Raw genomic sequence first — 109,394 nt, forward strand, 5'->3', positions numbered from 1 at the left:
GTGGTTTTACAAAAGGGAGAATGCTCTCTGACATGGCTGAAAAGAACCACAGTTTTCTGGCATGAAGAGACTTTATATATGTAGCTAAAGATAGCCTTGGATTGTAGACTAGTATATACATAATACATAACACATTTTAGCCTCCTTATATACTGTAAATTTCCACTGAGTATGTGTATACATGGAGTTTTCTTCATATAGTTTGAGTCATGTAAACTACTGGTTTTGTTATGAGTAGCTGAGTTTGCCATTGCATGGTACTTCCCCATCTGGTTCCCATTAAGCTGTGGGTATAAAATGGATTCCTGGTTGCTGTGATCACACAGACACTCAAAGCTATGGAAGTTGCACTCTGGATCTGTTTGTTCTGCTTGCAAGGCTGCCTACTTGCAGATGGGCAGAACTGCGTAGATGTGAACAGGGATGGTACCAAAGATCAGGATATCATGTCACAAGTAAGAGGCCTTTATTAGTTGTTTAATGGTATTATGGTTATGCCACTTCTGCGTTGAAATTAGTTGTTTATATCATGGCTCAGTGGACATTAACCAAATGTACGTGGCAAAGTGTTAACTTTTATATAAATTCTGATTCTGTGATATAAATTATAGCAAATTATACTGTTGAGAATTTATTGTTTTGCAATGTTGTAGTTTCTCTGTTGTGAAGAAGACACATGTGACGTGCAGGAGGATGGAAAATTCCATTAAATGTTTCTACAAATGCGTCACAATTGCTTCATGCCAAGCTTCAAGCCCTAAAGGCTATGCTGTAGAATAGCAAATAGAATATTGATACTATATTTATATTATATCCGAACTTGTCTCTGTTGGAAGTCTAAAAAAATAAGACTTATTAGGTATTTTCAGGCCTCTTGGTGAAAAGTGATGTGAATGAATAAATAAATGTATTAAATGTATCATACCAGAGTCTATTGTAAAGCAATTTCTTAAGTTTAAATGAACCCTTGTGCTTGGTAGAAATTAATAGTTAATTATCTTTTTCCATTTTGTTCCATGTTTATGTTATGACAAATGTATCCAAATAAAATAATAATAATAATAATAATAATAATAATAATAATAATGTTACATTTTATTAAAACAGAGGGTAATCCATCTTACAACAAGGCTTCCTGTTGCTTTAGATCATTTCAGTAGGTGAAATAAAAATACAAAAGAACAAAGAAATTGTAGAAATCACCGTTGCAAGAGCTTTTCCCAACAAAATAAAGGGCACAATAAACATTACAAATGTTGCTTTTACTTCAGTTTTTTTACATAAAGGTAGCCTAGGTGCCAGAGGAAAACAAAATGTAGAAATTAAAATCTCCCAAAAAGAAAAGATGAAAGGGAAACCCTGAAGAAAACCTCTTTAGTAGCCTAAATCTCTACTATTGTGTTACATGCTCCAAATGTAAAGCAATTTGAGCTGCATTCTGTGTGCTATACAATATAAAGGTGCTATACAAATAAAGCTTATTATGTATATGTATAGGGTTATACAGTTTGCGATTAAACAAAAGTGTGTGCTTTAATCAAAACACCGGGTCACCTACTGAACAATGATAAGACACAGTTCTCAGTGCAGATATGTGACAGCGGCAGTGGTGGAGGAAGTATTGAAACTCAGTACTTAAGTAAAAGTACAAATACACAGAGAAATATTTACTTTAGTAAAAGTAAAAGTACCACAATGACAACCAAGTAAAAGTAAAAAGAACCTGTTTTTAAATGTACTTTAAGTATTAAAAGTAAAAGTATTTGCATAATTATCTTTTCTCTTAATATCTATATTCTAAAAAAATCTGTATGGGCTGTGGCATTTTAATTAAGCTAGTTTTAGGTTATACTATAGTTTTAAGCTAATGCAATTGTGCTTAGCCTACCATCTGTGGCCCAGTTTACATTCTGACCTACAATTCTAGAGACTAATTCTGGTTATCTATAGGGTGATCTGCTGAGTAAAATATCATTCAGCAAAACACGAGAGTAACGGGTAGACAAGGGAAACGTTGGGTGGATCGTAATGCCAATTCTGCTGATTGAACAGAAAAATTGCTGAGAAAGGCGTCTTTATGATTAGGTTCAGTTTCACTTGCGCAGACGCACATAGACATTGAATGAGCGCTCACATTACTACCCCCCAATTGTAGGCTATGCCTCTTTATTTGATCACACACAATTAAGAAATATTTCCTAATCTGGAAAAAGTTTTTTTCGGCCAGCGGTTCTATAATAGTAGACCATTCATTTGTGCCGCAAATGATCAGACGTGTGACAGAAGCATGGGCATAGCCTGTAACTTTGCTGATCCGCGGATAGCAATCTCATCGGAGAGGAGGTCCTAACGCTGCAGATAACAAACAGAGAAAGGCACAGAACACAGTTGCATGTCCAGTGTAGCCATGGGTCTGGTGAATATAGCGTACCGAATGCAGATGGCTACAAGCTCACGCTTTGCCTGGTCTAGACTAAGCTTATGTTTCAAAGATTTAGAAGCTGGGCACGTAGCGCTCCAGAATCTTTGGTAGCAACCCCGCCCCCTGGTAAAACAAACGTGTTTGTCAGAGAGAAAAAAAACTGATCATAAAATGTATCGTAAAAAGGAACGATGGTGTTGTAGAAATGTCGCGGAGTAAAAGTACAGATAATTGCTGTAAAATGTAGCGAAGTAAAAGTCAAAAGTATGCACTAGTAAAGTAAAAATACGTGGAATTTTGTTACTTAAGTACAGTAACGAAGTATTTGTACTTCGTTACATTCTACCACTGGACAGCAGAGCTCAGTGTGTAGGTAGGCCTAAAGTCGAGACCAACAATTAGAGCAAGGCAATCAAGGCATACGAGCATTAAATGTTCAGCAGCTTTGCTACAGTGTCCTCTGCTGAACAATGATAAAACAGCTTGTAACGGAAGGTGAAGGCAACACCAAGATTCCACTTAACCTTGCTTTACTAAAATGTGTGTGACAAATAGAGTATAGCCTACATTCATCTGTACTCGCCTTTTATTTGAACTAATTGGCACCGCGGTGAAGTTAATTTGACCGGTTTCAACCAGTCAAATATCCAACCTGAAACTTCACCATGAATATATAATGAAGTAAATGAAGATGTGATTTATACACTCAAATCCTCCTCAGCCTGTGAGCCCACAGAGACCTGGCTTTCAGCTTTGGACGACTCTTCCACATCAGACATTAAGATATAGGCCACTATTTTGCACCCTGGCGCAAGGCATAAAACTCATTTTCCACCGGGCGCAAAGTTTATTTTCTTATTTTGCACATCTATTTTTTAAACAATGCGCCCAGGGGTGTGGTAATTAACAACCTAGGGAGTGGCCTAGCGCATTGTCTAAAAATCACCTAAAACGCATTACGCCACTGACCAAGAGAAACCAGGTCAGAAGTCTATGGCGAGTTGTTTATATGTTATTTTAAGAGTGCATTGTCAACAGTCATATTGGCGGGTGCACAATGCATCATATCATCCCTGAATGCCCACCAGCGCACGTCCATGCAAAACATTACAAATTGCACGATTACTACAGGAAACATAGTTAGAATTAAAATATTACGAAATACTGTACATCTCATGATGAGTAGTTATTCACCATCATTTTCAAAAGTGATTAGGGGAGAGGCGAGAGACATGTATGGAGCACAGCTGAAGACGCACTGTCACGAGATATAAGTAACTCCTCTGCAGGATAAACGTTGTTTTCAGGCCTGATAGCGCTCCGGCGCCACGTCAGATTTCCGGCGTACCGACGTGTATGCGGGGGGGGGGAATCAGGTTCGCGTTTGCATGTTCTCACGTGCAAATTTTTTTTGTGTTTCCCATACACTACGAATGTGTTTCCCACACTGGCAATGCAAAACGTAGCCAAAGTCATAGAGTGCAACTTTATGAAGCCAGGGGACACCAAACTTGTCGATAAAGGTATAAAGAATAAATGGCATTGGTCTTGGATAGATGAGGTGGGTAGAGACGAAAAGCCCTTTGGAAGTTGGTGTCAAAAACTCCGGCAACCAGGAGCATGTTTCTGCACTATGTGCGCAAGGAAAATATTATATGGAACTAGAGGGTAAAAGTGCTGCCACGGCACGAGTTAGACCCTAGTCATCAAGCAGCTGTCCTAGCAATTCAACTCACCTCACGTACAATGGGTACCACTTGGAATTGTCCGGCTTCACGCGTGAATCACGCGTCTTTTATTTATATTTCCCCAGTGAAGCTGCAATGACCCAAACAACCATCAGGTGGCACTTGTGAGCAGGGTTAGGAACGTCGGCTGTTGCCGCTTTGAGTAGATCGGGCCCAGAAAATCAAGCCCGACCCTACCCGAGCCCGTGCACGTTGTGCCCAACCCGACCCGGCCCGACACATTAACTGTAATTATGAGCCCGAGCCCGGTTAAACCCAACATTTAATTAATACGTGGGCCATTATAACTGACGTTCTCAACTACAATTCCGAGTTGTAAGGTGCATCAGACCGAGTAACCAGGGGTGCAGGTGCGCTGGAAGCTGTTTCATGCGAGGGGGGCTGAGGGCTGGGTTGGAAAATAAGTGATGTCATTATGTTGTGGCTGACGTTTTCAACATTGTAGGCCTACATTGTCGCCACCAACTGTGCATCGAAACAAAGCATGAAAAATTCATACTTTATTTAATTTTCTCCGTAGCTTGAACACTCACTACATTAGGCATAAGAGTGTTAGCTAACACTGTCCATTGATGTTCACTTCATCAATCATCAATCACGTAAAATGAGAGGCCAAGTCACAAGTCAAACTCAACATCAACATGAACAAAGACAGGCTTAGGGTTAAAAAACACAGTGACCATTCATCATCTACGATAATAGCTTGCAGTGGTGGACGAAGTACACAAATCCTGTACTTGAGTGAAAGTAGAGATATACATGGTCAAATGTTACTCCAGTAAAAGTCCTCCTTTTACATTTCCACTTGAGTGGAAGTACAAAATTACTTGCCTTCAAATGTACTTAAGTATTGAAAGTAAAAGTCCTGAAATGTATTATGACTAGTTGCATTTACTATTGTTGAAATGATTCGGCACAGACATAGGCATTCATTGAGCCTTTCTCCTCCATTCAAGGACAAAATCAGCTAATAATTGTTGTATGTAGAAAGAACTAAAAAATAACTAATGTGATATCTTAGATACTTCAAAGTAACCACATTTTTCTTTGTTGAATGCTTTACACTTTCGGACCAAATCAAGATGTTGCCTTTTGTGTTTGACAGTGTCAGATTGTCTATCATTGTCTATCATTTGCTCGATGGCGTCAAGAGGCTAGTTATGGTAACATCAATATTGTGAAAAGGGGTCAATAAGGTACAGTAAATAGTGGATATGACAATAACATAGGTTAGGCAACACCATTATTTAAAGCCTACTGTAGCTTGCTTAATACAAAATATACATGTAAGTACACATGTATTTGTAGTCTTTTTTTCCAAAAGGAACTTCAGCTGTACTTCAAGTAAAAAGTAAGATATTTGGCCTCGAAATGTACTGGAGTAAAAGTAAAAAGTTTAACAAAATTAACATACTCAAGTAAAGTACAGATACATGAAAAAGCGACTAAAGTGCAGTAATTGAGTAAATGTACTCAAGTAATGTCCACCACTGATAGCTTGACATAAGCTAACATGGTCAACAAGACAATGGGTTAACAATTAAAAACTTGTATTGACCGTTTATGCAGCATATGCGGCTGAGACACCCAATCGTCAGCCTGGCACACCTAAAATATTTCCCACCTAATATACTTTCACGCTTACTTATCATTATAACCTGCCAAACCAACCATAACCTTACCCTAGCAAGCTGTGATACAATTGTTTCCATGTTTAAATCCAAAAAGCTTTAATAATAAGCTTTATTTGTATAGTGTTGCATATTGATATCGAAGTATTGAAGAATCAGATGAAAATACAGTTGCTTCATATATAAAGGCTCATAGGCCTACATAATATTGATAACTTAAATGTAAAAATCATATAGGTCTATTATTTAGGAGGATCACCCTCGCAAAAAAGGAGTGAGGGTCTGTTTGTTTCAAATGAGTAGGCCTATGATTTTGGATCCTTCAGGTAACCCTCATTCCCTAAAAGGTTGGAGACCCTGGTATAACTAGTAGAATGTATGCTTCAGGAAGGGTTGACAGAATGTAACTTGCTTAATAAATGCAGCAATTATTGTATGGGATATTTTGTACATTGCTTAACCAAAATGTAATGGTTGGTAGCTTTTTCTAGCCATCATGTCCCCCCCCCCCCCCCGCCAGCCTGGTTAGTGTTTCATATTGGTAGTTGTGTTCCTACAATGCTCTTGCCTTTTGTCATATCCGCAGAGCTGAAGTTAAATTACATGTTTAGTGTAAATTTGTTTGATGGCCTATATTGTTATTGTCTCTCTTCTTTTCCTCTCTCCCTCTACCATTCTCCCTCTGTCAGCCTGATTTGTTTTTCTTTGGTAGTTGTGTTTCAATTTGATTCCTTCAAATGCACCACTGACTATCAAAATACTGATGCGCTGTTTGAAGTTGCAGTGCTTGCTTCTAAAGGGAATGACAGGTGTCATTCTGATTTGTTTAAAGGATGTTATGCCGAAAACACACCCATGACTGATTAAGAAACATAAGAGCCGCCTTTTTGCACCAGGCGCCTGATGTTTGATAACAAAACCACCCCGAGTGTGGACTGGACAAACCCCTAAATGTATTTAAGCTATTCACCAGTGACCATGTGTTTTAGATCGCCAAATAGGGCCTGTTATGTCTTTTTCACTGATCCAAGCACATCAATACAAAAATGAAAAGTAACTTGTAATTTGAGTAACTTAATAACAAAGTACTTTTTTGCTTTTATTTACTCGAGTAGGTTTGTCCAATTGGAATATTTACTTTTACTCAAGTAGATTTTGAAGGAAGTAATTGTAATTGTACTTGTACTTGAGTATAGATTTTCAGTACTCTACCCACCACTGTCAGAAATACAGCAGTCATGTCCTTAGTAATTGTTGTGATTATATGAATTTATATACAGATGTTTAAGGAACACAGCGACCAGAAAACTGGCAGCCTTAACCCAAGCATGCCATATGACAACAGTGGCAAGGAAAATCTCCCATATTCCTGGAAGAAACCTTGAGCAGAACTCGACTTAATAGGGGGAGCCCATCTGCTTCTGGCTAGCTGCAGCTCTAATAACAGCAGTCAAATGTAGAATAATCTGAAAAAGTAGTCTACAAGATAAGATGAGTTAACTAAAAGCTCTCATTATATAGGTATGTTTTCAGGTCTTTTTTTAAAGATATCCACTGAGCTCGCCTGCTTGATGTACAGAGGCATGGTGTTCCATAGCTTTGGTGCATAATGGTTAAAAGCAGCTTCTCCACTTTGCTTGTGGAGCACTTTGGTTACAATTAAAAACATTGGAAGATCTAAGTTTCCTTGTGGTTGATAAGATGTTAAAAGCTCAGAAATGTATGAAGGTGCTGTGCCATTCAGAGCTTTGTAAGTAATTAACATGACCTTAAAATTCTATAGGAAACAGGGAGCCTAAGGGAACCTGTCTAAGGTCCCCCGGCTTCCATGCTCGGGCCTCCAGCCTAGATGTTGGCTGAGTCGTAGGCACTCTTAGATGCCTGAGGCCCCTCCACACTTCTAGTGAGAGACCCTGACACAAATTGTGTAGTGTGGCGGTTGTCCCATGAGTGCTGCAACAGAGTACCCGAATGTGGTCCAAACACAGCTGAGAGCTCTAGCACCAGGCACAGCGCCAGGATTCCAGTTTCGGATGGGCCAGACCAATTGTGGGTGGGCCTTAAAAAAACTTTATCAAATCACTGTTTAACCTAATAAAAATGACTGGCTAATATACTGTTATATTATTTGTGCTTACATAATAGAGATTTGAATAGCTTGATGCTCTTTAAATAGTTTGTTGCATTGTAAAAAGGACGGACGTACCTATCCTCGATCACTGTCCTTGGTTTTGACCAAATAAGAGCGCTTTGGAATCTCCATTACGCACCATACCTGCTGGCTGTGCTTTAGCGCATCTCTCGAATAGACCTAAGGCCTATAGGCTGTAAAAGTGGGAATCTAATATTTCCCCCAAACATAGTTTAGTTCTGCTTGTATAACATGAAGTCGAATATTTCATTTGTTTTAGGTTTTCAACAATACAGATCAATCACACTGCCCGATAGTTTCAATCAATATGCAGGGCAGTTGAAAACATTCGGGGTTTAGCCCATAGAGTCTAAACGGTTTTCATAATTCCCATTTTGCCTGACTTGCTGCTCACTTTTCATAAATGAATCCACTGACTCAAGCCTCATTTGCACCACATTTATTAAATATTATGGACAATAAAATGTTGACAATTAGAGGATGTAATGACATTTAGCTATCTTGACATTTTCTGTTTGCTAGAAACGAACTATATAGCCACCTAGCAGATGGCTTTTAAATAGCAATATGCATTATATGGTTTGTTATGCTTAGCTTAGGGAGAAGGGAACATTGAAGACTCACTAATTCGAACTAGGCAAAGCAGGCCACCACTGTTTGGCCAGCTCGAGACTGTAGGCTAGAGGCTGATAACAAACCTGAACTTGTAGGCTAGTCTAAATGACGAGAACAGGATAACTCCACCACCACCTTGTTATTGATGACTTCATGATTTCCTTGTAACGTTATGTGTTATGGAAGGTAACGTTCATGTTAAATCTGCTGCATGAAGAAGAGTGAGTTCACCCGTGTCCGCTTGTATGTTAAATACGTCCATCTCACCTCAAAGTTTCAATGCGCGATCGGAATAATGGTTTCATATTTGTTAGTCAACTGTACAAAATACATTCGGGGCTGAAGCCCTGGCAAAATCAGCTGGCTACTAGGCCTACCCCTCGGGCACAGAACTTGTTCATTGACAACGTCATCTGTCATGTAAAACATGCTCCAAGAGAGCTCATAAAGATCAATCACACCCATTAGGCCCTTTAATGCAAATCGGATCAACGATCACAATATCAACAAGCTGCATTGCAAAAAAAAAAACCAAATGGCATTATTAAGCCATAGAGATGTGCTAGGTGTTATCAGTGCTTAATTTGTAAAGTGGGAGGTGCCGGAGCGCATAGGGGGGGGGGGGGGGGGTAGGGGGATCCGGCGACTCAAAACGGGGATTTGAGGTTACGGACCAACAACAAAAAAACCTGCGTACATAGCTCTGACTAAAAAAAACTAAACAACGCGGTGTGTACACCAGGGCAATGTTTATTAACTTCAGAACTTGCAACACTGCACTTCATGGGTGTAAAATGTAAAAAAATTTAAATAAAAAAAACAGCAATAAATTATCCATTATCAAATTATCGGAAAAAACTAGACAAACATTCTACGCATAGGCCGAAATAAAAACATATGGGCTATAGTATGCTATATATTGCAATGATGAAAACCCAGTAATCAATAATCAACTAGATACAGCGTGGAATTATTAATAATTTCTGATTGACACATCTGAATACCTATCTGAACCCCTATTCCCCCCCGGACACCTCCCCCCAATCAAAACACATCGAAACTGACACATATGACACAGAGAGGGAGCGGGAGACACAAACACTCACGCGCGCACACAGACCGGGAAAACAGGAGATACAGGGGAACCAACAAAACAGTCCAACAAGGGGCTAATAGCCTCGGCGCTAAAGTATGCTATATATTGCAATCATGACCAACCACACCCAGTAGGCCTAATCAATGATCAACTAGATACAGCGTGGAAGCGCAATTTCTTCCTACTGTAGCCTAGGCCTACTTGTCCAAAATGGCCCATACAGCATCCAGACCCCCGGCCTCCATTACCCTGCTTCTTTCTCTACACCTATGTCCTTTAGAAATCCATGACCTCACGTAAGGAAGGGGGTTGAACCGGGCAAGTGGCGGGCCGACAAGGCAAATGGGGAGGAGATGGTAGAGGTGGTATTCCCTGAAAGCCCTGATGACATTCCGCGGGCTATCGATGCAAAACTGCTGGCAGAGCATCTCAACTTCTCTCTCCCCGAACAGCGCGTCACCCTCCTGTGGCCAATATTGTGGATAAAGCACTTTAGCACTCGATTAGCTTGTTGTATCCTGTTTGGTCTTTCCCCTATTTCTAAAGACTAATAACAAAGATATTAACATTGAACACTACACAAACAGTAGCCTAATTTATTTATTTTTCGTTTAGGCGATTTATTTTTTATATTGACGTAAGAATTGACGGATCCAATAAAAAAAGGTTCCGGATCCAACGTCGGAGGTGCCGGAACATGTTCCGGCGTGTTCCGGCTCAAATTAAGCCCTGGGTGTTATGGATCTCAGCTATCCTTCATCTCCTGGTTGCAGCGATACAACGAGACCGTTTGTGCACGTTTAAGGTACCTAAACAACGACTATATTAAAAGTTTTTTTTTTTTTAAGAAAAGTTTTGGGTGGGCCTGTTGAAAAGTGGGTGGGCCTAGGCGCCCGCCACCCGTAGCGCCGTGCCTGTCTAGCACTCTTAAGTAAACACTCCCAGTCCACTCATTGGAGCTGAAAATGGGAGAGCCAAAGATGGCATCTTGCAACCCAGGAACGAACGGCCTGTTGTCTCTGTCTGCTCCTTCATAAGAGAAGAGAGGCACAGTTAAGCTCACTGGCAGTATTACCTCCAGCGCCTTCTTGCATTAGAGTGGAGAGGTAACGGGCCTCTCTGGTGTGTGCAGGTGTGACCGGTGGAATGCTCTCTGCGTTGTGATTTGAGTGACTGACGTGACACGGGATGACGATGTATTCGCGGGCTTTTATTCTCTGAAAAACGATAGGGACAATAGACTTCTCCAGAATATATCCCGCCTCCTAACTTCCGTATCCATCCAACTTCCGGGCGTGGATTGTCTATGGGAAATAACATGGCGTTTTGAAAGATCGTACCTGTCAAACTCTGTAGGTGACAAATTAAAAAAAGCTGCTGGGCAGATTGACCTACACACTTCTGCCATCTAGTTTCCACTGGATTTTTTGATTTTCGGTGCCGTTTAAGTAGTATAGTCTATAGTATACTACTTAAACGGCACCGACAATCAAAAAATCCAGTGGAAACTATATGGCAGAAGTGTGTAGGCCAATCTGCCCACCAGCTTTTTCAACTTCGCTACCTACAGATGTTTTACCGGTATGATATTTCGAAACGCCATGTTATTTCTCATAGACAATTATCCACGCCCGGAAGTTGGATGGATACGGAAGTTACGGAGGCGGGACTTATTCTGGAGAGGTCAATACAGTGAAGCAGGCAGTAGGTTCTCCTTCCCCCAACTCCTCTTCCCCAGAGTGACAGAGACAGGGGCAGGCAAAGCACAGGTAACCCACACAAAACATACTAAATACAAAATACAAGATATAAAATAAAAGTAACATCAATCATTACATTTAAAAGGTTAACACAACTAGTCGCTAGGATTTAACCATTAAACTATGCTACCTAGCCTAGCTCCTGATAGAGACCTAATGGAAGTAGCTAGCTAGTATGGCTAACTTAGTTAGCAACTATGCTAGCGGGAGCTAGCATGCTAATTAGCTGTACAAGGTTACAAGCAAAATAACACCATGACAAAGTGATAAACAAACAGAAAACAATGACACACCTGCAAAACGATAGGGACAATACAGTGAAGCAGGCAGTAGGTTCTCCTTCCCCCAACTCCTGTGGTGAATTATAAATAGCATGCTAAGTACTAGCGATCAACAACATAGCATTATACAGGGTACAGGCAGAGAATGTCTAATAAGGGGAGAACCAGAGAATGTCTAATAAGGAGAGAACCTTCACTCTCGGAACGCTTCCGGTGTGGTACTGCATCTAGGGGCGCTCACCAAGGGGGCAGGCGAATTCCCGGAAGTAGAAGAATCGACGTAGGCTGGAGGGACCACCTCTCTGCTAACTCCCATAGAAGTCCATTCATTGTAGGATTTTTTTTAAATACCATAACTTCATATAACATATATCCTGTGCCGATATTGTAGCTTCTGTGTAGTCCACATAAACACTACAAAGGCAAAACAGACTACACTACCTCGTCCGTAACGTTGGTTACCCGTAAGAAGAACGGTTAGCTTGTTCGGTTGGAGGGAAGCTAGCTTTGACGTAATCTCTCGTTCGCGCCGTAGGGAGATAACCGTATTGTTTGGATAAGAAGCTCAGTCCACCTTACTGTCTATGACGGTAACTCATAAGCAAAACCTAGCATACACGACCATATGTTAAGGTAAAGCATTACACAGAGGGAACCTAATAATAATAAAAAAGTAAACCTAATTTTTTTAAAAAGGGCACTAATCATTTCAGAGGTTTTCGATGGATTGACCGTAGGTCGGAAAAGTGGAAAGAAAATTAGCTTCAAGGCTATAACTTTGTTTTGTTTTAGCATGACTGTTTTTGAAGATGATCATGTATGGTAGCTTCAACATTAACTCGACTTGGTGAGGATGATATTAATAATAATAGGCTACATAAATAAATGTTTAACTTTGATGACTTTGAAGGCGAAGGAAGTGTGAGAAGAATTTCTGTGTATCTATCATATGAGTTACAAGATTCAGTTTTATGGCTAACGTCACGAAGTTAAGTGTGAGTCTGCGCAGTACTCGGGGGACCAACTGAAAAATCGTTCTATTTGACTCAGTGCCCTCCCATTGAAAACGACGGAGTCTGTTCGTCCATTTCTTTTACTGTCTATGGCGCTCACGGGCGAGTCCAGAATGAATGGAGGTCTATGGAGCTGTACCCCTCAAAATCCACTTTTCTCGGGATATAATTTTTTTTCAAGTAATTTGTATTGTATTCGAAAGGGGAGGCAAAGACAATACACTTGGTTGAGTATTATATTTTTTAAAGTCACTTAATTGTTCTAAAAAGCCTTTCAAACGTGCCAATTACGTCATTCATTAGCATGATCATAGCATAGCATAGCATCAATGCTAGCGTGTTATGGGCAACAACGACCCAACCTGTAAGAAAACGAAAGGACATGACTCCCGGATTATTTCACTTTTGATTGAAAATCCATATCCATTTTGCGAAAAATAAAATAAAATCTGAGGGTTTCAGTTGTTAAATAGGTGAAAACAACAAATGTAGCCATGTAGCTCCATAGGACCCCATGTATTTTGGACTCGCCCGCGATCGCCATCTAGGTGAACTCTGGTGAACTGCAACCAAATTCGGTTTGTATGGGATTAATAGAGAGTGGGGAGGCTCTCCTTAGAAGGGCTCTGGGAGAACCTTCACTCTCGGAACGCTTCCGGTGTGGTACTGCATCTAGGGGCGCTCGCGGGCGAGTCCAGAATGAATGGAGGTCTATGGAGCTGTACCCCTCATAATCCACTTTTCTCGGGATATAATTTTTTTTTAAATAATTTGATTATTGTATTCGAAAGGGGAGGCAAAGACAATACACTTGGTTGAGTATTATATTTTTTAAAGTCACTTAATTGTTCTAAAAAGCCTGTCAAACGTGTCAATGACATCATTCATTAGCATGATCATAGCATAGCATAGCATCAATGCTAGCGTGTTATGGGCAACAACGACCCAACCTGTAAGAAAACGAAAGGACATGACTCCCGGATTATTTCACTTTTGATTGATAATCCATATCCATTTTGCGAAAAAAAAAAAAAAAATCTGAGGGTTTCAGTTGTTAAATAGGTGAAAACAATAAATGTAGCCATGTAGCTCCATAGGACCCCATGTATTTTGGACTCGCCCGCGATCGCCATCTAGGTGAACTCTGGTGAACTGCAGCCAAATTCAGTTTGTATGGGATTAAAGCAACACCAAAGAACTTTTCCTCTGTCGCACGCACTATTTGTTTATCCAGCACTGGCTTTGGAAATAACAATGTCCACAGACAAGGTAGAATATGTTGCATGATTTTATGAAAGTACGATGTATTGCGATATCAGATGCAAGTCACATTTGTAGTTTCTTATGTGTCATTCCATCGAACTACAGATCCGCTACCCGATCTGGCAAACTTACATAGTGCGGTTATAGCCGATAGAGGGCCGCGAAGCGAATGCAGAAGTGCCGTTCACCCTGTTACGAGTTGATGAACCACTGAAACGATTTTGGAAACATTATTTTAAGGTAGAAAAAACTCTTTGGTGTTGCTTTAATAGAGAGTGGGGAGGCTCTCCGTAGACGGGCTCTGGTACAGGCTACAGCCACAGGCTAGTCACGGGTTCATTTTACACCATGTGACACGAAAGTACAAAATATAAAGAAATAAACAAGAAAGCTCCATAATAGATAAAACAAAGTGTACAGAAAGTAAATATAGGTAAAGTGATAGTTCTGATAGTAGTGGAAGACAGTATAGGGTGAAGATATTTAATATAATATGAAAGGAGGGATAGAGAAATAACATCTTCCCCAGAGTGACGGAGACAGGGAAGAGGTGAAGGGCACAGCGAAATATGAATATGGAAAAATTGATACATTAGAGGGGGCAGGACTACGGAGGCCCACTAGGACTCTCACTGTACAAAAGACACAAGGCGGTGTGTCAAGGCAAAAACCATCTTTGTGGAATTATAAAACAATAGAAATGTGACCTGTTACACATGCATTATAAACATTTAATTTCCACTAGACTAGAATGCATGTTGATGGCCAAAATACAATACACACTCATCTTGGTCATCTTCTGGAAGCACAGGCATGCCACAACCCACACAAGAATGGATTCTTTGGCCTTCCATATAGGCAGAAACACTCCTACTTGTTTACAAAGAGCAGTTACGCACATGCTAAAATTAGCTTGAGTAATGGTCCTCCTTAATGCTTTCTTTTATATGGGTGAAGCGGGGAGGGGGAGGGGAAAGTGCAACACACAACACGAGTGAAGCGGCTGACACAATTAGCACTAACACAGAGTTCCCACTGAGCATGTTAGTTGGCAACTGCAGAAATACGCTACAGAAACATTAGACATCTACCAAATGCAACACGTGTGAGGCGACTGACACAGACTTGTCACTGAGCAAGTTAACTGGCAACAGCGTCAATACGCTACAGGAACATTGTACATCTACCAATACAATGGCTGGAAATGGACATTAATAATAATAATAATAATAATAATAATCATAATAATATACTTTGCTAAAAATATTTACAAAGGCAAAATGAAATATCATGAAAACACATCATGTTTTGAAAGAAAATGTGCTATAATTCTTATTCATATGCAATCCTTGTCTGTCAGACTCGACTGAAAAGGGAAAGCAACCTAAGCCAAACTGGAGCTATTTCAGTGAAAGGCACCCCCAACATACTCATACAGGTAAGATTAACAATTAGTAAATATGCTACATGTAAAGAGAAGGCATCTATCTGTAAAGCTACAAAGTGAGTGATTGTGAAATATGCCATTTCTTTTCTTCAAGGGTGACAGATCAAGAAGACATCTGTCTAGTAACAAGAGAAAGCTGAAGCGCAAATCACGTGTTGGCTCCTACTCACTGCTTAGCAACAACAAGCCTGCCTCACCTTTGCAGGTAGGTTACCTAAAGCAAACAAAAAAACACTCTGATTTGTTTCAAATCAGATTTAATAGAGGGAGAGCAGCTTCACAGAAGAGAACTTTTGAGGAAAAGTTGGTAAACTATCCTTCTTACCTAATTTGAGGGTGCTGATTCTGAATATTTTGTTTACCAAGCTCAATTCTGAGTTCTAAGCCACATTATACAACAATTGGGTTCTATGGAACTATTTATTTGTTTCTGATTGGCTGAGAGACATTCCATGAGTTGGAATATCCCTAGACATTTCAACTCAGACTTTGCACAGCTAATAATAAATCACCCCGCGATACAATGCGAATGTTCTCATCCCAGCTCTCCACTATTTTAAGCAATGGGTTACTCCTTAGCAAACCATAACGAAACAGTGCTTCACCACATCTGTGGATTAAGCCACACAGTCAACTCAATGTAAGTAAGATAAACGAGGATGCTAATTGTTCTCAGCATTGCCAGCATTGTGTATAATATGATTGTCACTTGGAGGAGACTTGTAGATAACTAACGTTAGCATAGTTAGCTAACCGCTGCTAACGTGCTAGCATCGTCACGTCAGGCTGTGCACAGTAGTGTAACATTTATTCACCATAAATTAATAAAGTTGAGTGGTTCTGCAATGTAGGCTATGTTTCCGTTTTTTTGCAGTACCATGTCCCTTACATGACATGGCCAGGGTTGGGTAGTAACGGATTACATGTAATCTGGATTACCAAAATCAAGTAACTATAATCAGCCCAGATTACAATAAAAAATTGTGTAATCAGATTACAGTTACATTGTTGGGGATTACCTGATTACATTTTATCATGCAAACAATGCAACTTTTTTTATGATAGCCTAGCTATCTTTTAATTTGACAAGCTTCAGGCTTGCCGGTTCAATCCCCAACCAGTAGAAAAAATGTGGTTGTGGGGAAGTGGTTGAGCACTGCTCTCCCATGCCCACATGCACGGCTGAAGTTCCCTTGAGTAAGGCACCTAACCCCTCACTGATCCCCGAGCGCCGCTGTAGCAGACAGCTCACTGCTCCGGGTTGGTGTGTGCTTCACCTCACTGTGTGCTCATTGTGTGCTTCATCTCACTGTGTGTTCAAAAGAGTATTACTTATTTACTATTGGGGCAGGTCTCTCGGCACACTGCCTGATCTTTTCCTCCTAATCTTAATGTAGCCTCTTGTTTTAGTGCTACCGCTTACTTTGAGAAAGTCACCAGGTCCCCCTGGTTAAAAAACATCCCAAAGGAATAATTTTGGTGACATGGTGTCATTCAATCTCAGGCACTGTCCCTGGGTCAAAAAAATCCAGCGAAAGCTAAATTCATTGCCCTTATAAAGGTTAAGCTGAGTTGTGCATGTTTGGTGAATAGTGATCCATGATCACATCCATGATGACTAAGTGATCAATTTTGGGATGGGGTGAAAATTTCAACCACCAAAACACCACCCCCAAAGTGGAGAATAGCTATAGAAATGTATTAGTTTTTTTTTTTTTCAGACAATGGGACGTGGTGACCTCAAAGTAAATGGTAACACTAAAACAAGGGGCTACATTAAGATTTTTGGAGGAAAATATCAGTTAATTCACACAGGAATGCTTTACTTAGAGCAAAGAGATTTCTTAGATGTAATGAAATAATAAAGAGAAAAATAGAATGAGAATTCTTTCATCAATTCAGTGGTGGTGTCTTTTTCTTAAGGGACATATTTATTGAAGTAATCTAAAAGTAATCCTAAAGTAATCAGATTACGTTACATGTTTTTGGTAATCCAACTGATTACGTTACTGATTACAAAAATTAAAAATGTAATTTGTAGTCAGTAATGGATTACATTTCAAAGTAATCTGACCCAACCCTGGACATGGCCCAGTGCCCTTGTAACATGCATGCAGCAAAGCTAGATATGAATGTGATTTCAGCCCGACTTTCAACAAGAAGACACGTAAACCACAAAGACCAGTAACAAGGGATCTGGAATGTTGGTTACCTAGCAACCAAGACGCTGTATATTGAAAAGGGAACTATTTTTTGATGCGTAAGAACGATGTCGAAATTAACATTTTTAAACAATAATGAGGTGTTTTCAGATTATTTAGTTTGTGGTAGAATTGTTGTATAAAAGCAATATAGCACGAGTGAGAGTGGGATTGGTCATGGGTATTCCCACGGCTGTTGTTGCCTGCGCCACTCGGCCTCCGGCCTCGTGGCTACGGCCGAACAAAACCCGTGGGAATATCCATGACCAATCCCACTCTCACTCGTGCTATATTGCTTAATAATCAGCATTTTAACATAAAATAGCGATTTTCATTGCTTATTTTTCCCTAAATTGGGTTGATTTCAAAAGTAATCACTAAAACCAAATAAAAGTGACAGACAGTCTGTCTGTCTGAAGAAGGGTATTCAGCCCGAAACATCACATGTGGTGATTAAAATCTTTTTTAAAAAGGAGTTCTCAGTGTGCGGACTAACGTCATTTTTTATAACATAGTGAGTCACTCATGTGGTGTTTAATGCATTTCATCACAATAACAAGTTGCACAGATAACCTTCAACTCAGAAAATATCCCACAGTACATATGAATTTAGATAGCGGGAATAAGCCTAATGCAGAACTGCATCTACCGTCAGAAACAACCGAAAAGTAAAAAACATTTTACTTCTACTAACACTTCTACTTGGTATGTGTGCTTGCCTCCATAGTAGAGCTTGATAATGAGCTCTTTTAATATGCCACTGAGCAGCATCACTTGTTGGTGGTAGAGCCTCCGATCCTCAACATCTAGAAAACAGAGTGGCTCTGGCATAGTGTTGTCACAATACCAAAATTATGACTTTGATACGATACCTGCCATACATATGTTGATACTCGATACTGAAACGATATCAAAATCCTAAAATATCTGGGGAAAAAAGGATGCAGGCCTCCTCCAAGTGTATTGAGTCATTTGTGTTATATTTGGTACACTTTTGGTCAATTCTGGGTTTTAAACTTCTAAACTTCCTACATAATTATTATTTTTGTAGTCAGTAAAATAGCAGTTTGTGTGTGATTAAATCCTTCATTGTTTGTTATAGCTCAATTATATTGTGTGGTGTTTTGGCAATAAATTACCTTTAAATAGCCAAAGTAGGCTAGATCAAGGTCAGTGTTGAAATTACTGCATGCAAATCACTTAATGCTATGCAGAAAAGCCTAATCTTTAGGCCATCTGATGTAGGCTACCCTAGGCCTTCCCGTGTTTATGGGATTTCTTTGACAGTTGCAAAGGGAAAAAAGTGAAAATAGTCTTCTTTGCCCCCAGTGTTTCAACCACTCAGGTCATCATCAGATAGGCCTACACCATTATCTGTTGCAATATCTATGTGCATTCCTACATTAGGTCTATTTCTTTAATAGTTAGTTGAACATTGAACATTTGAACATTAGTTTCTTACAAACTTTCCTGAATACTTCTTAAATGTGCTGCAGTCAGATGGGTGTCCTAAAGACATAACTAGATCTTGAGCATCTATTACCAGTGTTATATAAGCAGTTTTTGCAGTGATCACTACTGGACATTCCACATTGCTAGACAGCACTTGAGTGAGTAGACTTATTTCCACTTCACAAATAACCATCGCTATCTGCAATAGCTACAGTACAGGGACATTAATCAGTTCATAGCTAAGGATTTGTCCTAGGTCCACCTCCCTTTCAGCATCATATGCAGTAATAATGCACTGGAGAATGTTTCTTTTTGTTGCACTTTATGCTATGGATATGGATATAAAGGATATCTCGTCTAAATTGTTTTGGTGTTTCCAGCTAAAACAGCTATTCCCCAACAGATTAACATCCAGCTTTACTCAACTTCACTGACCCCAACTAGATCGGCACGTAACTTGGGCATTGTAATTGATGACCGACTTAACTTCTCTGAGCATGTAGCTTCTATTAGCTTCTATTGCAAAATCATGTCAGTTTATGCTTTACAACATTAGTAAGATTAGACCTTATCTGACACAAGATTCCACACAACTTCTTGTTTAAACCATAGTCATCTCCAAGCTGGACTATTGTAATTCACTATTAGTTGGTGTGATGGACGCAGCCGCATCCTCACACTCACGCTAGTAGCCTACCTGTCGGTAACCCCTCCCCGTTGCACTCACTCACGTTTCTTTTGTTTCCACATAAGTTTGTACATTTATGCATTTATATTATTGCATTACGCATACATACACTACATACATCCTACATAACATCTCAACATCTACATCACAAAAACATCCGAACATGCCCACGTTAAAACAGTTAAAACCGACACATTTGATTTCATTACACATTCAAACTTTATTAAAATTCTTAGCATTACATGGTCACTAAAATGAGTGCACGCATTTGGTTGATTATGTTCTGTTAAGTATTATTTACGTTATCACTTTCATTAAGTATCATTGTATTAATTTATGTGTGTTTGCTTTACCATGACAGCACCATTCCTGGACCGAGTCTGGTCAACCTTTTGCCTCTGCGTCCCATGCCGACTGCTTGATCCCTCACATATGGTGGCAGCGGTGGGATCTTGCCAGTAGGGGCGCAGTTGGGCATATTTTTTTTTCCAACCACTTTCTCATTTTATTTTTTCGTGAGTGCCGTCATCCTCCATCATGTCAAGCCGAGGAGGCAGAGGGAGAGGAATGCAGCGCTCAATGATAACAGAGCCAGTGACTCGAACATCAAAGCAGTGCTGAGGAAGAAGAAAGTCCAGGGAATGGCACTGATGAACGGGGGGAGCCAACCTTGAGTGATCTTGCCAGTCTCCTGCGAAGCCATATCGCAACCCAGGATGCCCGGGAAGTCAGACACCTTCAAGAAATGGCCGAGCAGGACAGACGGTTTGATGCACTGAAGCAACAGTTCGGGCTGCTGCGTCAAAGTGTTGATGGGCGACAACAACCATCACAGCCAATAGGGGGAGCCCTAGGTGGGCTAATGCAACAGCGCGATGACTGCGAGTCTGAAGAAGAGGTGGAACTGCCCCGTCCTCTGCCACGAGGTCTCTGTACAGGTCGGCACCGGTTTTCTGAGCCTAGGCTGGAGAAGTTGTCTGAGTCAGATGATGTTGAACATTTTCTTATCACCTTTGAGCGGGTGGCTGGGGCTTGCTAGTGGCCTCGTGAGGACTGGACCCTGCACCTCGTACCATTACTGACTGGGAAGGCCAGAGGAGCATACGTCCATATGGATGGTGATGAAGCCCTAGACTACAACCGAGTCAAGACTGCCATTCTGCAGAAATATGACATTAATCCAGAAACATATCGTCAAAGGTTCCGTTCTCAAGAGGTCGGCCCTGAAGAGAGTCCGAAAGAGCTGTATGTCCGGTTAAAGGAACTCTATGTTAAGTGGGTTCAACCCAGAGGTAAATCTGCAGAAGAGGTTGGTGAAATTATCATTCTCGAACAATATCTGCGAATGTTATCTCCTGAGTTGCAGGTCTGGGTGCGTGAGCACAACCCAGAGACGGCAGCTGGCGCAGCAGAGCTGGCAGATGTTTTCGAGGCAGCAAGGAAGAAGAACCAGCCCTGGGCGTATAACAACTGGAGGACCGCCAGAGAGCTGCGTAGACCTCCTCCCGTTCAACATCCCTCGCGGTACCCCCAGGGGCCGGGTAAGCCTCCCTTGAGGGAAACTTCTGCCTCCTCACCAAGACCCACCAGTCAGGTGCCTGTGTGTTTCCATTGTGGGCAAGAAGGCCATACAAAGCCAATGTGTCCCAAGAGGGCAACAAAGGGGTTCAACATGTGTTGTGTTTGAAAACCTATAATAAAAGCAGAACAGAAAGTTAAACCTAGTCCGAAAACCATCAATGTGCAGGTGAATGGCAAGCAGTTTCAGGCACTTATTGACTCTGGAAGTGATCAAACACTGGTGCATCAGCGGTGTGTCTCCCGTGATGCCTCCAAGGTGGTCCAAGGTGCCTACCCCATCCCTATTCGGTGTGTCCATGGCGATGAGAAGCTGTTGTCTACTGCTGATGTCTGTTTGAAGGTACAGGGAAAGATGTATCTTCTGACAGTAGGTGTTGCTGACAACCTCCCCTTTTCTGTGGTGTTGGGCCGAGATCTGCCAGTCCTCCCTGATCTGTTGCAGCAGAAGCAGACTTGCAGTGTGGCGGTGACCAGGTCTCAGGCGAAGTGTGGCGAAGAGTCAAAATTGTTGGTGAGTGCCTTACCTTTCTATGATGCAGACTTGGAAGATGTACCCGGGAAGTCCCGTAAGTCGCACAGACAGAAGAGGCAAGACAAGTTCCATTACACCTTAAGTCGCATGTCTCCTGAATCTCTTTCTCAGCCACCTCTAGGGTTCAAGCTGCCTCTGAGTCTCGCTGAAATGCAGCAAGCTGATCCAAGTCTGGCGGGCCATCTCCTGAAGACCAAGGAGCAGGAGGGAACATCTAGGCCTGACCAACGTACTGGGGAGAGGTATTTTCTGCAAGCAGGTGTGCTCTACCGCCAGTGTGGGCCATCTGTGCAGTTGGTTGTCCCTCAGGGTGCCCGAGAGACTGTCCTCACCCTGGGTCATTCCATACCCTGGGCTGGGCATCTTGGGAAGCACAAGACTGCAGAACGCATTAAGCGTAATTTCTTTTGGCCAGGGATAGGGGGTGATGTTGCAGAGTTTTGCAGGAGTTGCCCTTAGTGCCAACGTGCTCCATTGAAGGGTCCACCAAGAGCCCCTCTTCGGCCTTTGCCGGTCGTCAGTGTCCCTTTTCAGCGGCTGGGGATGGACGTCGTGGGACCTGTGGAGAAAAGTAGAGCTGGTAATCGGTTTATGATTGTCATTACGGACTACGCAACAAAGTATCCGGAGGTGTTCCCCCTGAAGTCTGTGAAGGCAAGGTATGTGGCCTCTTGTCTGGTCCAATTGTTCTCCAGGGTGGGTTTTCCAAGTGAGATCCTCACCGATCAAGGTACCAACTTCATGTCCACCCTGTTGAAGCAAGTTTGCCATCTGCTGGGCATCGTGAGTATGACGTGGTATGATCGATCGGCTCGCCAGCGGAGTTTCGACCCGGGGCAGAAGGTCTTGATGTTACTGCCTAGCCAGGAAAGCAAGTTACTGGTGAAGTGGCAGAGGCCCTTTGAGGTGGTAAAGAAGCTTGGGCCCACCACCTATGAGATCGCGACTCCAGGGCAAGGCCGGTCGACCAAGGTGTTGCATGTGAATCTCCTTAAAGAGTGGGTCTCCAGACCTGAAGGAAGGGAAGTGCTGCTGATCAAACGAGTTGAGGAAGAAGAGGAAATGGATGACCAGTACTTACCTGTGTCTGCTCCTGTGGCCTTAGATCTGGGGCGTCTTTCTGAGGAACAGCAGTCCCAGGTGAGAGACTTGTGCACCCCTCTACTCTTCTCTGACAGTCCGGGTAGAACCACCCTTGTTGAACATGACATTGTTTTGAAGTCATGCAGTTGTAAGACGCATGAGTTACAGGACCCCAGAGCGACTCCTTGGGGCCCTCAAGAAGGAAGTGGACAACATGCTGTCGGCCGGGATCATCGAGCGTTCCCAGAGTGAATGGTGCCACCCTGTGGTATTTGTTCCAAAGAAGGATGGTAGTGTGAGATTTTGCATTGATTTCTGCTACTTGAATTCGGTGTCTAAGTTTGATTCATATCCAACCCCTAGGATCGACGATCTTATAGAACGTCTAGGTATTTAACAACTATTGATCTCTGTAAGGGATATTGGCAAATTCCACTCACCCAGAAGTCCTGTGAGCTGACTGCTTTTAGAACACCTTGGGGTCTCTTCCACTTTACTGTCCTCCCTTTTGGGCTTCATGGGGCCCCAGCCTCATTTCAAAGAATGATGGATGAAGTACTGTATGGGTTGTCTAACTTCTCTTCTGCCTATTTAGACGATATAGTCATCTATAGCGCCACCTGGAGGGAGCATCGGGAACAGAAAGAAGTCCTGGGTCGTCTTCAAGCTGCAGGTCTCACCATCAATGCCTCGAAGTGCGTTTTTGCTCAGGCTGAGACTGAGTATCTGGGGTTCACCATTGGCAACGGTACAGTTAAGCCACAGCTTCAGAAGGTACACGGCATTGAAAACTGTCCTTTACCCCAGAGTAGGAAGCAGCTGAGGTCCTTCATCGGCATGGCTGGGTTCTATCAGAGGTTTATACCTCACTTCTCTGCAAGGGCCGCTCCTCTCACAGACCGGGTTGGTGCAAGGTGTCCCAATCGAGTCCAATGGTCGGAGGAGGCCATAACAGCTTTTAATGACATCCGCCAGGCCCTGAGTAAGAGCTCAGTTCTGCGCAGTCCTGACTTTGAACAGACTTTTGTCTTGCAGACTGATGCATCTGAGAGGGGTCTGGGAGCTGTGGAGAAGGAGGCATTGGCGATAAAGTGGGCCCTGGATTCCTTCATGTATTATCTCCTTGAGAGACAATTCATCTTGGAAACTGACCATCGACCACTCCAGTGGTTGATGCGAATGAATGACACCAATGGGCGGATCACCAGATGGTATCTTGCACTGCAGCCCTACTGCTTCACTGTTCCGGGGAAGACCAACGTCACAGCTGACTTCCTGTCCCGCTCCTGTAGCGAGGTTTCCGAAGGGGGGGAGTATGTGATGGACGCAGCCGCATCCTCACACTCACGCTAGTAGCCTACCTGTCGGTAACCCCTCCCCGTTGCACTCACTCACGTTTATTTTGTTTCCACATAAGTTTGTACATTTATGCATTTATATTATTGCATTACGCATACATACACTACATACATCCTACATAACATCTCAACATCTACATCACAAAAACATCCGAACATGCCCACGTTAAAACAGTTAAAACCGATACATTTCATTTCGTTACACATTCAAACTTTATTAAAATTCTTAGCATTACATGGTCACTAAAATGAGTGCACGCATTTGGTTGATTATGTTCTGTTAAGTATTATTTACGTTATCACTTTCATTAAGTATCATTATATTAATTTATGTTTGTTTGCTTTACCATGACATCTGCGTCCCATGCCGACTGCTTGATCCCTCACAGTTGGCTTACTTGCTTGTGTAATAAGATCATTACAGCTGATTCAGAATGCTGGAGCACGCCTGGTTTTCAATCAGCCAAAGAGGACAAATGTAACTCCTCTCCTAGTTACTCTCCATTGGCTCCCTATAGTAGCCAGAATTAAATTTAAATCTCTCACTCTCTCGCCTATAGGACACTGACTGGATCTGCTCCTAGTTATTTTAATTCAATAAGGCATACATCCCCAACCGCCCACTGCGGTCTTCTGATGAGTGTCTGTTATGTCGACCAGTCATAAACACTAGGTCTAATTCAAGACTCTATTCCTCAGTGGTTCCATGTTGGTGGAATGAGTTGCCCAGTGGTCTCCGTTCCTTTTAGTTTTGGGTTGTTTAAGAGGGGTCTAAAGACATTCCTGTTCAACATGCACTTAATTCTTTAAGTGCTTCTTATGCATTATGGTTTCTATAATATTGTTTTATTTCCATTAGGCTGTTGATTAATTTGACATTATTGTTTATTATTGATATTCTCCTTAATATAGTCTTACCATGTCATTGTTTTTTATATTATTGATTGAATGGACATTATTGTTTATTATTGCTTTTCCCCTCATTTTCATTGCTTATTTTATTAGGCTATTGATTTAATTGACATTGTTGTTTATTGCTATCCTCCTTATTATAGTTTGACCAACATTCTAATCTGTTCCCTGTTATATTTTAAATATTATGTTGTTTTTGTATTTGTGTGTCGCTTTGGACAAAGGCGTCTGCAAAATCCTAGCACAATAGCACTCTTCACCCCTCCTCAAACATGCACACTCTTCCATTTTTCTGCATGGCTGGAATTTGAATGATAGGAAAGAGCACCAGTGAGATGTTTTAACTAGGCAAGCACAGTCGCCTTTACAGTAAAAAAAATACAGTGTAAATCCTCTGTAAAGACTGACAACTGTGAGCAGTCACCTACTATTCTATCAATATATTATCAAGGAATCTATTTTGTTTCTAAACGTCATACTGAATTTTAGCTATTATTTCAATTTATATTTTAGTTGTAGCTTATTTTCATTTGCTTCTTGAGGGTCATTGGGGTAATTCCTGTCCTGTCCTACAACATATCTGATACATAAAGAGTATATTATTGCCTTCTTTTTTGCAATTCCTATGATATCTGATGGCAAAACCAAAAAGTATGTGAATTATGCTAATTAGCAAGCTTAAAACTCAAAATTGAGCTTGGTAAACAAAATATTTCAATTCAGCACCCTAAAAATGTGTGAAATAGCCCTTTACCGACTTTTCCTCAAATTTGCCAACAGGACTTTTTCTGAACGTTTGTTAGCTATCTTCTCTCCCTCTATAACTAGATCAAGCGATTTGATTCACGTGCGACATATAGTTTTAGCTATGCACACTAAATTTTTATAGTCGTGTAAAGCTCCCTAGATGAACAACATTTGTATGTACACTACATTACGAAGGGACACCATCGACTATCGAGATGGCAAGGTCTACCCTTGGCGTCTCCAGAGTGCTACACCTTAGAGCGTAGATCGGGCCCAAAAAAGTAAGCCTGACCCTACCCGAACCCGTGCACATTGTGCAGGAGCCCGACCCGGCCCGACACATTAACTGTAATTATGAGCCCGAGCCCGATTTAAACCCGACATTTTTTAAATACGTGGGCCATTATAACTGACGTTCTCAACTACAATTCCAAGCTGTTTGAGCTACAGAAATCCGTTTAGAATTACATTAATGAATAATGCAACGGAGGATGAAGAATGTAGGCTAAACTATGTTTGTTTATTCAGAATGGAATGGATTGCAAATGAATCCGAATGAAGAAACGTCACTTACAACGTAAAATTATGTCCCTGCAGCAAAACTCAACGCATTTCTCTGTGAGGGCTTGCCTCGCTCTGAGGTGTATGCTTGGAGAAGTGACAAAAGAGGACATTGAAGGCTGGCTATCATTATTTCTGTCATGGCAAGCCTGCTTCATGTTCATCTTAAAGTTTTTTTGCTGTCATAGGTGAACATCGTGCGCACTTAATGCACGCAACAAAGCATACCTGACAAATGCATACCTCCGACTTTTCTCCAAACTTGCTCGAAGTTATTTCTCCTGTTTTCATTTTTTTTCTTTACATCTTCAAGCTTCACGTTGCACTTAAGCTACACAATAGGCCTACAGCACAGCAGGCCCGGTGTGATGCGTGCGAGTGGAGAAGCTGCGCATGACACGTGTTGCGCAAATTACATTACAAATGACATTTTGTAACTCTGAGCCTAACTTGTATAACGTTGTATTCACTTGTTACTTAGGCCTAGTTTGATAATATATAATATTTCTGAGTCTGACTATGGCATAGCTTTAGCTCCCCACCCTAGTAGGCTAATGATTTAAAAAAAAAAAATGCTTGATCAAGGACCCGGCCCGGCCCGGCCCGAGGAGAGTGGCTGGAAATATCGGTCAAATTCGGGCTCGGGCAGAGAATCTAAACTCTACTACACCTGCAACAAGACCTAAGAAACAGGTACGCTTCAGAAGCACGCCGCTGTACACTTCTGGCTCAAGCTCAGAGTACCCATCCGACTCCGATCGGGATTTTTTTTAAGGGGAAGAACAACGACAGACGACCACTATACAAGCCGGAAGATTTCTTCGCTCCCGACTAAAAGGAAAACCAGGAGAGGTCGACGGGGAAAGGGGCAAAGCAAAAGTAAAGGGGAGGAGGACGCACTTTTGACCGATGGAGTGAATTCCCAGAACCAGCAGCAGCAGCTGGTGTTCAACCTCTACAACACGCAACTGTCCTTGGATGAACAACGAATCTTAAACAAGGGCCTATCCTATGTCCCACCTACACTTACTGACCCCTTCAAGCTTAAAGTGGAAATGTTTAAATTCTACAGATCGATAAAATTGAAATTCTTTTATAATAAGGATAATACACAGGTATATGTCCCCCCTAAGGATCCTACACGCCCACTGAGAACTAAAAGTCTTTTTTGCCCCCCTGTTAATAATGCAGCGATTACGACCTTTTGCAACTTGGTTGATAAAGATATAGAGAACATCATGTCCGAAACCAAGAACACACACTATGGGCTGTATTTTGGGTCACCAGCGCATGGCGTAAAGTTCGTTATTCACCGGCGCGAAGTTGAATTCGTTATTTTGCACTTTTATTTTTTAAGCATTGCGCCCAGGGGTGTGGCAATTAACAACCTAGGGAGGGACCTGGCGCGTTGTCTAAAAATCGCTATCATACACCACCTAAACCTGGTCAGAAGTCAATGGCGAGTTGTTCATATGCTATTTTAAGAGCGCATGTCAACAGTCATATTGGCAGGTGCACGCACCATCCTTCTATCATTCATGAACGCACACCAGCGCACGTCCATGCAAAGCATTACAAATTGCAGATTACAATGGTAAACATAATTAGAATAAAGATATTACGAAATACTGTACATATCATGATGAGTAGTTATTCACCATCATTTGCAAATTGGTAATGACGGTTAAAAGTGATTAGGGGAGAGGCGAGAGACACGTATGGAGCACAGCTGAAGACGCACTGTCACAAGATATAAGCAACTCCTCTGCAGGATAAATGTTGTTTTATTCAGTCATTTGAGCAACATTAGGGTAAGTGTTGCTTTTTCCAGCCTATGTTTTCGATGGTAACCCATTGTCAGTCAATAGTGAAAGTAACTGCATATAACTGTCTTGTCGTTGACTGACTCCTTGGTGAAGTTAGTTTCACTTTGCCAATGAGTTCAAATAATAGACGAGTGCAAATGCGTGAAGGCTATGCTAGGTATATGAGGGGCCGTCTAGGCCTTAATTCATACTTGGTCTTACACACACTATCATAATCTTGCACATGCACCACTATACTCATGCACAGTCACTATTATAGTCATTTTACATGTATGTATGAGAGGGTATAGTCGTGTATGTGAGAGAGTATAGTAGTGTATGTGAGAGAGTAAAGAGTATAATAGTGTATGTGAGAGAGTATAGTAGTGTATGTGAGAGAGTTTAGTAGTATATGTGAGAGAATATAGTAGTGTATGTAAGAGACTATAGTAGTGTATGTGAGAGACTAAAGTAGTGTATGTGAGAGAGTATAGTCATATATGTGAGAGACTATAGTAGTGTATGCGAGAGAGTATAGTAGTGCATGTGAGAGAGTTTGGTAGTGTATGTGAGAGAGTATAGTAGTGTATGTGAGAGAGAGTTTAGTAGTGTATGCGAGAGAGTATACTAGTGTATGCAAGAGAATATAGTAGTGTATGCGAGAGAGTTTAGTAGTGTATGTGAGAGAGTATAATAGTGTATGCGAGAGAGTTTAGTAGTGTATGCGAGAGAGTTTAGTAGTGTATGTGAGAAGGTATAGTAGTGAATGCAAGAGAGTATAGTAGTGAATGTGAGAGAGTATAGTGGTGTATGCGAGAGAGTATAGTAGTATGTGAGAGAGTATAGTGGTGTGTGTGAGAGAGTTTGCATGAAACGGAAGGGAGTTTGCATGAAACGGAAGGAGTTTGATTTCTCAGTTCCTGATTGGTTTGTCAATGTCACTTCTCTCTAGCTAGCCAATTAAAATCAAGGAAGGGGCGGGACCTACACTGTCAACAATGTTCGTGGTTCGTGTAGACCAGGGGTGGCCAAACTTTTTTGCTTGAGGGCCACATGCAGAAAAATATGAGTCGCCAAGGGCCGACATAAATTAAAGGTGTCTTTTTTCGACAGTTATGTCTTTTAGACAGTGCAAAACATTGTATTTTTGTTGCAATAGTAGCCTACTTGATATGATGTGAATGATAAACGCATAATGATATAGATAGCCTGTGAGTAGTTTATTAGATTTACATTACACACATTTACTTGTCTTTGGTTTAATTTAAAATAAACAACTGAAAATCTCAGAATGTAACCTAAAATAGGTAGAATGCAACAGACTATGAATAGGCATTAATGTCTGAGTGAACAACACAGAAGGTCAAGGCAGTTTCAGCACTTCTGAGAGAAAGTGGCTGTGTAAACTAATGCAGTTTGGTATAAAATGTGAATGGCTTACATAACATAGCCTAATAAAACAACCTACTTTGGCATGATATGAATATACATTTGCCTAACAAGTTACAATGTCACAAAGGTGGGCAAATGAATAAATAACACATTAACATAGCCCTAAAAGAAGAAAAGGAAAATGGCAGTTGACAGCCTGACAGTCTGACCATCAAGTAAACATGCCTGTGTATAGGCCTAATCTTAGTGCTTTAAGTAGCTAACTGACAATGGGTCACGAAGAGCGACAAAGGTCGAACAGCGACTTATTCAGTGGGAGCAGTGATGCTGGGCCTTAGACTGAAGAATAGCTGGCAGGTCAGGAGTAAGCCTTGATGTTGCGATGCGAAGAACGTCGCAGAGATGTCTGTCGGTCAGCCTGGTTCTTAGACGGCTTTTGTTCAGCGTCATTAGAGAAAATGTCTGCTCGCATATGTACGTAGACCCAAACAGGCTAATCATTCTGGCTGCATGGCGCTTCATGAGAGGAAACCTGGTCTTATCCAAACTCCGATAAAACTCTTGTAGGGGGAGAAGCTGGTGGCGACTTTTCAGTGACTCGTCGCACTGGATCTCAATAACTTCCATCTGCATACGCTCATCAACATCTGTCACGTCAACCGAGAATGGGGTTGTGAATAGCTTCATGTCTTTCTCAATGACCGAAAAATCCTGGAAGCGCTTACCAAATTCTGCCTGAAGAGATGTGATCACCGATACATATTCCATTTTTCTGGCAGAAACGTTGGCATTTGGGAAAGCTGTCTTCAGCTCTAACAGTGTGGGAAAGTGCACTACATTAAAGTTGCGTAGTTGCGCCTCTAAAAGTTTGAGCTTGACACAGAACGCTTTCAGGTGTGCGTACATGTGAGACACAAGTTGATCTTTGCCTTGAAGACTCTTGTTCAGTGCATTAAGATGGCTGGTCAGATCTACCAAAAAAGCCAGGTCTGCCAACCAACGTGGATCATTCAGTTCGTGAAGGGGTTTGCTTTTCTCTTTCAAAAACCGGTCAATTTCTGATCTTAGTGAATAAAACCTATGCAGAACGGATCCACGACTGAGCCAGCGCACATCTGAGTGGTAGATGACGTCTCCATATTCAGCTTCGACTTCAGACAAAAATGTTTGAAACTGTCTATGATTGAGTGCCTTTGCACGAATGAGATTGATTGTTTTAACCACCGTATCCATCACACCATTCACATCAACAGTCTTAGCACAGAGTGCTTCCTGGTGGATAATGCAGTGCATTTTTACAGCCTCACCTCCGCTTTCGCGAACTTTTCTGCACACCATAGAGGCCATCCCATTCCGCTCGCCAGTCATTGCTGGAGCCCCATCGGTGGTAACTCCACACAGCTTGTCCCAGGGCAGGTTAATGTCATTCATAGCAGCCGATACAGCCTCGAAAATGTCGATGCCCCTAGTCGTACCTTTTAGACTCCTAAGATCAAGCAACTCCTCGGTGATGCCAAAGTTAACATCGATGCCTCGTAAAAAAATCAACAGCTGCGCTGTGTCTGTAGCATCGGTACTCTCATCACATGCAATTGAGTAAAACTCAAATGCTCTTGCCTTGTCTGATACTTGCTGATTCAAGTTAGCTGAGAGGTCTTCTATTCGTCTGGTAACTGTTTGTCTGGACAAACTCACATTGCTGAAGTCCTGAGTCTTCTCTGGACACATTATCTCGGTAACTTTAATGAGGCAGTGTTTAACAAATTCACCATCCGACAGAGGTTTTCCATGCTCAACGATCAGTTGAGATACGGCATAGCTAGCCATGGTGCTGTTTTCTTGAAGTCTGTTTGCACGAAAAAAATGCTGCTGTTGAGCTAACAGGCTAGCTGTCACCTGTTTCACTTTCCTCTCCCGCTCCATGCCCGTGTATGAAGTGTATGACTGATGTTTAGTTTCATAGTGTCTTCGAACATTATAGTCTTTCATCACTGCTACAGCCTCCTTGCAAATCAAACAAATACATTTTCCCTTTACTTCCACGAAAAAGTATTCATTTTCCCATCTAGTCTGAAATTTTCTGCACTCACTCTCTATTTTTCGTCTTTTCACCTCCATCTTTAGGCCTACTGAGGTAATGGAATGCTTTGCTGGTGTCCATAGCAACAACAATAATTAAGCATTTCTAACTAGTCTAGAGCAGAGCCAAATCTTGCTCGCGGCTCGCTCAAAATTGCAGCGCCACCCCGTGTTGAAACGAAAAAGTGCAATGTACACAGACTAACGGGCCAAATTACAGTTTAATTTTTATAATTCATGGCGGGCCACTTAAAAGAGAGCGACGGGCCGCAGTTGGCCCGCGGGCCGTAGTTTGGGCACCCCTACTGTAGACCTAGTGGTCGAGGAAAAAATCAGCCAAGTCCTATGTGACTAAATATTAAATACTACTGCAAACCAAATGCAAATTAGGCTACAAAGACATGAGGGGTGCCTATTCTATTATTAGCCTAATTGCATTCGGTTTGCAGTAGTAGTTTAATATTTAGTCACATAGGAGTTGGCTGATTTTTTCCTCGACCACTAGTAGGTCTATACGAACCACGAACATTGTTGACAGTGTAGGTCCCGCCCCTTCCTTGATTTTAATTGGCAAGCTAGAGAGACGTGACATTGACAAACCAATCAGGAACTGAGAAATCAAACACCTTCCGTTTCATGCAAACTCCCTTCCGTTTCATGCAAACTCTCTCACACACACCACTATACTCTCTCACATACACCACTATACTCTCTCACATATACTACTATACTCTCTCGCATACCCCACTATACTCTCTCACATTCACTACTATACTCTCTTGCATTCACTACTATACCTTCTCGCATACACTACTAAACTCTCTCGCATACACTACTATACTCTCTTGCATACACTAGTATACTCTCTCGCATACACTACTAAACTCTCTCTCACATACACTACTATACTCTCTCACATACACTACCAAACTCTCTCACATGCACTACTATACTCTCTCGCATACACTACTATAGTCTCTCACATATATGACTATACTCTCTCACATACACTACTATAGTCTCTCACATACAGTACTATAGTCTCTCACATACACTACTATATTCTCTCACATATACTACTAAACTCTCTCACATACACTACTATACTCTCTCACATACATTACTATACTCTTTACTCTCTCACATACACTACTATACTCTCTCACATTCACTACTATACTCCTTCACATACACTACTATACTCTCTCACATACACGACTATACCCTCTCATACATACATGTAAAATGACTATAATAGTGAGTGTGCATGAGTATAGTGGTGTATGTGCAAGATTATGATAGTGTGTGTAAGACCAAGTATGAATTAAGGCCTAGACGGCCCCTCATACAGCATGGTTTAAGAATGACTATTCCATACGGTCTCGCAAGCAGCCTCCTTCAAATGCGCCGTTGAATGCCAAAATACCGATGCATTTATTTGGCATATCACGCGTTGCGCCGTTAAAGGGAATGACAGATGTCATTTTCATTGGTTTAAAATGATGTTACGCCCCAAACACACCCATATGACTGATTAAAAGACCTAGGAACACCTTGTTACGCCATGCGCTCCACTTTTGAGAACGAAACCCCTCCCAATGTGAACTGGACATCCTACTAAATTTGAATAGACTTTTGACGAGTGACGATGCACTTTAGAATGTCATGATAGGGCCCTAAAGGTATGAGGAGCAGAAGATACTGGCCCAACAAGGCGTGATTTGGAAACCCGCTGACAAAGGAGGAGGCATAGTCTTGATGGATCAACAACTATACACCTCCGAAATACTCTCTCAGCTGTCTAATAAAGTGTGCTATACGAGATCGGGGCGAAACCCCACAGCGGACTTCAAACTGGAGATTGACAAGTTTCTACAAGACTCGTATGACAAAGGCTACATCAGCCAGGCCGAGCTAAAATTCCTGAGCAAGAACCATCCAGTCATGCCAGTCATATATGCCTTGCCAAAAGTCCACAAAACATTGACAAACCCTCCTGGTCGTCCGATTGTGGCATGCAATGACAGCCTGATGGAACCCATATCTCTGTACGTAGATCGCATCCTCAGACCCTTGGTCGTGACATTACCTTCTTACTTGAGAGACACAGGCGATTTTATAGAACAATTATCCAAGATCGACATAAACTTGAATGCCCAGGAGACCTTCCTTGCAACGATGGACGTGGTATCTTTGTACACGAACATTCCACATGATAAAGGTATCATTGCTATGCAATATTTTCTTAATCTAAGAACTGATAAAAACCCCCCTACAGAATTTCTTATCGATGATTTCTATGCTACTTTTTATGTATAAAAACGTTTTCTTGTTTGAGGACGAATACTATTTACAAAAGCAAGGGGCGGCTATGGGCTCTAGATTTTCACCTGACTATGCATGTTTATTTATGGGTTATCTGGAGGAAAGATACATATGGAATAACAATCCTTTTTGTAATAACATTTTATTGTGGAGGAGGTATGTAGACGATGTATTTTGTGTGTTTAATGGGTCTTTAGAAACATTTAATGACTTTGTATCTCATTTGAATAATATGGTTGAGTCCATTAAATTCAGTGCTGTTTTTGACGCTAAATCTGTCTCTTTCCTTGACACCACAGTCTCTTTAGAGGGAGGAAAGCTATCGACTACCTTATACACTAAACCGACCGACAAAAATAGCATTTTACATGCCTCGAGCACACACCCTACATACCTAAAGAAAGGACTCCCATACACACAGTTTCTTAGAATAAAACGGATTTGTACAAATGCGTCTGATTTCGATATGGAAGCTAGAAAAATGTATAAGCAATTCTCTCTAAGAGGCTACCCCCCCCATCTGGCTCGACGAAGCCCTAGAGCGGGTCCAAAGAACTAAAACTGCCCCTAAGAGGGATACACATAAGTCTATAGCCTGCACTACTACGTAAACTAGACATAGCCGACAAATTAAAGAATGCATACGCAAACACTGGCATGTTCTCAGTAGTGACCCCATATGTCAAACGCTGTTTTCTGAACCTCCCCTCCTCTCCCACTATAGGGCTAGTAACATTAGGGATTTCTTGGTTAAAGCGGATTGTCACACCACACAGCGGAACAAGGAGGGACGCTTAAGGAACATCACTGGTTTCTTTCTGTGCAAAGGGTGCGCTGCGTGTAAAAATAACACTAAAAAGACCACCTCGTTCACAAGCTCCATCACAGACAAGACCTACAAAATTAAACAATGCACCACATGTAACACTGCTGGGGTAGTGTATCTGATTACGTTCCCATGCAATAAACAATATGTAGGCAAAACCAACAGACCTATAAAAACGCGCATCATAGAACATAACAGCGCTATTAGACGCAAAGATGAGAAATCGCCAGTAGCGAGACATTTCACTGAAGCCGGCCATCAGCTGGCCTCACTTGTCTTCACTGTTATAGAACAAGTGAAACCCACACGTAGAGGGGGGGATACTGAAAGAAGACTTTTACAAAGGGAATCCTTCTGGATTTTTACACTTAAAACTCTGCACCCTAGTGGTATTAATGATGAATTTAGTTTAACATGTTGGCTGTGATGAATATATTTGGTTGAATAATGAACTAGGCCTACATGGATGCAAGATATCCAAAGTGAGATGTTGATGATAATGATGAGAATATGTACCTAGATTAATATATGCCCTCTGTTCTCTAAATATTGTGCTTTCTCTATTTTCAAATATGGCATAGCCTCTTAAAACATTTTTTGTGACTGTATGTTTCGGTATGCAAATGTGGTTATATCTCCTGTACATGTTTGTATATGTTTGTATATAATTGTAATGATTTGTGATGTAATTTTGTAATTTTGGTGATTCGGATATGTGACCCCGAATGCACTCATATGTCTTGGGGTTACTGGATGATTGGCAGGCGAGCCTATAAATGGCTGTTTTTTGGAGACTATACGCACCGGGCGACACCTCAATACTAGACGAAAGGCGCAGAAGCCACACTTCACCTTCGCCATGTACACTACATTAGCCACACCCAACCGGAAGTAAGGTATTTGGGATTTTGTCAAGGGCGCGGGAAGGGGGGTGCTGAGGGTGCTGCAGCACCCCCTGCTGGCAGGAGATAGATTTTTAAAAATGATTATATATTTTTTTTAATAATTACTAATTCGCTGTCTGACATTATTTATATTTTTGTATGTGAAATGATGAGTCAAATAGCAAAAAAGGGTTATGGATAGGTTCGAATATAGGCTACTAAAAATTAAGTTATAGAGATCAACGTGAACGTGAGTCAGTTACTGTAAGAACCGTAGCGTGGTTTCAGCTAGGCCTATGTGATAGGATCAAGTGTGTAGCCCTACGGTTGATATAGGCCTACATATTCTATGCGATTTACACGTTCAAAAAAAGTATGGATAAGCTGAAAGAAACTAATAAATGTATAGCTAGTGAAATCATTTCACTATCCTAGTCGCTAAGATAGAAATTATTAGGACACATACTTGCTGTGGAGACGACACACTTTAGGCTATTCAGAAATTATTTGCGAGATCATTGCAGCCTGATTATTAGCCTATATTTAAAGCTTATACCAAAGATTGTTAAGGCGGAGCAAGATACTTCGTCGTAGTTCATGTCTATGGGCGCGAAATGGGGATCGAATCCTGTCTGCATAAAGAGGCGTGTCGATGACGTATTGATGAGCGTATGTTGCAAACCGCCAACAGCAGCGGCATAAATAACCGGCGCACACCTGATATAAAGTCGATTTTCTCCAGACTAGAATGCTCAAAAATGCTAAAAATGTACCTGAAATGTTCACAAGGGTTTGAGGATCATGAAAACGTGCCCGAAATTCACATTCCTAACTCTATAGAACTAAGACCTTAGCATATGTGGTAAAATTCTGAGCTATGCCCATAGACTTCAATGGAGCAGTCGCTGCCTCTGCTCTGCATAAAGGGGGATTTTGACCCCCCCCTCGTGCGATCCGGGTTCCCGGAAGTGGCTCCTGATGAAGTATCTTGCTCCGCCTTAACAATCTTTGCTTATACCATGGTCTAGGTTGAAAAGGGTGTCATTTAAAAAGTGATATACTACACCTATAAAATTATTATGACGTTGCTTGACAACGCCCGAGTTAGTTCGCTCAGCTGTGACTTATCAACATTCCACAGCATTTACAAAAACAGCTGAAAAAACGATAGATTTTAACTCTAAAACTCATTTAGTATTAATAATTGATTTCATATTTATTTATTTCTTAAGTGACCATGGTATAAATGGGATAATGCCCTTCGATGCGTCGATGCGCTTCGCGTCGGACAGTTCACACCTCCGCGTCGGGGGAGATCGTCGGACATCCATTATTTTTGTTATTCAGCACCCCTGCTCAAAAATAAGTTCCCGCGCGCCTGGATTTTGTGCATTTCTCCTAGATGATTCATACAATCAGTGTCAAGTTTTGTATGTTGTCAAGATGTTGCTCATTTTAAATTGTGAAGGGATTTCTGATGTTAGATTTGTTGTATATGTTGTCTTGGCTCTGTGGAAACCTGTCCCTAAAGTCTTAAGAGCCATTGCTGAACTGTCATGCTAGCTGCCTTGACAATCACCTGACTGGTGTGGACTGAAGGGTATGGTGTTATTATAATGGCATTAGTCAAGAGCTCAATGAAACATCTTCATGAGCAAATAATATTAATTCACACGCGCTGACACAGCAGCGAGCAAGGAAAATACAACTGCGATTGAGGAAAATACAACTGCGAGTGAGGAAAAAACAGCTGTGAGTGCACAAAACAACCACTGGGGGCCATGCACTCTCGAATATGAGTTCTGCTCACTCTCTCAAAGTACAGCTTTGCCTGCGTGGGGAAAGTTTTGACACTTTGGGGAGGGAACAAAGGAGGCACTCGCCTTCATGTGATTGGTCATTTTTCAATGTGAAGTGTGAAGTGCAGTGTTTCAATGTGTGCAGGATTTTACATTAGTCTACTCTGCCCAGAGAAATTGTGGTAAGACTATACTTGACAGGTGAGTTCATAACACATTCATAGCAGCTGTTATAAACTGCACATAAAGCATTCATGACTGTTTCATGACACATGATTCCACATTCATACCAAACCTTTCATGAATGTGGAAGACAGAACGACGACAACTTGTCAAAATAAAAGTCAAACAATCGCAAAGCAGAATTGCCGTTTTGTTCCAAACCTTTTACCTCACGTCAAATCTTAGTCAATGGGCTACTCCAGTGCCAAAATGACAAAACATGATCAAGCAAATAATTTCATAAAAATGTATTTGTTTTATGATGTAACCTTTGCAAATTATTTCTCATTTCTTTTGCCACTGGGAATGTCCAACCGTTCCAGGTTACACAAATACGGTTCAGCTGAATGTAGGCTAGTTTACCTCCCAGTGTTAAACTCAGTGATTACAAATACTTCACAACTCGTATAGTAAAGTGACATTCGATGTAGACTTTATAAGACATTCATGAAATATTTACAAAGGCTGGAAAGATTAAATTAATGGTATCCTTTATGAAATATTGGAGGCAAATTTAAAACAATGCTGCTTTGCTTTGTTGGGCTTTTATTTTGACAAGTTGTCATTGTTCTGTCTTCCACATTCATGAAAGGTTTGGTGTGAATGTTGAGTCGTGTCTCATGAAACAGTCATGAATGCTTTATGTGCAGTTTATGACAGCTGCTATGAATGTGTTGAACTCACCCATCAAGTAAAGTATTTACCGAAATTGCTCATAAAAGCCACACCCACCTAGATCTCCTTTCAGGGAGATACTAGTCTAGAACACCATAATTCACTAATGTTTCAATCAGACCACAAAAAAGTCAGGCCAATCAGCGACGAAGGAGGATCACTCTATAATTTCAAAATTGAAAGTGGCTATTGTAAACGGTAGTAGCATTTCATTGGGTTTGTTTTCCGAGCAGAATAAGTATTTTAACGTTTCCGGTTTTGCGTTCTATGTTAAAATTGCTGTTCCCGAACCGGTTAGAACCAAAACAATTTTAAAAAGACGGTTAATAGTGTTTCCTATCACCCAGAGAGAAGAAATACTTTTTACTGATTGGCTGCAAGGTGGCTATTAATTCTGAATAATGGGACACCTATGACGTAGATCAGGTTCTTAATGGTGGAGGAGTTCTTTGCCTCTGCCTCGTTCATTAATTCCGTATAATGGGACAGCAAGGCAGCCGTTGTCACTTACTATGTGACATGACATATTCGGATGGCATAAAAATGTCTTTTACTCTATACTCTTTGTTAATGTCACATTGGAGTATCCAATCTGACCTTTTTAATACTCATAAACTTTATACATTTAGGCTTTTTCTGTAGTGAAAACATTGGTTGTTTATACAAGGATACAAGGAAGTTTATTGTCACATGCATATAGCTACTGGAAGTAAGAAATGCAGTGAAATTAGGTCTGGTGTCAGCCTATTTGTGCATTTATGGGGGGGGGGGGGGTAAAAAGTGGGGGTTTAGTAGATTAAGTGGCAAGGGCTGCATAAGAAAGGTGGGGGAGGATTGGGATTGGGGGGGCACCAACAAGGAGCACCCAAGAGCAACAGGGGCAAGGAAAACTCCCTTACCAAGGAAGAAACCTTGGGCAGATCCACGGCTCAAGGGGCTAACCCAACTGCCAGGGGTCTTGGTGTGTGTGTTGGGGGGATGACAGGGGAGATGGGATAGTGTGCTGTGTATAGGGGAGAGGAAAGTGTGCAATATGTGTGTTGGAGAAGCTTCCTCATGAGACAATGTGCTGTGTATTGGGGGGGGGGGGGGGGCAGTGTGCTGTAAGTATGTTGGGGATGTGTGTTGGAGAAGCTTCCTGATGAAATAATGTGCTGTGTATGTAGGGGGGGGGCAGTGTACTGCAAGTATGGTGAAGGGACTTACTATTGCAAGCAGAGTACTGTATGTATGATGTATGTGAGTGAAGATGTGTGTGTGGGCGGGAGGGGAGTGGAGCAGTGACTGTGTGTGTGTATGGGGGTGGGGGGGGGGGGCAGAAAGGCTAGGCAATCAAGGACATGGGTAGATGGAGGAGAAATCAAAAATAATAAATATAAAGTTCTATGGAGATGTGCAAAAGTTGGAGAAAGTCAGATATGTGTGTGTGTGTGTGTGTTTTGACGTGTGATGAAATAAGAAAAGAAATAAAAGGTCTGTAGCATAGGGAGAGGGATGTAAAAGTGCTAAAAGTCTTGTAGGTGTGTGTGTGTGTGTGGGGGGGGGGTCATGAGTGCTGAGGAGTGAATGAGTCCAAAGTCAGTATAGTGTGAGTTCAGAGTTGGGAAATGTTTGAGAGTGCTGAGGAGTGAATGTGTGCAAAGTCAGTATAGTGTGAGTTCAGAGTTCGGATGGCCTGGGGATAAAAACTTCTCCTGAGTCTCTCAGTTCTGGCTTTGTGACTACATAGGCGTCTTCTTGATTTCAGCGGTAGGAATAATCCATTGTTAGGATGAGAAGAGTCCTTCAGAATCTTTTGGGCTCTTAGGAGTACTCTTCTGGAATAGATATCTTGTAGAGCAGGGAGTTGAGTTCTTATAGTACGTTCAGCTGAGCGCACTACTCTCTGCAGAGTACTACAATCCACAACAGTACACAAATTATCCAAGGCCGTTTATTTTCAAACAACAACAAAAATGTTTTAGGCTACTAAACAGCCTACTGTACAATAGTTAAATAGAACATAGAGCTAGCTAGCTTGCAATTTACAACATTAGTTCTAGTTTACATGATAGACTCATTAATTAGGCCTAAGTTAACGTCTAAGACCAACAATTATAAGGTACACAGCACAATATTTACCTCCTGGTTACATTATTAACCAGTTACCATTATTTCATTTCAAATACATGTTCCTGTTCCAGAACATAAAAAAGTTCTGATTTGGATTTTGTTTTCTTTCCATGAATCGGCTCAAAACCTTGGTAACAATGCCTGCAAACATCAAAAATTGTCATCAGAAGAATGTACATTTATTTACAGCAAAAGTAGGTCTACATACATTGTTACCTGACTGCTGATGTGGTTTATAGATAGATAGATAGATAGATAGATAGATAGATAGATACTTTATTGATCCCCAAGGGGAAATTCAAGGTCTGAGTAGCATACAGACATCACACACAACATTCACTAACAGCATTAACACCATTGTTAAGCTATGTTACATCAATAGCAGGCATCTACATGAACTGATTCTGCTATAGTTATAGTTATGGTTATGGTTATGGTTATGGATTTGGCAGACGCCTTTGTCCAAAGCGACACATAAATACAAAACAACATAATATTTAAAATTGAACAGGGAACAGATTAGAATGTTGGTTAAATTTAATAAGGAGAATAGTAATAATAAACAACCAGGATAGGAATTTCACGGCAGGCACGTCGTGGCCCCTTGCGTTGGCCGAGATGCCCCTTTGAAAATCAGAGGTTTACAGGCCACTGTGGCCTTGGTGCCCCCTTCTCTCAATATTCTGGTTTACGTCGGACTAATAGCGTATTTTATTAGCCTATGGCCTGACAAAATAATCTTTCACAGCGCAAATTATTGTAGCATTTTACGCAGTGGAAAAGTGACAGCGCACGGCAAGAAAGTAAGTGCGTCCAGATTCCTATTCTTCTCAGTTGAACTACTTGCGAAGTAGCCTACTCGTCATACAGGCATCACAAGTATTACATCACATGAAAGAGCTTTTTCTCAGCTTTTAAAAGATGTTAGCCATTTGGTGAACAGTTCGCGAGAATAAATACTATGATTAAATTGAATCATACATTGTAGGATCTGCGCCCATCTCCCTACCCATTCATCTTGGAATACTTAACGAACCCTTCGTTCAAAACATGGCAAACCATCAAAATAAACAGCAGACCTTACCGAACACGAAGGTTTAAAGCAGTCCCCTGTACAGTTAGCCATTCCAGAGTAATCCGGTTTTGAATTTGTAGCAAATTTCGACATGCATGTCTCCAAATTTGGGCTTTAAGTTTCACAACGTGTTTAATTTTTTTCCTACGTGATTTCATAACACGCCAAATACAAAATAAATGTTACTAATATCGCCTAGATGTCGGTAAATATTAAAATCAGAGGATATACAGCTGACTAAGAGTTTGTTAAAGTAGCCTTAATGATGACAAAATGCTAAGCATGCATCTAGGCTATTTGAGTTTCTTAAAGCTGAGCTGTGCTTAAATTGTTCAATACATGATTTCATAACAGGCCAAATATAAATTAAATGTTAAATATAACCTAGATATCTGTAAATATTAGATGATCAGATGATTTACAGTTCTATGTAATATGTCATGTTTCATGTTTTTGTAATGTTTCATACAGTGATGCAGGTCTATTGAATAGGCTAAATACAATTTCAATCATTTTTTATAGCCTACTGTATCTATACAGTAGGCTATAAAAATGATTGAAATTGTTAACTTTGGCCTTGGTGCCCTGACATGTGGCCTTTGTGCCCCCTACCAAATATGGCCAACTGAAGGCCAAGTGGCCTTGCCCCCAAAATGGTGAAATTCCAAGCCTGCAAACAACAATATCAATTCAATCAATAGCCTTATAAAAATAAGCAATGAAAATGGGGGGAAAGGCAATAATAAAACAATAATGTCCATTTAATCAATAATATAAAAACAATGACATGGTAAGACTACATTAAGGAGAATATCAATAATAAACAATAATGTCAAATTAATTAACATCCTAATGAAAATAAAACAATATTATACAAACCATAACACATAAGCGCTTAAACAACTAAGCACATGTTGAATAGGAATGTCTTTAGACCCCTCTTAAACGACCCAAAACTACCACAGGAACGGAGAGCACTGGGCAACTCATTCCACCAATATGGAACCACTGAGGAATAGAGTCTTGAATTAGACCTAGTTTTTATGACTGGTCGACATAATAGACGCTCATCAGAAGACCGCAGTGGGCGGTTGGGGATGTAAGGCTTGATTATTGAATTAAAATAACTAGGAGCAGATCCAGTCAGTCATCAGGTGGGAAAGACAGGTAAAGTTGAGTGTCGTCTGCATAACAGTGATAGTCAAATCCTTAGGAGCGAATGGTCTCACCTAAGGAAGTGGTGTAAATAGAGAAAAGCAAGGGTCCTAATACTGATCCCTGAGGCACACCTGTGGTGAGGTCATGAGACTTAGATACCTGCAGTGTTGGGAGGGTTACTTTCAAAACGTATTCCATTACAGAATACAGAATACATGCCCAAAAATGTAATCTGTAACGTATTCCGTTACGTTACTCAATCTGAGTAACGTATTCTGAATACTTACAGTGGGCATCGCTTTCAAATGGCCACTTCAGTCGCGCATTACGAGGCGTGAAGCTGCGTGAAGCTTTAGTACCACTTTCAGCCACTGTGCGTCGCTCTGCCACTGTACATCGCTCTGTCAGTAGCCTGACTGCCGCCCCTTCTAAAAAAAGCAGGAGGCTAGGCTACCTTTAAACGTAATTGTTACCGAGAGGAATCCCAGCCTACGAATTCAATAACAAAATAAATTGTAATTAAACATTACCTCGATTAAGGCTACTTGGGTATGGCTTAAGGCTTGACTACACGGTGCCGCTCCACAAAACGAAAAAATATCTTAATTTGCTGTCTATGTTATTGTCAGTGTTGGGGGTAACGCAACTACGCAAATCAAAACAGTGTCTTAATTTGCCCTACTTCTTGACTGCAATGTAGTCAATTGACTGCTTGACATTTTTCTGTACAATAAACAAATACATCTGCTTTATGCCGCAGAATTACATTCATATTTGGCTTACTGCAGACGCGCCACTTCCCTCCCTATATTCCAAGATTAAGATAGTAGCCTATACAAAAAGCACTTCATACTATCATAAAAAAATAGTTAAAAACGAATAGCTATTTGCAATTTGACAAAACACTGGTCCTCATTTTGCGAGGACTTTAGTTAAATGTCCGAGTCACGCATAATGTTTGAAAACCACTGGCTCGTAATCACAATAATTTAACACACGACAGTTGGATAGCCTACTTCATCATGTACCCATGCCTACATTTTTGTGAGTAGCATAGATCGTTAAAAACAATAAAGTATGGCTCTCTGTTTGGGACATCGAAAACTTATATTTTTAATAGACTACCGTCGAAGATGCTGACTTGCAAAAGCCTCGGGATAACACGATATCTCCACTATCAAAGTGGGGAATGAAATAAAAGTTTGAGAACCACTGGCTTAACAAGTTACCTGCAGTCCAGAACACAGAATCTGTTGCAATATTCTGATGATCGGCGATGATATCGGCAAATGTTTGTTTTCCAAAGTAAGAATTTCACTTCACCATGCACCTTCGACAATACCTGGCCTACCTGGTATCATTACAAATATTATTCTGTGTCCTAAAACTTGCATATTTTATGGCATTGTGTCATGTAAGTTCGTTGCAAAATCTAGAGAAATGTGTGAGGTGGTCAGCGGGGGACAATTGAGACACACATTGGATTGTGTTATTACTTGAACATTCCACACTATCCACAGCTGTGGTAGGCCTATCAGGGGCAGGAGGATTACTGTTAGCGCAGGCTTTATATAAAATTCTTCAACAGAAGGCCTCGAATGTTGTCTTGTTTGTGGAGCGCTTTGCTTCCTTCTGTAATCTCAGCTTCATTGAAAATGAGGGCTTCCCTCAATGACCCTCCGAGAATAAATAAAGGTTGAATGAATGAATGAACTAATGAATGCAGGCTTGCCCAAAATAAAGGCCTGTGGTTTGCGCAGCCTACAGTAAATAACAGACCCGCCAGAATGTGCGTTATGATGCTTTTTTACGAGCAAGATGTTTTTGGTACCCTACGCACACTGCATGTTCTTAAATAACAATGATTATCAGTAATATTCGACCATTAATTTGGGTAAATGGGCAAGCGTGACCACCTTGATTGGCTGATGATTGTAACGCGGGCATGATTCCAAACACCTCCCTTACGATGATGAGTGACAGGTGACAGGTCTCAGAATGCGTGCGCTACACAAGGACGGAAGATGATGAATAACTGGGGTCGTAGGCTATTCACAAAGGCTTTTATCTTACTACTAGGAGTAGGCTACTCCTTAATCGCACTTAAGATTTTAGCTTGGAGTTTTCTCTTAAAAGTTATTCACAAAGCCTTTCAGACAACTCCTAAACTAGGAGTGAGTCTTCGTGGCTATGGATGACGTCATTACTCTTACAATGATGAGTGACAGGTGACAGGTCGGAGAATGCGTGCGCTACACAAGTAGTGCAAAGGACGGAAGATGATTAATAACTGAATAAAAAGGCCTAGCCTAAATGAATAAAGAGTAAGGCTAAACAAATAGCCTAGTAGCCTAATGAAACATAGGCCTATGGATTGATGCAGTAGCCTACCTTTGCAACATTATTAAATTAATCTGTCACCATATGCCTAGGCTACGTTTGCAAAGAGGAGAACATTTTAATTTGATTCACAATGAAACGTTACATTTCATTTACATGTTAACAATGAGTAGTTTTGGTTGTTGTTGGTGGCGTTATTGCATCCCTTTTATGAATGCAAAATTGTTCCCTCGCGATTGGAAGCTCCTGTTGCGCATAGGCTATGCATTTCAAAACATCGCAACGTAAAATGCCACAAAAAAGCTGTTTATGAATAGGTCTTAGTGAGTTAGGAGTCCTCTCGACTTAAGCTGTCCCAGACTTAGGTGCTACTTTTAGGTCTAAAATGCTTCGTGAATTACTTTTTGTGAAAAAATGAGGAGTCGTAAAGTTAGGAGTGACACGCCCATTATTTTTAGGAGTTGCTCCTAAATTCGCCAGTTAGGAGCTACTTTTAGCCTTAAAATTCTTTGTGAATACGGCCCCTGAATAAAAAGGCCTAGCCTAAATGAATCAAGGCAAAACAAATAGCCTAGTAGCCTAATGAAACATACGGATTGATGTAGTATCTTTGTAACATTATTAAATTATTCTGTTACTATGCCTACGTTTGCAAAAGAGAACATTTTAATTTGATTCACAATAATGTTACATTTAATTTACATGTTGACAATGATTAGCCTAGTTTTGGTTGTTGTTGGCGGCGTTATTGCATGTTAGTTATGCCTACAATGCAAAATTGCTTCCTCGCGATTGGAAGCTCCTGTAGCTGCATATGATTTCAAAACACGGCAAAATGCCGCAGGTTTGTGAATATAGGTGAGTAAGGAGTCCTCTTGACTTCTTTTAAGCTGTCAGAGGTGGGAAGGTGTGATTTGTTGGGGGCAGGGCCGGATTAACTGGGCACAAATGTCTGATGGCCCCCCTTCCCCCCAGCCAACGTGAATCGGGTGGTTAGTTAATAGGCCTATCGTGAAGATTTTTCCTGCCATCTAAGGCACGAGCGCATCTGTGAGGCAAAGCTGAAGTGAACTGAAGAGCTGTGGACGGCACAGCATGGTATGCCCAATGAAAATAAATTAACGCAACGCAACACAACACAGACCCCGCTTCTCTCGCGTCAGTCACTGACATAAACGAAACACAGAATCCGCTTCTCTCATGGCAGTCACTGACAGTAACCTAGAATAAATGCATGGGGAAAAACACTTCCCCAAGACAAAGACATTGTAAAACACTGAAAGTTAATATTTTGTCACTAGCAATACATCTGTCCTTTGTCAAATGTATTATGTTCCAAGTAGCCTATGCGTAATTCTGCTTCATAAAGTTGAACAAATACATTTGCTTATTTCACAGAAAAATATAAATAGCCAGAGTTGCAGAGTGCAGAGTTGGTAAGTTATGGTAGGCCAACTTGCAGTGAACATACAAACAGGGGAAATTATTTCTTTTGTAGCTGAGTAGCCTCAGGTGCGCACGTAGACATAAGGCCGAACATGCAAGCGCCAATGAATCGTGCTCTCACGACAATCACGCCGTTAAACTTAAATAGGTTAACATCACTCTAAGTTCGCCTTCAAGCAAGGAAAACTATGATTTAAAGACATCGTTGGAAGGGCAAGGGGTAGCAACAGGGCAACACAGAGACAGGCCCAATGGCAGGGCTGTTATGAGAGTATTAAAATATGGGATATTCTACGGGAAAACATTAAAACGGCAAGACAGCGGGGGAAAGTTAAAATACGTGATAAACACGGAAAAAGTTGGCATGCATTGTTTCGGTCCCCGTGCACAGGGATTATTTGTCATATTATTAATCACATATGATTATTTGTGAAATTGTGCAAACAGACGCAACACATTTGAAAAGGAAGGACTGGTAGCATGCAAGCTCACGGGAAAGATTGATTTAAGAACGTTATCACAGTGTGTGGCTGTGGCGCGGGCGGAAGACAGCGACAATTGGCAGGGGAGGGTCATGTCTTTTTTAACAATTCTGTCGGAGGGTCATTGAACAATTTCTAGCAGGCAAGAGAGGGTCATGCAACTTCCAACTGAAGCACTCAAAATTCCTCCGGTGGCCCCTTCAATAAATAAAGAACAGTCCCTAGATTGCTGCTGGGCTATATGTCTTGGTTCATGTCTGTTAACAACTCATTGTCAAACGCATAGCCTATCTCGTGGTTGCATCCATTACAAACAAACATGCAATGTGAACGTCTGGGATTGGGGAGAGCACTAAATGCTCTGCTGAATAAGCACGAAGTCAAACCTTTAAATGAAAAACACTCTTTAATAATAAAAAAATAAATAAACCGCTAATGAAGTAAACTTGTGACCATCAAAAATCGTTTATTGCCTGTAACTCCGTGATAACAGGACGTAACAGGAAGGCATTTTGCTGAGCAACGGAGGTTAATATGCTCTATATTTTGTCCAAATGATGTCTGTCTATCATTGTTGCACTCGGAGAAAACCAGAATGTTTAATTTGTCCTGCGTTTCTTCTACGGCTGCAAACAGGATTCACTCGCAGTTAACCAAATATTTCTTTATTAGGGCAGGGCAGGCATATTTCTGGCTAATTTAATAGCCATGTTCACGTCACATGAGCCAGCTTGTTCTGTAGGCTAAAAGTATTTCTGTCCCTCCCAAACTGCGTTAAACTGGTGTGTTAAGTAGACAGAATTTCAAAAAAACTCCTGGGGAACCCCCCGACACGACAAACACATGCACTCTTGAAAAGCTTTTAAACGTCCATATGTGTACCAATCTTTTAACTTAGCCTACAGCTAGTGTTGTAAAAGTTCAACGCTTGTTTTCGTGCAGTAGGCTAGCCTTTTTGATAAGCGATGTCATGGGTAGGCGGACGTGATTCGAGGGCTTTCTGTTCCTGTTTATGTAAAGGTTTTACATAGGCTGAATAATGATAGGCTACACTGCATGTTATTAACCAAAAGCGCACGCTATGTGTCGGGTCAGATCGCGGGCCGGGTATCATTTAATAATAATTAATATTTGCGGTGGGGGGGGGGGGGGGGGGGCCTTAAAAAACATATAGCCCAGGGGCCTCAGGTGGTATTAAGGCGCCCCTGGATGCAATGTGAGCCTTGAATTGGATGGCATGCAGGAATTTGCTAGGATCTCAAAACCGGATTATGAACATACTTTGTCATAGAGATACACATGATAGCGTTAGATTATAAACATGCTTTGCCACAAAAAACGTGGGGTAGCCTAAGTCAAGCTATATGAAGTTATTATTTTGCTGTCACTTCGTCTGTTTTATAACCCAGAAGGATGTACTTGGTATCAAATGATAGCTCTATGTCTCCTCTATCATCTGACATGCATGGCATATCTATCCGATCACAGGTTCTCGAGTAATTCAAACGAGTAATGGGTGTGCAGGGTTGGTTTTTGTACATTACATTATTTTGCAGTCACTTCATCTGTTTTTATAACCCAGAACGATTGATATACTTGGTACCAATGGGTATGTCTCCTCTTTCATCTGATATGCTTGCCATATCTTTGCGAGCACGGGTTCCCGAGTAATTCAAACGAGAGTAGGTGCGCAGGTGAACGAGACTGTAAATATGATGCAATTTGATTTAATTTCATGATTTTTTTTTATTTTCATACTTGATCATACAGACAAGTGCGTAGTCTCATTGGAAAGCTCCACTTCTGCTCTGTCACGCTATAAAGGTTTCATCAGATCATCAGGTCAACAGATTGACCAATCCCACTGCAAAGCTTTTTCATAGGCATGCTACGTTTATGACATAAAAAGTTGAATATGAACGCATTTCATCACAGCTGACAATTACGCAGAAACATTTTAACGGAACTGCTGGCTGTTCGCAATTGGACTGATTCTTGAGCTCTCATTGGAGTGCTGACTTGCGAGTCTTTTTTAGATGGTGAACTTGAGCAAAAGAAAGCCCTTTAATTGGACAGACAAGACTGACAAGTGGGCGGCCCTAGGCCCATTCAGGCCCGCCCGTGGCTACGCCTATGTGTCAGACAGATCAGAAAACGAGATCACTTCAAAACATTCAAAGGCCACAGTAGCTGACTTATACATACAGGTCCTTGGTCCATAAATAGAATTATTGGACCTGATATTTTCGACTTTGCTAGTAAAGAACTTTAAAAACTCTTTTAAGTTTTTACATGATGCCTCAGGGCCAGTACATGGAGTAGGATTTAGAACTCAATTAATGGTCTTGAATAGAAACGCAGCTTTGTGCTGGTTTATCAGCAAAAAACACTTAAAATGTCAAATGACACCTGAAGCCTGTAAATGTTCAATTTGCACTCCACACTCCTGTCTTGCAGTTCTAATAGCATCGTTCAGCCAAGGTTGAGACTTAAACCTGGAGTTTGGTGTTCTAAGAGGAGCAGCCACATCCAATGCAGAAACACAGTTAGCTATAAAATATAAGTTTGTGTGAAATGAAAGGCTGTAGAGGGAGATAACTTCCTTGAGCAGTGTTGTGCAATTTTAATGGCAATGTGTTGTGAGGGAAGTGCAGTGCATTAAACATTACGGTAACACTCCATAATAAGGTGCCATAATAAATAGCAAACTAGTAATTACCTAACCCTTTGTTAATTGTTACTAAAATATCTATTTTGGCACAAGTTAATAGTTTTTTCATCATTAATTAAATATTAGTTGTTTGCATAAAATCTGTATGTTAATGTTTTAACAAATCTATTAACTAATATTGTATTAATATATTTTAATAGTTAACTAAATATATTTTTGGCACTAATTAACAGTTATTTCTTACATCATTTAAATGTTAAATGTTTATTTATTATTATTTACAAACTATATGCTAATGTAAAAGATAATGACATATCATTATTTATCTAGCTTTTATGGTTAGCTTTGTTGAGAATTTATGGAATTTATGGTTTATGGCTTTATGGTCTTGTGGGGTGCATACGGCACCCTACTGCCAGTGGTTGGTTGTGTGAGAGGATACCTTTGTGGTTGGCTGTCCTGTAATTGGTGACTCTCTGTCTAGTCTTTGAAAGTAGTGTACTCTTTGCCTTTGGAAGTACTATTTGGTTGCTGCTTGGATTTGGTGAAATTCAGGGGAGGGGTGTAACAGAGTTAGAAATGTAGTAATTAAGCAGCTTTATTGATATTGGTGTTTTGGAGCCCCCTTTGGAGAAACGCTATACTGCAGTTCTGCTGCGTTTTGTCCTTGTATTGTTGCCATAGCCGATCAGAAGCGGTATGCTTTGCATTGGGTAGGTTGACTGTATAAATCACTCCCCACTTTTGTAACTGTGAAATGTTGTTTAAGTTGAAAACTTTGATAAACCACCTGTATTATGTTACTTTATATGTATTTTTAAGATTTGGGTGCAATTCTAGCGACTTAGAGAACGTTTATTAATGTTTTCATTATGACCACGAGTTCATACACACTGAGTCTAACGTGACTAGCTGTAAACTCCACTAGCAACTTTCCATGCATTCAGTGTAGTTAAGCAGTTTAGCTTAGTGTGCATGGAAAGTGCAATTCAGTCTAGCAGGAAATTAATGTACATTTAGTTTAGCATTATGTTTATGCATTACCTCCGTATGGTCTACGTCTGTACGTGTTTAGTGAGTCTCAGAATATTAATAAACTGTCGTTCTGTGCACCTGAACATTCCATGTCTCCCTTGCTAGTAGGGCTGACAGTGATGGTATAGGAATGATGCATGTAATATAGCCCATTCAACTACTTGTTGTTTTGTTTTAACTTTTCCTAAAAGAATAAATGTGATAAGCCAGTTTTGGTCTCAGTCCCTTCACAATCTAACTATAGTTATATATTACTAATATATTAATAAAGCTTAACCAACTTTATTATAAGGGTCCCCCATACTAATAGTTATATATTACTAATATATGAATTAAGCTTAACCAACTTTATTATAAGGGGCTCCACACTGATAGCTATACTACTAATATATTAATTAAGCTTAACCAACTTTATTATAAGGGACCCCATGCTTATAGCTATATACCACTAATATATTAATTAAGCTTAGCCAACTTTATTGCAAGCGGTTTCTTTAAAACTATTAAAGAAAAACTTTTTAAAAATCCCCATAGACTTAACATTGCCGATTGTGACATCATAATACGGCCGTTAAACAATTAGAATCCTATGGCAGGTGTTCAGGCCACCTGCAGCCTCAGGCTTTAAGCATACTTTAAGCATACTGGGTCAATTAAGACACATCCTATTCAACTGTTTCCTCTGCCCAAAACTGTTTCAAAATAAAAGTCCTCACTACAATAATCCGCTGTTAAACAATGTAACCCATTAAACTACTGAACTTTTTACATTCAACTTTTAAACGGTCTACTTTTAAACTATCTATCTATTAAACTAGCTGTCTATCAACAACTTTTAAACTATCTACATTCAACTTTTAAACTTTTAAACTATATACATTCACTAGCTGTCTATCAACAACTTTTAACTTGTCATCAACTATGTCAACACTTTTCATCAACTATGACTCCTCCCCACTGTAGCTAGTTAGCATGGTTAACAAAGTTAAAAATGTTAGCAATGCTAACATGCTAACAAAACTGCTAAAAATGATTAGCTAGGTTAGCTAAGTCACATGGTTAGCATAGTTAGCATGCTAGTTAGCATTTTTAGCAAAACTGCTAAAAATGATTAGCTAGGTTAGCTAAGTAACATGGTTAGCATAGTTAGCATGTTAGTTAGCATTTTTAGCAAAACTGCTAAAAATGATTAGCTAGGTTAGCTAAGTAACATGGTTAGCATAGTTAGCATGCTAGTTAGCATTTTTAGCAAAACTGCTAAAATGATTAGCTAAGTAAAATGGTTAGCATAGTTAACATGCTAGCATGTTAGCATGCTAGTTAGCATATTTAGCATAACTGCTAAAAATGATTAGCTAAGTTAGCTAAGTAACATGGTTAACATAGTTAGCATGCTAGCATTGCTAACATAGTTAGCATGTTTAGTAAAACTACTAGAAAATGTTAGTTAAGTTAGCTAAGTAACATGGTTAGCATGTTAGCATTGCTAACACTGCTATAAAACATTAGCTAAGTAGCATGGTTAGTAGAATTAAAAATCTTAGCATAACTGCTAGCAAACATTAGAGCCATTCCAACTTTCAGTTATCATCAAATATCTACCTATACACAGCCATTAAACTATTTGAATATCAACATTCATTAAACTGCTAAAAAACGTTAGCTAAATAGCATGGTTAGCAGGTTAGCATTGCTAGCACTGCTATAAAACATTAGCTAAGTAGCATGGTTAGCATAGTTAAAAATCTTAGCATAACTGCTAGCAAACATTAGAGCCATTCCAACTTTCAGTTATTGTCAAATATCTACCTATACACAGCAATTAAACTATTTGAATATCAACATTCATTCAACTTCCAGTCTGTCAACAACTTTTAAACTATTTACCTTCAACTTTTAAACGGTATACTTTTAAACTATCATTAAACTATCTATTAAACTAGCTGTCTATCAACAACTTTTAAACTATCTACTGTCTATCAACAACTTTTAAACTATCTACATTCAGCTTTTAAACAGTCTACTTTTAAACTATCAACTTTTATTAAGCTATGCAACCACCATGTCTATCCTAGCATCACCGTAGTAACCATCTCTGTATTATCTGTTTTAACTATACATGATATTTTACATCACAACTTTAGCATTTTCATGCACTGGTAATTCCTTGGAATTGCATTTCTAGTTAGTGGTTTGCTATTTATTATGGCACCTTATTATGGAGTGTTACCCATACCCACATTAAAACCATAGAACAAGATCAAAAGTGTGCCCATGTTCATGAGTAAGGCCTTTTACATTCTGGATAAAATGAAAAGAGTCCAATACATTATTTAATTCAGTGACCATGGGCTTATTTGTATATTTAAGTGTCCCAGAATCAAAACCCGATCATACTGCTCCGTTACTGAGGACAGTAGGTCGGAGAACTGCTTGATGAAGTCTTTATTTGCTGTTGTGTTTCTTCTTGTCTTGTCTGCTAGAAGCAAATGGAATTTTAACTACAAGTTAACTTCTTTCCACCTCTTGTCTTTCTAGGTCACAAGGGTGAAGAGAGATGACCGGACAGGACAGGAAAAAGTAAGCACATTTTTACCTGATTGGAAGCTTGGATCATTTTATTGACTGTCTTTATTTAGTGGAACTTTTTTTAATGCCCAATGCTAATTTTAACCAATCTGAATTCAAGTTAGTAATCATGAATTTTTCAGTTTTCAATGCCAGACTGAAGGTCTCTATTTACGCTTCATACAGTATATGTTCCACTACATGTATCTTTGAGGGTCTCCTCAGCTAGCCCTAGTAAGTTTAGGCCACGTGGACAAAAAAGTTCAAGTTCAAGTTTATTATAGCTATTTGAACAATATAACTAGATGTAACGCAGAGCGGTACAAAATATGACCGCCACCCAGTCCAGCACATTTCTTTCCACAAAAATAAGTCACATTTGTCAAATTGTGTTAATTTCCTACTTTGTTCCTTTTTTTGTGTGTTTGTAATTGAGTGTGTGCAGAGTTTGTGGTTGTTTTTGTGATGATGTGTGCTTCTGTGTGTTTAGTGAGTGTGTGTGCGTGTGTGTGTGTGTGTGTGTGTGTGTGTGTGTTTATGTGTTTGTATGTGTGTGTGTGTGTGTGTGTATGTGTGTGTTTGTGTATGTAGGTGTGTTTGTATGTGTGGGTGCATGTGTAGTGTGCTATTCAACTACTTCACCAATAACCTAGCCCATCTGTTACAATAATGCATACAGAACTGGTTTCTTCCTTCAAAATAATGTAGGGCACTAGTGAATCACCATCATTTAACAATGTTAACAAACATCAAATGTAAAGTATATATATAAATATATATATATATATATATATATATATATATATATATTTAACAGGAGTAAAAAGGAGTAGGGTGGGGTGAGAAGGGTTAATGTAACAACAACATATTACAGTTATAGCACTTTTCTTGACACTCAGGGCCAGATGTACGTACATTTGCGAACGTAGCGTTATCAGCGTCATGGACAAACCGCAGATTGCGAATGCTGTCAGACCCAAGTTTCCGTCGTATTTATCAATCGCCTTTCTCTGCCTTTCTCCGCCCATAAACGCAATTTACGAACGTCCACAACTGAATGGCAGTGCCTATACGCGCAGTTGAATGAAGTTAACTGATGACAACATTAAAAAGAATCAAACGTTTAGCGATCATGAAATAATACCATACATGATAAGATGTCAACAAGCAGGGAGTTAATGAAGATCATTAGTTTTACTCAAACTACTTGTGCACGTAGGCTATGGAAGATTGGTCAAATCTAGCAATAGGAAAGTTTAAGTGAATGACGTGAAAGTAAGATATTCGAAAGGCCAACGAAAGTTAATTGCTTTTGATAGTAAAGACTTACAAAACTGCTGCTCTAAATAGCGATTCTGTTGTCTTTGAAAGGTTCTCTTATTGACGCATTGAACTGCAATTTGGATCAACACCTGCTTTTACAAGGCGGAAGTATTTAGGCGCAGAATAGACGTGCGCTTTCAGGAGCAATCTTTGTACATACCGCGGAATACATAATTAGGCGCTCTTTACTCTTCCCCTCCCATCTTTTTACGCTAAACTCCCACTTTCCCCTGCATCCTCCCATGAATGCATATGCATGACATGAAAAACGCAATCTGCCACTTTCAGCTCCCGCGACAGGCAGTTTGCGCTTTTACATCATTGCGGCCTGTTTGTATATACCTCGCAATCATTTTACACGCACGTTGCGAAACAAATACGCCTGGCCCTCAAAGTGCTTCACAGGAGAGGCGGAATCTTACTAACAGGGCTTTGAACCAGATTTTTTTGCCAATTGGTTCGTTCTGAACAGATACAGTATTTTAACGTTTCCGGTTTTGGTTCCCATCCTAAAATTGACGTTTCCGAACCGGTTAGAACAAACAGTTCCTGAACCGGTTAATAACGTTCCATGTCAGCTGTCGGACAAAAATATATGTATGCTTTCAAACTGGCTATTAATAGTCACAATATTAGCACAATACTTTTAGACTCTATCCTACAGCAATAGATAAACTCTATCCTCTTTTAGAATAGTCACAATATTGTCTTTTAGACTCTATCCTACAGCAAACATAATCAAACACTAGGCCTCTGCTTTTTATAAGATGCACCAGTGTCTTCCTATAGCCTTTAGCCTGAATTTTTATTTATTTATTTAACCTTTATTTAACGAGGAAAAGTCCCATTGAGTTACAGTAACTCTTCTCCCAGGGAGTCCTGGCCAAGACTGGCGGCAAAAAGTTACAAAAATATATATATACATAAAAGACAGGACAAAGTTACATACTACACCACAAATCTCTGTACACTATAAAAAAACACAATCAAGACATTACACTTAACTTAAGCTAATAAAGACATACAACATTTAAGGGCACCAGTTACAAACAATTACACTGTTCTGTCAGAGTTGACTTTAAAAGATTTTTAAAAGTATTGAAAGATGGAAGTGATTCTAGATTTATGCTGTTTTGAAGTTCATTCCAAACTTTAGGTGCATATGATGAGAAAGCTGTTTTACCAAGTTCTGTTCTTGTTGATGGAATAACTAATAATTAGTGCTGTCAAACGATTACATTTTTTAATCGTGATTAATTGCTGAATTCCTATAGTTAATCACAATTAATCACATATTTTATCACATGATTAAAATTCTATTATTTTGCATTTCTTAACTTTCCAGGCATCCATATTGACAATATAAAACCATTATTGTGTATCTTGATTGGGATTCAAATGAAAGCAAAGCAAGTTAGCCTACTTTATTAACTTAACTTTAGACGTAGGTCTATTTGATTATTTCAAATAAAATTTCAAAAGATGTGCAGCAGGCCTTGAGGCAACACAATATAGGCCTATTCTTCAGAAATATAGCTGAAATAAATGCTGCCGCAGAAGTGCATGCACAAAATGTACACACATTATAAAGGCCATAACAAACAGAAAATACTATAAGTATAAATACTATAACTTATTCATACTATATTCATTAGGGCCCAAGCACCGAAGGGCGCAAGGCCCTATTGTTTTTGTAAGGATTATTAGGGCCCGAGCACCGAAGGGCCCAAAGCCCTATTGTTTTTGTAAGGATTATTATTCATTCAGTATTATTGTTATTCCACTTTTTTGCTTTCCTGTTTTTGAGGTGGTTAACATGGTCGAAAACTCTTGAAATTGGGCACACACGTCAGGTGTCACGCATCGCAGTTAGGTACAAGAGCTTGACCCTGGGCGTAGCCCAGAGACTCGCTAGCGCCCCCTTTCACCCCCTTAGATAACTGATCCCGTTGCCCAGGAACTCCATAGCGCCCCCTTATGTCACTGTGACTTGTGGTTGGCATATAGTTTTAGATACACACACCAAATAATGTGGGGGGTGTATGTAACTCCCAAAAACAAACAACTTTTGTATTAACATGCCATTAGCCACGCCCACAGGAAGTGAGGTAATTGAGAATTTGTGCGTTGTGGACATGATCAATTTTAACGTACTCCTCCTAGACGGTTGATCCGATTCATGTCAAAGTTGGTATACATGACGCCGAGATGTTCCTGATTCTAAATTGTGAAGCCTTTTTTTGATATGTTGTAATTTGACAAAATGGCGAAATTGTTAATTTTAATACCGTTCCACACAAACAATAAATGTGTCATAATTCACCATGCATGGCTTGACATTTTTTAAATTTCACAGGTCATTAAAGACCATGTTAATGATAATATTCACATGCCCATAATGCATGTTTGGCATAGCGCCACCAACTGGCAACAGAAAGAATGGCAATTATGCTGATTTCACATGATCAATTTGAACATACTCCTAGACGGTTTGTCAGATTCATTTGAAATTTGGCAACATTATGCCAAGATGTCGCTGATGTTAAATTGTGAAGGGATTTTTGAAATGTTGTAATATATTTTATATGATTTTAATATCTCACCACATAAACAGGAAATGTGTCAAAAATCACAGTGCATTGAATAAATGGTCTGAAACTTCTCAGGTTAATACAGTGGGTCCCAGTTAAGTTTGGACGGGTTCCTTCAGGAATCACGCACCCCATTTTCTCAGCAAAAATGGCACAAACTGCAGTTGACACAAACAACCACAAGGTGTCACTTTGGAGTTCTGCCACTACTATTTTTGATGCGACTTGACTTACTGCTTCCATAATGCAGTTTCCAAGTCAGTAGAACAATCAGAGAAAGCTGAACCATTACCAAACATATATGATAATACAATAGCGTGAGTTTATATATCTTATACCCTATTTGTCACGGTTACTTATAGATTTGATAGTGTAACGATAAGCGCATGAGACTTTCAGCGGGGGCACGGGAACTTAAATTGATCACGGTAGTTTAAGCTTACACTTGACAAAACATTCTAATATGAAAATGTAGATGCAATTGTTGTAAGATGGTGCAGCTCCTTTAAGAAAGCACCGTGCGCAGGGATGGAGAGAGAGAAAGCGAGAGGGGATATGTGTGTTAGAATAATGCAAAAAATAAATCCGCAGATAAAACCAATTATCCTCATTCATTGCAACAGCATGCCTGCTTGCCGACGTTCAAACGAAAAAGATATCAAAGCACCTTTTGCGTTTGAATGTAGCACAATTTTTTTTTTAAACAGCTAGACAAATGATTTAGCTAATTGATTATAGCCTGTACACCAGCAATTGTTGAACATTTACCTGTACAAGTACATTGACAGTAGCCCAGCCTAACAAGCATGTTGCATGTTGTAGGTAGAAATTTAACTTAAATTGCAACCGCAACATGCCTGCTTGCCGACATTCAAACGACAACGAAAAAGATATCAAAGCAACAAGAGGGTTGAGTCTGAATGACACGGAGTTCAGACTCATATTGCTCCTCATAACCGTCTATAAAAAAAGTGTTTTTTCTTTTCTTTTTGAGCACGTCCGAATCCCAGGACATAACGCACTGGACCTTATAATAGGCTCGAGATATAATTCTAAAGGGGGCAGATAGGGGCCTACTGCACTTAAAACTTAAAAAGATTAAACGAAGCTTCCCGAAATTTGAAATTGCGATCAGTGACTGGCATCGGGTGAACGAAGCTTTTCGAAGTTGAACAGGCTATTAAAAACTATTTGCGAACCTCAATGTCACAGGAGAGACTGGGCTCTCCCTTCTATGAATTGAAAAAGACGTTATGCCTGCAAACTGGCCTATGATTTCATTGCTGAGTTTGCGGCAAAGCAAGATATGGCGAGTCAGTGTCATTTATTTGTCCATGTTAGCCTACAGACCAGTTTCCATAGTGCACATCTTATCAACAGTTTGAATGTCGTGTGTGTTTCTGCTCATTGACAAATACCGTTCAGCACAATGATTCATGCCCAATTCATTTCCCCTGTTAAAGTGTTCGCCTTTGTTACACTATTTGGTTTCGTGATGTAGCCTATGATAAACACCATATGGCCAAATATGTGACTCAGCTAATGTTATAGGCTATACAACTTCCCCTCTTAAAGACAAGCTGGTGTAGCTTATTAGACTAGGCTACTATTAAAATGCACCGACGGTAGCCTTGGCTATGTGTAAAGTAAGCTATCGCATGATTTCATGCACGTAAGTTCATGCATCTGTCAAGTTCGCACAGGGTCTCGCACCCCCTTGCCCTGCAGCTCCTCCTAAGACAGCGAGGAAAAAGTTAAAATACGCGATAAACCCGGGAAAAGTTGACAGGTTTGTTTCGGTCCCGGTGATTATTTGTGAAAATTTGCAAACGACAGCCTTTTCAAGGCATTTCAAGGAAGGAGTCGTAGCATGCAAGCTCCCAAATTGACTCAGTAGCCTACAGAAGGCATCAATAGCCTAAATTGTTGGGACTGGGGAGGGTCATGCGTTTTTTCTCAATCACTTTGGAGGGTCATAGAAAAATTTCTTGCTGGCGAGGGAGGGTCACGTCTTTTTTGACTAACACTCCCAAAACTCCTCCGGTAGCCCCTTAAATAAATAATGAACAGTCCCTAATTGATTATAGCCTGTAGCGTTACACCAGCAATTGTTGTACATTTACCTGTACAGGACAGTAGCCCAGCCTAACAAGCAGATGTTGCAAAAGACATCAAAAGACGCAATTAATCAGAAATAAATAATGTAATCTGCATCGCTTTATTGAACAAACTGCAAGCAACAAGAGGGTTGAGTTCGCTGTGAGGCCAAACCCAAGAGCAGAGCCTATCTGTTAAGGCACTCGATAGGCTATAACGAGCTGTGTGCGCCTGGAAAGACAATAGAAGATGCTTTCTGAATAGCACAGCGAAGACGGCTCTGGTCATCCCATACCCTCCCCCCACTTCCTGTAGCCTACCATTATGACTTGTTGCCGTTTTGGGACATTAAGCTTTTTCACGTTAAGCCCCCCTCCCCCACCCCCTTCTTTCACAAGCAGTGGGGGAGCGCGGGGCACAAAGTAACACTTTTTGGTAGACAAAGGAGGGTTCTCCGCGCTTCTGTCGTTTGGCCACAATCCGTTGCAACCAGGCCAGGACAGATATTTTAGAGAAGGAGAGACGTGCAGCTCAGATGTCTTCTTAATTTTCTTTATTCTTTAGTAAAAGGTGCAGAACATTATTAAACTTTGACTAACGTTTCGATGTGTCGATGTTTTTGACTAACGAACATCGAAACGTTAGTCAAAGTTTAATAATGTTCTGCACCTTTTACTAAAGAATAAAGAAAATTAAGAAGACATCTGAGCTGCACCGGAGTCTCTCCTTCTCTCTAACAATTTTTGGCTTTGGCTAAATATTTCTAAAATCATTTGAGTTTCACTAGTCACATGTTTTAACAAGCAACACTTGTTATTGAACTAATAACAGACGTGTGTCGAAAATTTACTTTATTTTCCATACGGAGAAATAACATATGCAGAGTCTAACCAAGGACAATCTTGCCAAAAAAGCCCTCAAACCTGAACACATGAGGCAAAAGTGCAAAACATCACAAAACTAACTAAACTAACATGCGCATATTTTTGTATTGCAATCATTGTAGCCTACAGTTGTAACAGCGCGTAACAGTCGTTTTACTCCCCGTATGCGCTCATTATAAAGAACGTTTAACGTGTCCCAAAAACAGCTATCAATTAATCACCAAACGTCTTATAAACAAGTATTGCCAGGAGCAACACCTTGCAAAAAATGATAACAATAGGCCTAGGCCTTTATATGGCTCTGCTCCTGCCTAGATTCAAACTCAGAACTGCCTGAAAGTTGCAGATCTGAAATACGTGCATTAACCCACTCGACCGTCAGACAACGCTATCTGCTTCGAGTAGGCCTATTGGGTAGGACTGTAGCCTACACTGGTTGCTGTGGCACAGTCTTGAGTGACCGAATTCGTTTTTCTTTGTCATATGAATGCTGTCATTTTGTTAACATTACTGTTAAGGAGATGCTGTAGGCAAAGGCTATATTTTAACCTCGTTAGTGTAGTAAAAAAAATCAGAACTGTTCACAAGGTTTCTGGGCAGCATATTTATGTTCTTTTAGCAAGCGAACTTCTCATGACTATCGACAAAGTAGCCTACTGCCAGCTGACGAAGCTCTCATTTTAAAACATTAGCCTACTGAGAGACAGGCACTGTACAATCAAGAAATCTTGCCACTGAATCCAAAACTATGTTTAACATTATGTACAAAGCTTAAGCTACAGTGGACTAGGATGTTGCAGGGTTGCTAAAAACACAGAGAAACGCACTGAAAACTCGGCCAATCACAGCCCTTGCTGTCGAATGCGCCGTCTGGTTCGACCGTGTAACGCCACAGCGGACTATGCTGCCCCCAAGCGGCTGCAGTTGTACTTACATTTCACCCAGCTGCGTGAATCACCTTGATCGTGAATGAAGTGTCAACCTGGCATAGCGCCACCACCTGGCCAATCAGGAAAATGTGCCAGAAATTGGTAATGCCTTTATTGGTTCATCTGAAACTTTACAAAATATTGGATGTCATTATTGTGATGATATTCATATGTCTAATTTCCATGTCTAACATAGCGCCACCATCTGGCCAAACAGGAAATGTGCCAGAAATGTTCTATGCTTTGATGGATTTATCTGAAACTTTACAAAATATTGGATATCATGATTGTGATGACATTCACATGTGGAATTCACATGCTTAGCATAGCGCCACCATCTGGCCAATCAGGAAATGTGCCAAAAATGTTCAATGCTTTGACTGATTGATCTGAAATTTTACACAAAATTAGATATCATGATGATGATATTCATATGTCTTTTTAACATGCAATTGGCAAGAGAAGGAATGTGTTTTTTCCAAATCTGTTGGGTATTACAACATCAGATGCATCAGATTAATCAGATTAGGTGTATATGACATCCAAACACCCAATATGCCGGTGTGGCATAGCGCCATCAGCTGGCCATAGTCAGAATAGTTTTTGGAATTTATTTACACAATTTTAATTAAATATCATTATTTTGATGATATTCACATGTGTAATTTCCATGCCTAGCATAGCGCCACCATCTGGCCAACCAAAAAGGGCATCAGAAATGTTCTTTGCTTAACTCATTGAATGCCAAGCTGTTTTCGGGAGCTTTGTCCTAGAGTGCCAGGAATCTAGACCATTGTTGATGATTTTTGTACAGCCACAGCATATTCTGTGTTATAGCTATGAACACATCCAATAGCTCGATTAAAAGGTGAGACTTTAAGCTCTCGGTGGGTGCAAACCGTGTATTTCTACACACCTCTGTTCCTGAGAAATCCCAAGCTAAACAGTGGCTAGTTTTCATCAAAATCGCTGTTTTTTTCTAGAAATGGAGATATAACGTCTTTCATGAAATATGAAGTGTTGCCTGTTACTTACTTGTGTAAACATTCCGGGAAGTGATCAGCGAGACCTGGCGAGACTGCCACCTAGTGATAGACCCAAGAAAATGGCCTGGTTTTGACCTGACGTGCATGCGTCACTGATTCGAACCAAAGCGGCAACCGAGTTATGATAAAATGTCTAGATGTCCAGTGCGTTTTCATGAGTTTCACAATCGTCATATATTTCATTTCCATTCATCACAGAGTTCCCAAAATCATATATAAGGTGTATTAGAGTGTCTAGTTTCGTAATTTTAAAGAAAAGCTAAAAACGTAATATTACGTTTTTGGCACTCAATGAGTTAAAATGAATAGTCTGAAATTTCTCAGGTTAATATTATGATTATGATGACATCCAATGGGCCTGCCTTGCATTGCGCCCCCACCTGGCCAAGCAAGTAAATGTGCCAGAAAATAAAATGCAAAAACAAATAGCACACACATCAAATATGTACATTTCGCAAACGCACCACGTCGGTGCTTTGTTGGATTCCGAAATGTCACGGGTTGCGGCCCGCAGGTGCTTGGGCCCGCCATTGCCGCTTGCGGCTATATTTATCTTTGAGTTCAGTTGAAAAGAATGGAATCTAATGTAAATGAATGTCGAAAGCAGAGTGCATCGCACTCATGTCGGCATTGGTGTCCACAGCAATTTAAAACACCATTCAGCCGACCGCCGGGAGTTCAGAATTGCTTGGGTGTTTATCTCCACGACTACAGGAGGTGGACTAGGAGGAAGTAAAGTTCTTAGAATATTTGCTACTAGGAAGTGTCTGAAACGGAGCATCAAAGCCACAAAAAGCCAAAGAGTCAAAATAGTAGCAGCCAAAGAGGATTGTTGATAACAGAACACGTGACGGGGAAAAAATCTTTGGCGGCACACGATTAATGCGTCAGCCTACTACTCTTTGGCTGGCTCGTAAGCCCAAAGTGTGTGCAGCATGCCTTTACGTAGCCTGGCCTACTAACGGGGCATCATCATAAAGATACATTTAATCTGCATCACGCCCCATTTTAGCGGAAAACAAGTTAATATTATATCATTGATTCCAATGGGAAAGACAGTAATCACACATTGACGATCTAGGTATTAATTCACAGAACATTCAAAGCTACACGTACCATAATATCCCATGTAGAACGGTTAGCTTGCTAGCTAGTTAACTGTGGAACTTTAATATAACATAATAAGCTTTATTTGTAATAATAATAATAATAAGCTTTATTTGTATAGCACCTTTCATACACAAAATGCAGCTCAAAGTGCTTTACATTTGAAGCATGTAACACAATAATTATCGATTATTAATTTCGGACACTCGGGATGTTGCTGTTGCCACATATTCATGCGCCGGATTTTCGTCAATTATCTCGGTCGCATAAACAAACGCAAATGCGAGTTGACACATGTGTGTGAGGCCATGGACAACAACGGTGCTGTTTCTGGATGAATATTAAGGCTGGGATTTCGCAGCTGCATTGAAATAAAATTTGAATATATATGTATACATTTGATTATTGATATAAAACAGTGTAACTGAGATCTGTGTACATCCTAACTTTATTTAGGCTAACACAACATGGGGGTTACATTAGTTACGTTGCTGAATTTGCCTACGAAAATATGGCTACACATTTGTAATCCTAAAGATATTATCAACTATATAACATGATATAACCGTTAAACGATTTTAAAACTTCCATAGGCTCTCGTGCATGTATAGCGTCTTGTCTTGACTAACGTGAGCTAACATCGATACAGTGAGTGTTTAGAAATGGATCCGATTCAGGCCTTAGTTGTGACTCTGTTGGTTAAAGTGTTGGTGCTCAGGTTAAGAAGGCGAAATAACACGGCAAGGGCGAGACGTCTCCGTATTTTGCTCGCCAGACATAATGTCAACGAAATGGCAAGGGTAAATATCACATTTATTACTAGCGGCGTTACTGTTAATGCTAGCGCCCTTCTTGGCTGGACGATTTCATTCAATATAGCTTAATACTGCTTGTTCTTTTATAGAAAGTCTGTCGACACCCTTTGTCAATTCTGAGTTTGATTTGTAAAAAAAAAAACCCCGATAAAAACAAAACTGTTACGTTAGTATTAGGCTACGGTTACAGTCATATCTCACGAGCTATGGATCTGTCTTGCAGTGAAGTTGGTTTAACGATAACGTTAGGCGTACACCTTTTTAAAACATCCACAAGGTGGAGCCATAATAATAATAATATAATAATAATAAGCTTTATTTGTATAGCACCTTTCATACACAGAATGCAGCTCAAAGTGCTTTACATTTGAAGCATGTAACAAAATAATAGTCAGTCAGTCATTATCAATCACATTTCTTCATTGCTGGGGCCGTTTATGATCCACTCAGCAACATATCAAAAATATAGAAAATGACATGTCATAAGACTGGCAGCCTTAACCCTCTTACCCCCCACAAGCACGCCATATGGCAACTGTGGCAAGGAAAAACTCCCATATTCCAGGAAGAAACCTTGAGCAGAACCTGACTTAATAGGGGGAGCCCATCTGCTTCTGGCTGGCTGCGCCCTCCAATAGCAGCAGATGTAGAATAATCTGAAAAAGTAGTCTACAGGATAAGACGAGTTAACTTAAAGCTTTCCTGTACAGGTATGTTTTCAGATCTTTTTTAAAAATATTTACTGAACTCGCCTGCTTGATGTACAGAGGCAGGGTGTTCCATAGTTTGGGGGCATAATGGATAAAAGCAGCTTCTCCACTTTGTTTGTGGAGCACTTTGGGTACGATTAAAAGATTAGAATTGGATGATCTAAGTTTCCTTTGTGGTTGATAAGATATTAAAAGCTCAGAGATATATGAAGGTGCTGTGCCATTCAGAGCTTTGTAAGTAATTAACATAACCTTAAAATCAATTCTATAGGAAATAGGGAGCCAGTGCAGTTCAGCCAACACAGGGGTGATGTGTTCTCTCTTCTTAGTCTTAGTTAAAAGTCTAGCCGCAGAGTTCTGTATGAGTGCCAATTTCTTTAGATGTTTTTTGGGAAGACCAGTGAAAAGTGCATTGCAGTAGTCTAACCTGCTAGTGATAAAGGCGTGAATTAGTTTTTCTGCATCTTGTTGAGTTAAAAAGGGCCGCACTTTGGCAATGTTTCTCAAGTGGAAATAGGCTGTTTGAGTAACTTTACTGATATGGGGCTTAAAACTTAACTCTGCATCTAAGATGACACCGAGGCTTGTTACTTTTGGTTTGACCTGGTGTGCCAAGTTCCCCAGATTACTAAGAACAATATCTCGCTTTAGTTTTGGTCCCACCAAAAGTACCTCTGTTTTGTCATCATTTAGTTTCAGAAAATTTTTGCTCATCCACTGATTAATGGAGGTTAGGCATGCAGTGAGGGAGCAAAGGCCATCTGGGTTAGTTGGCTCCACAGAAATATACAATTGGGTATCATCTGCGTAGCTATGGAAGTTTACATTATGCTGACTTATGACATTTCCCAATGGAAGCATATATAGGGAAAATAGCAGGGGACCAAGGCAGCTCCCCTGGGCCACACCAAAAGGCAAGTCATGTTTTTCAGATACATGATCTCCTAGACTGATATAAAAATCTCTGCCAGTAATGTAGGTTTGAAACCAGTTTAGAGCATTATCAGAGAGACCCACCCACTTCGCAAGGCGGTGAATTAGGATGCTATGATCAATGGTGTCAAATGCCGCACTCAAATCCAGAAGAATAAGGATTGAGACTTTGTTTGAGTCAGTAGCCAGTCTGAGATCATTGACTATTTTTACTAGAGCCGTTTCTGTGCTGTGATTTGATCTAAAACCTGATTGGAATTTTTCAAGGATACTGTTTTCGTTGAGGAAGGTATTTAACTGATTACAAACAACTTTTTCAAGTACTTTGCTCAGGAACGGTAGATTTGATATAGGCCTGTAGTTGCTCAGATTGGTATGGTCAAGATTTGACTTTTTAAGTAAAGGTTTCACAACAGCGGTTTTAAAAGCAGTTGGAAATATACCTGTTTCTAATGAGGTATTTATTACCTTGAGAATAAAGGGAGCTAAGCTATCATATAGTTTTTTGAGGAATCTAGTAGGGATTGGATCTAAAACACATGTTGAGGAGCCGGTTTGAGTTATAATTTTACCAAGCTCAGATTGAGTAATAGTGCTAAAGGACCTTAATTTTGGGGGGCTGTTTTTGGGTGTACTATCAAACATATTACTTGTATTACCAATAGCCTCCCTTATAGAAATTACTTTGTTTTCGAAGAAGTCTGCAAATTCTTCGCATCTTAGAGAGGATGCCTGACTGAGTGTATCAAAAGGTGTTTGATGCAATAGCCTATCAATGGTAGAGAACAACACCCTAGAGTTTCCACTGTTTTCAGCAATTACCTTAGAGAAGTGGTTCCTTCTCTCATTCCGAATAGCTCTATTATAATTTGCTATTTTTTCTTTTAGAATGGCACGGTGAACCTGTAACTTAGTTTTTCTCCATGTTCTCTCAGCTTTTCTACATGATCTTTTTAGATCATGGATATTTTCGTTCATCCAAGGTGTCAGTTTGCTACAGGGCCTTTTTTTAGTCTTTAAGGGTGCCACTCTATCAAGCATAGCGCCTAATTCATGATTGAGAGCCTCTACCATTTGATCAATGGGATGATGTAAAATATCTAAATTTATGGAGTCTATAAGAGCTATGAACTGCTGTTCTGCTCTAATGTCCAAGAGTCGCGATTTGATTGCAATTTCGGGATGAATTTTTGGAGTATGTAGTACTATATTAAAAGATACACAATAATGATCAGACATATTTATATCATTTACTGATAAGTCTGTGACTTCTATCCCTCTAGAAATGACTAGATCGAGGGTGTTGCCAAGGTTGTGGGTGGGTCCTGTAACATGCTGCTTTAGCTCTAAACTGTCCAACACATTAAGGAACTTACTGGCTTTAGCATCAGTTGTCTTATTGACATGAATATTAAAGTCGCCATTTACAATTATCCGATCATAGCTAGTGATGATGAGCGACATAAGTTCAGAAAACTGGTCGAGAAAGCCAGCCCATAGTTTAGGAGGGCGGTATAAGGTTAATAGAAGTACAGCTGGGTCAGCCTTCAGAGTGAGGGCAATGTACTCAAAGGAAGCGAATTCACCAAAGTTGACTCTAGTGCAACTATATTTGTTTGAGAGAATGGAGGCAATTCCACCACCTCGTTTGCCTTGTCTAATTGAGTGGAAGAAATTATAATTTGGGGGACAAGTTTCAACAAGAACAGCTTCGCTGTCTGAAGTCAGCCAGGTTTCAACAAGAAACAGAAAATCCAATTGTTTTTCACTAATAAAATCATTGATTGCAAAGGTTTTGGTAGTAAGTGCACCTATATTCAGTAAACCCATGTTAGCTGAAAATGCCTCTGGCTTTTGAGGAATATGCTGAGGTATGGAAAGAATATTTGTTAGGTTTCTAGTTTTAAATTTGTCTTTTCTTTTTACTATACGTTTGGTAGAAATCAACGTTGGAATAGAACTATAAGCATAAGTCATGCTATTGCATGAAGCAGCTTGATCTATGGTAGTAGTATTGTATGTTACCCTGCAGAAAACATTCTCAGACCCATCCACATGTATAATGCCATTCGAATCAATACCTGGGGGGCGTGATAGGAACAACAGTTAGGCAAACGTGTTCGTAAAGTGTTATCCCACGACTAACAGACTTTGCCTTTCAGAAGTTAAAACAAATCTTTTATATTGCTAATATATTGCAAAATTCTCACTTATTTCTCATGATCCTCCTCTTGACGTGGGGAACCAAGTAACCTTTCACATAATTGGCTTGCAGCAAATATATTTTAAATTGCCATGCAATGAGGTGTCGACAACTTTTATATTTCAAGTGTTGTACATAAAACATTACCATCTTACTTCTTGTTTAAGTAGTTCACTATGACAACTTAAAAACTACAAAAATAAAACACACTTAGTACTTTAGTAGTGACACTTTATTTGGTGCCCTTTACAGCCGGAGCCTGCAAGATACTGTGTCAGAAATGAACATATGCCCCTGCTACAGATGTTTTTGGACGGGACCTCTGACCTGAAGGAAGATTTTCGCCTTGGCCGTCCAACAATAATGAGGCTGATTGCGCTCTTGCGCACTGACGACTGGCGGTATTCTGGCTGGGGCCTTGAACTAGAGGTCCTAGTATTTCTGTTCTGGCTCGCCAGTCCCACCGCTTACCGAGTGGTGTCACGGGCCTTTGCCATGCCACGCAGCACTATACATGATATAGTCCACAGGGTGTCAAGTAAAATCCTTGGGCTCAAGCAAAGAATTATCTCCTTCCCCCATGTCATGGAGCTGGACGCCATCGGCGCTGGATTTGCGCAGCTGGCACGTTCCCCAGCCTTTTCAACGGTTGTGGGAAGCATTGATGGCTGCCAAATTCGCATCAAGCCTCCATCACAAGACCAATCATGTTACTTAAATAGAAAACTTTTTTTTTCAGTGCAGATGCAGGCTGTATGCAACCACAAGGGGCTGTTCCTGGACATTTGTGTTGGCTACCCAGGGTCAGTCCACGATGCCCGTGTGTACAGGAACAGCCCTATTTTTGCGGACAGACTTTACCCGCCACAGGGTTACCTTCTCCTTGGGGACGGCGGGTACCCCTGTACACCATCACTGATCACCCCATACCGGGAACCTGTGGTGAGACCAATAGAAAGGCGGTTTAATTACCATCACGCCAAGGGTTGTTCTATAATTGAGCGGGCCTTTGGCAACTTAAAAACGCGTTGAAGGACAATCTTTTACAAGGCCCTGGAGGTGAAGCCCACCTTTGCTCTGGTGGTGATAGCATGTTGTGCAATTATGCACAACATTGCTATGAATTTGGACGACTTGCCCTTGGAGGAGGTGGTCATAGTGAGGGATGACAACCAGGATCAGCCTCACCAACAGCAGCTGGATCCTAGTGGGGAGGAAGTGAGGAGGCAACTGGCAGCTGCTGTGATGGGTCAAATCCAGGCTGTTGCTCCAAAAGGGCATGATTACATCTAAATTAAAACATATATTTTTACCCCAATGTGCTTTGAGTGTATGGAACACTGTTTCTACTTTATGCAAAGCCAATGTATAAAAATCTACAGTAAAACATAAAACAATTATAATACTGAAAATGTAATTGAATATAATAATTTATTAATTAAAAAATAAAACACAAAATAAATAATAGTAAAATACAAACAACATTACAGCTTTTCCACAAGCCTCTCCAGGATACTGAGGAGCCTGCCCTCCCGCTCCTCGTCCCTTCTGGCCCTCTCCTCCGCTCTCTCTGCATCCCTCTCGAGGAAGTCCAGGACAGGGTCCACTTTTCTCTTCCCTGTCCTCTTCCTCTGGGTCTCTTTCTCGCCCTCCTCTTCTTCCTCACCTCTCGGCTCAGGGGAAGCCACTGCAGACTCACTGAAGTGGTCACCCCCTGCGGATGTGATGAGGACTGGGGGGACTGATGGAGGGTTTTCCTCCCATCGCCTCATCCATCAGGCTGTACCACTTCCAGGTGCCTGCAGTGGTTTCCCATTTTGGGTTTTGAGCTCCTGCAACATTCAATGTGGTCACAGTTAGGGAATTGAACCTGTAACTTTGTAGGCTACTGAATGCTAGCCCAGCTCCTTAACCACTGCATTACCGTCAGCATATGCATGTCTTCCTTATACAGGTTAAATGTTAAATCAGGCTTAGAAAATGAGAAAAATTATAAAATTGTAAACTCTTAAATGTAAACCTTGGCATTGCCACAAACTACTTACTTTGTATTTTTTCTTTAAGTTCTCCCACTTTTTCCCTGCCCTAGCAGGGGAGACCACTGCCTCCAGCCCCATCTCCTTCAGGATAACCCTACAAGAACATTTTTACTATCATTTCACATGAATATCACTTGGTTAAATTCTTATCTTTTTGTAGTTTTAGGGCTGTATTTTGGGCCACCAGCGCATGGCGTAATACTAGTTATTCACCCGCGGAAAGTTGAATTCGTTATTTTGCACGTTTATTTTTTAAGCATTGCGCCCAGGGGTGTGGCAATTAACAACCTAGGGAGGGACCTGGCGCATTGTCTAAAAATCGCTATCATACACCACCTAAACCTGGTCAGAAGTCAATGGCGAGTTGTTCATATGCTATTTTAAGAGCGCATGTCAACAGTCATATTGGCAGGTGCACGCACCATCCTTCTATCATTCAAGAACGCACACCAGCGCACGTCCATGCAAAGCATTACAAATTGCACGATTACAATGGGAAACATAATTAGAATAAAGATATTACGAAATACTGTACATCTCATGATGAGTAGTTATTCACCATCATTTGCAAATTGGTAATGACGGTTAAAAGTGATTAGGGGAGAGGCGAGACACGTATGGAGCACAGCTGAAGACACTGTCACGAGATATAAGCAACTCCTCTGCAGGATAAATGTTGTTTTATTCAGTCATTTGAGCAACATTAGGGTAAGTGTTGCTTTTTCCAGCCTATGTTTTCGATGGTAACCCATTGTCAGTCAATAGTGAAAGTAACTGCATATAACTGTCTTGTCGTTGACTGACTCCTTGGTGAAGTTAGTTTCACTTTGTCAATGAGTTCAAATAATAGACGAGTGCAAATGCGTGAAGGATATGCTAGGTTTTAGTAAAGCATGGTTTAAGAATGACTATTCCATACGGTCTCGCAAGCAGCCTCCTTCAAATGCGCCTTTGAATGCCAAAATACCGATGCATTTATTTGACATATCGCGCGTTGCGCCGTTAAAGGGAATGACAGGTGTTATTCTCATTGGTTTAAAATGATGTTACGCCCCAAACACACCCATATGACTGATTAAAAGACCCAGGAACACCTTGTTACGCCATGCGCTCCACTTTTGAGAACGAAACCCCTCCCAATGTGAACTGGACATCCTACTAAATTTGAATAGACTTTTGACGAGTGACGATGCACTTTAGAATGTCATGATAGGGCCCTTAATTATGTATTTCATGTTTCTATTTACAACAACTGCAACAACTTACTCCCATCCATGCTGGGCAGCATTTCTTTTGCCAGAGAAGAGCCTCTCCTTACTCTTCCTCAGCTTGATGAGGCGGTCAACGTCCTCATCAGTCCGAATAGTCAGAATAGTCATGTATTTAAAATATTTAAATGTAGGTTGTTATCTCCTTAACTGTTCTAACTTTGTTTACCTTGCTCTAAATGCCACTTTGTTTCAGTGATTGTGCTACAAAACTATCAATCTCTGTAGCACCAGTGCAATGACAAGCCCTTGCTATGCCTGTAAGTTAGCCTACATTGCCTGTAGGCTACCGGTAAGTTAGCCCACTACCTAGCCTACATTGTAACATTACAAAGATACCTGTTACGTGTTCATTCATCCCGTTGTCAACTAAACTCTTAATAATAATTCAAAATATAACTAACGTTAGCTTGTAGGATGATAAAGTTGTTGTGACATTACAATTACATGTGGGGTTAAGAGAGTATTTTCAGCTAACGTTATGCAAAAATCTTATGTCAATGTCAAACGAACTGAGGTAGTGTTACCATTAACGTTAACATACACGTCCTTTGCCTTAACGTAACGTTAACAAATCGTAATGTTAATTGAAAATATATTGCGATGACTAAATTCTGACTCAACTGATTACACAGGAATGGATTCATTATCGTAACATTATATTAACCACCAACAAAAAAACATCACTTACATTTGTAGATCATAGCCTCCATCTTCTCAGCTGGGCTGGCGATATCAGCTGCAGGTCAGCTGTCAGGCTACAGACGGCTGTTTTGAGTTTCGCGGGAATCGGGATGGCCCGCAATGCATTATGGTCTAGGTAGTGTACAGACTCTGTACCCTACATTTAGGCATGTCGCGCGACGATTTTGTAGGGGACGAATGTAGTGAACGAAATTTTCAGTTGGATTTCGAACAACACTACAAAATGGCTGATTCACTATATAGTGCACTATATAGTGAACGAGTGAACTTTTCGAACAAGCCCCATGACCACCTCATGGAGTTGTTTAACAGCAGACTGACAAACATACGTTCAGTAATGTTAACGTTAGTGGCAGTGATAGTTCTACCGTTAGCTACAGTGGGCATCGCTTTCAAATGACCACTTCATTCGCGCATTACGAGGCCGTGAAGCTGCGTGAAGCTTTAGTACCACTTTCAGCCACTGTGCGTCGCTCTGCCACTGTACATCGCTCTGCCTGCCGCAAAAGCAGGAGACTTGCCGAGAGTAATCCCAGCCTACGAATTCAATAACAAAATAAATCATGCATAATTAAACATTACCTCGATTTAGGCTACTTGGGTATGTCTTAAGGCTTGACTACACGGTGGTAACGAAAATCGAAATCGAAATTTGCTGTCTACATTATTGTCAGTGTTGGGTTAACGCAACTACGCAAATCAAAACAGTGGTGTGATAATTGAGCCAGTAGAGAAATAACTGTTCAGAATTAATCTGTAGCCTTGGGTAGGCTTCTGCGACGTTTTTAACAGGCTACGCTATAGAGGCTTAGACAACTATTAGCGTGTTTCCATCCAACTTCCTAATGCGCATTTAATTTATTCGAATAAGAGATCCCGGTTGGAAACACGTGAAATGCGCATCAGAAATCCTAATGCGCATCTATATTTGATTCGCTAGAGGGGTTTGGATTAACTCTCGATGCGCATAAGGTATAATGCGAATAAAGTTGATGGAAACGGTTTATTCGCATCGTGTGACGTAACCTTCAGAGAATCTCAACAATCTCTGGCGCTTCCCTATAACATTAGGCAACTTGGTGTGTTCTCTTGCTTGTTTCCGTAGAATAAAACTGAATACACGCATCGGTGCACAGCTGTTTTGCTGACGCTAAAGTTTTCGCCAACAACTCGATTGGCACACATCGCAAGTTTATACAACTAGTGCAGTGCCCGTTCAAACATGCCATTCCTGTAAAAAACCTGTAGCCCGATACATGCCCGCAGGTATGCCTGCTTTAACATTAGGATGATAGGGAAAAACATCATTCCAGCTAAGCATTCAATAATGTATACTGAATATCATCATATATTAGCCTATAATTAATGTGCAGTAGCCTAAGAAGAATTTAGGCATGACTGCATGTGATTTCTACAGATCGGAATGGAATAACAAATGTTTTGAGTTAAGGCTATAGGCCTAGCTTATTGCATAACTTTCCTGATAGTGAAGACAAGCCATTTTGTGATCGTTTGACATTTGCAACGATGTGACTCAAAAGCAGTGTTTGGTAGCATAAGTGACGTTTCTCTGTCTGCCACTTGTTGTCTAGCTGTGTGGCACGTCTTATGAAACGTTACATTCGGGACCATTAGCCCATGGCTTGTTTCAATTTGGGACCTTGCAGTCGGAAATGTAGTTTGTTTATTCAAAGTCTCACGTCCAATGTAGCCTGGGCTTTTCAAAGCATCAGTTTATTGCACATACTTTTCATGTAATTTTGAATAGAACTACATACTCGTGTTTGTTGGCCTGTTGTTGCAAAATCCGCGTAATCATTTTATGCAAGTAAACATACAGGAAGTCTTTATTGTTGAGATCAGAGATGATAATCAAATATCTTGCATTTTAACCGTGATTTGGTGCTGCCAAATCTCCGCTTATCCTCTCTCTGGTCCTGCGCGCAGTTCTGTGTGAGAGGGTGGCTATGGTAGAGCGGAGAAAGCCGATATATAACGATATACTATGCACTGCACTTACTCATGCCAGTAGCAAGACACCTGTCAAGTTTGAAATCGAACGGACCAACGACACGCAGACAGACAGACATTCCTGCAATTTATGGATAGATAGATGTGATGGCTTGTTTGTTGGGATAGGCATCCGACAACGAGTACTCGGGGCAACAGCCAGGTCTATCATTCGTCATAATTCTTCAAACCCTGACTTGTGAATCTAAAGGTCTCCACCCACTGTTGCTCAGTGAAGTAGAGCTATAATCAGCCTTTAAATTTAGGCCCGACAAGACCCGACCCCCACAGAAATCAGCCCGAGCCCTGACCGAGCCCGAGACTGACAGCTTTTTAAAAGCCCGAACCCGTTTACAGCCCGACATTATTCAAATGTCCGCACGCACGCAGCTCTTTTGCCTTTTGTCAAGAATGAGTAACATTTGACATCATTTATTCATGACTAACGTAGCCTAGGCCACTTGGAAGTTGGAACAAAGAAATAAAATAGCAAGTCCTCTCAGCATTCTGAAGTTTGCGGGAACCCTCCCATGCGCAGCCCCGACATTAAATAGTTCTTGCTCCAGCTTTTCAAACCCCTCGCCATTTACGATATTAAAAGGCCTAATGTCTTTACAGCGAAAGCTGACACACTTCTTCTCCGTAATCATTTGTTTCACCTTTGCAGGGTTTGATTTTGTTGCTGTAGCCTAACAAACGTGATCCTGATGGGCACTGACAGCTTTGATCAACATGCCTTATCAGCGACGAATTCCCTGCCGTTCTACAGAATGTTGCATCCTTTGGATTTTACATAACCACTGGCTCATTATTCTCATTATGCACATGATCAAAACTTTTCCACACCTCAGACTTTGCTTTCTTTGCCGGTGAAACTAAAACGCCTGTCACAAGAGGCCAGCCTCTGTTTCACCTAAGCATCCATTTCTGCATCTTTCTCGCAGCTAACCGAAACGCATCACCTGACCGCTCATTTAGCCTACCGTGCAAGCCCGAGCCCAGCCCGAGCCCGCGTGAAATGATAGAAATGAAGCTCTTTAGAATGTACTGTATACAGTGAAGTGCCAAATTTAGAAGAGTAATTTCCAGTGGAAGAACAAAATGCTGAATGAAGCCCAAAGATATGAAGGCATATCTGGCAAGTTGTTATTTTTTGAAGACGTACTATAAATGGTTGGGCTATAGGCCTAGTTTGCAAGAAGGAAACATAAAGCGTGAGCATGCCACACTATCCACAGCTGTGGTAGCGGGGGTAGGAGGATTACTGTTAGCGCAGGATTTATATAAAATTATATAAAAACAGAAGGCCTGCCTCGAATGCAGGCTTGCCCAAAAAAAGGCCTGCGCAGCCTACAGTAGGTCAGTGAGTTAGGAGTCCTCTAGACTTCTTTTAAGCTGTCTCAGAGTCTGGCGGTCAGTTAATAGGCCTATCTGTGAGGCCAAGGCTCACCAAATAGCCCGTTTGTTTACAACTAACATTACATTTAATTAAACTGCTTATGCTATGCCGAAATAGTTTCAACATTTTGAATATCAGTGTCGGGTGAATTAGGAAATGCCTTATGGCTGAAAGCTGCTTGGGATCCCCCCCTGTCAAGCAATAACCATACAAAAAGTTAAAAACAGATGACATGATGCGCGTCACTGACATAATGTGCAAATAATATAGCCTAGATATTCCAATATATTCGAATACATGTGTTTATTTTAGAGGGGATATTCGAACGTCATTTTTGAGCAATTTTGACAGCCCTAGTCCACTGTAGGCTACGCCAATCGCCTGTTAACACCTTCCACCTAACCCCGGTGAGTGGGGGTCGCTATAATGCGTGTGAAATAGCACCATTGAGTAGCCTATGCGAAATAGCCTTAAAATCGTTCCGGTGTTGTGTGCCTTCTGGTTTCTCCGCCTACTGGTTTCCTTGTGCGTGCATGCGCTGCAGCAGTTGTCAGACATTCACAAACAAGTTGTTTTAGGCGGTTTGAAGTCGCTTTTCATACGCCATGAGCGCTCGGCTACATTACAGCCACTCGGACAAAAGACATGTAAAAAAATATATGTTTTGAAACTGGATTCTATCCCGCAAAAGCAACACACGCGTGACTCTCTCCATCCTGATTCCCTACTCTTTGAGCCAACTAATATGTTACGCGAATCAATTAACTATTGTAGGCTACCATTAATTAATAACGTAGGCAACACCCAGGTAACATGTTGTCCAGGCTATCTAAAACAAGGGGTTGCCTCTCATCTACAACAACTGGTTACCTTGGGCTGCTACAGTCGTCAGTGCACTGTGCACAGTAGGCCTATGCTCTTTGTGGTTGATCAACTAAAAATAAAAGATGTATTTGGTGATGACGTTATTGTGGGCCTAGTAGACCTAAATTTTGAGAAATTAAATGGTACGAGAAACGATCTACATAGCGCACAGTGTTGCGCGGTCTGCCCGAAATTAGATCAATACAGTAAAGCATCAATACAGTAAAGTCAACAGTAAAGAAGCTGAAGACGCGAGTTAAAATAATAAAGACACCCCTTCAGGAAAAGCGATATAGGCTATGGGAAATATTGGGAAAAGTTCTTAAAGAAGATGACAGTAGTACAAGTTATGGTCTATGTAGGCCTACTTCTTGTGAAGCCATTTAAGTATGACAGCCAAAACGGGCAGCCTGCAGGAATAAATCTACCGGTATGTATAGGTTCGCGCATGCATAAAAGTTACCTTAGTTCGTTGTGTTTGTGACTTTAAACAGTGGATGTGCTTTAGTAAATGTGCTTTGTGCTTCATTCAGCATTATAAACCAGTTCTTACGCTAACGTTTTGACCAGCAATGTATCTCAGTCTTGCCTATACCTTGCCTCACCATTTCTGTTTTCGAAAGAAAGATGTATGTCCATGGCCTTCAAATCGTATCCTATAGTGTTCTAATCCTTGGTGGTTGCGTGCGTGCCTGCGCTCTTATTCTCAGACTCTCTCCTGCGCAAACATTATGTCCTGCATGCCTACTGCGTGTAGTTCTACTGCATAAAGTTTCGCAAATAAATTAGTTTGTTTTAGGGACCGTTCGTTATTTATAAACGGGATCACCGGAGGGATTTTAAGTGCTTCGATCAAAAGTTGCATGACCCTCCCCTGCCTGCTATATAATTTTCAACGACCCTCCATCAGCATTTTCAAAAATGACATGACCCTCCCTGACCAATTGTCGATGTCTTCCGCCGACGCTATTACGCGCTATGCTATGATAACACATCATCATAAGCCACCGCTTTAAAATCAACCTCTGCTTTCTGATCTTACACATCACACTTCACCAAGATGGTGGCCATTTCAGTAGATTTACTCACTAACATTGTTGTGGAAACACAATGGAAACTAAATGCACACTTCCTGCAACTGCATTAGCCTACTTGAAAAGTTACTCCTCTAGTAATTATTCACATGAAATGAAACAATAAAGCATTGAGACCATTCAACAAAGCACACTGGGTAATAACAAATTCAACACATGAACTTGTTGCTATGGACTCGTCTCTAGGCTTCCTCAGTCATTGTAAAGCTGCCGAAGCTGAACATTATCCAAAACTCAATTTCTCAGACGAGCGTCAATTTGGGAGCTTGCTACACTCCTTCCTTCTCAAATGACTTGAAAAGGCCGTGGTGCACAATTTCACAAATAATCACAGGGACCGAAAAATACCTAACATGCCAACTTTTTCCGGGTTTATCATTTTAACGTTTCCCCGCTGTCTTGCCGATTTAATATATTTATCCGTAGAATATCCCATATTCGTGTAATACTCCTTAGTCCTGCATTCTGGCCTGTCTCTGTGTTGTCCTGTTGTTACCCCTTGCCCTTCCAGAGAAACAGATGTATTCAAATCATCGTTTTGCTTGCTTGAATGCAAACTCAGAGTGACGTTAACCTAGGCCTATTTAAGTTAACGACGTGGTTGTCGTGAGAGCACGAATTATTAGCGCTTGCAGTGTTCGGCCGTAGGCTATGCCTACGTGCGCACCTGGCAGGCTACTCAGCTAGACAAAGAATTCCCCCTGTATATTCACTCCAAGTTGGCCTACCATAACTTACCAACTACACTGTAGACCATAAACTGGCTATTTATATGACCAAATGTATTTGTTCAACTTTATGAAGCAGAATTACGCACTGCTACTTGGAACGTAACACATTTTTGTTGGCAGGAGAGAGAATGACAGCGAATAACAAATTGCACTTGTTGCTGGTTACCAATAAATACTATATATTTTTTTGCAAACAACAAAAACAGAAAGGATGGAGACAGCAAAGCTAGAGATGGGCAGGAACAAGGTCAATTTGTAGAAATGCTTGTCAAAACGTTAGGAGCTGGATGTGAATGAAGCACATATGCTTTATGTTAAGCATGCACACTGTTTAAAGTTAGGTAAACTACAAGTAAACCAAAGTTAAATTTAGCTTTTTTAGGGCTGGATAAAGTTGACCAAATGGATATAGGCTGTTAGGCGTGAATAAAGTAGGCTACTTTGTTGCTCCAACCCTTCCAACGTTAATGGGGATGAATGTTGACATTTTCCGTATTTTGCGTAAACCCAGGAAATCTCCCTTATTTTCATTGCTCAATGTTGACAGAGCTATGGAACGAAAGAGAACGTTATATGGCGACAGAAATCAACAATCAAACAAGCCACTTTGATTTTTTGCTGTTTTCATTAATACAAAAGATGGGTGGCCCTCCCTCCTAGACAAAAAAAAGTTAGGTGACCCTCCCCTCAACAAAGAATAAAAAGACATGACCCTCCCCTATTTTCCTCCGGTGACCCCTTTTATAAATAACGAACGGTCCCTTACAGAAATGGCCTACTGTCACACTGCATGCAGGCTATAACCAAAAGCACACATTTTGTAAATAAGCGGGTCGGATCGCGGGTCGGGTATAATTTTGTCTTAATTAATATTCGCGGTCCGAGTTGCGGTCGGGTTGATTAAAATATCGGGCGACGCGGGCCGCTTGTGACCAAACCCGCGCAACACTGCACCAGACCACGATGTCTTCAAGGGTTGAATGAAGAGAATTTGCAAAAAATAGTGTATTTTTCAAGTCAATAAACATTCTTAATTTTTGAATGTATTTGTCAGGGAACATCTGACTTTTAAAAACCATAGGCCTGGTAGTCGCTCAGACAAGGAGTTATAAGATAAAGGCAATACCATTTGTGTCACCTAATGCAGTTCAGTGAATTAGCAAGATACCATCAGAAGCCAAAAATCATAAAGCACCTGTGCGCGTGCGCGCTCTCTCCCCTGCGCATGAAGCTGTCTGCGTGTTGTAGGCTAGATTTGCGTGAGTTCTTTCTATCTGCTTTACTTTTGTGAGTTGCGACCACCTAGGCTATGTTATAGACGTGAGGTACCAGTGTTTAGCTGTGTCACAAAACAATAAGCTTTGTCAGACTTACTTATTACTTTTAAAATGATATTCAGGGCTAGGCTATATACATTTTAAACATTCGGGGCTGAAGACCCGACAAAGCCTTGCGTTAATTCTTCAGATGGGAAGTGTCAGGAATTTTCATACGAGAGACGTTCTCATTGGTGGTTAGTATAGGGAATTGACAGCAACATATCCAATCACATTATGAGAGATGCTGAATTTAACATAAACTGCGATGTTTGATTTTAAATTAATATAAATTTAGCCGGGACTGTAAGCTGGCACACATGGGTGCTCGATGTTTTCAGTGGGTGCCCGAGAGACGGAGCACCCACGGTATCGGCGCCTATGACAAGCGTATCTCGCGGTTGCATCCATTACAAACAAACATGCAATGTGAACGTCTGGGATTGGGAGGAGCACTAAATGCTCTGAATAAGCACGAAGTCAAACCTTTAAATGAAACACTTTAATAATCAAGCTACAAACGGGATTTACTCGCAGTTAACCAAATATTTCTTTATTAGGGCAGGGCAGGCATATTTCTGGCTATTAAATTATTTCTAAACCAGTCTGCTAAAGTCTGTAGTGAAGTCTGTGTAGGGTTTTCCAGGCTCCATTTCTTTTTACGAGAGACCCTGCTCACTTGAGCCATCTACCGGTTGTTTGGGTTGTTGCAGCGTCTCACTGGGAAAATACAAATTAAAGTCGCGTGACACCGCGTGATCCCACGCGCGGACCGCGAGTGAAGCTGGCCAAGTCGAAGCACTGCCCACTGTAGCTCATGTTAACACATTCAGTTAGTTAAATCCAAGTTGTCTGTTACCATCAAAAACCACCCAGTAAGTTAGGCTACATGTCTATAATATGAAGCTACCCTGAATGAATTAATATGTTGTTTGGCATGATGATTACCGTACGTGTGAAGAGACTACTTCGACTGTATACATTAGCTGACACACATGCTGCACTACCAACCACACATGTCTGCTAACGTTAACCTAGCTAGCTGTTGGTATGCTAATTTTAGTTCGTTGTAAAAGTTTGTTTTGTTTCTGTTCAGCAGTTCATACCCAGTGAACACAGAACTATGTTTTTAAGAGTCTGTCTTTGTGTAGATTTAACATTAACATGAGCAGTAATTGTAAGTTAATGTTAGCTAACGTTAGCTGGCTTGAATGACACAATTCTTAACCTGCGTGAGGCTGAACGAAATTGGCAGGCAGAATATCCATTCATATCACGAAGGGTATCTCTGGGTGGACTTTTAAAATCCGTCTGAATAATAATAATAATAAAAAAAGTTAAAAGTAGATGCATACCTTCCGAAATCGCCTGATTTCCACTGCATGTTGACAGCTGCTGGACTGCATGGACGGTTGAAAGAATAACGATTTTCCCCGAACTCTGAAATAACTATGCAGCTGTGTTAAAGTTACCCTGGGGCTGGGTAGTGTGCTCACGTCAGGTGGGGGAGAGGAGGGGCGCTGTCCTAAACTATCAACCCAACAAGCTGGGTTACAGAAAATTATTTTAGAGTTTAGAGTTTAGAATTTAGAGTGTATGATCCACTCAGCAACATATCAAAAATATAGAAAATAACATGTCATAAGACTGGCAGCCTTAACCCTTTACCCCCCACAAGCACGCCATATGGCAACTGTGGCAAGGAAAAACTCCCATATTCCAGGAAGAAACCTTGAGCAGAACCTGACTTAATAGGGGGAGCCCATCTGCTTCTGGCTGCTGCGCCCTCCAATGGCAGCAGATGTAGAATAATCTGAAAAAGTAGTCTACAGGATAAGATGAGTTAACCCTTAGAACCCGATTGACGCAAAGTGCGTCAAAAAACACACCCTTTCTTCTCTGTTACATTGCTCCGGAACGGTTCGTCGCAGCGAGATGAAACCTTTATTGCACGACAGAGCAGAAGTGGGGCTTTCCAACGAGACTACACACTTGTCTGTACGATCAAGTATGAAAATTAAAAAAAATCATGAAATTAAATCAAATTGCATCATATTTACAGTCTATACTCCTCTGCATTCACCTGCACACACATTACTCTAGTTTGAATTACTCGCAAACCCGTGATCGCATCGATATGGCAAGCATATCAGATGAAAGAGGGGGCATAGGGCTATCCATTGGTACCATGTTTATCGATCCTTCTGGCTTATAAAACCAGACGAAGTGACTGCAAAATAATAACGTCATGTACACAAACCAACCTGCACACTCATTACTCTCGTTTGAATTACTCGCGGACCCGTGATCGCATAGATATGCCACGCATGTCAGATGAAAGAGGAGACTCAGAGCTATCATTTGATACCAAGTACATCCTTCTGGGTTATAAAACAGACGAAGTGACAGCAAAATAATAACTTCATATAGCTGGACTTACCCCACGTTTTTGTCTGTTCTTGTTGCAAAGCATGTTTATAATCCAATGCTATCATGTGTTTCTCTATGGCAAAGCATGTTCATATTGCGGTTTTGAGATCCTAGCAAATTCCTACATGGCATCCAATTCAAGGCTCACATTGCATCCCAATTTGTTCAACAAATAAACACCTTTTTTGCCTTTACTTTGTTCATGGCAATGCAGTAAAAAGTTGAGAATTATTATGACTGCATACACACAGGCACGCAGGCTAACATGCAACCTCGGGTCAAGTCAGGTCAGATCAGTTCGTGTCACAGATATGGAGCGCGGAAAGGTCATTTTTCATCACTAAATAAAAAATGGCATTTATTTCTGTAAATCACACAGCAAATATTTCTGTAAATTGCTCAGCCCCAGAGTATCCCTCCAACATGGCAATTATATTGCCCGATTCAGGACAGTCTGCCCTACACACACATGAAATGCATGTAGAGCTGTGAGCTTGCTGTGGTGAGATACATGTCGAAATATAAGAATTTTTATAATACACGTTTTATGTTTTAATTCTTTAAAAATCAAAATAAAATCTAGACTAGACTCTCCTGAAAAAAACAATATATAATATATGTGTGTGGCACTTACAATGACCAGAATAAATCCTTATGAATAAAGGTAGTGAAAATGCCCTAAAAACAGCTTAGGGTTCTAAGGGTTAACTAAAAGCTTTCCTGTACAGGTATGTTTTCAGATCTTTTTAAAAAATATTTACTGAACTCGCCTGCTTGATGTACAGAGGCAGGGTGTTCCATAGTTTTGGGGCATAATGGATAAAAGCAGCTTCTCCACTTTGTTTGTGGAGCACTTTGGGTACGATTAAAAGATTAGAATTGGATGATCTAAGTTTCCTTTGTGGTTGATACGATATTAAAAGCTCAGAGATATATGAAGGTGCTATGCCATTCAGACCTTTGTAAGTAATTAACATAACCTTAAAATTTATTCTATAGGAAATAGGGAGCCAGTGCAGTTCAGCCAACACAGGGGTGATGTGTTCTCTCTTCTTGGTCTTAGTTAGAGTTCTGTATGAGTGCCAATTTCTTTAGATGTTTTTTGGGAAGACCAGTGAAAAGTGCATTGCAGTAGTCTAACCTGCTAGTGATAAAGGCGTGAATTCGTTTTTCTGCATCTTGTTGAGTTAAAAATGGCTGCACTTTAGCAATGTTTCTCAGGTGGAAATAGGCTGTCTGAGTAACTTTACTGATATGGGGCTTAAAACTTAACTCTGCATCTAAGATGACACCGAGGCTTGTTACTTTTGGTTTGACCTGGTGCGCCAAGTTCCCCAGATTACTAAGAACAATGTCTCGCTTTAGTTTTGGTCCAACTAAAAGTACCTCTGTTTTGTCATCATTTAGTTTCAAAAATGTTTTGCTCATCCACTGATTAATGAAGGTTAGGCATGCAGTGAGGGAGCAAAGGCCATCTGGGTTAGTTGGCTCCACAGAAATATACAATTGGGTATCATCTGCGTAGCTGTGGAAGTTTACATTATGCTGACTTATGACATTTCCCAACGGAAGCATATAGGGAAAATAGCAGGGGACCAAGGCAGCTCCCCTGGGCCACACCAAAAGGCAAGTCATGTTTTTCAGACACATGATCTCCTAGACTGATATAAAAACCTAAATCAGGTTTGTAGGTTTGAAACCAGTTTAGAGCATTATCAGAGAGACCCACCCACTTCGCAAAGGCGGTGAATTAGGATGCTATGATCAATGGTGTCAAATGCCGCACTCAGAAGAATAAGGATTGAGACTTTGTTTGAGGCAGTAGCCAGTCTGAGATCATTGACTATTTTTACTAGAGACGTTTCTGTGCTGTGATTTGATCTAAAACCTGATTGGAATTTTTCAAGGATACTGTTTTCGTTGAGGAAGGTATTTAACTGATTACAAACAACTTTTTCAAGTACTTTGCTCAGGAACGGTAGATTTGATATAGGCCTGTAATTGCTCAGATTGGTATGGTCAAGATTCGACTTTTTAAGTAAAGGTTTCACAACAGCGGTTTTAAAAGCAGTTGGAAATATACCTGTTTCTAATGAGGTATTTATTACCTTGAGAATAAAGGGAGCTAAGCTATCATATACATTTTTGAGGAATCTAGTAGGGATTGGATCAGTTTGCTACAGGGCCTTTTTTTTAGTCTTTAAGGGTGCCACTCTGTCAAGCAGAGCGCCTAATTCACGATTGAGAGCCTCTACCATTTGATCAATGGGATGATGTAAAATATATATATAGTCTATAAGAGCTATGAACTGTTGTTCTGCTCTAATGTCCAAGAGTCGCGATTTGATTGCAATTTCGGGATGAATTTTTGGAGTATGTAGTACTATATTAAAAGATACACAATAATGATAAGACATATTTATATCATTTACTGATAAGTCTGTGACTTCTATCCCTCTAGAAATGACTAGATCGAGGGTGTTGCCAAGGTTGTGGGTGGGTCCTGTAACATGCTGCTTTAGCTCTAAACTGTCCAAAACATTAAGGAACTTACTGGCTTTAGCATCAGTTGTCTTATTGACATGAATATTAAAGTCGCCATTTACAATTATCCGATCATAGCTAGCAGTGTTTCCCACAGAATTGGATTCAAATTTGTGGCAGTAGCTGACTTGGACAACGGGGGGGGGGGGGGGTTGTATAGGTCTAATTGAGTGCCTGTCACTGCTGATGTGTGGATGCAATTCATAACGTTTTCTACATAGTTAAAATAAAGGTTTGTACTTCTCCTTGGGACAAGCACTTTTGAATTTTGGAAAACACTTCCATTTACATCAGGATTTTGCAAACATCAGTGTCAGAGTCAATAAAATGAGCCCTTGACAAGCAGCTGTAAGTAGGCTAAGCATGCTAAATTTGACATCCAAACAGTATTCTAACATTAGCTTTGAGATACTGCTTGATTGCATAACTTAACTTAGTTTAGTCTCTTCAATGTAGCCTACTATGTTGTGATAAGATCTTAGCAGAGTTAACTTCAATGCAGCAGTTTTGAACAAATTTGCGCAGCATGGTCACGATGCTAAGCGGATTTAATAGCAATTTAGCCAGACGTCTTCTATGCAATGCTTCTATGTGGCAACAACAATCCTTCAACAATCGTGAATATTTTGTTAAATGCACATGCAGAGGAGGGGCAGGGGGCTGCGAGAGAGAGCAGGGCGGGACAAGGAAAGGCTGTGTGCGTAAAAAGCGCAGCTCAATGGCAATGCACGGATTTGATCTTATATTTGATTTAAATTAAATTAAATTAAACATAGAATATTTATGTGTGGCGGCCGATTTTTATTTCGTGGCGCCCCGCCACAGATTAGTCAATGTATGGGAAACACTGGCTAGTGATGATGAGCGACATAAGTTCAGAAAACTGGTCGAGAAAGCCAGTCCATATGTAACAGAGGTAGTTTTCCCTCTTTCACGTTCTCTGAGTTGTGTTGTGTAAAAATGAGACGCCACAACCGACCTGGTCTTTGACTCTTTACTGAAATATAAGACAAAACAAACACATCAGACAGGGTGCGAGCCAGTCGCATCACAGCTCCTCTGCCTCAGGACAGTAGCAAAAGAGGCGCGCGGCAAGACTATGAGACACGCCGTTAATAGCGTCGCCACAAAAGTACATGTGAATAGACAATAACAAAAGTACATAAAACAAACATGGCATACCTGAAATATAAGACAAAACAAACACATTAGACAGGGAGCGAGCCAATCGCATCACAGCTCCTGCCAATCAAACAGGTAAACCACGTTTAAATGCATTCAGTCAATTCACCAGTATGAAAGTCTGTAAGCTAACTAGTTAACGTCGCTACACCTGCAGCCACGTTAGCAGACTGTAGCATGTAGAACTGAGGTAATGTGCATTGTGTAACGAGCTAACATAAAAACAGTGATTAAACAAACATAACTCGTAAGGTGTGCAACACCAGAAAACAGTTCTATGTGAAAAATGCACCATACAAGTAACCATAAAAGCATAAATAAAAGATGATGTATTGTATGCAAGACTCCACATACCTCTGCCTCAGGACAGTAGCAAAAGAGGCAGAGGAGGGGGCTACATGAACACTTAAGGGGTCTTCAGTGTGGGAACCGACCCCTGCCACACCCAAGCTACACCCCCTACAACCTACTGTACCTCAGAGGCGTGGGAAACTACAATAGAACTTGTAGAAACGATGGGGGAATTCAGGGAAGCATAATTAACCCTGCTACACTCACCCCCACTGACTTCACTGAATTTCACCCATGAAGAAAACAAACAAAACAAACATACAAAAAAATTACATAGCATGCAGGACAGTGAACCCACAATAAGGACAGAAAGTCCACCAACACATGAATGCTGTCCAGTGACGGACTAGAGAAGTAAGAAGCCAGCTAGAGGGGTTAGCTTGGCTCTAACTTATCACAGGAAAAAGGTGCCATATACACCTTACCAACTGGGGTACACCCACCTACAACCATAGCCTAATGCAATAGGCAGAAAATTATGACATTCTTTCCCCACAAGGGGAGATACACAGTATGGAGAAAAGCAGGGACTGAACCAATTACTGCACAGCTATCTACGACCATTGGCCCAGTCAGGAAGTGTAGCCTACGGTTCTGATCACATCGTGAGTAGGCCTAGTGCAGCAGCAGCAGCAGCGGGACAATTTAAGTCATCTGTTAAAGGAACACGCCACCCAATGTCAGTAGTAATATATGTTCTTACCTTAACTTTCACGAGTTGAGTCATACCTCTCCCGTGTCCGTACGTGCACTCAAACGCTCTGGTGCGCGGCTGGACTGTGTTAGCATGTTGCTATGCTAGCGGGCTTTGACGGCAACTAAGCGTAGAAGTAATCAAAAACATCCACGTTTTACCGACTTAAATACAGTTGCACGAGTAGTTGATAGAAATGCTACGGCCACGCAACGTGAAACGTGGCGATTTTCCAAGCGAATAAACCGGAGAACTACAATGTGTGGCGCAATAGCACTTGGGAGTACTTCGACCTAGCGTAGTAGTATTGTTAACACCTAATTGTAGATCCTATCCACCACAGAGTTTAGAATCCATGCTGGATCGACCCTCAGCCTCTCCCTCCCCTCTGAGTGAGAGAGAGGCACACACACTAGAGATGCGCTGATGGGCTATTATTTCAACCATAACTGCATAGCAAAACTTATCATCCATCAGCCATCCATCAACACCAAAGTTTTTTGACCAATTTTCGAAACGGCACCCGCCCACCATCCGCTGGTTGTTTTAATGTAGGGGAGAACTGGTACAATTGTAACAGCGGTACAAATGTAACAGTGTTTTATTCTCAAGATATGGTGTAGCTACGGAAACGTAAACAGACACATATCATGTAATTATGTATAATCTTACAGCCATCCAAATATGAATGGTCTACTATAAATACGACCAGAGATATTAAGCAAAAAGGTGCAAAATTCAAGCATCGCGATTTTTTATTTATTTTTAACCGCAACTGTTTGTTTAAGTTTGCTTTGTGAAATCTGAGCGTGTGGACTTCAATCACATGTCATTCATATCTTCAGTCCCTCTGTTTCAAGTTAACATGAGTCCTATTTGATTTATGTAGTCACAGTACATGCAATTAAATGAAAATAAAAACATGACCTGTGCGGGTCAGTTGTAACACCAGTCTCTATGGCAAAATGAACTGATTTTATCGCGAATGCACGAACATTCTCATTGCGAGTTATGGATTATGATTTTTGTGCCGCCATCACCCAATTAAAGTTAACACAGCAACTTGAAATATCACTGTTGGACCAAATGCTTCAGACATGTAAGAAATAAGCAGTTTATCAACTATATTTACTGGTTTTATCAAGTGGATATGGCCAAAATAAGCATATTTAAAGGTTATTGTGAGCTATAACACCATAATATGGTCTGCAATGGCTAATCAATAATGCAATAAATTAGCTTTAACAGTCATACATTTGGACTTTTTTTCTTGATTTTATATGAAAACAGATGCTCTTTGTTTAACCCAGCACTGTTTTGTGTTAAAATATGTTATAGGATTCACGATTTTAGCACTGTTACATTCATGACGCTACTGTTACAACTGTACCGCACTTTTTTATGGCTGTTAAGTTAAATTATTGACAAACTATAACATCTTTTTTAAATTCTGTTTCAACTTTCATGGAGTAGACATGTACGACTCTGTTCTGGTCAAATTTCACAACTCTCAAGTCTATCGTCTTTGTGTAAATCGAGTTTGAATTGGAAAAATAAAAAAGTGTTACAATTGTGCCGGTTCTCCCCTATATATATATAGGCTATATGGGTGATGCAGCGCTGCTGACGTGAGGCTAGAAAGCCCTTGCCTGTTCTAGGAAGACTGATCCAATGCAGCAAATATATTAAAAGGCTAAAGTCGTACATTGGCTATGTTGTAGCCTATCCCCAGAATATCAGCAGCAAACTCAGTCTCTGTCTCGCAAAACAGTCTCCAAATAAAACGCACATCGGCCTGTTGCCTTTTCTGCCAGCTTGTGAAAATATATCGTCCAAAATGCTTGATTGCATTGCATTCTCCACATTTTTAGCTACATTTTCATGTACCACATCAGCATTTTTGTTCAGTGAATCTTTTGTAAATTGCTTTACAATTACCGTCGGGCCTATAGGCCTATTGCCTGGCTTGCCTCAGCTTCGTCACGTCCTTTTACAATTTTATCATTGTAATAAAAAACGCAATTTGCCACATAATTTCAACATGCTCCTGGCCTACTAATTAATGCCTATTGTACTTTATTTTTTGCAAAAAGACAGAAATCCTTATATACTGTCACAAGCTGGCATATAGGCAACAGGCCGATGTGCGTTTTATTTGGAGACTGTTTTGCGAGACAGAGACTGAGTTTGCTGCTGATATTCTGGGGATAGGCTACAACATAGCCAATGTACGACTTTAGCCTTTTAATATATTTGCTGCATTGGATCAGTCTTCCTAGAACAGGCAAGGGCTTCCTAGCCTCACGTCAGCAGCGCTGCATCACCCCCTACATTAAAACAACCAGCGGATGGTGGGCGGGTGCCATTTCGAAGATTGGTCAAAAAACTTTGGTGTTGATGGATGGCTGATGGATGATAAGTTTTGCTATGCAGTTATGGTTGAAATAATAGCCCATCAGCGCATCTCTAGTGTGTGTGCCTCTCTCTCGCTCAGAGGGGAGGGAGAGGCTGAGGGTCGATCCAGCATGGATTCTAAACTCTGTGGTGGATAGGATCTACAATTAGGTGTTAACAATACTACTACGCTAGGTCGAAGTACTCCCAAGTGCTATTGCGCCACACATTGTAGTTCTCCGGTTTATTCGCTTGGAAAATCGCCACGTTTCATGTTGCGTGGCCGTAGCATTTCTATCAACTACTCGTGCAACTGTATTTAAGTCGGTAAAACGTGGATGTTTTTGATTACTTCTACGCTTAGTTGCCGTCAAAGCCCGCTAGCATAGCAACATGCTAACACAGTCCAGCCGCGCACCAGAGCGTTTGAGTGCACGTACGGACACGGGAGAGGTATGACTCAACTCGTGAAAGTTAAGGTAAGAACATATATTACTACTGACATTGGGTGGCGTGTTCCTTTAAAAACACTTGACAGTAGACTAGGCTAGCCTACTACTTAACCTCAGTAACAGGTGAGTTTATGAGTTGGAACATTAATGCTAATAAGATGTTAGAATGTGTCACGAATCATAGCCAAGTGAGCTGCGTTGGGCTGTCCTTGTTAGGTAGCCTAGGCTCTGACATTGATGTGTGGGGCTGATCAAAAATAATCGGATGCCCGCGGGAACGCTGTTACAAGAATATTTCGATAAAATTCGGGTGAAATGCAAGCATATTAGGCACATATCTCCAGATGGCTCCAGGTAGACTAATAGGGCCTAGCCTAGGCTACTTTATAAATACATAATTTGCTGACTGCGTGTGGTTCTTGCCATAGCTGGTCAGGCAGAGGCAGGCTGCTTTGCCTGAATTCTTTGTTACATTGCTCCGGAACTGTTCATCGCAGCGAGATGAAACCTTAATTGCGTGATAGAGCAGAAGTGGGGCTTTCCAACGAGACTAAACACTTGTCTGTGCGATCAAGTATGAAAATAAAAATAAATATCATGTAATTAAATAAAATTGATTCATATTTACAGTTCACCTGCGCACCCATTACTCTCGTTTGAATTACTCACGAACCCGTGATCGCATAGATATGGCAAGCATATCAGAAGAAAGAGGAGACACAGGGCTATCTATTGGTACCAAGTATATCGTTCCTTCTGGGCTATAAAAACAGAAAACGTGACTGCAAAATAAAATAATGTACAAAAACCAACGCTGCACACCCATTACTCTCGTTTGAATTAGGCCCTACTCACGAACCCGTGATTGGATAGATATGGCACGCGTGTCAGGTGAAAGAGGAGACACAGAGCTATCATTTGATACCGAGTGCATCCGTCTGGGTTATAAAACAGACGAAATTACATCAAAATAATAACTTAATATAGCTCGACTTACCCCACGTTTTTGTGGTGGCAAAGCATGTTCATAATCCAACGCTATCATGTGTTTCTCTATGGCAAAGCATGTTCATAATCCGGTTTTGAGATCCTAGCAAATTCCTGCATGGCATCCAATTCGAGACTCACATTGCATCCCAATTTATTCGACAAAGAAACACCTTTTTTCCTTCACTTTGTTCATGACAATGCAGTAAAAAGTTGTTTTAGAATCATCATGAGTGTACACACAGAACATGCAAACTCGGGTTCAGTCAGGTCAGATCAGTTCGTGTCACAGATATGGAGCGCAGAAAGGGCCTTTTTCATTACTGTGTCAATGGCACTTACAATGACCAGGATAACTGCTTATAACTAAAGGTAGTGAGAATGGCCAAAAATAGAGTAGCCATAGGGCTAAATAAAAAAATGTATTTCCATAAGGCACACACCACATATTTTTCACATTTGCTCAGCCCCAGAGAATCCCTCCACCATGGCAATGATATTGCCAGATTCAGAACAGTCTGCCCTATGCACACATGTGCCAGCTTGCAGTGTTGAGATACATGTCAAAATATAAGAATTTTTATAATACACTATTTGTATTTTTATTATTTAAAAATCAAAATGAAATCAATGCAAGTATTAATACATGAAATAGTGGCAGATCTGGGTAGCCTAGACTCTGTTAAAAAACAATATGTGTGTATGGCACTTACATTGACCAGGATAAATGTTTCTAAGGTAGTGAAAAAGCCCTTAAAACAGTCTAGGGTTCTAAGGGTTAATTTCTTAATTCAGAGCCATGTTACTTACAGCCAAGTACTTGGAGTGGATATCAGAAAGAAATATAGTTTGGCCATCAGTATGAGATCAAATATATACATACAATATGTGTAGTATTTATTATTGTTCTTTGAGTTAACATCATTTGAATAAAACTGATTAAGTAAGGTGCATTATCATAATATTTTTTATTGGCATTGACCTATTTATGGAAAATATGTTTGAGTGGCCAACAAACTGACCTGTGTATCAGTGTTGGCTTTGCACAATTTATTGCCATTATTAAAATAGGCTATCCTAATCTTCAAAACTTTTTGAGTAGTTTTCAAATAGTAGTTTTGATTCCCAAGTGCCACCCCAATAAAAAGTCTGGACCCAGCTGTCCCCTCTATAAAATAATCCTGGCTACGCCCCTGCTGGTTAGGCCGGTGAAGAGGCTAATACAGACTATGGCTCTCCAGTGGGTGCGGAGTCTTCTAAGAGGAGCTCTGTAGGGAGATTTATTTTTGTTTGTTTTCTTTTGTGAAATACTGTTTTTTTTCCTCCATACTGTGTATCTCCCCTTGTGGGGAAAGAATGTCATAATTTTCTGCCTATTGCATTAGGCTATGGTTGTAGGTGGGTGTACCCCAGTTGGTAAGGTGTATATGGCACCTTTTTCCTGTGATAAGTTAGAGCCAAGCTAACCCCTCTAGCTGGCTTCTTACTTCTCTAGTCCATCACTGGACAGCATTCATGTGTTGGTGGACTTTCTGTCCTTATTGTGGGTTCACTGTCCTGCATGCTATGTCATTTTTTTGTTTGTTTGTTTGTTTTGTTTGTTTTCTTCATGGGTGAAATTCAGTGAAGTCAGTGGGGGTGAGTGTAGCAGGGTTAATTATGCTTCCCTGAATTCCCCCATCATTTCTACAAGTTCTATTGTAGTTTCACACGCCTCTGAGGTACAGTAGGTTGTAGGGGGGTGTAGCTTGGGTGTGGCAGGGGTCGGTTCCCACGCTGAAGACCCCTTAAGTGTTCATGTAGCCCCCTCCTCTGCCTCTTTTGCTACTGTCCTGAGGCAGAGGTATGTGGAGCCCCCCGACACGACAAACACATGCACTTTTGAAAAGCTTTTAAACGTCCATATGTGTACCCATCTTTTAACTTAGCCTACAGCCAGTGTTGTAAAAGTTCAACGCTTGTTTTCGTGCAGTAGGCTAGCCTTTTTGATAAGCGATGTCATGGGTAGGCGGACGTGATTCGAGGGCTTTCTGTTCCTGTTTATGTAAAGGTTTTACATAGGCTGAATAATGATAGGCTACACTGCATGTTATTAACCAAAAGCGCACGCTATGTGTCGGGTCAGATCGCGGGCCAGGTATCATTTAATCATAATTCATATTTGCGGTGGGAGGAGGGGGGGGGGGGGCTTAAAAAACATATAGCCCAGGGGCCTCAGGTGGTATTAAGGCGCCCCTGATTGTCTGTGGAACACAATTGTAGGCTAGGCCTATATTTGATTTTCAGTAAGCTTATATATCAATGATAAAGCTTCTTTTGATGTAATTATTTCGGTTTTTTTTATCTATGTAGGCTATTTCTTTAATATTACATTATTATTTTGTTAATACATGGAATAAATCACCACAAACACACGCGACTGTAGCCTATGGGCTTCTTCTGTAGCCTACACGGCTTGCGCAGCGTGGCTAACAACGCCCCTAAAACAAGTGTAACCGTCGGCTCCTCGAGGCTTATTACTTAAACGAAGTTACAGCAGCTATTAAGCCCGAGGTGCAGCGAAATGGCGTCATCTGGTGGTCATACAATTCACCCGCTATTAGACCAGGGGCCTCATTTATAAAGCGTTCTTACGCACAGATTTGATCTTAGACCGTGCGTACGCTCAAATCCATGCCAACGCTCAGATTTATAAAAAACGTCTTTGACGTGGAAAAGTGCTTATCTCCACGTCAGGTTCAAACTTGATGTACGACCATTTCCTTGTGGTAATGCCGGGGTACTGCAAGTAATCTGAGGTCCAAGTGCGATGCATTTTCAAAATTCCAAGACCAACGGTCACATGTCTTTCTTTTCCATATGCATGATCAATATCAGAAGATTTGTAAAGACGTTTTTGGACGCAGCTTAATGTTTCATGGTTTGGCATAAAACTGCTAATGAGAACTAATAGCCCACTTAAGAAAGTGAAAAGACGTATACTTATTTCACAATATCTAAAAAAAAAACACCAAGACCTACGATAGAATAGCCTAATTAAAACATTCTTACAGGTGATCTAGTATATTTAGTGTTCTCACCAATCTAATATTGACCATCAAATGTCCAATTACCCTCGTTTAGGAGAGGAAGGCATTCAAAAAGGCATTCGAACAGTTTGATAATGTTGGAGGTTATTGTGCAGTATTGGGAATATAGGATAGTATTTGATCATACAGTTTTGAATGTTAAAAGTGAATAAACGTTTTTGAGAGGTGGATAAACTCTAATAAGAGGTGGGTAGGCCTAAACTCTATTTCTGATATTTCAGAGGTGGATAAACTGCGTTTACTCGCGTTTAGCCTCCACTACATCCTAATTTGCGCTCATAGGCCTATTCCCAGCTTCGTAACAGAAAGGTAATATTTGACTGTAAGCTATACAATGTAGGCTATAGATATTTTATATCATATATAGCCTACACAACCAAGGGCCGGAAGTTATCCTCTGAAAGCAGGGCATCTTCATATTTAATGTTGCGTAAAGAGGTGCAGAGCGCGCACCTGTTGCTTTTTTTGACTGGCAGTGCCCAAGATCAGATGACAATACGTGAGTTGAATAATGTAGGATGAAATATAAAGGTAAGCCTAAAGCAAACAATAAAGGACAATGTTTAAGCCATTGGACATTATTGAAAGAAAATGATAGCAAAGATATGCAGAATGAATGAAAAATGACCGGCGGACTAGGCTACTAGCTTTTTCAGCAAAAACATAGCCTACCCTAAAAGAAACGTTAAGCCTACATGACATATCACGCTTATAATTTAGTCCTCTGTTTTGTAGGCTAAATCAGAGTAGGCCTAAACATAAATGCTGATTATTCACATTACTGCAAGCAAAAGGAATGAAAGCGAGCAGAGGACAATGGACATGGACAGAAAGTTTTGCTGGAAAAAACATAATTAGTTAAGCTATTCGAACTGACGCATATAGGCTAGTAAGTTAACATGAGATGGCATAGGCTAGGCCTATACAGTGTTTATATATAATTTTACATAGGCTACAGCTTTTAGGCCATTGATTTCATTAAAACATATGCTAATGATATTGATGAGGGGGTGTTTACAAGGCGGAGACCTAAAACCATCCGGCTGCGCACAAGTTGACGTTCATTTGTGATTTATAATCGGCACATCTGGAAGGATGGTGTACGCACGTTTTTTTGTGCGTACGTTCGTTTTCTCTGAATCACACGTGCGATAATTTTAGAAATGATCTAAGATCAAATGAAGGATGGTTTCTACGCAACCCTTTTATAAATGAGGCCCCAGAAGTGCAGGGTCTCATTGATTGTATGATTGCACTATTTGTTGTATGCAGGCATTGTACAACGGGGGCCCCATATTCAGTATTCACAGAATCATCACATATCCAGTTCATAACAACAATTAAATTAGATATAGTCACCCACAAATGAAACAGAGGGCACTTGTTTTGTTGAGCAGGTCTTGCATAGAAGCCATAAAAAAGCCATATCTATGTATTATTTGAAATTTTAGGCTATGGTATGTTTATTTTTTCTTCACACAGGATGTTAGTGTGCCGTGGGACATTTTAAGTGTCAAAAGTGTTGAAAAACACTGACTTAGAGGAGACTCGTAGAAACTAACGTTAGCATAGTTATCGTAAAACCACCTATTACCAACCCTTTCGTTCGAAAATTGTAAAACAACAATGTTTTTTAATACTTCAGAATAAAATTTGATAAATGAACCTTAAATTTTCCAGTAGCCATAGGTGTGTAGATTTGAACAAAATCTAGTTTGGTTCTTTCCGGGGCTTTTACTGCCTGAAATATCAGATTTTGTTTACCACGCTCTGAGTTTTTAATGTGGGGGGTATTCCATCAACCTCGTAATGAAGGCAGCGCTTAACAGAAATAGCCTGGTTTGAACTAGCGTAGACTTTCACTTGGGGCTGAAGCCGTTCCATTAACTCTAGTTAGCGGCATCTTGGCCTCGTTTATTCAAGCGAGGTTTAGGTCAGCTTCATCTCTGCTCATGCACGAGGTAGAACAGTAGACCAAATAGTAGATTGACGAAAAGAGGATATATGTCGTAAAATTAAGACAATACGATTTCTGTTCGATTTGGCAAGCGCCATCTACAGGATTTTCATCGAAAGTCATCAAATTTAACATCGAGAGAAAAAAATAGATTGCCTACAGAAATTGGAGAATAATGAAAGCATACATTTAAAACAACAATGCTAATGGTTTGAAATCAATTGCGAGTTTGATTGGCTTCACTCTTGAACACATAGACTATACAGTCTATGCTTGAACAAAATAAGTGAATGAATAAATAGTATAAACTCAAAAACAACTTTGGCATATATTCAAAACTATCTAGCCTACGTTCTTAGATTAAAAGAGTTCACTCCAAATTATTGTCTAGGTGTAGGTGCTTGTAGCTGCCTATACTGTAGGCCTACAGGCTACAGAATTATCCTTTGGCTCAGATATAATATAGCGGACTGGCAAAGCATATTACTGTCACTGAACAGCCTACCAAATGTGTATGACCCTTTATCAACAGTAGACATATGTCTTTCATGAAAGAGTATAACTAAAAATGCCATTATCAAGGTGATAAGCCTTAATACTTCGTATGGGAAGCGAACCTGTGAACACGCAAGAATGTAATTGCTTTGGTATGCCATCTCCCTGCACGTTACACCACCACCGAATGTAAATGACGCAGAGTAGCAAGATTGCTAGAACCACACGCATGTGAAGTTAAAACATTTACAAACACAAGTCGCATAATCTTCATAAATTCTTTGGAGCTAGTGAATGTGTAAATCCATGCTTGGTGACACTGTCGGAAAAAACATTTCTAGGCCTACTTAGACTAACTACTAACTTAGACTAACTAGACTAACAAACTACTATTTTTGAAGTTGTAGGCTACAGGTGACGAAAGCACAGGTTGACGGAACCATCTTTTTGGACTCGTTTTCCGACTGATTGTTTTTTTTTTGCAAAACAGCTTAATTTAGCTTGAAAGTTAACCTGCTATGGAGCAGGTTAGTTATGTGGCATAAATTCCCATAGTTACCAAGCTGGGATTCATGTTAACCTCATTAATGGAACGGAATTCTCACTAAAATTAGCGAGACTTATCGAAATAAGCCAGGTTTGGCCTTTAGCGAGGTTTAATTTTTGGTAATTTCTGGTACTTAGCTAATTTAGATACACTTATCTTAGGGTGCTATCTGTGTCGTGTTGAAAGTCTGAGGTATACAGGGAAAAGAGAAAAGGGGAGAGCACTGTGCCTTGTGGGGCCCCCGTGCTACAGACCACCACCATATCTGACTCACAGCCATGCAGCCTCACGTACTGTGGTCTGTTGGTGAGGTAGTTGATGATCCAAGCAGCAAGATGACAGTCGACTCTAGCTACTTCTAGCCTCACCCTCAGTAGTGCCGGTTGTATTGTATTGAATACACTGGAAAAGTCTTTGTGCAAATGTGTCTTTGTGCAAATTGTGTTAGCCTTCACTCTTGATCATGTTCTGGTGTAAGGGGTGTGACCTAACGACACAGTGATGAGAAAAGTTACACCTTAGCCAATCTAGCTGAGATCTGAAATTGCTCCAATGATCTGTCTCAATATAAAGTGTCTCATCTCTGATCATTGTTGACTGTTGACTAGTGTCAAAATGCTACTCAAATGTTTGTACTGAAATGAAAGACTGCAAGTGATCACTGTGCTCAGCTCCCTCTCTTTATCTTAAAGTTCCCTTGGCCTTTGGAATTAAAATAACCCCATATCATCACATACTCTTCACCTTACCTAGAGATTGACGTTTTATTTCAGTTAGCCTATTAACTGGTTTGATTTGCATTGAGCTCAACTTTAGCATGTGTATGCTAAGGGTATGTAAACTTCTGGCAGCAGTGCATAATTTTACCCACATGTGCACATGGAGTTGGTGACACTTCCCTAAAGCTGTGGAAGACTGGTGGTCTGTACACTGCATTTGCTCCAAAAATATAAACTTTATTACTTTAAAAACATAGCTTCCCCAAAGCTAACAACCAGACATGTTCTGTTCTGAGCAGTTACAAATGTGAAGAATAAATGTATTGTTATATTGTGAATATTTGAGCAATAGAAACAAATAAAATGTGATTTGTTTGTCTTTGTTCTACAGGGAAGGAAAACCAGAAGACAACCTGCAAAGAACCATGACAACATGATTTTGATTGGATTATACCAACACAAATTAACAAATTAGGAAGGCAATGTTAATGCCAATGACCGCCTAAAATATCAAGAAGTACATATTCTAACTTCAGCAATACTTGTCCTTTTAAAGTAAAGGGGATTTAGATATTGTGATTTTAGCATAATCTTAGTTAAAATCTATGATAAAGAATATATCTTATTAACATGCATTTTGCCTGGATGTCTCCATTTGTACTGTAGTTTTTAACATATTGTAAGTATGTCTTATTGAATCATCTGATTGGTCTGATTTGTTTATGTTTCTACTCTGCCTAAAGAAGACAATTAGAAGTGGTAAAAGTATAGTAGAATAAAAAGAATAATGAGTTATCCTGCACTCGCAAGCCTTTGTTAATCTATCCCATTCTATTTGGCAATATTTTCATTGGCAATGTGGTTTCCCTTGCACACACCATCGGCAAAACATTATTCAGCATGTATTTAAAATCAAACCAATTACCTTAAAAATGTGCATTAAAAACTGGTTGACTAACCTGACATAGCCATACTCAATTCTATTCAGAATGTGAGTCTGATACTGCATCATTGGGATGTGATTATGGGGTGTGTTTCGACCGATACAGGGGAAAAAATGCCTCTGCACACAATTGGAGTTAACAAATCAGAGCAACAAAACAGCCTACCACGAATCCTGTAGGGAGCCAAAACATCTTTCCTCTTGACATATATGCCTTAAAGGGACACCAGGCAACGTTTTCGTGTTAATTAATAATCTTCGTAAGTCGGTATATGGTTAAATGACTCATTACGGGCCGAATGAAGGCTCTCTCGCCCGCCCGTAGGAAGAATATCCCACTTGCAAGTTCGGTGTATCCTACCCGCCGACCGAAGCAGTATCAGTTTACAGCACAGAGGCAGGCTAACAAAACTAGAGATTTTTGCAAACGTGTGTATAATGGCAGAGCCGGCGAAGAAGCAGCAAAAACCCTTGACAGAAGACGCAAAGAAAAGGAAAAGAGCTTCAGACCGAGCGAGGGGGAGTTTCGTAGAGAAAAAGCATCAGGCTTGCCTGGTGTCCCTTTAATCACTGTTTTCTGTTAGTGTTTTTAAGCTATTGCGCTCTCAATATTTTGTACAGTGTTGGGGTCGGTACTCAAAAAAGTAATGCGTTACAAGTTACTCGTTACTTCTTTAAATTGTGATGAAATTACTTTACTCGTTAGTCATTTTGGAAAGTAAAGTGTTACTTGTTATCGTTACTTTACTTTTGAGTTGGTCTCTAATCAGGGTGCAACATTCATGAGTTAGGCAACATTGTTAATATTCACAATTTCAGATTCGCCTAGTAGGCCTACTTTCACTAACAACAGCCTATTAATTTTGTCACCTTTGCTAAATTTATCTTTTGTTTACTTTTATTTTATCGTTATGTGTGTGTGCTTTAACATCAAGCTTTGGGCTTCATTCAGCGTTTTGTTCTTCCATTGGAAATGACTCTTCTACATTTACTGCCTGCTGCATCCTTTCTGTTTTTGTTGTTTAGAAAACACTTGAGGTCTTGAATTAATGCATTAGGTAAACATTGTTTGCTGGTAACCTGCCACAAATAGCCAACAGATTCTTGCATGCGTACATTCTCATTCTCTCAAATGTGTCCAATCCAACTGCGTAATTCTGCTGCATAAAGTTTTTTGTTTATTGTACATTTGTTTATTGTACAGAAAAATATAAATAACCTGTCAAGCAGTCAATTGGCTACAGTGCAGTCAAGAGTTGGAAGTAGGGCAAATTAATTTATGAACCAAAACGTGGGCCATAGTCTAAGAAATAATATTTTCTGATTGGCTGGTAGGGTGACTATGAAGTGATAAAAAAGTTAATCACCATTCCATATCAATGCTGTTTTGAATGGTAACTATGTACAGCATAGGCGTGCATACATAGACACTAGGTGGTGCTAAAGCACTAGGAAGTTTGCCCTTTATTTACTCGCCTATCCCAATATGAACCGCTCTCCATAGGACCCTTACAATAGATAGATAGATAGATAGATAGATAGATAGATAGATACTTTATTGATCCCCAAGGGAAAATTCGAGAAAAAAACACGGAGCTACCTTGACATGCTGCCACTGTTGTTGGTGCTGGAACCGCTTGCAATAAAGTTGGTTAAGCTTAATTAATATATTAGTAGTATATAGCTATAAGCGTGGGGCCCCTTATAATAAAGTTGGTTAAGCTTAATTAATATATTAGTAATATATAACTATCAGTATGGGGGACCCTTATAATAAAGTTGGTTAAGCTTAATTAATATATTAGTAGTATATAGCTATCAGTGTGGAGCCCCTTATAATAAAGTTGGTTAAGCTTAATTAATATTACATTAATACACAGGATTAGATGTTAAAATCCCTTGTGCCAAAATCCAAGGTAAAAACACATTCAGAAGCCCCTGCTCAAGTTTAACTTTAAAAAGCACACTACCCACAAATCCGCCAACAAATGGTCACAAGCACAATGCAAATGGCCTATCCAACAGCAGTAGCCTATATAGTATGCGGCATGTCATTGGGGTTATCAAGTGGGCACCCTCATTCACCGATGTTTCGTTAAGTTAGGCCCACGACACCTCATGAAGGCTTAACAGTGAAACCAGCGTCCTGGAGACACTCCCCTCCATGCTACCACCATATTACCACATTGAAATATCCAATACTCAAAATACTCTTAACCAGCCCAGGCATGGTCTAAGTTGGCTAGGTCGGTCCGTCCCATTGATGTGGACTGAACCATAAACCATAAAGAACCTTAGCCAAGTACCATCACCCTAGGCACAGCCCATCACAAACACAAAACAAATTAGCCAGTTAGCTTAGCCCATTATCTTAGGCCCCATCCCAAACACAAAACAAATTAGCCAGCAGTTAGCAGTTAGCTTACGCCCCATGCTGCCCCATATTACCACAACAAGCATCCAAATACCCTTAACCAACCTAGGCATGGTTTAAGTTGGCTAGGTCGGTCCGTCCCGTTGATGTGGACTGAACCATAAACCATAAAGAACCTTAGCCAAGTACCATCAACCTAGGCACAGTCCATCACAAACACAAAACAAATGAGCCAGTTAGCTTACCTTAGCTTGCGCCCCAGGAAGGGTAACTTCTCCTTACCCACCACCAAAACAAATGAGCCAGTTAGCTTACCTTAGCTTGCGCCCCAGGAAGGGTAACTTCTCCTTACCCACGACCAAAACAAATGAGCCAGTTAGCTTACCTTAGCTTGCGCCCCAGGAAGGGTAACTTCTCCTTACCCACAACCATTCGCTTGCCCGTTCTGCTGCTAAGGACATGTTACTAACCACCTGCCTTAGACTTCGACCACAAATGCCCAATTCAGACAGCAAGCCAATAGCAGATCTGGCCACAAACCCACGTGCACCGATTTCAATAAGCCTTAATCGTGCACTCCAACCTCGCTTAGCTGCCTCCTCTGCTATTTCAGTATATTTAGGTCTCTTCAGCTCATTGGCCACTTCCACTCTGTCTTCCCAAGGAACAGTGAGTTCAATGAAGTAAACTATCTTCTCTGACCATAGAATTACGTCAGGACGTAGCTTAGTACTCACTATATGTGGAGGTACCGCCATCTGCTGGCCAAGATCAACCTTCATTTCCCAGCCCGCCCCATTTTTCAACTGGCCGGTTTTACACCTGGCCTTCGCGGAACAAGGTTTATCCCCCTGACGTACAAAGTTAATTTGCCTTACCCCTTTACTAGCTGCTAATGAATTGACTTCTCTTCTTTTATCCTCTATTGCCGCTGCCACACATTTCAATACCTGGTTATGACGCCACGTATACCGCCCCTGGGTGAGACTTACCTTGCATCCTGATAGGATATGGTGGAGACTGCCCACACACAAGCAAAGTATGCATTTATCATCCTCACCAAACCATTGACTTAAATTCTTGGGAGATGGGAGCACATCATATGTAGCACCTAACATAAATCTGATCTTACTAGCTTCCATGCCCCATAGATCTTTTTTCCACCCCTTCCCAGTTCACCCACTGCCCTTGTTTTGCCTGCGACACTGCCTTAGTACATCTTACAGCCTCCTCCTGTCTATGCATTTCCTCCACTACCATTTTCCTCTTTTCTCCTGCAGAAGCCTTACTCCACAAGGGTTTACTTGCACCCACCCCTAGACCCCCCCGCCCGTGCTGCACATGGCCCATTTCACTTCCTCCCTGCATTAACTGAGGGTGCAACTTTCCTCACCACTGGGTCCTTGGACTGAGTAAGAGTCAATTCCAATCTAGCCTTAGCACACTTAAATTCCTCTGTCAGACTAGATATTGGCAACTCTACAATACCCTTCCCATACAAGGCTACACTGCTTAAGCAGCGTGGGACTCCGAGCCATTTTCTGACAAAGGAGTTGATCATTTTTTCCAACCTCTCTACCTTTGACAGAGGAACTTCATAAACTGTCAATGGCCACATTAGCCGAGGCAACAAACCAAACTGCAAACACCACAGCTTGAGCTTACCTGGCAGCCCCGACTTGTCAATTTTTGCAATACCTTGCCTAGTGACCTGTCTCAAGTCTTCAACCTGTGATTTATCACTAAGGCTTGCATCATACCACCTTCCCAGGCTCTTCACTGGTTTCTCCAGAACTGTGGGAATCACCTCCTTATTTATAGCAAACTTCTTATCTGTTACCTTCCCTTTAATAATTGAGAGACTCCTAGACTTACTTGGTTTCACCTTCATTCTGGCCCATTGCAGATTACTATTTAACTTACCCAGCAACCTGTTGGTGCATGGAACGGTTGTCGTCAAGGTTGTCATGTCGTCCATGAAAGCCCGAATCGGGGGGAGGCGTGGCCCTCCCTGCAACTTCTCCCCGCCCACTACCCATTTTGAGGCCCTAATAATGACCTCCATTGCCATTGTAAAAGCAAGTGGGGAGATGGTACATCCGGCCATGATTCCTATCTCAAGTTGTTGCCCACCTGTGGTGTAATCAGCTGTAGTAAAACATAATTGAATATCCAGAAAGTATGCTTTTACTAGGCTTTTAATGCTACCTGGGATTCTGAAATAATCAAAGGCCTCCCACAACAGACTAGGGAACTTGGGAACACACAGACCCAAAAGCATTAGCCAAATCCAAGAACACAACGTGCAGGTCTCTCTTCTCACGCTTTGCTAATTGAATTTGGTGCCAAATCATGCTGGTATGCTCTAAGCACCCGGAGAAGCCAGGAATTCCAGCTTTTTGCACCGTGGTATCAATTAGTTTATTCCTTTCAAGGTAATTTGTCAGTCTCCGTGCCACCACACTAAAGAAAACCTTCCCTTCAACATTCAGTAGACTAATAGTAATATATAACTATCAGTATGGGGGACCCTTATAATAATAATATAATTATAGTAATATATAACTATCAGTATGGGGGACCCTTATAATAAAGTTGGTTAAGCTTTATTAATATATTAGTAATATATAACCAAACCAAAACTGGCTTATCACATTTATTCTTTTAGGAAAAGTTAAAACAAAACAACAAGTAGTTGAATGGGCTATATTACATGCATCATTCCTATACCATCACTGTCAGCCCTACTAGCAAGGGAGACATGCGACATGGAATGTTCAGGTGCACAGAACGACAGTTTATTATAGTCTGGTCAGTTTAGGGCAAATGGCTGCAAAAAATGATTAACATTTGAGCTAATGTTTTTCTGTTCATTTAGGGCCTAATAAACAAAACAAAAAAAGGAGCCCAAAAAATTAAGTGGGTTTGGGCTTAAAAGATGCAGAAACACCACGTTTATATTAGTGTTATGAACAAGCATAAGCCGTAAAACCTTTACTTTTTGAGATATTCACGCATGGTGCACAGGCCACGTTTTATGTATCAGCTCCTGAAGGTTGCAGAGAATCATATTAAGTTTTTATTAGGTATGAATCTCATCTTATATCAATGTTATGAACCACCAAACTCCCTAAATGACCTTAATTTATTTTAAATATTGATGCAAAAAATTAATAAGAACTGTCGCAAAAATCTGTATTTTAGCTTTGAGAACCACTTAAATCTATGGAATTTAGTTACCAAATTAACTTGGATGGATCAGATGAATCTGGGATAGAAGAAATGTAGTTGGCCTCTACTGTTGAATTTTCGTTCGAAACAACTGTATTGTATTGTTTATCAGACTATATTTGTGTTTAACTTGTGTACTAAAAAATCAGTGTTCTGCTGAGGCCCCCAAAGTTCTGCTGTTCCCTGATTTGATGATCTCCATTTGACTGAACTGGTATGTGCTTGACATGAAAAATTTCATGTAAATGTGTGCAACGTTTTCATTTTTAAATCCACCACAGGAACTTGGAGGAAGGTACATAACAGATAGATTGATAGATATACGTTATTGATCCCCTAAGGGGAAATTCAAGGTCCCAACTTAAGACATCACAACATGCACTACAACATAAACAGGATGATAAAATAACAACTCCACTAATAAGGACAGTAAAAGATACTAAATCAAGTATAGTATAGTATAGTATAGTATATATACTCTTTTGATCCCGTGAGGGAAATTTGGTCTCTGCATTTATCCCAATCCGTGAATTAGTGAAACACACACAGCACACAGTGAGGTGAAGCACACACTAATCCCGGCGCAGTGAGCTGCCTGCATCAACAGCGGCGCTCGGGGAGCAGTGAGGGGTTAGGTGCCTTGCTCAAGGGCACTTCAGCCGTGCCTACTGGTCGGGGTTCGAACCGGCAACCCTCCGGTGTCAGGTCCGAGGTGCTAACCAGTAGGCCACGGCTGACCCTAAATCAAGGATCCACGTGAATGTACGAAGGATGTATAAGCATGAATCTCTTGCGTAACAGGGCAGGGACTGACCCTGTGTTTCAGTGGTAAGGTGCTCTATGAGGTGTGTGTCATGGTGATAGTGCAAATAAGTCCAACAGTGGAGTGATAGTCTAGAGTCAAGAGACCAGCATTAAATATGGACAATATAAGAGATAAATGTAAGCATAGTAATATAAGAATTATAGCAGCAGTGCAAGGATAGGTTTGAAGTGATAGGATATCAGCCATTGGTCAAGTATGAAGTTAGACCACAGTCCACAGTGGAGGGAGGGGTTGTGCATGTGGGCTAGTATAGCCTGTAAACAGTGTAGACAGTGTAAGCAGTAACATTGTGGGTGAGTGGACAGTCCGTACACAACATTGTTATAGGAGGTCATAAAAGTGTAGAAGAGGGTGGAGAGGCAGATAGACTAAGCAGTGAAGTTGATCTCTTCACTTCCCTTTCGTGAAGCATTGAAGAGTTGTATGGCCCTGGGGACAAATTACTTCCTCAGTCTGTCAGTTGTGCATGCCAGTGAGCGTAGTCTCCAACTGGTCAAGCTCTTCTGCTTCATGATAGTGCTGTGGATTGGATGACAGTCATTGTCTAAGATGTTGATTAGTTTGTTCAGGGTCCTTTTGTCTGATATTGAAGTGATGCACTCCAGTTTAGCTCCCACAACAGAGCCAGCTTTCCTTACCAGCCTGTCTTGTCGCCCAGCATCCCTCTTCTTAGTGCTTCCTCCCCATACAACAGCATAGACCTCTGAAGTTCGCCTACAAAAAAGCTGCCATCTTTGACATCCGGTATCTGGCGATTTTTCCTATGGGAAAATAACATGGGGATTTTGAATTATCGCACCTGCTAAACTCTCGCGGGGATGAAAAAGTCTGAAATGCAGACGTATTCCTGAACACACTTTTGTCCTCTGCCTTCGAGTGGATATTGTGATCTCCAGTACGTGAAGGCGGCACACTTAGATTTTTGCTACCCCAGAGCTAACTTTCAATGCAACTTGCCATAGGTAGTTAGCTTTAATTAAGAACCGGATCTCCTTATATGGGCAAAGATGGCCATTTTGGTTCTTTTTTGTAGGCGAACTTCAGAGGTCTATAGCAGAGGCAATGGCAACAACAGAGTCAGACTGGTAAGACATCCAGAGGAGGAGCTTGCTGCAGACATTGAAGGACCGCAGCCTCCTCAGGAAGTACAGCCTGCTCTGCCCTTTCCTGTAGAGTGCTTCAGTGTTGAATGACCAGTCCAGTTCATTGTCCAGGTGTAGATATTTGTAAGTGTTTACCACCTCCACATTGACCCCCTCAATGGTGACTGGCAGCAGAGCAGGCTTAGACCTCCAGAAATCCACCACCATCTCCTTGGTCTTATCAGTGTTGTGGTTGAGTTTGCACCATTCCTCCACCAGGCTCCTGTATTCCTCCTCTTGCCCATCCCTGATACACCCCACAATTGCAGTATTATCCAAAAACTTCTGCATGTGGCATGACTCAGTGTTGTAGCAGAAGTCTGACGTGTACAGGGTGAACAGGACTGGAGAGAGCTCAGTTCCCTGTGGAGCTCCGGTGCTGCTGATCACAGTGTCAGAGAGGAAGTTCTTCAGTCTGACAAACTGTGGCCGCTCTGTCAGGTAGGCTGTCAATCCAGGATACTAGTTGAGCATCCCCACCCATCTGCAGGAGATTGTCACCCAGGGGTTGGATGGTGTTAAAAGCACTAGAAACGTCAAAGAACATGATTCTCACAGCACTTTTCCCCTTGTCCAGGTGAGAATGCGTCCTGTGTAGGAGATATGTGATGGCATCGTCCACGCCCACTTTCTCCTAGTATGCAAACTGTAGCGGGTCTAGTGCATGGCGTACCTGGGGTCTTAGTATGCACAAGACCAGGCGATCCATGGTCTTCATCACGTGTGATAACTGCTGTCACCTTACAAAAACCTATCATTTTTGGACTTTCCCTTTGTTTACATTGTTTCTTAGAAGGTTGTTGGGGTCCTCATCTTCTAACAAATAGCCTTAATCAACTTAAGCACTAGTGCCTACTAGTAGAGACCCATGAGTAGATTTAGAGCTTTTGCCCAAACAAACTGCATTGCTTTCATGAGCAGATTTACAGAAAAATGTGGCTTGGGCGCTGATTGATTCAGTGATAAAAGGTTTTTCACAAATATCTCAGAAATTAAAGGTTTTAGGACCTATGTTTCTTCATAACACTAATATAAATGTGACATGTCCGCATCGTTTAAGCCGAAGACCAACTCTCTGTGACCTTCAGGAGCCGAGATAGAAAATTCCAGGTCTAAAAAGTGGGCGTGGCCGTTTCAGGGCCTTCCCCCACCTAATTTTTTGGGCTCCTTGCATTTTTTTCTTTATTTGGCCCTAAATGAACAGAAAAACATTGGCTCAAATGTTAATCATAATTTGCAGCCTTGACCCCATTTTTGCCCCAAACTGACCAGACTATCTATGCATTTTTGCATTTAGAATAGCTCTAAAACTGAGGGGCGAACATGTCGCCAGAGCATGGATATCTCAATCGCAAAATTAAACAATATTTCTATCGGGCGCCTACGTTGCCACGAACAATAACGCAGCTCTCAACTTAAAATGTGAACAGTCTAGCAACGCATTTCATGAAGGCCCTTTTGGACATGTCAGTTATTTGTACCACTGGCTAGATGTAAAACTGCATTTCATTTTAGACTATTGGTATTTAATTTGTGCATTGACAATAAAGTTGCAGCGCCAGTAGGATACTTTCTGTGCGGCCCGCACACACATGCATGCCAAACAACACAAAAGTTTCAAGAGTGGGGGATGGAGACAAATTGATTAGTGTGATTTATGTTTGCGGAATGGATGTACAGGACTGAGCGGCGGTCATATTTTGTACCGCTATGCGGTACATCTAGTTATCACAAACATTATTATGCCTATATTGTTGTATGCACTTTCACTGAAATGTTTTGTGACATGCACATCAGAGGACTGCTTTATTAATGTAAGATATAGTTAGTTTCATTGCTTTTGCATGGTTGCACGATGCAAGAAATACTTCTCAAAACAGCAACAATTATATAGGTGCCATTGTTTTGGGATGTTTCCCTCATGCAAGCATTATACACTGGTAGGCAAATGGAGAAAAAAATTACATGTTTTTTAATGAAGTTTAATTTAAATGCCTGAATGTAAGGATTCAGGAAACACAATACCAGCTTTTGTGTATATGGTAAAATAATTAAATAGTCATTAAATAATTAAATAGCCTTCCAACAGGTTGAAGCGGAGTTTTGATACCAACGTTATCGATTAGTTTCAGTTTCTCTCGCGCAGACGCCTGCATTGAATAAACACTCATACCACCACTTTATTGTATGGCTCCATGTTTAATGACATTGATAGCAGAAACGAAGCACCAAGCTAATTTCACTCCACGACTCCGCGGACCAGCAGTCTCCACGTTGTGGACCCATATTTTGAGAAATGCTGAATAGACCACAACCAATTTCAATTCTTTGACACGGTCACCGTTAGACTAGAGGGGAGAAGGGATGGGAAAAAATCTGGGCATAGTTCTTCCAGAACTTCGTGCCAAGTAAAAGCGTTGTCGAGATGTTTGTGTGAATGAAACGAAGTGTATAGGCCATAGTGTGACATGTGTAAACCAATGGTGGAGTGGTGGAGATGACGCCACAGGGTTTTATTTAAGAGAGCCTACGTTTGCATGTAGGCAATTTATATTCACAATACTTAGGCCTACTAAAATAAATATTATTTTATTGCATTTGTATTGGTTGTTTAGAGTAAAAAAAAAAAAACGGTCGGTCTTATTTAGCCTATTCACAGCAGTAGACCTGCATCACTGTATGAAACATTACAAAAACATGAAACATGACATATTATATAGAACTGTAAATCATCTGATTATGTAATATTTACAGATATCTAGGCTATATTTAACATTTACTTTATATTTGGCCTGTTATGAAATCATGTATTGAACAATTTAGCACAGCTCAGCTTTAAGAAACTCAAATAGCCTAGATGCATGCTTAGCATTTTGTGATCAACACTTTGTGAAACTTAAAGGCCAAATTTGGAGACATGCATGTCGAAATTTGCTGCAAATTCAAAACCGGATTACTCTGGAACGGCTAACTGTACAGGGGACTGCTTTAAACCTTCGTGTTCGGTAAGGTCTGCTGTTTATTTTGATATATTGTTTGCCATGTTTTGAACGAAGGGTTCGTGAAGTATTCCACCAAGATGAATGGGTAGGGAGATAGGCGCAGAACCTAGAATTTATGATTCAATTTAATCATAGTATTTATTTGTTTCGTGAACCGTTTACCAAACGGCCAAACGTTACAAATGAAGTGTTTTAGCCTTTATATGAACCTTTTCTGTTTTTGGAGAAATACAACATAGTATTATTGGTCAAAAAGGGAGATCCAAGGTCTAACAAGAGCCAAGGAGCAGGACCGGAGCACTCAATGCTTAACGTGTTTTTATTTGTGCAAACTGACTAACGTTTAGACGCCCATGCGTCTTCTTCAGAGTCAAACAGTCAATGGCAATGATGTACAGTTTTTAAAGAGTCAGATATTAACATCTTTCCAGGCATTGGTTACTGGCCTAGGTGGGTGTGGTACATCAATTAACCAGTCCTGTGTAAGCACTCAGATGTAGACAGAAAAGGGGAAAAAAACCAACCACCAAAAGG

At 40.7% G+C, this 109,394-nt stretch overlaps 1 protein-coding gene across 1 annotated transcript; it reads left to right on the forward strand.

The window, feature by feature from the left end:
- Positions 1-304: 304 nt before the first annotated feature.
- On the forward strand, positions 305-98,144 carry LOC143131793 (uncharacterized). Its single transcript, XM_076291385.1, has 5 exons — positions 305-455; positions 15,342-15,419; positions 15,523-15,633; positions 53,408-53,449; positions 97,734-98,144. Exons 1-5 carry the CDS (start codon positions 339-341, stop codon positions 97,815-97,817), a joined length of 432 nt encoding a protein of 143 aa, XP_076147500.1. The 5' UTR covers positions 305-338; the 3' UTR covers positions 97,818-98,144.
- The last annotated feature ends 11,250 nt before the right edge of the window (positions 98,145-109,394 follow it).

This window comes from Alosa pseudoharengus, unplaced genomic scaffold (assembly GCF_046254945.1).
Source record: "Alosa pseudoharengus isolate Yale_2024_CS ecotype anadromous, Long Island Sound unplaced genomic scaffold, YU_APseudo_1.1 YU_APseudo_1.1_scf_18, whole genome shotgun sequence".
In the NCBI taxonomy this organism is placed as follows: domain Eukaryota; kingdom Metazoa; phylum Chordata; class Actinopteri; order Clupeiformes; family Clupeidae; genus Alosa; species Alosa pseudoharengus.

Bases quoted from the DNA above. Each gene is read 5' to 3' on its own strand.
- LOC143131793 (XM_076291385.1), top strand. From the start codon at position 339: ATGGAAGTTGCACTCTGGATCTGTTTGTTCTGCTTGCAAGGCTGCCTA. The intron at 15,634-53,407 runs GTAGGTTACCTA...TTGTCTTTCTAG, and splicing joins AGCCTGCCTCACCTTTGCAG to GTCACAAGGGTGAAGAGAGA. The intron at 53,450-97,733 runs GTAAGCACATTT...TTTGTTCTACAG, and splicing joins ACCGGACAGGACAGGAAAAA to GGAAGGAAAACCAGAAGACA.